This window comes from Schistocerca americana, chromosome 7, assembly GCF_021461395.2.
Source record: "Schistocerca americana isolate TAMUIC-IGC-003095 chromosome 7, iqSchAmer2.1, whole genome shotgun sequence".
Lineage (NCBI taxonomy): Eukaryota > Metazoa > Arthropoda > Insecta > Orthoptera > Acrididae > Schistocerca > Schistocerca americana.
The window spans coordinates 101,322,510-101,466,688 of NC_060125.1; the positions used below are offsets into that span (position 1 = coordinate 101,322,510).

General features: G+C 39.8%; 1 protein-coding gene across 2 annotated transcripts; it reads left to right on the forward strand.

Annotated features, from left to right (window-relative positions):
* Positions 1-36,080: 36,080 nt before the first annotated feature.
* On the forward strand, positions 36,081-115,715 carry LOC124622433 (cyclin-dependent kinase 7). 2 transcript variants are annotated; one of them, XM_047148128.1, is made up of 9 exons: positions 36,081-36,188; positions 36,329-36,388; positions 38,354-38,462; positions 53,675-53,847; positions 73,364-73,491; positions 84,009-84,186; positions 106,833-107,005; positions 113,693-113,814; positions 115,456-115,715. In XM_047148128.1, the coding sequence occupies exons 1-9, from the start codon at positions 36,135-36,137 to the stop codon at positions 115,482-115,484; spliced, it is 1,026 nt and encodes a 341-aa protein (XP_047004084.1). In that variant the 5' UTR covers positions 36,081-36,134; the 3' UTR covers positions 115,485-115,715. The 2 variants fall into 2 exon arrangements, with proteins under 2 accessions (XP_047004084.1, XP_047004085.1); XM_047148129.1 differs by having other exon boundaries at positions 113,693-113,811.
* The last annotated feature ends 28,464 nt before the right edge of the window (positions 115,716-144,179 follow it).

Consider the following 144,179-nt stretch of genomic DNA (forward strand, 5'->3'; position numbering starts at 1 on the left):
CCATTGCGCCACTTCGCTCGATAATGTACAAAAATTTCAACCCATTCGATTCAAGTACCAGAGGAATGCGTAAATTCCTCTTCGTGAGCAACTATTTGTCTGATTTAACATCTGTAAAATAACACTGATAAAATAGGTATACAATTGCGCAGCAGGAAACGAAATTACATTCAGTTTCCAGATATAAGAAGCAAAGCAAGTAAGGATAAACTGATGCCACTGGCTGTCACTATCAGTGGTTCCAGCCTCCAAAAGTTCTAGCAAACAAATAGCTTCTAATGACAGTCCTACGTCACACCCTCCTCACTTTAAAAAAATATATAAACAAGAAACCTGACCATTTTTTAAGGTACAATTATTAATTACCTTTCACTTTGATTTCTGAGCAAGGATTCTCAACAACCATAGCCATATATGGCTTTAGAGATGAAATGCTGTCAGAGCTTAACAAGAAAAATTTTCCCCATTGTTTTGGGCACCCTTGCAAATATTGTGGGTTTTGCTGAAGTAAAATTGTACTAAAAAAAGGATTTGGCATTAATGGCATACATCATACAAGAATGGAATCTGACATTTCATAACATAAAGAAAAAGAATCACACTGACAGACTGTACCACTTGAGTATAACAAAACTCAAAACAGAGAAACATAAGATATGTGGTTACATAATGTTATTTATTTTTTGTTTATACTAATTGTATACAAATTTATCGTGAAAACTGGGTGCTTTTCAACAACTAGGAAAGTTAGTTGTGGAGTAATGTTTTAGAGAACGGTTAAGTGTGGGGTAGCGTAAGGCTCTGTACTGGCTCAAATTTTTGTGCTTGTTGTTGTTGGTCTTCAGTCCAGAGACTGGTTTGATGCAGCTCTCTCCATGCTACTCTATCCTGTGTAAGCTTCTTCATCTCCCAGTACCTACTGCAACCTACATCCTTCTGAGTCTGTTTAGTGTATTCATCTCTTGGCCTCCCTCTACGATTTTTACCCTCTGTGCTGCCCTCCAATACTAAATTGGTGATCCCTTGGTGCCTCAGAATATGACCTACCAACTGATCCCTTCTTCTAGTCAGGTTGTGCCACAAATTTCTCTTCTCCCCAATTCTATTCAGTGCCTCCTCATTATTTAACTGCTCTACCCATCTAATCTTCAGCATCCTTCTGTAGCACCACATTTTGAAAGCTTCTATTCTCTTTTTGTCTAAGCTATTTATCGTCCATGTTTCACTTCCATACATGGCTACACTTCATACAAATACATTCAGAAAAGACCTCCTGACACTTAAATCCATATTCGATGTTAACAAATTTCTCTTCTTCAGAAACACTTTCCTTGCCATTGCGAGTCTACAGTTTATATCCTCTCTACTTTAACCATCCTCAGTTACTTTGCTCCCCAAATAGCAAAACTCATTTACTACTTTTGCATCTCATTTCCTAATCTAATACTCTCAGCATCACCCAACTTAATTCGACTACATTCCATTATCCTTGTTTTGCTTTTGTTTATGTTTATCTTATATCTCCCTTTCAAGACACTGTCCATTCCGTTCAGCTGCTCTTCCAGGTCCTTTGCTGTCTCTGACAGAATTACAATGTCATCAGCGAACCTCAGAGTTTTTATTTCTTCTCCACGGATTTTAATTCCTACTCTGAATTTTTCTTTTGTTTCTTTTACTGCTTGCTCAATATACAGATTGAATAACATCGGGATAGACTACAACCCTGTCTCACTCCCTTCCCAACCACTGCCTCCCTTTCCTGTCCCTTGACTCTTAGAACTGCCATCTGGTTTCTGTACAAATTGTAAATAGCCTATCGCTCCATGTATTTTACCCCTGCTACCTTCAGAATTTGAAAGATTGTATTCCAATCAACATTGTCAAAAGCCTTCTCTAAGTCTACAAATGCTAGAAACGTAGGTTTGCCTTTCCTTAATCTCTTTTCTAAGATAAGTCGTAGGGTCAGTATTGCCTCGCATGTTCCATCATTTCTACGGAATCCAAACTGATCATCACCGAGGTCACCTTCTACCGGATTTTCCATTTGACTGTAAAGAACTCATGTTAGTATTTTGCAGCCATGGCTTATTAAACTGATAGTTCTGTAATTTTCACATCTGTCAACCCCTGCTTTCTTTGGGATTGGAATTATTATATTCTTTTTTAAGTCTGAGTGTATTTCGCCTGTCTCATACATCGTGCTCACAAGATGGTAGAGTTTTGTCAGGGCTGGCTCTCCCAAGGCTTTCAGTAGTTCTAACGGAATGTTGTCTACTCCCGGGGCCTTGTTTTGACTTAGATCTTTCATTGCTCTGTCAAACTCTTCACGCTTGTTATTTATAAATAAATAAAATATAATGAAAAGAATAGATTGCAACTCATCATACAGCGGAGATGCTGAGTCGTAGATAGGCACAACAAAAAGACTTGCTAAGAAGTAAGCTTTCAGCCAAAAGGCCATCATTGGAATTAGACAACATACACACGCTCATGCAAGAACAACTCATGCGCACGTAACCACAGTCTCTGGCAGCTGTGTGTGTGTGTGTGTGTGTGTGTGTGTGTGTGCAGGTTATCTGATTCTGATTACAAAATACTGCGGCAGTCCTAGAATTTTTCTGTCGCTAATTGCTTCTTTCACCTCTGGCAATGGTTTATTAATGTGAAAAACGCCAAGTTGCGCTATGGTTCATAGTCCATGGTAAACTATGGATCCTCATATAACTGGTTGGGTAAGTCTGTTGAAAGGTCTATGGAACATGAGGGCATAGGTCTTACCAACTCCAATAACATTATATTACATTAATACTTGTTCCATAAATCATGAATATGACAACAATTTGTAATGACATTGAACATGTCAGTTTAGTGTAACTTTTCTTTTACACGATGTAATTATTTTTTCTTTTTACTGCTTCATGTCAAAAAATTAGAAGTTCTCATTCAGAAATTGTTTTAGTTTGTGTCTAAATGCTGGTGGTCTATCTGTCAGACTTTTAATGCTATTTGGCAAATGACCAGAGATTTTTGTGACAGCATAATTCACCCCTTTCTGTGCCAAAGTCATATTTAACCCAGAATAGTAAAGATCATCCTTTCATTTAGTGTTGTAGCTATGCAGTTTGCTATCATTTTTTAACTGGAATGGGTTATTAATAACAAATTTCATAAGTGAATATAGGTATTGTACTATGAATATCCCGAGTTCCTTAGCAGGATCATGTGATGGTAGTGGGTGGAGTGGGAAACAGTATTGATAGGGATCAGGGCTACAGCATTGAGTGTGACCTGGTGAAAATAGCCTCAGCAACGACCCATACCAATGTTGGGCTGGTGCCTGGTTTCGTGCGGCATGATCAGCCCCAGGTGAACCGCTCTGTCAGGAGGGTAAATATGGAGTTGGATCTGTTGCATAGGGCGGCCACTCTGTCAGACATTGGATTGGTTCCTGTCGGGGCTATTGATAGGGGGGATTTCACGAGGCATGGCCTACATCTCAATAGGAAAGGGAAGGGTAAACTGGCAGGGTTGTTAGCGAAATATATAAGGGGGGACACTAGTACTCATGGATGTATCTCTTTTTTAGGCTAATATCAGTGTCTAATGAGAAGTTCAGGCAGGCAGGTGCTGAAGAGGTCCAAAACTCACAAAATTCTCACAACAGGAAAGTAAATAATAATTTTACCATATTTAACAAAAATATTGGTGGATTAAAGAAAAAAGTAGATTCTCAGAAAAGTAAAGTAAAAACTAATGTTACCATTTTTCACCAAAATATTTTGGGATTGAAGAATAAGGTAGATGAGCTCCTGGTTTGTTTAGATGACATTGAATCTAATAATGTAATAGATATACTATGCCTGTCTGAGCATCACATTGTGTCTGATATGGAAAAGTTAAATGTCAGTGGTTATAAACTAGCTGCACATGTGAGTAGAGAGAATAAGGTGGGAGGAGGAGTTGCCACATATGTCAAAAGTTATCACTGTGTAGAAAGCTTAGATACAAAAAAGTTTTGTCTAGAGCAACATATAAAAGCATGTGCCTGTCAACTTAAACTGAAGGAGGGCTCTTTTATAATTGTAACAGTATATAGGTCTCCTTCAGGAAACTATCATTCATTCCTGGAAAACTTGGATGCCATGTTGTGCTATCTGTCAGATAGGGGAAAGCAAATTATTATTTGTGGGGACTTCAATGTTGATTCATTGAAAGAGTGTAATAGGAAGAATGACCTGGAAGTCTTGCTCGGTTCTTTCAATTTGACATCTGTCATTGATTTTGCTATTCGGGTAGTAAAGGACAGCAGCACATTGATAGATAACACTTTTATAGACGAAGATAGGTTTAAAAACATAAATTCTTGTCCTGTTGAGAATGGGCTTTCTGATCATGATGCTCAGCTAGTTACAGTATATGACATAGCTCCATTCAGTAACTCAAAACTACCCTCCAAAGTTGTGCGTTCAATTAATGACTGAACAATTAGAAATTTCAGAGAAAATCTTCAGTAGTTAGACTGGGATGAGGTGTACAAGGAACCAGATGCTAATTTAAAATATAACTTATTTCATGATACACTTGTAAGAGAATTTGAAAATTGTTTCCCCAAGAAAGTAGTGAAATCTAATTATAAGAAACTATGCAAAAAATCTTGGCTTACTAAAGGAATAAAAATATCTTGTAACCACAAAAGGGAACTGTATCTAACAACAAGAAAGAGTAATGACCCAGAAACAGCCAAATATTATAAAAACTACTATGCTACATTAATAAAGGTCATTAAAAAGTCCAGAAGCATGTGCATCATGTCTGAGATTGATGCCTCTGATAACAAAATCAAAACAATTTGGAATATTATTACAAGGGAGACAGGACAACCAAGAGTACAGGATGATGGCATCACCATCAAATCAAATGGAAACTTGATAAACAAGCCGGAAGTCGAAAACATTTTGAATAATCATTTTTTAAATGTTGTAGAGAAAATAGCATCTAAATGTTCATCAGAAGAAGCAAGGCAGTTAATGGAAGAGGCCTTACCCACACCATTTGATACAATAAAATTCCACCCACCTCTCCATCTGAAATTAGGAAGATAATAAACTCTCTCAAGAATAAAAGCTCACATGGGATTGATGGCATTTCCAGTAGGATAATAAAAGCTTGTTCCCAAGAAATAAGTGAGATTCTTAGCCACATATGTAATAGCTCTCTGAAGCAGGGTATTTTCCCAGATAGACTGAAGTATGCCATTGTTATACCACTGCATAAAAAAGGATACGTCTGATGTCAACAACTACCGCCCAATCTCTCTTCTGACTGCCTTATCCAAAATTCTTGAAAAAGTAATGTATTGTAGAGTAGCTTCACACCTCTGTAAAAATAAAGCTTTGCCAAATGTCAGTTTGGTTTCCAGAAGGGTTTTTCAACGGAAAATGCTGTATATACTTTCACTAATTTAATATTAAATGCTCTGAGTAACCGGAAGTCACCCGTTGGGATTTTTTGTGATCCATCAAAAGCTTTTAGATAAGCTTCTAGATAAGCTCAAGTACTGTGGTATGAATGGGACAGTGCTCAAATGGTTTAAATCATACCTAACTGGAAGAGTGCAGAAAGTTGAAATAAACGGTTCACATAAAATGCAAAAAACTGGTGATTTCTCAAACTGGGGAACAATCAAGAATGGGGTACCACAAGGTTTGGTCTTGGGTCCTCTGCTGTTCTTAATACATATTAATGACTTGTCATTCTATATTCACGAAGATGCAATGCTGGTACTTTTTGCCGATGATACAAGTATAGCTATCACACCCGACAGACAAGAATTAACTGGTGAAATTGTAAATGATGTTTGTCAGAAAATCATTAAGTGGTTCTCTGAAAATGGGCTCTCATTAAACTTTGACAAAACACAGTATATACAGTTCGACACAGTAAATGGAATGACCCCATTAATAAATATAGACTTCGATCAGAAATCGGTAGCTAAGGTAGAATATTCAAAATTTCTAGGTGTATGCATTGATGAGGGGTTGAACTGGAAAAAACACACTGAGGATCTGCTGAAACGTTTGAGTTCAGCTACTTATGCTATTAGGGTCATTGCAAATTTTGGCGATATACATCTGAGTAAATTAGCTTACCATGCCTATTTTCATTCTCTGTTTCATATGGCATCATAATCTGTGGTAACTCATCATTGAGTAAAAGAGTATTCATTGCACAAAAGCGTGTAATCAGAATAATTGCTGGAACTCATCCAAGATCATCCCGCAGACACTTATTTAAAGAGCTAGAAATCTTCACTGTAGCCTCACAATATATATATTCACTTATGAAATTTGTTATTAACAATCCAAACGAATTCAAAAGAAATAGCAGTGTACATGGCTACAACACTAGGAGAAAGGATGATCTTCACTACTCAAGGTTAAATCTAACTTTGGCTCAGAAGGGGGTAAATTATGCTGCCACAAAAGTCTTTGGTCACTTACCTAATAGCATCAAAAGTCTGACAGATAGACATACAACATTTAAAAGGAAATTAAAAGAATTTCTTAATGGCAACTCCTTCTACTCATTAGATGAGTTTTTGGATATAGTAAGTGGGTAATTGTCCAAAAAAAAAAAAAAAAAAGAAAAAAAAAAAAATTTTTGAGTGTCATGTAATATTTTGTCTAATGTAATATCTTGTATAGACACCTTTTATTAACCTGACACATCCCACATCATTACGAAGTGTAGTATACATGATCTATGGAACAAGTACTAATCTAATCTAATCTTAAATAAATGTCTGCAATGTGATTTCGGTTGTTCTCCAGCTATTATTTTGATTACATGCTTTTGTGCAATGAATACTTTGCCCTTAGTCATAAATCACCTCAAAATTGTTGCCATATGAACACAGTGAATAAAAATTAGCGTAGTAGGCTAATTTACTGTTATATTTATCAGCAAAATTTCAATAACCCTAGCAGCATAAGTAGCCAAAGCTAAATGTTTCAGTAATCCATCAATGTGTTTCTTCCAATACAATTTCTCATCAAAGCACACACCCAGAAATTTTGAATATTCTACCTTAGCAACAGACTTCTGTTCAAAGTCTGTATTTATCAATGGTGTTATGCCGTTTACTGTACATAACTGTATATACCGTGTTATCTTACAATTTAGTGAGAGTCTTAGTTTTAGTTTAATTTAGTTAGTTACGTATTCGATTGATCAATAGCACGGAAAAGCGTTATGGTGTGGAATGTGTCAAGTGCACAAGAAATGCGCACAGGAAACAAGTTTCTTTTTTTTTTTTACATTATAGTGTTATACCTAAATATTTCTATTATCTATCCCATTCCCTTAAATGGCACAAAATGCATATATTATATCTCCAGATTTATTTACTCATATTCAAGAATTCATCTATGGTATAGAAGGAGTTGTCACGGAGGTATGATTTCAATTTGTTTTTGAAACTGTTACTGCTGTCTGTTAGACATTTTACCTCATCAGGTAATTTATCAAAAAGTTTTATAGCAGCATATGTTACCCCTTTCTGTACCAAAGATAGGTTAAGTAAAGGATAGTGTAGGTCTTTCTTTTTTCTGGTACTGTAATCATGAATGTTGCTGTTGATTTTATACTGGTCCATGTTGTTGAGTAAAAATTTCATTACTGAGTAAATGTACTGTGAAGCAGTTGTAAGAATTCCTAACCTTTTAAACAGATGGCTACAAGATGTGCGACTATGAACCCCACACATTATTCTAACTACTTTCTTTTGAGCAGTGAATACCTTTTGCCTAAGTGTTGAGTTGCCCCAGAATATTATTCCGTATGACATCAGAGAGTGGAAGTATGCAAAGTATGTTAGCTTACTAATTTCTAAATCCTCAAAATTGTCAATTATCCTGATTGCAAAAGTTGCTGAACCTAGTCGCTTTAAGAGATCCAAAATATGAATTTTCCAATTAAGATTCTCATCTATATGTACACCCAAAAACTTAGTATGCTCTACCCTGGCTACTGACTTCTTTTGATGTGTTATGTTTATTGAAGGAATTATACTTTTTGCAGCAGAAAATTGGATGTAGGCCTACTGTGTTTTTTCAAAGTTCAGAGCAAGCCTATTCATAGAAAACCAATTAATAACTTTAACAGTTAACACTGAAATCACCACAGATTAATAACTTCTTCTTATTGTCTGTCAGACAGCATAATAGCGAGTCAAACTTTTTTATGAATAGCTCCCAATCTCCTAGTGGAGACCTGTACACTGTTGTTAATATCAACATTATCTAGCTGAAGTTCATATGCACAAACTTCAAAGTGCTGATCAACATAAAATTCGCTTACTTCAACAGTTCTGTATTTATACCCTTATTCTATGAAAATGGCAACTCCTCCTTTATCCATACTAGATCTACAAGTGTAAGATGCTAAATTATACCCATTGATACTGACATTTTCCATCCCCACGGTTACATGGTGCTCCGACAGACAAAGTATATCAATCTCATTCTTATTTTTGAGATCATCTAAACACATTTTCAGCTTATCTACTTTATTTTTTATTCCCCTGATATTTTGGTGAAGTAAGTTGATACCACCATTAGCTTTATCCCTATTTGCTGTGCATGAAGTTTCTTTTCTTCTATTTTCCTTGGTTGTTGTCTGTCTGGAATTTGGCTTTAATCTAAAAAACCTGTCTGCCTGGTCCCAGTAACCACAGGGATCACCCCTTGTGTGACTGTGGCCCGCTTTACAGTATCTGCTAATAGAGAAGCTAACTTATCTTTCCCCTTCCTATTAAGGTGCAGGCCATGTGTAGTGTAACCCCACCTACCAATAGCATCAACTGGAACAACACTCATGTGAGACTTTGCCGGTGTCTGGAGCATCCCGTTCAGCTCAGTGTTAACACGCCTTACTGAAGTGTTTACCCAAGGCTGATCATGGTGCTGAAAAACCTCCACAAACCCCACATTCGTGTGCCCAGTTTCTGCTCCTATTTTATCCAGGTCACTCCTAATACTATATTTTGGATTTATAGCCAGGCGGTTTCCCATTCCCCCAACTATAATTACCTGATCTTCCTTCTCAAAGTCCTTGCATAGCTGACCTAAGTTTTCTGTCACTAAGGCTAGCTAAGGCTAGCACTTGGTTTCACAAAACTTGTGACCTGGTACTCTGTCCCTAATTTCTCCTGAAGCTGTTGGCCCACACCCCTCCTATGACTGCTACCTATAAGCAGAATTCTTCTTTTCCTGTTCTGGTTTGATCCCAACCTGTCTTTTTTCTTTAAGCTAGTAATCTGCTTCAACCTACATTCAACTACATAGGGCCTAATAATTTTCTGAAAGACATTATTTACAATTTCCTCAGTTAATTTTTGTTTGTTGGGTGTGATTACTATGGTTGTACCATGAGAAAAAAGAATAAGCTGTGCATCTTCATGAATATAGAGTGGCAAGCCTCCCTTCCATGAACCATGGACCTTGCCATTGGTGGCGAGGCTTGTGCGCCTCAGTGATACAGATAACTGTACTGTAGGTGCAGCCACAACAGAGGGTTATCTTTTGAGAGGCCAGTCAAACGTGTGGTTCCTGAAGAGGGGCAGCAGCCCTTTTGTAGTTGCAGGGGCAACAGTCTGGATGATTGACTGATCTGCCCTTGTAACATTAACCAAAACGACCTTGCTGTGCTGGAACTGTGAACAGCTGAAAGCAAGGTGAAACTACAGCCGTAATTTTTCCCAAGGGCATCCAGCATTACTGTATGGTTAAATGATGGACATCGTCTTGGTTAAAGTATTCTGGAGGTAAAATAGTCCCCCATTCGGATCTCCGGGCGGGGACTATTCAGGAGGACATTGTTATCAGGAGACACAAAACTGGCATTCTACAGATCGGAGTGTGGAATGTCAGATCCCTTAATTGGGCAGGTAGGTTAGAAAAGTTAAAAAGGGAAATGAATAGGTTAATGTTAGATATAGTGGGAATTAGTGGAGTTCGGTGGCAGGAGAAACAAGACCTTTGGCCAGGTGAATACAGGGTTATGAAAGATGATGATCCTATTATATTATAAATGGAAGCAGAAGACCCAACACAGTACTCTAATATGTGTATAGATACGAAGGTAACAACCATGGCACCTGCTCTAACTATGGAAGCTGTGCCTAAAGGACTAGTCCAAAACAAATTATGTACTCCAACAGCATCAAGAACCGATGTAATAACAAATGCAGTACAGCTCACTCCTGCTGGAACAAGCACACAGAAGTCTGAAAGCAAGATCAATAATTCAGGGAAACACTCCACTAGTGCAAGTAGTTGCAAGAATAACGGAAAAACAAGATCAGTGCAGCCTATAGTGACAACTGACACACTGAAGAATGGGAAAATGAGCTTAAGACCAAAACGACCTTCAAGAGTGAACCAGGATTTTTTTCTACCCCAGAACAGGAAAAGTTGCAGTATAGAACTTTCAACAAATGTGCAGACAACCAACTTCTCTATGAGCAGTTCGATAAAACAGACTGTAAGAGTAACTCCTCATTAGTTATGTGATCTACCCATCTAATCTTCTTCAAACCTCCTCATTACTTATGTGATCTACCCATGAGGAGGTATTGAGTAGAATTGGGGAGAAGAGGAGCTTGTGGCACAACTTGACTAGAAGAAGGGATCGGTTGGTAGGACATGTTCTGAGGCATTGAGGGATCACCAAATTAGTATTGGAGGGCAGCGTGGAGGGCAAAAATCATAGAGGGAGACCAAGAGATGAATACACTAAGCAGATTCAGAAGGATGTAGGCTGCAGTAGGTACTGGGAGATGAAGGAGCTTGCACAGGATAGAGTAGCATGGAGAGCTGCATCAAACCAGTCTCAGGACTGAAGACCACCACCACAACAACAAGTGTAACTAAATCTAGGATCCCATCAAATTCTTTTCAAGTTATGAATGTAAATATTCAGTCTCTAAAAAATAAATACCTTGAACTAGAGGTTGCTTTAAATGAGTTTAACATTGAGTGCTTGTGTCTTTCGGACCATTGGTATAGGGAATATGAATTAAACAACATCATTATACACCCTTTTAGACTAGCTAGCTCTTACTGTATGGAAAATGCCAGAAGTGATGGTGTCTGTATTTATACAAAAACAGGGATATAATTCAAAAGGATATGTTATATTGAAAAGTTAAGTCTAGAAAAGCATTTTGATACAGCTGCTGTTGAGTTGTATGGTAAGCAAATGAAAATGATGGGAATGATTGTGTACAGGTCACCATATGGGGATGTAGATAAAGGTTTTTCAAAACTAGAAATTATGTTAAACATTGGGTACAATGAAAAAGCTACTGTGCTTCCTTGTGGGGATTTTAACATAAATTTATGTGCAATAATACGGTTAAAGATAAATTTCTGAATATTTTACAGAGTTTTAACATGTTACCCCATGTAATGGATCCTACCTGAATAACACACACATCACAGACCCTCATAGATAATATATTCTCAAACCTAGATTCCAATGATGTGGAGGTAAATAACACTGACCTTGGTTTATCTGATCAGAATCAAGTGCAAATGATGCATATAATACCTTTTCTTCTATATTCATGTCACAATTTGAAATGTGTTTCCCTAAGAAGTTAGTGAGGTCCAAGTCTTCAGAACAAAAAGCACACAAACCTTGGATAACTACAGGCATTAGGATTTCCAGTGTAACTATGAAAATACTGAACCAAGAAATTAAAACTTGCTCAGATCCACAGTTTGTAGAATATGTAAAAACATACAGAAAAATATACCGAAAGGCAATAGCAAAGGCAAAGTTGCTATATAATGACAATTTAATCAGTAACTCAGACAACAAACCACAAACTATATGGGACATTGTGAGGAATGAAAGTACTACCTTGGGAGAAGAGGAAGAAATAATACTCAAAAGCAGGGAAAATTGCAATATAGAAGAGAAGGAAATGGCAAACTATATTAATAACTATTTTTTAAGTGTACTACATTCACTAAACTTAAACTTCACAAAACAAAAAATAATACATGCTCCAACTTTTGTACATTCTATATTTTGATTACTGTGTATGACAAATCCAATTGTAGACAATTTCATTTTGTATATTCTATATTGTTAATTTCTATGTGTGACAAGTTCAATATCGTTTGTACAATGACACGGATGCTAAATAAATAAATAAATAGATACAAAATAAAATAGGGGTAATGCAGGAGTAGGTTTAATAATGAATAAAAAAAAGGAGCATGGGTAAGCTACTATCAACAGCATAGTGAACGCATTGTTGTAGCCAAGATAGACAAAAATCCCACGCCTACCACAGTAGTACAAGTTTATATACCAACTAGTTCTGCAGATGACGAAGAGAAACCACAGAACAAGACAAACCACAGAAAGACTAAAGTCGAAACAAGGCCCCAGGAGTAGACCACATTCCTTTAGAGCTACTGATAGCTTTGGGAAAGCCAGCCAAGATCAAACTCTTCCTGTATGAGACAGGTGAAATACCCTCAGACTTTAAGAACAATATATTAATCCCAATTCCAAATAAAGCAAATTCTGACAGCTGTGAAAATTGCCGAACTATCAGCTTAATGAATCACAGCTGCAAAATCCCAACATAAATCTTTTACAGAAGAATGGAAAAACTGGTAGAAGCTGACCTTAGGGAAGATCAGTTTGGATTCTGGAGAAGAGTAGGAACATATGAGATGATACTGATTCTATGACCTCTCATAGAAGATAGGTTAAGGAAAGATAAACCTATGTTTATAGCATTTGTAGACTTAGAGAAAGCTTTTGACAATGTTGAATGGAATACTCTCTTTCAAATTCTGAAGATGGCAGGTGTAGAAAATAGGAAGCAAAAGGCTATTTACAATTTGTACAGAAACCAGATGGCAGTTATAAGGGTTGAAGGATACAAAAGGAAAGCAGGGGTCGAGAAAGGAGTGAGACAGGTTTGTAGCTTATCTCTGATGTTATTCAATCTGTATATTGAGCAAGAAATGAAAACTTTGATGTTTGCTGATGAAATTGTAATCCTCTCAGAGACAGCGAAGGATGAACGGACAGGATCCTGAAAGGAGGATATAAGATAAACATCAACAAAAGCAAAACAAGTATAATGGAATGTAGTCGAATTCAATCAGGTGATGGTGGGGGTATTAGATTAGGAAGTGAGACACTTGAAGTAGTAAATGAGTTTTGCTATTTGGGAAGCAAAATAACTGATGATGGCTGAAGTTGGGAGGATGTAAAGTGTAGACAGGCAATGGCAAGAAAAGCATTTATGAAGAAGAGAAATCTGTTAACATTGAGTACAGATTTAAGTGTCAGGTAGTCCTTTCTGAAAGTATTTGTAGAGAGTGTAGCCATTTATGGGAGTGAGACATAGACAATAAACAATTTAGACAAGAAGAGAATAGAAGCTTTTGAAATATGTTGCTATAGAAGAATGCTGAAGATTAGTCGGGTAGATCACATAACTAATGGTGAGGTGCTGAATAGAACTGGGAAGAAGAGAAATTTGTGGTACAACCTGACTAAAAGAAGGGATCGGCTGGTAGGACACATTCTGAGGCATCAAAGGATCACCAATTTAATACTGGAGGGAAGCAGGGGGGAGGGGGGGGGGGGTAGAAATCGTAGAGGGGGACCAAGAGAGGAGTACAGCAAGCAGATGTAGGTTGCAGTAGTTACTCAGTGATGGAGAGGCTTGCACAGGATAGAGTAGCATGGAGAGATGCATCACATCATACCAGTTTTTGGACTGAAGACCCAACAATTGACTCACTAGAACAAGAGAGCACAACTATTAAATTTTGCGTTGACAGAACATGTACTTCCATCTGTTGATCATGTTGTGATCTTATTCAGTGAAAAGCAGACGTATCTGGTTTCCTGGCACTTCTCAGATATTTCAGGCAATTTCTACAATTTGGGTTAAAAAATTAATTTGTTTCCAAATGTTCCAGAAGCCTTGAATTTGAATTTACCTTATAGCCCCTCTACTTGTGTGTTGATACCATTGGATTGTGACAGCCAAAAAGATATATACATCTATAATATTGCTTCAATATTGATGAGTTAGTTGTCCAGACACTGATGTTTTTCCTATGTTTGTGGTTGCACTGGTATTCTCTAGCCTTGGTATTTGTGTTATTCTTCTCCGTGACTGTCTTTGGTGGTGTCTATGGGACTACTGCATTCAATTTTGGCATTGGCCTGTTCACATTGTATGCTTTAAATGCCTGCTGTCTACATCACAATCAAGTGACTAGGCAGGGTGGTCACTTCTGCAGGATGCTTAGGTCGCCTTGGTGTCTTGTGTGGGTCAACAATCTTCGGAGTGCTATTGGCCTGCACATTTGAGAAACTGTGCTGAAAACTGGCAGTAGTTTCTTGTGTGGTCTGTTTTGTTTCCTGCTGGATTCAAATACAAAGTGTTAGGTATGTGTACAATAGGCGAGAATCATTATGCAATGCTTGGAGTAAAGTTAAAACTGGTGTGGAACATGTTCAGAAAGGTGCAAGATGGGAGATGGCAATGCGCGACTTCAACCAAGAAGTCATAAGCTGATAAATTCCAGAACCAGTGCCAGGTCTGGCATAAGCAATGTACGGGTAGCCCCAGTTCTGACCAAATAAAAAGCAAGTGTACGGCGACGTTATAAACACAGTAATATAATGGCGTGTAAAGGAGTGCTACATACAGTATTCATATTGGTTTCCTGGTGGTAGAGTGCACTTATTTAAAGTGAGTGAATAACCAAAGAGTTTGTTCATGAGCTTTTGATGGCCTCTGCTTCCGAATGGCTCAGTGTCCATACCCCTACCTCTTTAATATTGACTAATCGATTACACATCCATACTGTTGCCCAATGATGGAATATTCTTGTTGCTACTTGCAGAGTTAGAAAAGTCTAGCCTTTGGTGTTTCTTGCATTGTATGAGCCATCCTTTGGTCAGTGATCTTCTTTTAGTTTTTTGTGTAGAGGAAGTGGAGCATTTCACAAATATGGTCAGTTTTATCATTCTTGTCTGGTGTGACTGCCTCTTTTCTTTTTGTACAGATACACTTCCTAGACTATGAAACCTCCATTTTGGAGTACTTCATAATGTCCTCTTCTGGGATTTTGTTCTTAATAATCATTTCAGCACACATGACAATGGATCTTGGTAGGTGTAGAAGGATATGTTTCCACTGATGCAAAATTTGATAGCTGTCCTCTGTTCTTATGGTGTGTCAAATAAGTATTTACATTACCTAGTAAAAAAGTGAAGCACCTAGAAAGGGAGGAGGAAACAAAATGAAACTTCACGCTTTGAGAGTGTATGTGATGTTGTTTCAGTGATTATAAAATTGAGTCAGATTTACAAAGAACTTGACAGTATCAATATGATGTTTGCCCACTCTGTCCTGGATGCACCCACTGATTCAGCTGAAATGGTGGCTGACAGCTGTTGTATCCTCTTCTGGGGCTGGCTAGCTGACCCACAACTGTTGTAACTGGTTCTTGATATCTTGGATACTGGCACTTGGATGGAATTGCTGTCCAGGCTGATGCCACACATTATACTGGGGACAGATCTAGGGATCTAGCTGACCCTGGGAGTACCTTAGCATCATGCAGACAGTTCATAGACACATGTGCCATGTGTGGATGAGCACTGTCATGTTGAGAAATGGAACCATAATACTATCACATGAGAAGTAACATATGAGGATGTAGGATGTCCATCCATATTGTTGTGCCACTGCAGATCCCTCAATCATTATGAGCAGTGACCTGAAGTTGTATCCTATGGCTCAACACATCTTTACCTCAGGAGCAAAACGTTGGAGGAATAGGATCTCTCCCCAGGAGGCCGATGTACTTGCTGACAGTAATCGTCAGGAGTAGTCAGACTACAATTCATTGCGATGCCATTCATCAGCAATCCATGCTTCACAATGATGGCACCATTTCAAAAGCCGCCATTTTTGTTGTGGTGGTAATGGCAGCCTATGTACGGGATGGTGATTCCCAAGCCTGGCTGCTGCTAGTCTCTGACCAGTGGTGCAGGATGATACAGAATGTTACTAGGAGTTCATTATTTGTACTTGGATGGCAGGTAATTGTGAAGGGGTCGTGATGTTCCTGATGCACAAGGTGGTTATCCCCCCTTGTGGTGGTCAGATGTACTCAACCATAAACTTGACAACGAGTAAACCTGTCCTCATGTTCCTGTGCAGTCCAACATTGGACCACTGTCACATCTGAATGCCTCACAAATATGGATATTGCATGATCTGACCAGCCACCCAAACGGAGACCCACAATGAGGTCCCTTCCAAGTTCTGTCAGGTGCTGATAATGTTGTCTGAGACAAGTACATTTCATATCCATGTCCTTCACAGTGATCACTCAATATCTGATGCTGTTCGTATCTCTTATACACCCTACCAGGCCTTTAAAGACACTAAACACAAGTAACCTGATGCACTTTGTTCTACTTGTCACAGAGAATTGCAGCTGTCATCATTTACATATCTGCTGATGGTGTGTATGTGAATGAAGCTACATCTGAATAATACTGCATCTCAGTACATTGCTCTTAAACATATTTTGATGATTGGTTTGAGTTCCTGGTTGACTTTCATATGGTTCCCAACATTTTGAATGGCTATTGATGGGACTTGAGAATGTTTCTTATTAGTGTTCACTTATGATTTAGTTGGTTGATTAGAGGTATTGACTGGTTGTCACCTTCCTCTGGTAGAGCTATATACATGATGCTTGTTTCTTCCTTTTTCTTCTATTTGTTGTGTGCTTTATTATTTGAAATTCTTGTTGTTCCATGCCTTACTCTTGAAGATCTGTTGCATTTTCTTCTGAGGAAATGTTCCCTGATGGGGAGTTCTCTTTCATGGAAGCATCAGATGGTTCTTCTTCTTCACTTTCAGGGTGTTGTATGTCTTCTTCTTTGGTAATTTGCCCATTTGGACTGAATGTTCCTTGTGTCCAAAGTTCTTGCAGTTGTCATTCCTGTGTACTCCCCTTTTTCAAGACTTTTTTCCAGTGGATTTTGTCTTAGGTTTCGCATTTTCCGTCTGTGTAGACACTATTTGGAAAGGGAGCGCAGAGATGGGAATTCACCCACAAGTTCCGTCATGTTATATTTTGCACTTTGCCTACCAGACTGTGAACTTATCATGCAGTGGCAAGGGACTTTGGATCTCTATCTTCCACACTCTAATGCCCTACAAATCTGTTTGATCTGGATCACTGTGCTTATTATGCACTTTACACAGTCCTGTGTCAAAAGATAAGCTGCTGGCATCAAGCCTGCAACAGCAACATGCATGTGCATCAATCTTGTGACCCTTCATATAGATTGACCATGCCTGTACCTACTTCCAATAAAGGTCAATTTATTCTTGACAGAATGAAATGTCAAAATATTCCACAATGCAATTCAGATAGTGGCATTTCCACGGACCGTTAAACAGAATGGAGTGAGACTGATTTTCAGAACGAAAGTTTTGTCATTGACATTGGTTGTGGACTATGGGAGGGGGAAGGGACTGTGCTGTGATCTGCTAACATAGGAAGTTAACCTATTTTGCCCACACTTACAAATGTCAATAGTATTGGATTTCACCCATCTATTTCTTATCAGTCTTTATTTTATTATTTTGCTTTGTTTTTGGGACATACTGGAAATGTTCCCTGTCTATAATTATTTATCCAAGGAATGTCCTTCCTCAAGAGAGGCCAGATATATGAAACCAAAAACTGATTCCAATTCTAAAAAAACCCTACACTGTGTGTAAAAAAGAATATCAATTGATGAAGCAATTTTCATTTTATAATCCCTTTTAACAGTCAGATCCATGCAGGAGAAAAATTAACTTTATTTTTTAAAATTTTTTGGTACTTGGAAAGAAAAAAACACGCTGTATGAGATTAACAGTTCCTATGTGTTGCCATATGAACAAATCACCACATACTAGAAGGGCCTCAGTCAGAAAATATCCAAAATGGAATTAAGCACATTTTTGTACTGCATCTTTTAATGCTAGAAGGCACTTAGTCGGATGCTACAGAAATCATGTCATGTGCAGTAAGAGCTTCAGTCAGTGACTGAAGCTCTTCTAACATTTTTATGTTGCCAGACCTGCTTTTGTTATGGTACTTTTTCAAACATATTATCATGGTTTGTCTGATTGGACCAAGTTATACTTACAGGTTTCTTGCTATATACAGTATGAGGGCTGCTCAATAAAGAATTATAATGATTTTTTTTTATGGTCGTAATTTCTCATGCTAAAATTTCATCTTATGATATGTTGTTAGCTTAATGTGCAACAAACACGCCATAGTAGTTTCATTGTTGGGACTCCTGGTTTCTGCCTGTGAGGAGCAGGCAAGGTCAAATATGTTCAGTATTGCCTACTGCTGCAATAGACGTAACACGCGGGAATATGCAGCTTTGAAATTCTTCTTTCGTCTCAACAAATCTTCATCTGAGGCCTCTACAATTTTACAGGAGGCCTATGGAGGGTCTGTTCTTCTCTACAGCACAGCTTGAAGGTGTTTTAAATGTTTAAAGAGAGGAGACAATCAATTTCAAAGGAAGGTGGAGCCTGTGCTCCAGTTACTGCTCTTACAGAAGAAAAGATCAACACTGCTGCTGTCATTGTAAGAGAGAATCGACGAAGTACCTTAAGATCACTTAATGAAATACTGAACATTTCATTGGGTGCCACGCACAGGTTGGTGACAGAAAAATTACACATGACATGTGTTTGTGTGCTATGGGTTCCAAGACTGTTGATTCTCGAACAAAAGGACATTCGCTTGCAGGTCTGCATGCAGTTTAAGTTGATGTTAGAGGAAGATCCGGAGTTTCTTTCAATGTAATCACTGCTGATGAAATGTGGCTACATCATTTTGATCCTGAGAGCAAACAGCAAAGCTCAGTGTGGAAATCTCCTTCACCACCAACCCCCAAAAAAGCAAAAGTGGTTGCTTTCTATTGGGAAAGTTATAGTCATCTCATTCTTTGATATTCATGGAATGATTTATCAGCAGTTGTACCTGCACACACATCAGTATGACAGGTAACTGCTCAGAAAGATTTGTTGAACAAAAAAGTGCCAGCAGAAACACATTACCATCAAATACTATTAAACGAAAAAATCGTGTGAGAGCAACTTGTAATAAAACTGAAAACGAGACAAAAAAGGAAACAGAGAAGAAGAAGGAATGGAACCAACATGTAAATATCCATATGTATTCCTTGCACTGTCATACTTTTGTCATCTGAACTGAATCCTGGTGATGAGTAATGGCTGAATAGGTCCATTTGATGTGAATGTTGTTCTTATCTTTGTTCGGCATTTGTATTCTTGATAAAACGATGCTTTAGCACAACACATTCATGTTTCAGTTCTGTTCTTTGTTGTTCAGGTGGCCCAAAAATGTTTATCTTTTCACTGTGGAAGAGATTACCCAGAAGTATCTGCACAAAGAATGGGTGTCCTAGTGTATACTCCATAGCTGGTGTAGACACTGGAGCTGTAGAGCATATTTGAAAGGTGGAGTCTAAATTTGTTGCACTTTCAGGTCTTATCTTATTGATCACTTTAGTATACTTTTATTGCACTGTAATTAGATGTATGTAACAAACAACGAAGTTCCTAGACAATAGAGTAGAACAAAAGACAAAGATAAATGATAACACACTTCACCAAAGAAAAAGTGTATTATTAATTTAAGAACTGTAATCTAAGATTAAAAGTGTTTTGTTGTTGGCTGTCAGTTAAAAGTTTGGGAAAATTGCTTGCAATAAATAAGGAATTGTTGTCCTCAGCTTGTTGATGTCTCGAAAGCTCTGATTTACAACACTTCTTTTGTTTACTGTTTAGGCTTTGATAGTGTAAGTTTATGTCATGGTCTTGCCTATGAATTTCTGCTTTTCGTTTCACGAAATCATTTTCCACACACTCCACATTGTTTTCAGAGGTTTTTTCACTTCATTTTACAAACCACTTAGATGACTGCAATTAATATTTTTCTGATCTTGCATTTGAAATGAGGACTGTGTCTAGCTTTGTATTTATTGCTGAGATATTTGATTGCTAGTTCACTTTTTAACTCAACAAGATTTTCTGCTAACTAGTAATTGTTAGCACAATTCTCTAACCTCTGTACCTTTTTCTCCAAAACGTTTGTCTCACCTGCCCTTGCAGGGTTCATAATGAAACTTAATTCTCATGTCACAGCATGAATTTCACACACATGTGTGTGAGTTGCATTTGCATGAGTGTGTGTACATGTGTCTGTCATTTATTTTTGACGAAAGCCTTGCTGGCTGAAAGCTTATTTGTGACAGCCTTTTTGTTGTGCCTATCTGTGACTCATCATTTCTGCTATATGATGACTACCAACTTTCCTTTTCATAACATTAAAACTTACTATTAAATTCATATGCAATAAATTCTAGTTTAATAACTTTAGATTTCATCTCTAAATAACAGGTAGGTGAGTACGTATTTTTACTTAAAAACTTTTAAAAACTATATATGACAGGAAAAAGATAACTTTATTTATTTATTTTTTTTCCGACATCTGTCTTATGGCTGTTTTCATGGGGCGCACGAAGAGTTCCTCTTCTGTGCCAATCTTTTTACCTCAGGGTAACATTTGCAGTTTACATCCTCAATTATTTGCTGGATGTATTCCAATCTCTGTCTTGCTCTACAGTCTTTACCCTCTACTGCTCACTCCAGTAGACTGGTTCCAAACCTTTCTTAGAGCATTACCCCTGAGTGCAACCAGATGTTAAATAGTACTCCTCCCTTCCCACCTTCCCCCTACAACCACTCTCCCCACTGTCACCAACTTTAGCACCTAAATAAACTTAAGAATGAAAAAGAACTTCCTTTGAACACTTTTATTTTAAAAACAGCAAAAGATGAATGATAGTTTTGTGGGTGTTTTACAGTCACAAACTAATGAGTCAATGAGACAACTGATAATGCTTATGTTTAATAACCATTTTATATTTGAGTTGCTTTCAGTAAGTGAACTTCATAAATCATGCTGCAGATCCATTCAGTTGCTTGTTTTAACAAGAATATTGTTATTCAGTCCTGGGCATTGCAATTACTTGTTTTTATTTTCATTGCTGACATAGTCAAATAACTACTTTCACATCTATAAATCTTGGAATCCCACATTTCTTTTCCACATGTCATGTGTCGTGTTTGGGAAGGGAAGAGAGAGAGAGAGAGAGAGAGAGAGAGAGAGAGAGAGAGAGAGAGAGTGGTGAAGCAACTCCCAGTGTAATGCAAGTACTATCTGCTCCTCTTTCTCAGATAAGAAAGCTAACTAGTAAAGTGAGGGTAGGCACTTGTTACAAAACATGCTTTCCCTGTGCTACTACTTTCTCTAATGGCACTTGCTTCACTTGCACCTCCATTTAAAATGTGCCAGGTTAAACTGTATGCACTACACTTACTGTTTGTAACTCATTTGATTGCTGGATTCCGTAATTCTGAACTGGGAAATTGGAAGACTTCAAGCTGTTACTACTTTGTGTGTGACCACTCTAATAATAATTAATAATAATAATAATAATAATAATACTGTGAACAACACTATAGTAGCCCTTATACAGGGTGTCCCAGGAGGAATGGCCAATATTCAGGTATGTGACAGGAATGATGATTTGAAGCAGAAAATTCTAGTAAACATAGGCTCTAGCATGCATACCTTAAGAGCTACGAGCACTTCTTCATCTTAGATACTGTGAAGCAAATCTCTTCTACTGCAGGCTCCTTCTTTCCATATTTTGGGAGGAGACAGCATCAAGAAAAACTTGTTTAGTACACAGGGCTCTAGAATGCATAACTTGAAGCTCTATGGGCACTTGATCAGTGATAGAAGAGTGTGTTTGACACCAGTAAAGATGAACCAGTGCTCATAGCCATTAGGTATGCAGTTTACAGCCCATATTTACTTGACTTTTTTTCTCATTTTGGTCCATACTACCTCTTCGCAAAATATGTGAAGAGCTTGCAGTAGAAGAGATGTGTATCACAGTGTCGAAGATGAAGAAGTGCTGATAGTTCTTAAGGATGCATTTATACCCTATGTTTACTAGATTTTTTTTGCTTCAAATGATTGTTGCATTCATATCCCAGAAATTGACCATTCCTCCTGGGACACACTGCATATTGTTGTCCAACTGTCAATTAGTTTGTTTATCTGTTTTGAAGTGAGTAATGGAGTAATTTCTGGTCTATTGCAGACGCTATCTACAACTTGGAGAAGACGTTTTTATGAGATATTTAGCATTGGTTACATGTCTGTCTCACTTTTACCACGATCAGTGTGTGGCACAAAGTATGTGTGTAGTAAGTGGACTATGTGTGAAACCTGTGATCTCCATAAACCCTAGTGATTGAGAAAAAAAAAAAATTATTGATATCTTACATATTCAATATTAATCTTACAAAATTGTGATAGTAGTATAAATCCTATAAAAATAATTTAGTTTAATCACTGAATCACAATCAAACCCTTTTGTTTTAATCCCTCAGAAAATTTCATTTTACCCCTGGGGATATATTACCTCTAGGTTGGGAACCACTTCTCAAGTAGCATGGATGTATTATTTCCTATCATCCCAATCCTACTTCTTGTCAGTGTTTTCTATATATTCCTTTCTTCACTGATTCTGCAGAGGGACTCCTCATTCTGTACCTTATCAGCTCAGGAAATGTCAACATTCTTCTTGTAGCACCATAACCCAAATGCTTCAATCATTTTCTATTCTGATTTTGCCACAGTCCATATTTCATGACCATAAAATGCTGAGTTTCAAATGTACATTTTCAGAGATTTCTTCGTCAAATTCGGGCCTATGTTTGATATTAGAAGACTTTTCTTGGCCAGGAAAGCACTTTTTACCTTTGCTAGTCTGCTTTTTATGCCCTCCTTGCTCCATCCATCATGGGTTATTTTGCTGCCTAGATAGCAGAATTCTGTAACTTCGTGATCATCACTTGTGATATTAAGTTTTTCACTACTCTCATTTCTGTTACTTTCCATTACATTCGTTTACTCTCAATCCATATATGATCATAAGACTGTTCACTCCATTCAGCAGATCTTGTAATTCTTCTTTACTTTTACTGACGATAGGTATGCCATCAATGAAATGTACGACTAATATCTTTTCACCTTGAATTGCAATGCCACTCCTGAATTTTTCTTTTATTTCCATAGCCGGCCGGAGTGGCCGAGCGGTTAAAGGCGCTACAGTCTGGAACCGCATGACCGCTACGGTCGCAGGTTCGAATCCTGCCTCGGGCATGGATATGTTTGATGGCCTTAGGTTAGTTAGGTTTAAGTAGTTCTAAGTTCTAGGGGACTTATAACCACAGCAGTTGAGTCCCATAGTGCTCAGAGCCATTTGAACCATTTTTTTTTATTTCCATAAATAATTATTCAATGTATAGATTGAACAGTAAGGGCGAAAGACTGCCTCCCTGTCTTACACTGTTTTCAATCGGAGAACTTTCTCTGGTATTTCAGCAGATATTTGCAATTTCATTTTTGCAATGTGTAGATAGAGGCAACCCAAGGAAATGCTGCTCAACACATCTTTCATGCGACGCCAGCATCAACGGAAAGCATGTTTGTTACCCATTACAAACAAAATAATTTGCACTAGACTAACGTGGAACCGCTCTTTCGAATGAGCACATAAGATTCCGCTTTAAAAATAATTTTGTTTGTAATGGGAAACAAACCTAAACTTTCTGCTGACACTGGGCGTTGCATGAAAGACGAAATGAGCACTATTTATATGGAATAACCCGAGCTGCACAACGCATGAACTAAATTTCAAATATCTGCTGTAACACTAGAGATTTTTCTCCTGAGATCTCTTATGAGTGACGGCCTGTGTAAGACTGTGCTCTCTCAATGAGTTCTTTCCTTTTTGTTGACTTCACACAGAATACGGCTCAAATTTCTGTGAGTAATACGAAGGGAACTCATGTTTATTGTCTTACTTGTCACAAGTAATTTGCTGTTTATTTGAAACATTTAGCGATTTTCAACGGCGTGGTTAATAGTAACCTAACAGCACAACTCACAGTCTAACATAGACTGTGGCACAACTAGAGTGATTCCGCAGCACACTGCAGTTGCATTTGTCAACTCTAAGTTTTCAGTGGCGCAACTTACGAGACGCAACTTTTCTTCATGCCACAAAAAATTCAACTAGGTTGTACCACAGTCTAACATAACAGTCGCGACACTTCGCCTCGATTTTGTTGCGTACCGCGCCGGCAGCGCCCAAAGTGGCCAGTAACTTAAACTGTGAGTTCGACGCGATCGTGAAAGCGAACTGTGGTTGTTTATTTTGATTTCTACAATGGCATTCACAAGCGGAAGCGTCTGTAACGCAATAAATTGCAGCAACAACAGGAAGAAGACACCACAGCTGTCTTTTTTTAGGTTTCCTAAGGATCCTGAGAGGTATATACCATCATGTTACTGTGGCAGACCACAGCTGTCTTTTTTTAGGTTTCCTAAGGATCCTGAGAGGTATATACCATCATGTTACTAAACTGTATCGTCAGGGTTCACTTGCAAACTACATGTGTGTTAATAACTGATGTTAATTTAATCCGGTATTTTTTGAAATTAAACGTGTTTTCCAGCCTCCAGCACGAGTGCAATCAAGGCTGGGCTCTGTTAAAGACAATCTGGGCCTGAGGAGACCAGGAATATATAAAATCCCGTGCCACTGTGGGAAGTCTTATATTGGCCAGACGTGTCGTACGGTTAAAGACAGATGCGACGAACATAAACGTCACACGAGGTTGGATCAGCCAGAGAAATCTGCGGTTGCTGAACACTGCCTTGACACGAGACATGGCATGAACTATGAAGAAACCAAGATCCTCTCGTATGCTTCCACATACTGGGACTCCGTCACCAAAGAGGCGGTCGAAATACGTACAAGCAGTTACCTAATAAACAGAGACACGGGGTTTCACCTGAACAAAGCCTTGGAGCCAGCCTTGGCGGCACTAAGGAATCGTCAGCCACAGATTAGCAACTGCACCGAGTCAACACAGATGGGAAACCTTAGCGCAAATGCTTAAATCGCGCGCCAACACCTCGCGCGCGCGAACGGGTTCTGTCGCTCCCGGCCGCACTTTCCCGCGCCACCGCAGACCGAGACTAATTTCTCCAGCAGAGGGCTCTGGTATTCAACGCCGTCTACGATTGGCCTTCGATGATGTTATGCCGCCGCTGGCGCTGTTCTAGAAAGCCAACATATAAATTGGCGAGCCTCTCAGCGACGCGACAGTAGAACCTGAAGATGGTGGGCAGTTGTCTCGCTGAAATATTGTGCGGTTTTTACAATACTATCCGGCGTAATTCCCGGGAACCTATTAAGCATGGTAATTGGATGCCTCTATAGGCCCCCTGGCTCAGCAGGTGTTGTGGCAGAGCACCTGAAGGAAAATTTGGAAAATATTTCGAGTAGACTTCCCGATCATGTTATAGTTCTGGGTGGAGATTTTAATTTACGAGATATAGACTGGGAGACTCATACGTTTATAACGGGTAGGATGGACAAAGAATCCAGTGAATTTTTTTAAAAGTGCATTATCTGAAAACTACGTTGAGCAGTTAAACAGAGAACTGACTCGTGGCGATAACATATTAGACCTTGTGGTGACAAACAGACCCGAATTATTTCAAACAGTTAACTCAGAACAGGGAATCAGCGATCATAAAGCGGTTACTGCATCGATGATTTCAGCCATAAATAGAAATATCAAAAAAGGCAGGAATATTTTTCTGGTTAGCAAAAGTGACAAAAAGCAGATTTCAGAGTACTTGACAACTCAACACAAAAGTTTTATCTCAAGTACAGATAGTGTTGAGGATCAGTGGACAAAGTTCAAAACCATCGTACAGTATGCATTAAATGAGTATGTGCGAAGCAAGATCGTACGATATGAAAAAGAGCCACCGTGGTAGAACGACGGAGTTAGAAAACTGCTATGGAAGCAAAGGGAACTTCACAGCAAACATAAAAATAGCCAAAGCCTTGCACACAAACAAAAATTACACGAAGCGAAATGTAGTGTGAGGAGGGCTATGCGAGAGGCGTTCAACGAATTCGAAAGTAAAGTTCTATGTACTGACTTGGCAGAAAATACTAAGAAATTTTGGTCTTATGTCAAAGCGGTGGGTGAATAAAAACAAAATGTCCAGACACTCTGTGACCAAAATGGTACTGAAACATGATGATAGACTAAGGGCCGAAATAATAAATAGCCGGCCGCGGTGGCCGTGCGGTTCTGGCGCTGCAGTCCGGATCCGCGGGACTGCTACGGTCGCAGGTTCGAATCCTGCCTCGGGCATGGACGTGTGTGATGTCCTTAGGTTAGTTAGGTTTAAGTAGTTCTAAGTTCTAGGGCACTGATGACCTAAGATGTTAAGTCCCATAGTGCTCAGAGCCATTTTTTGAAATACTAAATGTCTTTTTCCAAAGCTGTTTCACACAGGAAGACTGCATTGTAGTTCCTTCTCTAGATTGTTGCACAGATGACAAAATGGTAGATATCGAAGTAGATGACAGAGGGATGGAAAAACAATTAAAATCCCTCTCTTAGGCTAACCTGATTATCAAACTGAGTAATAATGATGTCAGCTGCATCAATTATTCCATTATCGTTTTCCTTCAATGTCGAAAGTGTGAAACATCCTGGATCAAATCGTAGCCTCTGTAGAGCTTCTAGTCTGCCAAGATTAGCACAGTGAAAAAATAAACATCAAATGCTGCAGCTTCGCCAGCAAACCATTACAGAGTTTACAAATGTGAGACTTGAAGGTTTTGACAAGAATGACTGTGTTACAGGCATGCATTTAGTCTTGTGCAGGACTTTAGACACTGTTAGCTATAAAAAAGCTACTAAACAAATTGAGAAATTGTGAATGTTTGGTCAGTCTTGCCTGAAAAATAGGAAGTAAAATTTAGAGATAATTCACATGTCTCTTGATGATAAATTTTTAGTAAAACCATTGTCAGAGAAGAGAAATAAAACACTGGCATGCCTCAGGGTAGTGTATTGAGCTCATTTCGGTCCTTAATGTATATCAGTGACGTCCCAGACAGTGTGAGATATGGAAGAAAATTCTCTTCGCTGATGACAGTAACATCAAGTTCCCTGATGACCACCAGAATTCCTCATAGAGGCGACGAATGAAACTCTGAAGGATGTTTACAAGGGAGAGTATTTAACAAATTACCGTTGGTCAGAAAGAAAACAAAAAGTATGCACTTCAACACACAGAGGGAAAACAACTTTTTCACATGAAACTCTGAAGGATGTTTACAAGGGAGAGTATTTAACAAATTACCGTTGGTCAGAAAGAAAACAAAAAGTATGCACTTCAACACACAGAGGGAAAACAACTTTTTCACATCCAATGTAGATGATAAACCTATAGATCATGTAACAAACACTAAGTTTATAGGGATGAACACCGATTGTCAATGGACGTAGAATGAACACACAAAAGCAAAGCAAATCCACGCAATCTTGCCCGGATGGGCCAGTCGTTACAGACTGATCATTGTATCATCTTCTGCCAAAAGCATCCTTGGATGGGGTACAGAGGGACATGGGGTCAGAACACTGCTTTCCAGGACATAGTTGGCTTTCTTCGCCTTGGAGCCGCTACTTCTAACTCAAGTAGCTACTCACTTGCCACGTAGAGGCTGAATGCAAACCATTCCATTGTTCCAACCAAGGATAAATCCCTGCCTGTACTGGGAATCTGATCTGGGTGCTCTGCGTAGTAGCCAAGTATGCTGACTACTAAGCTACAGAGGCAGACAATGAACACACAAAAAATGTTATCAGCATGCTTGAACAAAACATTTGTTTATCAGCAGTTTGTAGCAGCCAAATACCTTGCGATGACAGACTCACTTCTTAGCGATGAGATTCTTTTTCTGGGGATCAAAGGCGTGAAATGTCGGCATACTTTTCAAACTGCAGAAAAGCATCATTAAATAATAAATAAGAGCAGCTGTTGGGCTCTTTTTGAAGAACTGTTTTAAAAATTGGGTATCATTATTGCACCACATATATCTATCAGTCTCTTGCACATATAAGAGAAAACATTAATAAATCTTTCACTACATATTAGTTCTATACTTAATCGTGGAATATGAGCCAGTTTGGACTTGCATTTACTTGCAAAACCTCGAAAAAGCGCTTTCTACTGGCGAATAAAATTGTATAATAAATTGTGCAAGGAACTGAGAAAGATTACTTAAATATGTCTGTTTAAAAAGGCAGCTATAGCATACCTTATAAATATGCCATACTACACGATTAAAGATTAATTAGATGAGTCAGAATAGGATTTAATAACCAAAGAGACATCTGTAACACCTTGTCATGTTACAATAATTAGTCACTGATGATGATGATGGTTTATGGTGGAGGACGCTAGTTAGTAGACTGTGGTGCAATTTCTTGTAATAGCAATAGTCGCAATGTAATGCTATTACAAGCAATTGTGCCACAGTCTATAGTATCCTGTCACTCTCTTGAACTCTATGCCTCACTCATCAGATACCACTGGGGGTCCTTAGTATATGCAGTGATACAGTGCAAAACTATGTTTGATATCTTATTTGGTGCGTAATGCGTGTAAATTAAAGAGCATTGTAGAACAGAGACACACTAAATAAGGCCATGTAATTGTTGAGAAACTGACCTGATGGAGTTTGCTCTGTCTAGTCATAATGGTTTCTTCAACAAAGTAATGGCTGACCTTCTGTCCTGTTCTCATAAATATATTTATATATTTTGTGTGCATGTGAGTTGGAGCTATATTTGGTTTCATTGTTTTTTATTTTATTTTTTTATTTACTCGTCAAGTTCTGTAGGACCAAATTGAGGAGAAAGTCTCCAAGGTCATGGAACATGTCAGTACATGAAATTACAACATAAACGTAATAACAGATAAAATTTTTTTTTCGTGAACCTTAAAAAAGTCAGTCCATAAGTTTAAGTTCAAATGGTTCAAATGGCTCTGAGCACTATGCGACTTAACTTCTGAGGTCATCAGTCCCCTAGAACTTAGAACTAATTAAACCTAACTAACCTAAGGACATCACACACATCCATGCCTGAGGCAGGATTCGAACCTGCGACCGTAGCGGTCACTCGGTTCCAGACTGTAGCGCCTATAACCGCAAGGCCACTCCGGGCGGCCATAAGTTTAAGTAAACGCTATCAGCAATACAATAAAAATCAGCTTAATTTTTCAAGGAACTCCTCGACACAATAGAAGGAGTGACCCATGAGGAAACTCTTCAGTTTCGATTTTAAAGTGCATGGATTACTGCTAAGATTTTTGAATTCGAGTGGCAGCTTTATTGAAAATGAATGCAGCAGAGTACTGCACACCTTTTTGCACAAGAGTTAAATCCAAATACAGGTTTGATTTCTGCCGAGTATTAACCGAGTGAAAGCTGCTTATTCTTGGGAATAAACTAATATTGGTAACTAGAAACGACAATAAGGAATATACGCATTGAGAGGCCAATGTCAAAATACCCAGACTCGTGAACAGAGGTCAACAAGAGTTTCATGAACTAACACCATTTATTGCCTGAACCGCCCATTTCTGAGTCAAAACTATCCTTTTAGAATGAGAAGAGTTACCCCAAAATATCTATATGAACACCTAGAAGTTTGAACTGTTCAGTTCCACTAATCATATGCCCATTCTGTGAAATTAAAACGTCAGATTTTGTTGAATTGCGTGTTAGAAACTGTAAAAACTGAGTCTTACTGTGATTTAGTGTTAGTTTATTTTCTACAAGCCATGAACTGAGGTCATGCACTGCCCTATTTGAAGCCGAGCCAATGTTGCACACAACATCCTTTACTACCAAGCTAGTGTAATCAGCAAACAGAAATATTTTACAGTTACCCGTAATACTAGAGGGCATATCATTTATATAAATAAGGAACAGGAGTGGCCCCAACACTGATCCCTGGGGCACCCTCCACTTGACAGTACCCCACTCAGACACTACATCCTAGCCGTTATCAACATTGTGAATAATGACCTTTTGCTGCCTGTTGCTAAAGTAAGAGGTGAACCAATTGTGAGCTACTCCCTGTATTCCGCAATGGTCCAACTTCTGGAGCAATATTTTGTGATCAACACAATCAAATGCCTTAGTTAAATAAAAAAATATGCCAAGCTTTCGAAACCTTTTGTTTAACCCATCCAGTACCCCACAGAGGAAAGAGAATATAGCATTTTCAGTTTTTAAACGACTTCTAAAGCCGAACTGTACATTTGATAGCAAAATAGCAAATCGTGTGACATAAAATGATTAATTATCGTTACATACATAACCTTTTCAATAACTTATGCAAGCACTGATGGCATAGAAATAGATCTAAAATTATCTACACTATCCCTTTCTCCCTTGTTATAAAGTGGCTTTACTGCTGAGTACTTTAATCGCTCAGGAAACTGACCATTCGAGCGGTCTAAGATGCTGCAGTCATGGACTGTGCGGCTGGTCCCGGCGGAGGTTCGAGTCCTCCCTCGGGCATGGGTGTGTGTGTGTGTGTGTTTGTCTTTAGGATAATTTAGGTTAAGTAGTGTGCAAGTTTAGGGACTGATGGCCTTAGCAGTTAAGTCCCATAAGATTTCACACACATTTGAACATTTGAAACTGACCATTCCTAAAGGAAAAATTACAAATATGGCTAAATACAGGGCTAACATGTGCAGCACAGTACTTTAATATTCTGCTAGACACTCCTTCATAACCATGAGAGTCCTTAGGCTTCAGTGATTTAATTATTGACTCAATCTCCCTCTTGTCCGCATCACATAGGAGTATTTCAGTCATCAATCTCAGAAAGGCATTTGCCAAGAAAGTTACATGATTTCCTATAGAAACTAAATTTTTATTTAATTCACCGGGAATGCTCAGGAAAGGATTGTTAAGTATTGTACATATATCTGATTTATCAATAACAACAATATTTTCACTGTGATCTGACTTTATATCGTCGACCTTGTGCTGCTGACCAGACACTTCCTTCATAACTGACCATATGGTTTTAATTTTGTCCTGTGAATTAGCTATTCTATTCGCATACAAAATATTCTTTGCCTTCCTGATAACATTTTTAAGCACGTTACAATACTGTTTGTAATGGGGTACTGACTACTTCTGACATTTTGATATAATTCCATATAATTTCCACTTTGTTCTACATGATATCCTTATCCCACTAGTCAGCCAACCGGGCTGCCCATTACTGCTAGTACCCCATTTAGAATGTTCTAATGGAAAGCAACTGTCAAAGAGCATAAGAAATGTGTTAAGGAAAGCACTGTATTTATCATTTATGTTATCAACACCATAAACATCCTGCCACTCTTGTACCTTGACAAGGTTTAAAAAACACTCTATTGCTGTTGAATTAACTTTCCTACATAGTTTGTAATTAAATATGACATTGATTTGAGTACAAAAGTCTTTAAGTGTTAAAATTTGTGCATCATGGTCTGAAAGGCCATTCACGCTTTTACTAAAAATATGCCCATCTAGTAATGAAGAATGAATAAAAATATTATCTATGGCTGTGCTACTGTTCCCCTGCACCCTAGTTGGAAAAAACACAGTTTGCATCAGATCATATGAATTTAGGATATCCACCAACATCCTTTTTCTTGCACCATCATATACAAAATTTATATTGAAGTCACCACATATAACTAGTTTCTGGTATGATTGTGATAATACAGATGCTAAATAAATAAATCAAATAAATCTGAAGTTTATAGCTACAAATTCAGCGACCACACAGTCTTATGAGGTGCCTTTATACAATATTTCCCAGATATACACGCTGTCGTTGTTCAGAATATGTTCTACCATCCTACAACAAAATGAATGCCACCATTCTTGTAGATGGTTGTGACTTTCCAACCACTTGGAACGGTTTTCATTTCGATTACAAATTTAGAATACCTGCCATGTCATCTGCACTCCGTGAAATCTAAAATATAATCTTGTCCTAGCCAGGCCACTGATGGCACAAGCTATACTGTTGGCTGCTTGATGACTGCAGCCCAGAGGTAGCCATGTCTAACCTCGAAGATTACGAGATATCTCGAACACAATGACCTCTTTCATTTCACTCTGCATGGATTCCGGAAGCATCAATCGTGTGAAATCCAAGTTGCACCTTGTTCATGTGATATACTGAAACTTTTGGTCCAAGGCAGTCATGTGGATGGTGTAGTTTTCGATTTCTGGAAAGTTTTTGATTTATTACCACATATACACTTATTACCAAAAGGATGATAACATGGGTTTCAAATGAATTTTGTGACATGACTAAGGATCTTCTGATAGGAGAACGCAACAAATTGATGGAAAGTTACCTGGAGAGGTGGCAGTAACTTCAGATATGCCCCAGGATAGTGTGCTGGGACCCATGCTGTTCATGTTGTATGTTAATGACCTTGCGAACAATATTAATAGTTACCGGAGACTTTTTGTAGATGATGCAGTTATCAATAACAAAGAACTGTCCGAAAGAAACTGCATGCATATTCAATCACATCTTGATAACATTTCAAATTGATGCAAAGATTGGCAATTTGTTTTTAATCTTCAGAAATGAAAAACTGTGCCCTTCATAGGAAGAAAAAACGTAGTATCCTGTGAGTATAATATCAGTGAGTCACTGTGGGATTCGGTAAACTCATAGAAAAATTTGGGTGTGACAATTTGTATGGAAATAAAATGAAACGATCCCCTACTTTTAGTTTTTGATAAAGTAGGTGACAGACTGCTATCCTGTGGTAGAATATTAGGGAAATGCTATCAGTCTATAAACCAGACTGCATGCTTAACACTCATGTGCCCCATCTTAGAATAATGCTCAGATGTGTGGGACCAATACCAAATGTGTTGAAGAGGGGATATTGAACAAATACAAAGAAGGGCAGCGTGAGTGGTTACAGTTTTGTTCAAGTGATGAGAGAGTGTCACGAAGATACTGAAAGCATTGAACTGACACACGCTTGAATATACATGCAAAATATCCACAAGAACTAATTAGAAGGTCTCTAGAACCAACTTTCAATCATAAATCTAAAAAGATATTACAACCCCTGCATATTGCCCCATAGAGATTGCGAAGACAAGGTAATTCTAATAACAGCGTGCACAGAAGCATTTATGTAACAAAGCTTCCAATACTCCATGTATATCTACATGTATAATCTGCAAACCACCGTGGGGGTGCATACTGCATGGCAGAAGGTACATCCCTTTGTAGCAGTAATTACGGCTTCTTTCTGTTTCATTCACTTGTAGAGCGCGGGAAGAATGAGAGTTTGAATGTCTCTGTGTATGCAGTAATGATTTTAATCTTATCCTCACGATTCCTGTGTGACCGATACATAGGAAATTGTAGTATATTCCTAGAGTAACCATTGAAAGCCGACTCTTGAATCTTTGTTTTCTCGAGATAGTTTATGTGTATCATCAAGAGTGTTCCAGTTTAGTTCCTTCAGTATCTCTGTGGACTCTCCCACAGATAAAATAGACCTGTGATCATTTGTTCTGTCCTTCTGCGTGTACGTTCAATATATCCTGTTAGTCCTATCTGGTATGGGTCCCATACACTTTCGTAATATCCTAGAACCGTGATTTGAAAGTAGTCTTCTTAATAGACAGCACTTCCCCAGTGTTCTAGCAATAAACCGAAGTCTACCACCTGTTTTACCCACATATGAGCCTATGCAATCATCTTATTTCATATCCCTAGAAAGTATTAGGCCTATACATAGGCATTTGTATGAGTTGGCCGATTTCAACAGTGACTCATCGATATTATAGTCATAGGCTGCTACATTTTTACGTTTTGTGAAGTGCACAATTTTACATTTTTGAACATTTAAAGCAAGGTGCCGATCTTTGCACCACATTGAAATCTCATCAAGATATGACTGAAAATTTATGCAGCTTCTCATTATATAGATAACTGCATCATCTACAAATCGTCTGAGGTTAGTATTAATATTGTCTGCAAGGTCATTAACACACCATGAACAGTAAGGGTCCCAACACACTTCTCTGGGGTGCACGTGAAGTTACTGCTACATCAGACGATTACTCTGCATTGAAGATAACATAATGCGGCCTCTCTACCCAAAACTCATCAATACACTCACAAGTTTTCCTTGGTGCCACACGTGATTTTACTTTGACAATAAGCATTGGTGTGGTATTGAGTCAACTTCTTTTCGGACAATAAATACTGCATCTATCCGACTCCATGAATGACTGGAACGAGAAAAGAAGTGTTATTAACTGGTATAATGGGGCGTAACCTCAGCCACGCACTTCACTGTAGTTTGCTGAGAATGGATGTAGGAGTGGATGTCCTTGATGTTTGCATCAATTTTAAAACAAAATGAAGTTGATATGTTCTTCGAGGAAAGTGTTGTATTAATGAGGATAGATCCAATGTAGTTGATGTCCTGCGTGGTGTGCCTCAGGGCTTGGTGCTTGGCCCACTGCTTTTTCTGATTATGATTAATGATTTACCATCTAATGTAAGTTCTCATTCTATGATACAACATTTATCAACAATGACCCCGACATTGAATTGTTAAAAAATATAACAGCAAATGCCAGCAGTGAAGCATCAAAATGGTTCAGAGCAAACGGTTTCTTATTAAATGAAAATAAAACACAGTTCATGTTTTTCAGCTTAAGAGATACCTTATTTCCGAATATTTCTAATAATGTTAAATTTATTGGTATATATTTAAATAGTAATCTTAATTGGAATTACCATATTAACTATATATCTGCTAGGCTTTCTAGAGTAATCTATTTGTTGAGAAGGTTGAAAGGTTGTGTATCAGATCGGTATATTAGATCAGCATATTTTGCCTTCCTTCAGAGCATTATTTCTTATGGTTTACTATATGGGGAAACTGTAGCCATGTACATGATATTCTTCTACTGCAAAAAAAAAGTTGTAAGAATTATCACCGATTCTGGTAGACCAGATTCCTGCAAGCCATTGTTTGTGAAATTTAAGTTATGACTGTTGTTAAACTTTCTATATATACTATTGTTCTACATACCATGAACACTTTACCAAACCAGCAATTAAGAGAATATATACATTCGTATAATATGAGAAACAGGAAACACATTGATGTACCTTTTCAACGTTTAACTAAGTCTTTAAAAAGCTATCATGTAATAGGTTCGAAATGTTGCAATAAATTTTCTCTTTGTAAATTCGATTGTCCTATTGAAAAGATCAAGCCAAAACTGTATGAGTGGCTGGTCGAGCATTCTTTTTGTTCCCTTGATGAATTTCTTGATAGCAGTCAAAAACTAATAATATTATAAACTTTGGCTGCTCCTGATATACTATATTAATTATTTCATGAGCAGTTCTAGTTACCTATTTGCTAGTAACTAGTAATAAGCATTAATCTGTTTTTCTCTGCACAGTTGCAAAGAGAAGTTATTATAATCTGATGTAATTTTTCTTTGTATATAATATGTTTTCCTGTCTTGGTATTATGACTTTTTCATGTATTTTGTACTGGTATATTCTGATTGATTTTGTTGTACTACCTCCTGTCAATTTACTATTTATAAAACTATTGTAATATTGTACCTATAACTCCTGCATATAATTTTATCTATATTTTGCAGTTTGACGTTGTCTATTGCTTCTGTAAGCTTAACGAGAGTAAAATCTTCTTCTTCTTCTTATTATTATTAATAAATTTGTTCGGATGGGAGTACAAACACTTTTGCGACCCCCTTCGATTGGAGGTCTTGCAAAGTCGATTTTCCTTTCGATTACACCCTAATCGAGAGACATTGACCAAGTATCGAAGAACTCGACTGTCGATTGTCGAGGGTGACACATGTTTTGAAATTTCGAAACGTGTTGCTGTGAGATGGAGAATAAATCTAAGCGATATGAAAAAATTGAATTTTTAGGGGAAGGCCAGGTACATTAATAAACACACAAATAACAGTGTAAAAAATTTCCTTCTTCATTGACAATTACTGTGTGCGATGGAAGCACGTGTATTATATCTGTCATTGCATTTCCAATTGTATCTGATACTTCCACTGTTTACTATTTCAGTTTGCAACAGTTTATAAGGCGAGAGATATAGTCACTGATACAATTGTTGCCGTTAAAAAGGTAAGACATAGTTTGAAGGCATGACAATGTTTCTCGTAATCATGATCCGTCAATTTTTCGTTTCTACTCATTTTGGACCTGTGTTTTTTCGTCTATGTATTTTATTGAGCTTTATTTTTCGCCAACCGTTGTTTCATCCGTTTTGTGATCCTCTTGACTTTCTTGAGTTCATTTCTCGTCGGAATTCAGCATCTAGTTTATTCTTGAAAGTATAACGCACTAGATCGTAATCATGGAAAACCCATCCAAATCTTAAAAAAAAAGGCAAGGCAAATCGACTGCTATATGTAGTCAATTGCACATTTCTTTGAGTTGCAGAAAATAACTGTTTAAGTATTCCATTGAGCAAGCAGCTGTTTAAGTAATTCATTAAAATGATGTTGCTGGTTAATCGATTGATATTAATGTAGTAGTTCAGTTGGTAAATAATAACCAGCACACACTATGTACTGGCATGCAGTATGTTAGGTTGCATCTGTGGCTTGCGTGCTATACTGTGCAAAGTATATCAACCAAGTTGCGTATTTATTTATGTGTGAAAATGCGTTGTTTTACTATGTTGACATGTGATAGTCCACGTATCTTGTAGAAAATGGCGTATAAAGGCCAATCCGTTTTTTGTTTAAGAGATCCACAATGTATTAGGGTTAAGAGACGGGCTAACTAGCTACAAAGTTTTTGAGTGCCACTGACATTTATGTGTGTGTAATTTATCTTTGTAGTCGTTTGAGATTGAAATTGTTGCAGTAGTTCTTGAACTTCCTTTTAAATATTTATTCTTACAAATATTTAATAACTGAGTTCAGTAGTTTTACCTTTTTTGCAACACCTCCCAGAGAGCTGCATCAAACCAGTCTCTGGACACAACAACAACAATAGGCCTTTTGACAGCCAAATATCTCTCTTTTACTGTCTCTTCCTGTTGAAAATTTAGATTGACTATAGCTAACTAGAAGAACTGATTTGTTTATAGATTATAGTTTGCCTTGTTTTGGCAACATACACTCAACTGTGTCTGCTGTACTCAACATCTCCTCACCCTTTTTTTTAAAGTTAACATACTATGAGTGTTTCTGGAATCTCATTTTCTGATGCATTATTAATAGGCTAATTTAATAATTTATATATAGTACTAAGTGTCAATATAATGTCATTTACCATATTGTTGGATGAACAGCTACTGAACCACATAAGTTGAAGTAGTCAGCTCTCATTGCTTAGTTTGAATACACTGTGCTGTTTAAGAACAGCCATGAGTTTCGTAAGTCACTCTAGTCTTTTATGCATCAAAAGCTGATGATCAGATTTGGAGATGCATCCTTGTCTCGCCTTGTTCTAACTACTAGTGAGTTCCTCTCACTCAGGGGTCTGAGTGACCTCTCCTTCCTTTTAACCTTCCTCTAACCATCCCTCTTTCCTTGCCAAGGAAGGAATGGATAGTTCTGAAAGATAAAACAGTTTTCTGTACATTCAGATGTGCCGATATTTTTTCTTTCCTTTCTCTTTTTCAGCAACAGTGACAAACTTTACAATAGCAGTTTCATTTGAAATTTGTTTTTTAAAACTGCCTAGCACCATTCCATAAAGGTAACTTTTACCCCATTCTGATGCCTACTTGATTGTCAGTTCTTAAATCATTAACTGAGCATGAACGTATGGCAATCGTTCATTGCTGTGAAAGGGCATATGAGGCAATGGTGATTGTTGGACCATGTTCTTCATTCTTTAGAACTCCTGTACCATTCATAGATTCATAGTGATGATGCATATGACTCAAGCGTTCCTTCTGTACGTCTGTTTAAGCAACTAAAATGAAAATATAACTCACCTCTCTCTCTCTCTCTCTCTCTCTCTCTCTCTCTCTCTGTGTGTGTGTGTGTGTGTGTGTGTGTGTGTGTGTGTGTGTGTGTGTGTCACATAGACAGTACTGTCACAAATTACATAAATTATTATGTTCTGCTTCAGATTAAACTTGGAAGTCGAGATGAAGCCAAGGATGGTATCAATAGGACAGCCTTGCGAGAAATCAAATTGCTTCAGGAAATTAAGCATCCTAATATAATAGACTTAATGGGTGAGTTGCGTTGCTCAGTAGCTGTTACTGAGATGTTTATAAGTAATAAAATTATTTGGTTTGTTCCATTTGATTGTTGTGCATCGTGTATGTTTGTGATATTGGGAATTCACCAACTTATTCTAATTTTTTTAATGTACGGTGTATGTGGCATAGTACAAAACTATTAACAAAAATTTCAGCAATAGTGAAATGTGTGGGCACTGTATGGGCAATCTGCTGCAAATGTTAACAAACGAGAACATGGCCATCAGAGGGTGAGGAGTGGAAAGGAGAAACAAGGCCCGCCTCCCTCTCACAGGACTGGCAGCCAGTGTTCTGTGCTTCTGTAAAGGCAGAACTGACATGTAGCCATACTGATCACCAATCTCTTCTGATATTTTGAGAGCCTTGCTAGAACCTTGTGATGTATGACAATTGATCTCTACACTTACAACAAAATAAGAATAGAAAACAATGAACAATGCGTAACATGCAGCAAAATGAAGTACACAAAACTTTCTGCAATGGCTGCTGCACAGTTGTTTGTTGAGATTTGCTGTGTCATGAACTTGGAAGTTCAAGATATATCGATGTCTTACATTACCATAGTTCAAAACATAGCCCACATAAACTGCCTCCTTAAAGTATCCGCATATCATATACTAGTATGGAAAACTGAAGGACACAATTAACTTTCGGATAATTTGTTACTGCCACGTTACATAGCTTGCTGAAACTTGGACCACAGATAGAAATAAATGCTACAGTACAGTGACGAGGGTAACTGAAAGAAATACACAATGAGATGAACAGAAATGACAATTCAAAGACAATAATTACACTGGACTCACTGCGATTTATGATGGTTTCCTGGACATGAAAAAAGTTGGGACACGGTTATTATCAGGGCGTTCGATCACCACAGATGGCAGCACATTATCCACAATGTGCTCCCCTGATGGCCACAAAGTTGGTAAAGAACTCTTGTGGTAGGGTGTTCCATTCCTCCAACAGTGAGTTTGACTACTGCTGGATGCATCTTGCAAATAAGAAAACCTCTTCAGCTGTATGAAAATCCTTTTTATTGGGTTCATGGCCAGTCCTGTGGCATTATACCATATCTTCAGATGAACATCTAGATATAAACACACATACATTATATTTACCCTATAGTATAAGCGCATAATTTAAAACATAATTGTGATAGAAGGTACTCGCATATCTCAGGTCATACGATGATCAACACTTGGAACATATGGCAGACACAATATTAATCATCAATTTAGAATGGAAACAAAACTGCCAACAAGGCAACGTAACAATCCAATCCTTGGTTAATTGACAAGGCCTACAATAAAATACTGTGTGATAACCATTGAAACACATGAACTGTGTGTATAAATAGCAAGTTAAATTTGATCAAACAGAAATAACTTGCCAAAAGCTATTACCTGGAAGTATAAGTCAACTAGTTGAAAAGATAAATAGCGAAAACCAGTGATAGATCAAATGCTAGATTTGTACTGTAGAAAGACAAGTATCTGAGAACAAAATAAGTGCTGACAGTAAGAAGGAACAGTAACTTGCTATTTACCTAGACATAATATTTGTATGGGTTTATTAACTGTCACAAAATATCTTACCGTACGTCTTACCAATTAATTGGGAATTGGATTGTTATGTTGCAACTTTTATTTTTAACATACCACCTTCTGAGTGATTTATTTTTCATTCTAAATTGATAATGAATGTTGTGTTCCATACATCTGTAGTGTTGGTCATCTTATTACCTAAGATACACGAGTACTTTCTGTTACAACTATGTGTTAAATATGTGTGGATGGATATGTGTGTGTGTGCGAGTGTATACCCGTCCTTTTTTCCCCCTAAGGTAAGTCTTTCCGCTCCCGGGATTGGAACGACTCCTTACCCTCTCCCTTAAAACCCACTTCCTTTCGTCTTTCCCTCTCCTTCCCTCTATCCTGATGAGGCAACAGTTTGTTGCGAAAGCTTGAATTTTGTGTGTATGTATGTGTCTGTTTGTGTTTCTATCGACCTGCCAGCGCTTTTGTATGGTAAGTCACATCATCTTTGTTTTTAAATATATTTTTCCCGCGTGGAATGTTTCCCTCTATTATATTGTTAAATTAAACTCTTATACTAGAGAGTAAACATAATGGTTGTGTGTTTATATGTAGATGTTCACCTGAAGATGGGGTTCTAATGCCACAAAACCAGTTTTTAATTTCCAATATGTGAATTTGCAACTCTGGTTGCCCTGACTATGTAGTCTTTTGCAACTGCTGGATGGTTGTTTGTACGTGTGGACATGCTGCAATACATCTTCCCAGTTCATCCCACACATGCTGGAAGGGATTTAAGTTGGGGGAGATGGGGTGTGTTCATTTCCCAAATGCTGTCTTGTTCCAAGAGCTGCTCTGCCTGCACAATTTGACGCATTTATGTATTGTCGTCTGTAAAAATGAAGTTAGGCCAAATGCACCTCTGCCAAACGCACACGGTAAATACCACAGTGTCACGATAATGTTGGCTGGGGAGTGTATGGAGCTCAAAGACTTGGAGGTCAGTATGCCCACACAATATTATGTCTCCTTACACTGTAGCACCTGAACCACCAAAACAATCCCATTTGACTATGTTCCTAGGTATGATAGGTGTTCCGACCTTTCGCAATATGGGGGTAGTCCAGAATCAATATTGAGAGTGAATCTGCTCTCATCCGTGAAGAGCCTGTGACCTCATTCCTCATTTTCCAGTCCTTATATTCTTGGCAGCATTGCAAACATTGCTGGCAGTGCGCTGGTGTCAATGGAACACAACATATATATTAGTCATCAGGCAAAGCGACCATGTCCATGCAGTTGTTGTTCACTGTGCTGCATGAAATTGCTTACCTTACAGTTCTGTTAAATGTGGTTTCAGTTGCACCTGCTGTTTGACGTGGGTTCCTTCTTGCCTGTTGCACAGTGTAGCTGTCATCTGCTGCTGTAGTTGACCGGAGTTGACTACCTCATCTCCTTCGGGCAGCAGTGCCTGTGGTTCAGAATGCTTGAGTTGCTCACGAAAACAATACTGTGAGCAATACCTAACTCCTAGGCTATACTCACACACTTAGTCCTTTTTCCAGTTTCCTGATCAGTTATTCCAGTGTACATTTAAATGACAAAACCAGCTGAGACAAGTGTCACATAGTGAGAATTCTTGAGCGTGCAACTAGTAACATGCCAGAAAGAGTCTGCTGCAGTGGAATGAGAAGTCTTTTCCAGTGGTGCTGGAAGACTACTGAGCTTTGTCTCCAGGCGGTGGTGCAGTGAACAGCATCGGAGTGCACAATAACTGATCACCGATTGACACACCGTCTTTTCCCCTTCCTTCAACTACCCCATGTTGTGTGTGTGTGTGTGTGTGTGTGTGTGTGTGTGTGTGTGTGTGTGTGTGTGTGTCTGTCTGTCTGTGAGGGGGGGGGGAGGCAGGGTGCAAGCCGCATTTTTCACTATAGTCATGCCGACCTCACTCCATGTGATGTCTGGCTTTTTGTGAACAACTGGGCGACCTCTGACAACGTGCTCCTACATTATTTTCATTCATTTCCCCTGAGTTTTTAATATGTTTGTTATTTTATCTGTCTCATCCTTAAGTTTTTCAAAGCAGTGTAGATTTGTCTGTAATTGTTTATTTAAATGTTAATGTCATAAAGTGACATGGCCATTTTCTTGTCTATTGGCACACTTTAACACGAGTAATTATACAACATATCACTTCATTTAGTTACACATCTCCATTGTAAACTTTTCGTTCCATTAAGTAGTCCTTCAGCACCACTGGAAATCTTCTCACTTACAATGCGCTGTAGACTCTTTGTTAGACATTTTGGATAAATTCTAGTGTCAGATTCCACTCGTCAGCTTTGAGCAGTGACGTTATACCTAAGGCAAAGACACTGCATAAAGGCAATCTATGAAAGGAACGGACCACACGTGTAAAGAAGTAAATGTAGCATGTGATAAAATTACTCTCACATTTAATGCAATTATTATTTACACACACATTACATCCAAACAAGTTGAAGATAACAAAAATAAATAAGAACAACAATGGAAAAATATTATGTGAGACTAGAATTATTGAAGTGTTGGCAGAAGAGCCAACACCGTGTTGCTAAAGGAGGCCGAAATGCATGCTTTTAAGCTCACCCAGATTGGCGTGAGGTCTGGAACAGGTCAGAGAAATAAGAATAGCAAAACAGGAGGTAACTGGTAGAATACTTAACTTTAATCCATAATTGGTGTACATCGCTCTTGACGGTACATTAATATGCTCAATATAAACTGGTAATGGCGCCTTGCTAGGTCGTAGCAAATGATGTAGCTGAAGGCTATGCTAACTATCGTCTCGGCAAATGAGAGTGTATTTGTCAGTGAACCTTTCCTAGCAAAGTCGGCTGTGCAACTGGGGCGAGTGCTAGGACGTCTCTTTAGACCTGCCGTGTGGCGGCGCTCGGTCTGCAATCACTGACGGTGGCGACACGCGGGTCCGGCGTATACTAACGGACCACGGCCGATTTAAAGGCTATCACCTATCAAGTGTGGTGTCTGGCGGTGACACCACAATTATCATAATTTATACAAGTGGAGGGACACAGAGAACCATTAAACTGCATTACAGTACAGAGCATGGTGAAATCATAAAACTGCATTAGTTTTAATATTAAGTATTCATTCAAATGGGAGAAGTGCAGGAAAATTGGGGTTTTGGGTGGGGAGAAACTAAACTACAACAGAAAAATTAAGCAGATTGTAACTAGTATGAATTACTAACATGAAATATGGAGACACGAATATCCTAAATCCTAAAAAAAAAAAAGGAGGTACATAAGTAAGGAATATTACATTTAACACACGTCCTGGAAAAATGATTTAATTGATGGGCCATCGAATAATTGGAATCGGTAACTAGAATTGACGTATGTAGGAAGTCAATTCTAGTTACCGATTCCAATGTTTGTAGGTGTTTTGCAGTAATTTACAGATCAATCACAAGGTGAAAAAGAATATCACATTTGACACACCTGCTGAAAAGACCGATCCGGTTAATAAGCCATTGAATAGATGGAATCGGTAACTACAACTGACCTATATATAGGGTCAATGATAGTTACTGGCTCCAATGTTACAAATTTTCTTGCAGAAGTTCAGAGAGCAATTATGAGTGCAGGAATTGTATTGTATTTAACACACATTGTGAAGAAATGATGTAATTAATCAACCATCAAATAGGAGGTCAGTTCTAGTTACCTACCCCTATAATAATAGTACTATGGAAATCCCATCACTTTTCACTGCACACATCTGCTACAAAAAGTTCTAAATTATGAACGATAGAATAGTTGGAACTGTGACTTGAATTGACCTACGTAAGAGGTCTGTTGTAGTTACCAATTCCAACTATTCAACCGCAGAATGGTGTTAAGCAGAATTGACCCATATATGGAAAAACATGGAATGTTTGGAATCGGTAACTACAGTTGACCTATATACCTAAATTCCAGTTATCAGTTCTATGCTTTCCATGGTAAATAATACATCAATATAGGTCAGTTGTACTTATCAATTCCACAAATCATTTCTTCTCAATGTCTTATTATGTTGCAGTATTTCTATTTTGCTGTTACTTTCTGTAACACTGCAGTAAATAAATTATCATGGTAGAACAGAGAGAAAAGAAGCAATGAAAATACTGAAAGAAACCCCTGAAAACACATGTTGTAAAAATGCAGAACTTGCATACCTTGGAATCGACAAAAGAATTCTCCTATAGAAGACAAATTTACTAATCCATTTCAAAGAACATTATCCTCCAAAGTAGTAAAGAAAACATTTCCAAAAATGAAAGTCTTTAAAAACATCATTACACACTCAAAAAGTAATACACAAAAACAACAGAACATTGGAACCAATAACTACACTACACGTATCTCACATCAGTGACAATAGCTCGAAAATGACAAACAATAGAATGAAAGTCAAATTGGCAGAAGTATAGCAAAAACATCGAAATGGAAAACATAAAACTGGCCACATAAAAAGGAACTTATCACATATAGACTCCCAAAGGAGTGAAAGATCGAGGCTGGCGTGAACAACAAAATAAGGACGTAACAAGAAATAACAATATTAGAAGGTCAAACTGTAACTAAATATGCAAAAACCAGAATAACTAATCAAAAAAATTAATAAGAAACACTAACTGCCAGGCGTGAAAGAGGCAGCACTCAAATCAATTCTTCCCCACTGCTTGCCCACTGGACCCAAAATTTTAATGTACTAAAGACAAATAATATCACAGGTCAGACACATAAACCCATAGGTACAAGACACAGCAACCAAACACTTGCCCCACTGTTGTACCCAAAAGTTATTAAAATGACAGAGAAACCTTCCCCTAGAGAAACCAAAAAAGTACCAATCCCACCGATTATGGACAAAAAAAAAAAAATTTAGAAAACAAGAAAAAAAATATGAAACCCACCCACACCTAACATACAAAACAAGGCTAGTACATTTTGCTGACTATTTTCATAAATGCTAGAAATACACAATGACCTTTAGGAATATTCTTCCTCCATCAGTATTCATCCAAATGACCTTGCAACACTGAGATCCTTCTCTTTTCCTGTCCGACAACAGATTTTAAAGCCCCCCCCCCCCTCCCCCCCAAATACCCCTTGATAGTATTTGTACATGACCCTGTCTTGTAATTTTTAAACTCAATATTTAAACACAATAATAGCCCCTGTCACCCAATGCCTTGTAGGAAGCAAACCCATATGACATTACTATTGAACCTTCTTCCATATAATCTTCAACTGAAAATGTTAACACATCTTTTGCACAGTTTGGAACGACCCTAAATACATCATCAGCATAATCTCCTCCAGAAATTATTACTCCAAAAACCCAAAGCCCAACAAACTCGTGCTCACTTTCATACTTTCTGCTTCCAAAATGTGACTCACTACTTCAACTGTAACCCCCCCCCCCCCCCCCCCCAAAAAAAATAAATAAATAAAAAAAAAAAAAAAAAAAAAAAAAAAAAAATTGATCGCTCTGTACTTTGTAAATTCTCCGCAGAATTCTCTACAAAATGAAAACCAGTCAACTACAGTGCTACATGGCAACCCTTGTTTTGTGCATTGTGCATGACAGATTTAGAATATCCATTGTAAAAATAGTGAGTTAACTTCACTATTACTTCTAAATTTAGCCCCAGTCTTTTCAACTGAGGTCCACTATGTCTAGACCTCTGTATATTATTTTTCTGCACCTCCACATATATTAATTGGAAGTTCTTGTAGATGGAACATTTGTCAACACCATATTATTACCACAGACACTGCACTTGGAAAATTCTGCAATAACCCCCAATGATTGCAAAAATCTCGTAGTAGATTTACAGTCAGTCATTCTGTCAAGGAGCATTTTCGCTGTAAACACAACTGACCTTAGTGAAAACCAATTGTGTAAGAAATCAGAATCTTATAAATCACGAATATTTCCATCATCAAAACATACTGAAAACAAATTACGATATGAAAACAAAACAATATACATCAGATTTTTAATATATGTGCATAACAAAGAAATCCAGTGAAAGTATTTAACATTCATAATTACAATCTGCGGCATAAACAAAATAACATCACACATGACATTGGTCAAAGCCGACGGGTGAAATCGGACACTAGAATTGACCAAACATTTAATTAGATGTAGACTTAAGAATTCTCAGTCTGTGTGGCACCTGACTCATTTGATTTTGTCAAGTAAATGTTCAGATATTCTCTTTGTAGTATTTTCGTTTAATGAGAGTACTGTTTTATGTGGTAGATTTACATAAACAGGAATGTCACTGTTTTGTATTAGTAGGAGAATTCACTTTGGAAAATGGTAAAATTGGAGAGGCAGAATCTCCAGACTGAAGCTGGCAAAGGTTTTACCACTAATGTACTATCATCAGGGTATAAAATTTCAATTGTTGCTGATATGTGCATTTAAAAGTAGAAAAAAAACCTGTACCCAGCATTTAAAACTGTTAACTGTTCTTCACCTAGGAAAGAAGGGTACTTTAGCGAAGGTTGTGAAAGAGGTACAGGTCACTCAGATCCTAGGTTGGGAGGCAGCTACCTATTGTGGCGTTGTGAGGAGGAGGGGGGGGGGGGGGAGGCAGACACAGATGAAGCAAAGGTGTCAGAGAGTTAGTGAAAGATAGTATAATGGATGTGATCTCCGGACTGAAACTGGCAAAGGTTTTACCACTAATGTACTATCTTTGATGTCTTGGCTGAAGTCTAGATCAGGGCCAGCGGCAGTCGTCCACTGGTGCACATCTCGTGGGTTAGTTGCAGACATGTGAAAATGAATCAGATGTGGTGGTGAAATGACTACGTAGCATACCAAGTTAGTGGATCAACGTTATTTAATTAAATCATTGTAAAAGGTAGGTAGATCAATGTTTATTAGTAACAGAGTCACAAATTTGAAATATTAATAAACATTTTTCCACCTACCTTCGCCCTTGATTTAATTAAGAAATTTTGATCCACTTACTCAGTGTGCTCGTGCAAATCGATTGCGTAACGACACGGAGTGGAAAAACATTTCACTGGTTTTTTGAATACATTGCGGGTTGTGGTACTGTCCTTCATTTGCAGACACTAACACAGCTTAAGTATCTGTGACTCAAACAAGGAGCAGTTAAATTTATAATCCTTGTTTACAGCAATTTTTCACCTTTTGTTTTGGATATATTACTTTGAAACATGTTGTCTACCTGCTGCTCTCTCATTGGTTGTGTAACACAAATGGCTGACACACCTTCTGTTGTTCCCATCATCCTTCATGGCAAGCACTGACATCATTTCTACACGAAACATGTAAGTACGCCACTGACTCTATTGTAGACATTATCAGTGCTGATGCATAACTCTTTACTTTTCTCTCCCATCCTCACAACAGGTTGGACTCTCTGAATCTGTGTTCTGAGTGACATTGCTCTCTTTCCAACCTTCATCAGCCTATCTCTCTTTCCTCCCTAGAGAAGAAAGTGACAGCTCCAAATTCTAGTACAGCTCATTCGACTTCAATGTGTATCAGAAGGACTTGAATTTTCACCATTCTGTCTTTCTATGATTTTAATATCAATACTTTTACATTTTGAAGGCATTTCCCTATGAATAATTAAAAAACTGGACTGTCTCAAAAAGTCTCTTTTTGCTATATAAAAATAAATTTTGTGTTTGTTGATGATGCATGCTTTGATTATTTGTTGTTATATCTTTGCAATTTTCAAGCTGCTAGGTTAGTTTCGTTATCGCTGCCGTGCTGTTAATCATGGCTGCTCTGCTATCTATTTGCAACAAAGAAGAGCAAAGTTCAGTAACCCGTTTTTTGTGGTCAGAAGGCATATCAGGGGCTGAAATTCATCGAAGACTTTTGGAACAGTACGGGAACAGTGTTTTGCTACAGTGGAGTGTCTACGAATGGATTGAAAAATTCCGAAATGGTTGCACAAGTGTTATGTATGATGAAGGAGCCGGACGACCGTTTACCGCCACAAATGAAGACACCATTGAGCATTCACATGAAATGATTCTCGTAGTCAAACTGTTGACGAAGTGGCACATCATCTGCAAATTAGTCACGGTTCTGCCTTCGAAATCATCCACAACAAACTTGGTTTTCAAAAAGTTTGTGTAAGATAGGTCCCAAAACAACTCTCACAGTTGCATAAACAAACATGCTTGGACATTTGCAAAAAAAATTTGGATCACTATGGTAATGAAGGGGACAACTTCTTAGGCAGGATCATTACTGGTGATGAAACATGGATCCATCATTACGAGCCAGAGAGTAAATGGCAGATTATGGAATGGAAACATCCAAATTCGCTGTGCAAGAAAAAGTTCAAGACCCAACCGTCCGCAGGAAAACTGATGCTTACAGCTTTTTGGGACGCACAAGGTCCACTAGAACATTGTGGGGAAAGGGGCACAACAATAAACAGTGTACCTTACAGTGAGACGCTAGCTGCCAGGCTAAAGCCTGCAATTCGAAGCAAATGTCAAAGATTGCTGTCAAAAGGTGTTCTGTTGTTACACGACAATGCCCGTCTGCATACTGCTGCCCCCACTGCTGAAATGCTCCAGAAACTCAAATTTGAAGTACTGGATCATTCTCCATATAGTACCGATCTTGCCTCTTCTGACTATCACTTGTTTGGTCCACTCAAACAGGCATTAAGGGGCCATCAATTTGCATTGGACAAAGCAGTGAAAGAAGTGGTGCATTCCTGGCTCGCAGCTCAACTGAGAACCTTCTTTTATGAGGGCATCAGGAAGTTTGTACAACGATGGATCAAGTGCGTTGAAACCCAAGGAGACTAAAAATGATGTTCTTATAAGTTACCTATTTGATTAAAATAAAATTTTAAAACTACTTTGTGGATAATAATTGACTTACCCTCGTAGTTTTATGATATAATTCCTAAAATTTTTGGAAGCATCTTCCTCCAAACTCATTTTATCAGTAATTGTCTTTCGTTCCTTTGTTACCCAAAACTTTGAATACGGTCTTATTCACATGTAATTAATTTTCCCTGTGACTCTGCACTGTATGTGTTGGACAATATTTGACTGAAATTGATCCCTATGACACTCTATACTTGACTGCTCTGACTTCAGATATGCATCTGTTCTCTGTAGTCAAGCAGCTCATTCTGCTCCATAGCCATACTTGCTGCAGTATCTTGGTTAATACAAGAGTTACAAAGAGTCAGCAAAAAATGGTGCTATGCACCGGCCAGAGTGGCCGAGCGGTTCTAGGCGCTTCAGTCTGGAACTGTGCGACCGCTACGGTCGCAGGTTCGAATCTTGCTCCGGGCATGGATGTGTGTGATGTCCTTAGGTTAGTTAGGTTTAAGTAGTTCTAAGTTCTAGGGGGCTGATGACCTAAGATGTTAGCTCCCATAGTGTTCAGAGCCATTTGAACCATATTTGAATGGTACTATGCACCCTTCTGCATCCTACAGTTTTCTGAAAAACTAGCTTTGACACCTTGTACAGTTCATATAACAACATCGGTGTTATCACCTTGTATTCTTGTTACTAGTCTGGTACATTGTCACTTTTTTCTTGCATAAGATGATGTGTTCACTATGCTGTTATGTAGTAGTTTACCCACATTTGTATTTTCTTGTTGATGATTAGGCCTCCTCGTGGATTACCTCAATTTGATTTTGTGTTGATAGCTCTGTACTCACCTGAGAATCCCTGTTTCTTCCTGCCACTGAGTTTTACTAATTCCCATTATACAGTGTGTTTGAGAAGTCCTCGTACCATAGGTCAAAACAGTGAACATGTGATGGAGTACTAACATATAAAAGTTTTGTATCCATCAGATCTCCATGTATGCCATTGTGACTTAGACCTATGTACACCTTGACATATTATGGACCATATCTGGAGGTCTAATTTGAGCAGCTTCCTCAACACCTATGTACAATCCTCTATTATTCTTGTGCTGACATTGAGCCACATCTGACTTAATTATTCCCAAGAATTAGATGTCTGGTGCAGTAGATGACCATTTCTGTGGGGTTCATGTTTTCCTGTGTTCATTAAATGGCCTGTATATGACACTTCCTGAAAGAAAAGCACATTCCTCCTCATCAGGCAGAGTTGGGCCTTGTTAAAGCAACTCTGTCATTATTTGCCCTGTCTGTAATGTTCGTGCACCTTTAAATATGCCACTAATAGCTCATCAAAATCGTAACTGTGTCCACTTACATCAGCCATGGGTTAGAAAATAAAACAATGCAGTACTGGACCAACTGCACAACACAATACTGACAACTACATTTTTTGGCAGCAACTAAGTGGGGGATACCAACAAAACAACTATTTATCCCCCAGGCTGTGCTGAAGTCTACAGAGGAGGTTCTTCTTGGACACCCTTTAACTTCAATGTATCCATTTCTCTCTTTGGATACTTTCCTTACCTACTTGATTATGGAGTCTAACAATCTGCACATTGATCTATAGTGCAGTACTAGGTCCCCTCCTCCCCACTTGATGATATCCCCCAGAGCAGTCACTGCTCAGAGATACAAATAGTGGGGTATATTACCTCCATAACATTTTGCTTAAGGGGATGTCATCAGTAAACCATGCAGTATGACTGTATGCCATCAGGAAATGTACAACTGTAGTTTACACTTGCTTTCAGCTGTCTACAGAACTAACAAATGTTGGCTAATGCTACAAAGGCCAGATCAGTCTGGTGTCTAGATTGCTGTCCCTCTTCAGAAACTATACTCTCTACAGGTACTCCTTGAGTGTGGTATAGTTACCTATGTTGTTCCTGTAGGCAAGTCTTCACACCATGATGAGGCCTGTGACTCATAAGGGAGTACAGCATTGTCACAAACAAATGTCTAACTGCTCCTGTGCAATGCAGTTATTTCAAAAATTCAAACTGAGTAGTCATTCATCTTATTTTTATTTAAAAGTGCTGATTATTATAATTAACTAACTGAACTGCAAGTTTAATCCCTTGTGTTAAACAGTTGCTTCCACGTAGAATAACAATATCAGTATTTGGAACAGTAAATTTTGGTACACATGGAAAAATTACTTCGTACATTATGTAGCTTGAATTTGGTTCTACATGAATGGGTCAAGATTACAACTAGGCAAGATCCTCTCCATCACAAGTGGTATAATGCTGTGGTTTTAACAGTCAGTGACAAAGCTGCTTCACTGCACTAATTTCCAGAACAATTAGCAACCCCCAGTTTTAATTGACAGAGAAAAAATGTACACTTAAAAAAATGCACCACGAAGGAATTAATTTGAATGGGACTGTAATTGGTAGATGTGATGTGTATGTACGGACAAACAAATGATTATATATCTAAAAACAAAGATGATGTGACTTACCAAATGAAAGTGCTGGCAGGTCGACAGACACACAAACAAACACAAACATACACACAAAATTCAAGCTTTCGCAACAAACTGTTGCCTCATCAGGAAAGAGGGAAGGAGAGGGAAAGACGAAAGGATGTAGGTTTTAAGGGAGAGGGTAAGGAGTCATTCCAATCCCGGGAGCGGAAAGACTTACCTTAGGGGGGAAAAAAGGACGGGTATACACTCGCGCACACACACACATATACAGACACAAGTAATTTGCAACAATTACAGTAGGGTGTAACAACAGTAATTAAAGGTCTGAATGTATATCATTTGTAGTTAATATGTCTGCTTCTGTCTGTATATGTGTGGATGGATATGTGTGTGTGTGCGCGAGTGTATACCCGTCCTTTTTTCCCCCTAAGGTAAGTCTTTCCGCTCCCGGGATTGGAATGACTCCTTACCCTCTCCCTTAAAACCCACATCCTTTCGTCTTTCCCTCTCCTTCCCTCTTTCCTGATGAGGCAAGAGTTTGTTGTGAAAGCTTGAATTTTGTGTGTATGTTTGTGTTTGTTTGTGTGTCTGTCGACCTGCCAGCACTTTCATTTGGTAAGTCACATCATCTTTGTTTTTAGATATATATTTCCTACGGGGAATGTTTCCCTCTATTATAACCAAACAAATGATTACAATTTTAGAAAAATTGGACGATTTATTTAAGAGAAAAAGCAGATTCACAAATTTAACAAGTCAGTAATGCTTTGGTCCATCTCTGGCCTTTATGCAGGGGCTTGGCATTTACAGTGTATTACAGGATTTTATGGGATTTTACAGTATCTTGTAGATTTGAAAATATAGTATGGAGTGTAGAGATTTATTAGCATGTCTGATTGGCATACTTGCATCTACCCATCATCCATGAGGGTGGGAAAGTGGAAGGGGCATGCAATATGATCAGTGTTCATGAATAATGCATACAGACACATTTGCAAGAAAATATTAAATCACAAACTTGTGAAACTGATTCCTTTGTTGAAATGCATATGTGCATATATAAAAGATGTGGCAAAGTGTGAAAAGATATTGGTGTAAAAAAAATCTCATTTGGAATGTGGTAAGGAGAGAAAATATCATTTATAGTGAGCTGCTAAATAAGAAATACAGTAATATTCAGCTTTTATGATTACTCATTGCGCATAGGATAAACTATGTTTTAGTTGTAGCAACTGCAACAGCTTCTCCAGGAGTATGGTTACTCAGACTTATTAACTTTTCTAAGTGTTTGTGTTGTTTGTCTGCTTGTGCTTATTATTTAAAAAATCCCTCATTACTGCTTTCTTTCCATCAATCCAAACTTGTTCCTTTGTTTCTTTACGTTAAGGTAGTTATGCAACTTTCCCCCCTCCTCAAGATACATTTTCTTTACTCTACCCAGTGCTCTTCATCTTCTGAAGAAACAATTTGAGTTCTGATAGTAGATGAAATGTTAGAATTGGTTTCGTTATGATAAACCATGGTTTGCAAAGATTTTGATCGTCAGTTCTGTTATTGTATTAACTTATAAAAATTAATCATGTATTAGATAAATTTCCACTCAAATGAATATTTTAACTAAAAGGCTGCCTTTCAATTGAAACATACAGCTGACAGGAAATTTATCTTTTGTGTAATTAATAAAATGCAGCTTAAAGCCCGCCAAATATATCTGCAAAGATACTTTTTTCAGAGTCATTCATACTTCATTTTCAAATGGGTGCTAAAGGAGAAGGAAATGTAAAATAGTTTTGTCTTTGTTGTAAAATAGAACTAAAATCTTATTTCTACTTTTTTTATCCAACCTAGTTATAGTTTTATATTCCATATAATTTACCACCTGTCTGTTAATTTCATTACTGTTTTCAGTTTGACACCTTTAGACTTCTTTGATATGTTCTTCTTTTTTATTTGAAGTGTACATAAACAAGTTATCGTTATTCAACTGAGCAGCATCTGAATCAACTTGTGTCTTTGGTATCTTCCTTGCATGTCTTCATTGGGCATATATCTGGATTTTCACGTCAACTATTAATCTCAGGATTATTTCTCTTTGCATCCTTAGAAATTCTCTCTCTTTTTTTTTTTTTTTAGTAACATGTTATCTAGAATTTTCAAACAATGTATTGATGTATGATTAGTTGGAGTAATAGTATAAAGGCATTTGCGTATCTGTGATCAATTTAGCAAGATGTTTCTTTTCTTACAGATGTATTTGGCCATAGGTCTAATGTTTCACTAGTCTTTGACTTCATGGATACTGATCTAGAAATTGTAATAAGAGATAACACTATTGTAATGACACCAGCAAATATCAAGGCATACATGCTTATGACTCTTCAGGGGTTAGAACATCTTCATTTGCACTGGATCCTACACAGGGTAAGAAAGAAATTCATAATACATGTGATCAGCATATAAAAAATTTCCAATTAAAAAGCTTCTCATTGCTGCATCATTATTTCATTAGTTGCCAGGACATTGGATTTATTGCCACAGCGTCAGACAAGTGAACTGCACTGAGTGGTTCAATTTGAGTTTTGTTTGATAATTGGTTTTTCTGTAACTGGTTTCATACTGTGTCATAAGTGTAGCTGTTGTTATATCTGTCATTACTTGGTTGAGATAATTAAGGACTGATTTGTGAAAGTTAATTTTTTTGATGCTTTTTATCTCCTTGGAAAATTATTAGATTGCTAAAAAACATAATTTGTAACATTTTTTTGCAGTTTACAAATTATCCAAAATCTTCCTTCTTCTATTTGAGACTTTTTACAATAATCCTTTCCAGATTATATAGCTGTCATGATAGGACCTACTTAATATATTTCCTTGGCTGCTCCATTTTCAGAATGCAGTAAAACTCGGAAAAGTTGCAAAAACTTTCAAAATTCTCATTCTTATTGTAGTATTGTCAATTTATTTTTTCAAATGAAGAATTAATTTGCAACAATTACAGTAGGGTGTAACAACAGTAATTAAAGGTCTGAATGTATATCATTTGTAGTTTTAAGATCACATTTTCACCTGCATGGTCCACAGATTCTATTTTTCTCTCAATATGGTTCATGGAGGGGTCCATAAATCTTTGATGAGCAATTGCTGCTGAAATTTTTGGGATGGGTGTGTGTTTTGATGATTTATGCCAGGATTTGGATTAAGAGTTGACAAGATATTGTATAAATCAGGTTTTTATGTACTGCACTTTGAATCTAGTACAGGGTCATTATATAGATCACTGAACAAAATCACTGTTGCGTCGTGTTCTGGTTTTGTTTCTGGTTGAAGAGTTGTAAGTTCCGTAGTAAAATAGTGGTATCATCAGTTGATGATGCTCCCTGTACATTTGTAACTGCTTTCTTTGGCTATTGTTTCTGTTCCTGATGCTAAGATGTGAATAAGCAAACTTGCATTTAATTTAGGTGCAGTTGTACCATAAAATCCAGAAATGGTAAAGCTATTTGGAAATACAGCTGCTTACAATAGGAAGAAAATAGACCAGTTCCATTTAATGTGTAAGGGAGACTTTCTATTAGCACATATTTTAAATAATTGTATGTAATTTATTCACACTGGTAGACCAAGTCAAGACTAGAAAAATAACTTGGACACCTCACTTCACTGCATTCAGTACTCATACTACATTCACTGGAAGTACTGAGATTATTTCATGTGCAACACAGGGAAACGAAAAGAGAAGAAAATCTTTGGCATTAATACTGAAGAAATGTCTGAAATTTCCTCAAAAATAATAAATACTTCAGTCTCTTTAATTTCTGCTTCAAGTACCAAGTGTGTAAGTAAAGAATTTACCTTATTTCAGCAGTGCTAAGAATTAGCCCAGTTGGTGCATATTATAATAATGCATTTCTTTAAAATAATTGGTTCTCCCTAGCATTGAGACTTGATCAACAGAGAAATATTAAAATGAATTAACCATTTTTCACAAATAACTTTGATGTTATATAATTTTTTCCTCAGAAATTTGCCTTTGGTTGTACATTAAAGAAATATTTCTGTCAAAGACTCCATTGATACATGTCTCTAAAGATATTCCTTTTCCCCCTGAATGTTCAAAATGCATTTATTTTGTTGTTGGAAATAATGACATTTCAGTTGTACTGAAGGCATCAGTGTTATTTCAGATGCTTGTTTTGAAAATAGTTTGCTTTTCTGGCACAATTACATACAATTATATCTTATTGAAATTATGGGGAAGAAGCATATTTTATTTGTGGCTCTTTCTATTACATATTTTTCCTATTTGAGTTTTGCACCCTATGCTTTCTTTTCAAATGGAAATATATTTAATCTTCTGTCTTCCAGTTTTCATCATCTGGAAATTCTTTGATCAGCAACTAATCACTTTTTAGTCTCTAAGATCCGTGAGTATACAAGCTTTCATATCTCCTGAAAATATACTTTAATTCACTTTCTGGTAGTACCCTTTTTGTGTTCTTTTGTCTTGACTGCCTTGACTGTCAGCACCTGGCTCATTATTGATGCTTGTTATAAAATTCACTTATTTGATGAATATAATAATGGCAATAATAATAATAATAATAAACCCCGTGGAGGCCCGGGAAAAGAATAGGCCTCTGGTATGTTCTGCCAGTCGTAAAAGGCGACGAAAAGAACAAACCACTAATAGGGCTAACCCTCCTTTTAGTGTGATTAGTTGGTTCAGGACAGAACTAAAGAAGCCTCGGACGAGCGCCGTCATGGTTGGGGACGACGTTTGAACCCTATGCCCGCCCACAATGGTAACGACACTGCTAGCCAACTGGAAAATGATTTAAATCCAAATAGAGGTGTTTTGCAAGATAAGCTTCCTGCAACCACCCTAGAAGGAAAACAAAGACAGAGGATGAGATGGTCAGATGAAGTTAATCGACACCTCATGTTCTGTTATTACCAAGCAACAAACTTAGGAACCAACACAACTGGATACAGATCACAAGTATGCACAACATATATTATCAGATACCCAGAATTAAAATTTTTAACAGAACGACTAGCTGATCAGATCTGAGTAATAATCAAAAATAACAGGATACCCCAGTCAGAATTAGAAAACATCAAACAACAAGTACAACAAATACTGGAACAAAATAATGTGCAATAAGAAGAATAAGAAAATACAGTAATGGAAAAAACAGATACCTATAAATATCTAGGATACAGACAAAAAATAGGAATAGATAATACAAATATTAAAGAAGAACTAAAAGAAAAATATAGACAAAGACTAACAAAAATACTGAAAACAGAATTGACAGCAAGAAACAAGACAAAAGCTATAAATACTTATGCTACACCAATATTGACCTACTCATTTGGAGTAGTGAAATGGAGTAACATAGACCTAGAAGCACTCAATACACTTACACGATCACAATGCCACAAATATAGAATACATCACATACATTCAGCAACTGAAAGATTCACATTAAGCAGAAAGGAAGGAGGAAGAGGATTTATCGACATAAAAAACCTACATTATGGACAGGTAGACAATTTAAGAAAATTCTTTCTAGAACGAGCAGAAACTAGCAAAATACACAAAGCAATCACTCATATAAATACATCGGCTACACCACTGCAATTTCATAACCACTTCTACAACCCTTTAGATCACATAACATCAACAGATATGAAAAAAGTAATTTGGAAAAAGAAAACACTACATGGCAAGCACCGGTATCATCTAACAGCCACACATCGATCAAGACGCATCCAACACATGGCTAAGAAAAGGCAATATATACAGTGAAACAGAAGGATTCATAATTGCAATACAGGATCAAACAATAAACACCAGATACTACAGCAAGCATATTATTAAAGATCCCAATACCACAACAGATAAACGCAGACTTTGCAAACAACAAATAGAAACAGTAGATCACATCACAAGCGGGTGTACAATACTAGCAAATACAGAATACCCCAGAAGACATGACAATGTAGCAAAAATAATACATCAACAGCTTGCCTTACAACATAAACTTATAAAACAACATGTTCCCACATACAAGTATGCACCACAAAATGTCCTGGAGAATGATGAATACAAATTATACTGGAACAGAACCATTATAACAGATAAAACAACACCACATAACAAACCTGACATCATACTCACCTATAAAAAGAAGAAATTAACACAACTAATCAAAATATCCATACCCAATACCACAAATATACAAAAGAAAACAGGAGAAAAAATTGAAAAATACATCCAACTGGCTGAGGAAATCAAGGACATGTGGCATCAGGATAAAGTTGACATTATACCAATTATACTATCAACTACAGGAGTCATACCACACAATATCCACCAGTACATCAATGCAATACAGCTACATTCAAACTTATATATACAACTACAGAAATCCGTAATTATTGATACATGTTCAATTACCCGAAAGTTCCTAAATGCAATATAACATATACCATACAGTTAAAAGGAAGTCACGCTTGATCAAGGTCCGCGTCACTTTCCATTTTTAACCAGACATAATGTCTGAGAAAAGATAGAAATAATAATAACAATAATAATAATAATAATAATTATTATTATCATTCTGTCTTGCTCAGAGGCCTGGTGCAAGTCTTTCATTTGGACACCACAAACCCAGTACTCTCACCAGGGGAAGGGGATCTACAGTTTAACATTAAATCCAAACCATGTGTTCTTTCTGGGAAATCTTCACATAACGGAGAAGTGGGTAAGAGTAACATGAGATATTCCATGTTCTGACTGGGATTCGATTCTGTGAGCTTTCAGTTTCCAGGCACGCTCTTTACCACACTTTACCAATAGACTACTGGACCCAACACTCTCTTTACAAGTAGTACAGTTAAAACACACACACACACACACACACACACACACACACAGTACTGACACTGAGTGGAATTATGCAGCTGTTGTGGCATTGAATTTGTATCTCAGAGAAGTGTGGTTCAGATCCACTTCCAGCCATTCAGATTTAGGCTTTTTATTGTGAAATCATGTCAGGAATGCTGATCTGCTCCCTTTGAGATATCATGAGTTATTTCCTTCCCTATCCTTGTCTAGCGTGAATTTCTCTCCTATGATCTCGACGTGAATAAATTGGTAAACTTACTAACTGCCCTTCCATTCTTCTCTTGTTATCAGCGTATACAGACATTGTACTTTGGTGTTAAATTTAGCAACTATTGTTTTATCTCTGCTTACAAATGCCAAGAAGTGAGAATGTTAATATGAAACATTGTAGAAGATTAACACTGACAGCACAGTAAGGAAATGTCTAGAGGTTTGTAGTTTTTGCTGTTTGGCATTCATTTATGAGGAACTGTATAAATGTAAGGGGATGGTATTGATGCATTCAGCGAAACACAGTGAAGAACTCTAACGTTCCATTGTAATAGAACTAGGGCACAATGCTCCTTGCATTTGTACCTTACTATTTTGTGTGTCCCATGGGTCATTTTAAAAAGCAAGCACTTCACAAGGCTCAACCAATGGTTTCATTCAATGTGGCAGCGGATTGCTGACGTTTTTGGGATGTAGTGGTGTTAGCTTAACTCTTTGGATTGGTAGCATGGTACAGATCTCTATAAAAACAAGGAGCATTGTAAGTAGCACACCAGTTTGTTTAGCACATAGCAAAAGCTATGTGGTAGAGATATTTTGTACTCAAAGTATGATAAGCTTGCTCAGTTATGCAGACCTGTGTCTGAAGTGACTTCTGTTTTCCCAATATTTTGGCAACTGAGTTGGAATCTGTTTGGCGTAACAAAAAGATTCCTCATGTTTTGAGTAAGCCATTGATTAGTACACACACCTAACCAAAAGACTTAATGCTGATTTTCCTATTCTGGAGATTTTTAAGACAAGGTATTTTCGTACATTCATAATTCAAAAAATACCTGGTCTTCTTTATTTACAGATTGAGCCTTTAACATAGAGTTCCAAGTTTTTATTATTTTAACAGAAAATTGAAATCCTGAGTACACTCAAGCAACTTAAGAACAGACCTTTGAAAAAATAAACCCTCACATACATCCATTTCAGCACTGATAGTTAAGTGTTTAACCGCTACAGAATGTCCACTCCTACGGCAGAATTCCATTTTGGCCACAGTAGCTGGAGATGTTGGTCGTGTGTGTGTGTGTGTGTGTGTGTGTGTGTGACATGTGGGAGTTGTGCGTGCGTGTGCAAATGTGTTCATTTTCTTTTCTGTATAAGGCTTTAGCCAAAAGCTCAATGTGTAACTGTCTTTCCATTTGAGCCTGTCTGCAACTCAACATGTCATCTTTCCAGTGAATAGCAGTCTATTCTTTTCGTAATATTATTGATACTCCGTGTACTTTCCATTGTTCAAATGTGATTAAAGTATGTTTTGAAATACAATAGCATTAGCCAATACCATAGCTCTCTCTAGGTAAAGTATTCTGTTCAAGCTAGGTTTGTGCATTCTGATTCATTCCTGACCACAGACAGCGGAAAGGATTGCTTTTTATACTGGGCTTAAAACAGAAAGACCAAACTGATGCAACAAAGTAGTCTCTTCTCTATTTGATTTTCTCAGAAACCTTGAAGTGTGCCAGCCAGAAATTGGTCCTAATGAAATGCATTTATTTTATGACTTCTGTACCACTTAAAAATGAACACTAATGCCCTTCGTGAGAGAAAGAACGTTTAATGAACTGGTATATTATTTCCTTATTCTTGGTCACAGGTATATGGCTCCTGATAGTGTATGTGGTAGAGTGGAAAAATACTACTGAAAAAAAAGGAAGATATTCTTCCACATGAAATTTCCTGGCAGATTAAATCTGTGTGCCGGACTGAGACTTGAACTCGGGACCTTTGCCTTTCGCAGGCAAGTGCTCTACCAACTGAGCTACCCAAGCACGACTCACGACCCATCCTTACAGCTTCAATTCTGCCAGTACCTCGTCTCCTACATTTCGAACGTCACAGAAGCTCTCCTGCGAACCTTGCAGAACTAGCACTCCTGGAAGAAAGGATATTGCAGAGACATGCCTTAGCCACAGCCTGGGGAATGTTTACAGAATGAGATTTTCACTCTGCAGCGGAGTGTGTGCTAATATGAAACTTCCTGGCAGATTAAAACTGTGTTCATATCAGCGCACACTCCATTGCAGAGTGAAAATCTCATTCTGGAAACATCCTCCAGCTGTGGCTAAGCCATGTATCTGCAATATCCTTTCTTCCAGGAGTGCTAGTTCTGCAAGGTTTGCAGAAGACCTTCTGTGAAGTTTGGAATGTAGGAGACGAGGTACTGGCAGAATCGAATCTGTGAGGATGGATTGTGAGTCGTGCTTGGGTAGTTCAGTTGGTAGAGCACTTGGCCGCGAAAGGCAAAGGTCCCGAGTTCGAGCCTCGGTCCGGCACACAGCAATTTTGAGGCGAATGTTTCCTGGAAGGCTTATCTCTCAGATGGGGGATCTCAATTGGCCCACACGATCACTGGACTTAGCCCCATGTGATTTTTTTTCTTTGTGGTTACCGTAAGGCAAAGGTGCATTATAACCATCCCAACAACCTGGAAGACTTACAGAACAATATTGAGGCTGAAATTGCAGGCACACCAGAAGACATGCTTGAAAGAGTGCATGAGAATTTCAGAAAATGACTGTGGCAGTGTGTGGTTTGTGAAGGTAGACTGTTATAACCTTTAATCACCAATAATTGCATGGATATTCAAACACACTCACTTAGAAACAATATCTCGTTACATGATAACAACTCAGTATCTCTTATTCGACTGGCATGCCGTGACATGCGGCCGGCGCCATTCGTAGCTAGGTGGTGCTCCCGCACTCAGCCGAGTTGCAGAGCGCCTCTATCGCCGTTTGCGCGTACTGTCGTGGCGGCACTGTTAAATGTCGTGGCACTGTCACAACACTTTCCCCCCTTAAAAACCCTCACTTCCTTGGAGACATGGACAGTGCGGAGACATCCATGGCCTCTTGTGAGGCCCCGAGAAGATCCCGTGGAGAGACACCAGAGTATGGTCGAAAATGTCCAGGACGGAAGCTTGTGCGTGGAATGTGCCTCCTGGACGAGATGAAGGGTGAAAACTCCGGAGCAGCATCCATAGGTGTCGTGGACCTGGGGGTGTGCTCCAGCGAGATGGGTCCCGGAGAAGGCGGCGTCGCAACGGGGGCCTGTTCCGGCGTACTCGGAAGCGGTAGCGACGTCGGCTGCATCAACACGTACGGTAGATCGGCAGCAGCGACAGGACTGGCTTCTCGGGGTGGTGGAGGCGAAGGAAGGGGCGGTGGCACCGGCGTGGCCACCACCCGCGGGCGCATCTGGTCGTAATGGCGAACAACCATGCCGTCGTCCGTACGTATTTCACATAGCCGGCGGCCGCGAAGAGCCTTGACCACCCCTGGAATCCATTTAGGGCGAGATCCATACCCTCGTGCCCACACGTCGGCGCTCACCGAGTATTTTCCCGCACCAGGCGACACAGCACAAGGCCTGACAGGGTGAAGCAGGTGCAGTAGAGTGCGCGGTTGGCGGCCATGCAAGAGTTCAGCAGGGCTGCGATCACCCAGAGGCGTGAAGCAATAAGAACTCAGAAATTGCAGCAGAGCGTCATCTGTGGAAAAATCACTAAGGAATTTTTTCATCTGGCTTTTGAAAGTGCGGACAAGGCGCTCGACCTCCCCATTCGATTGCGGATGGAAGGGCGGTGCTGTAACATGATGAATCCCGTGTCCAGTACAAAAATCACGGAAGGCCTGCGAAGAGAACTGAGGGCCATTGTCTGTGACGATCATGGATGGAAGACCTTCTAGCGCAAAGATTTTGGACAAAGCCAGCGTCGGCGCCGCAGTGGTGGGCGACGGACATCGAACAACAAACGGAAACTTCGAGAAGACGTCAATCAATAGTAGCCAATAAGTACTGAGGAAGGGGCCGGCAAAGTCAGCATGCACCCGTTCCCATGGCTGCGCCGGATCAGGCCACGGAGAGGGCATTGTACGAGGTGCAGCCAGTTGTTGAGCACACTGACCACATGCAGCAACCATGTGGGCGATGTCCGAATCAATACCGGGCCAATAAACGTGCCTGCTGGCCAGGGACTTAGTCCGAGAAATACCCCAATGGCCTTCATGCAACAGTTTGAGAACATCTTTGCGAAGAGAGGCTGGCACCATGACCCGTGGAGATGCGCCATCCGTGGCCAGAAGAACAACACCATCACGAACAGACAGACGAAGGCGCAAGGCATGGTAGTTGCGAAGGGGATCCGATGCCCGGCCCTTGGTCCTGTCCGGCCAACCCCATTGAACAAAACCGATCACCTGACGCAGGACCGGGTCCCGCGCAGTCGCCGACGCGACCTGCGAACCTGTAAGTGGAAAACCCTCGACCACACGAATTTCTTCCTCATCAATGTGGAAACAGAGTAGTTCATCACGATCGAAAACCAGGTCGGGGCCCATTGGCAATCGCGACAATGCGTCAGCATTGGCGTGCTGGGCCGTGGGGCGATAGTGAATCTCATAGTGTAAACGAGACAAGTATAAGGCCCAACGTTGCAGGCGGTGAGCTGCCTTATCTGGAAGCGACGCCAATGGGCTGAACAGAGAGACCAGTGGCTTGTGGTCGGTGATGAGGTGAAACTTAGAACCATACAAAAAACGCTGAACTTTTTGAGAGCATAAATGATAGCGAGTGCCTCCTTTTCGATTTGAGAGTAATGCCGTTGCGCATCGTTGAGGGTCTTGGAAGTATAGGCGATGGGTCGTTCCGACCCATCTTCATACCGATGGGCGAGAACAGCCCTTAGGCCATACAGTGACGCGTCAGTCGCCAGAACCAAGTGCTGACCCGGACGGAATGTGGGAAGACAAGGCGCCGACTGCAAATGAGCCTTCAGGTGGACAAAAGCCTGCTCACACTCGCCGGACCAACAGAAAGGGACGTTTTTGTGTAACAGCTGATGCAGAGGATGAACTACCGCCGCCGCGGATGGAATGAATTTGTGATAATAAGCAATCTTGCCTAGAAACGCCTGAAGTTCTTTGACTGTAGACGGCCGGGGTAGAGCGTTAATGGCCACAACGTGGTGACGTAGAGGACGTATACCCTCACGGGACAGGTGGAAACCCAGATACACAATGGAGGGTTGGAAGAACTGTGACTTGGCCAGATTGCACCTCAACCCAGCCGAATGCAAAACCCGAAACAGTGAACGCAAATTGCAAAGGTGCTCCTCAGTGGAGGCCCCTGTGACAACGATGTCATCCATATAGTTTATGCAGCCGGGAGCGGAAGCCGTGAGCTGTTCCAAAAAACGCTGAAAAATGGCCGGCACGCTAGCGACGCCAAATGGTAACCGCTGGTACTGATACAACCCACAAGGAGTGTTGATGACGAGAAATTCCTTGGAAGAAGCATCCAACGGCAACTGATGGTATGCCTCCGATAAGTCAAGTTTGGAAAAGAACTGGCCCCCAGTGAGCTTGGTAAATAACTCCTCAGGACGGGGAATAGGATAAGTGTCAATGAGGCTCTGAGCGTTGACATTGGCTTTAAAATCACCACACAATCACAGACTCCCGTTTGGTTTAGAAACCACCACGATTGGCGATGCCCATTCGCTGGAGGTAACAGGAAGGAGAATCCCTGAAGCTGCTATCCTGTCTATCTCAGCCTTGACAGGTGCACGCAATGCCACCGGAATAGGGTGCGCCCGGAAAAACTTAGGGCGAGCTGTAGGTTTAAGAGTAATGTGGGCTTCAAAATCCTTGGCACGACCCAGACCAGCAGAGAACACGGACGAAAATTCAGAACACAATCCATCCAACTGTTGATACGGAATATCCTCAGAGATGAGGTGCACATCATCATCAATGGAGAACCCGAACAACTGGAAAGCATCATAACCGAACAGGTTTTCAGTGCCCACATGATCCACCACATAAAACGTGAGGGGCCTAACAACAGACTTGTAGGCAGTGGAAGCACCAAACTGGCCAATTATAGGAATTTTCTGTTTATTATAAGTTCTCAGATTTCGTGTAACTGGAGACAAGGGAGGGGAGCCCAACTCCAAATACGTGCGAGAATTAATGAGAGTTACTGCAGAGCCAGTGTCCACTTGCATGCGAATGTCTTTATCCAGAACACGAACAATAACCAACAACTTATTTGTTTGAGAAAGCACACAGTTAATATCCATGTCCGATGCCTTGTCCTCGTCGACAGGAACTTTAGGGGACTGACACACAGAAGCAATGTGGCCTTTTTTCCTACATGAATTAGGAACGAACCTGCTTCTGTGGTTGCTGTTGTCGCTGCGAGCATTGCAGCCCAACGCGACGTTGTTTACGCGAGTGAACCGTTGCCACATCTTCGTTCTCCTGTGAAACAGGCAAATTGTCCGTGTCGAAAGTTGACTGTACAGAGCCTACATCACACCACGCGTCTATTTGCGCGCCAGCAGTGTGAGACACTTCAAAGGATTGAGCGATGCTTAGAACTTCCGACAACGACGGGTTTGGCAGTTGTAGGGCACGTTGCCGAACTTCTTTATCAGGAGCAAGCCGTAGAATAGCATCCCTAACCATTGAATCAGCATAAGACTCATGATGAGTGTCCATGACAAACTGACATTTCCTACTCAGACCGTGTAGTTCCACCGCCCAAGCCCGGTAAGATTGATGGGGCTGTTTACGACACCAGTAGAACGCCACGTGGGCGGCAATGACGTGGGTGTTTTTTCGGTAATAGTTAGACAATAAGTCACACATTTCTTGGAAGGACAGAGAGGCAGGTTCCCACAGAGGGGCTAACTGAGATAGCAGCTGATAGATCCGTGGCGAAATCCAAGATAGAAATAACGACTTACACATAGGAGCGTCGACAACGCTGAAAGCCAAGAAGTGTTGCCGCAAACGCTTCTCATAATCCTCCCAATCTTCAGCGGCCTCGTCGTAAGGTGGGAATGGAGGCGGAGAAGAGGAAGACAGACGATGAGTAAGCGACATCGACAACGCCTGAATAGCAGCCGTCAGCTGTGTTTGTTGTGCCTGTATAGCAGCCGTCAGCTGTGTTTGTTGTTCAATGAGCGCTTGCATAAGCTGTTCCATGTCTGCCCCGTCACGAACACACAAATCCACAACGCAGTGAAAATATCTGACCTCGTCGCCAAAAAGTGTTATAACCTTTAATCACCAATAATTGCGTGGATATTCAAACACACTTACTTAGAAACAATAGCTCGTTACGTGATAACAACTCAGTATCTCTTATTCGACTGCCGTGCCGTGACATGCGGCTGGCGTCTTTTGTAGCTAGGTGGCGCTCCCGCGCTCAGCCGAGTTGTGGAGCGCCTCTATCGCCGTTTGCACGTACTGTCGTGGCGGCACTGTTAAATGTCGTGGCACTGTCACAACATAGACATTTGCCAGATACACTGTTTAAACCATGTAATTAGAAACTTCCATTATTGTCCAGTATGAGGAAAATAAAAGTGTAAGTTTCTAAGGGTTCATTTTTTATTTCATTTCCAAATCAGCAATTTACCATGCTCCACTGTATAGAAATGTATGATACTAAAGTGATACATTGTAGTATATTATTGTATTTCTATAAAAAATTCATTGTACCTTTCTTTGTAAATAATGTTAAAGGTAAAAAAATCACTTTCAACGAGTATATTAACAAAACTTTTAACTTTCAATTATCAACTTAAGAAGCCCTTTGAAACTTTGTCCCCTTACTCTGATGTAAACAATGAAATGTTTAGAAAAGTGTAAGATATAATTTTAATAGTATCTACAAAAGTAGTGAAAATGTTAACTATCTCATGAGTGTAATTTGTATTTTGGTGTGATATTTAAAAACTTCCTTTCTTCAAAAAGTTATTTTTTGTGTATTTACAGACTGTTGAATAAACATTCCTGAAGTATATTATTTTCCCTTTTTTCTTGATAGGGAGCTATGGTTCACCCTCCCTGCACACAAAATCAGATCTTGATATGCGAGTATTCCCAGTTTTTATTTATGAATTGTGTTATTCATGCCAGCTAAACAATGAGACACACATGATGGGTGGCGTTGGGAAACATTGCAACTATGACAGTAAGCAGGAACAATGGAGTATATCTGTTGGCCGACAGATGGCAGTATGTGATTTGCAATGTTGTTGTTTTTGTTGTTGTAGTTTTCAGTTCAGAGACTGGTTCGATGCAGCTCTCCATGCTACTCTATCCTGCTAACTGAGTTGGGAAACATTGCAACTATGACAGTAAGCAGGAACAACGGAGTGTATCTGTTGGCTGACAGATGGCAGTATGTGATTTGCAATGTTGTTGTTTTTGTTGTTGTAGTTTTCAGTTCAGAGACTGGTTTGATGCAACTCTCCATGCTACTCTATCCTGTGCAAGCTTCTTCATCCCTGAGTAACTACTGCAACCTACATCCTTCTGAATCTGTTTAGTGTATTCGTGCCTTGTTTTCCATCTACAATCTTTACCCTCTACATTTCCCTCCAATACTAAAATGATGATCTCCTGATGCCTCAGAATGTGTCTGACCAACTGATCCCTTCTTCTAGTCAAGTTGTGCCACAAATTCCTCTTCTCCCCAACTCTGTTCAGTAACACCTCATTAGTTACATGATCTACCCATCTACTCTTCAGCATTCTTCTGTAACACCTCATTTCGAATGCTTCTGTACTCTTCTTGTCCAAACTATTTATGATCCATGTTTCACTTCCATATATGGCTACACTCCATGAAAATACTTTCAGAAAAGACTTCCTGACACTTAAATCTATGCTCCATGTTAACAAATTTCTCTTCAGAAATGCTTTCCTTGCCATTGTCAGTCCACATTTTATATCCTCTCTATTTCAACCATCACCAGTTATTTTGCTCCCCAAATAGAAAAACTCATCTACTACATTAAGTGTCTCATTTCCTAATTTAATTCCCTCAGCATCACCTGCTTTAATTCGCCTACATTCCATTATCCTCATTTTTCTTTTGTTGATGTTCATCATATGGGCAACGGCCTTGCAGCAGTGGATACAACGGTTCCCGCGAGATCGCCAAAGTTAAGTGCTGTGGGGCGTGGTCAGCACTTGGATGGGTGACCATCCAGGCTGCCATGCGCGGTTGCCATTTTTCGGGGTGCACTCAGCCTCTTGATGCCAACTGAGGAGCTACTCAACTGAATAGTAGCGGCTTCGGTCAAGATTACCATCATAACGACCGGGAGAGCGGTGTGCTGACCACACGCCCCTCCTATCCGCATTCTCCTCTGAGGATGAGACGGCGGTCGGATGGTCCCGGTAGGCCACTCGTGACCTGAAGATGGAGTGCTAAGGGATGTTCATCATATGTCCTTTCAAGACACTGTCCATTCCGTTCAACTGCTCTTCCAGGTCCTTTGCTGTCTCTGACAGAATTGCAATGTCATTGGCAAACCTCGAAAGTTTTTATTTCTTCTCCATGTATTTTAATTCCTACTCCAAAATTTTCTTTCGTTTCTCTGCTTGCTCAGGATACAGATTGAATAACATATCAGTTAGGCTAAAACCCTGTCTCACTCCCTTCTCAACCACTGCTTCCCTTTTGTGCCCCTTGACTCTTATAACTGCCATCTGGTTTCTGTACAAATGCTAGAAACATAGGTTTGTCTTTCCTTAATATATCTTCTAAGATAAGTCTTAGGGTCAGTATTGCCTCATGTGTACCAACATTTCTACAAAATCCAAAATGATCTTCCCCGAGGTCGGCTTCTACCAGTTTTCCCATTTGTCTGTAAAGAATTCATATTAATATTTTGCAGCCGTGACTGATTTATTAAACTCATAGTTCAGTAAGTTTCACAACTGTCAGCACTTGCTTTCTTTGGGTTTGGAATTATTATACTCTTCTTGAAGTCTGATGGTATTTCGCCTGTCTCATACATCTTGCTCACCAAAAGGTAGAGTTTTGTCAGGGCTGGCTCTGCCAAGTTTATCAGTAGTTCTAATGGAATGTTGTCTACTCCTGGGGCCTTGTTTCGACTTAGGTCTTTCAGTGCTCTGTCAAACTCTTCATGTAATATCATATCTCCCATTTCATCTTCATCTACATCCTCTTCCATTTTCATGATATTGCCCTCAAATATATCACCCTTGTATACACCCTCTGTATACTCATTCCACCTTTCTGCCTTCCCTTCTTTGCTTAGCACTGGTTTTCCATCTGAGCTTTTGAGATTCATACAATTGGTTCTCTTCTCTCCAAGGATCTCTTTAATTTTCCTGTAGGCAGTATCTATCTTAACCCTGGTGATATATGCTTCTACATCCTTACATTTTATCCTCTAGCCATCCCTGCTTATCTATTTTGCACTTCCTGTCGATCTCATTTTTGAGACATTTGTATTGCTTTTTGCCCGGTTTATTACAATTACATTTTTATATTGCAATGTTAAGCAGTCATAAAATTTGATACAAAGGGCAGTGTCTGTCTGAAATTTGGTCTTTGAAAGAAATAAGACTATACACAGTAATGGGTATTGGACTTCTTCTGTGAGCATTTGGGTTGAGAATTGTTGTTAATAAAGGATGGAGGAGAAATCTTAATTGTAAAATATATCTTGTTTATTAATATTCACTTTGACTGTTGCGAAGAAAAAATATAAGATCTATTGGAACAGAAATCAAACAGCCTTCTGATATATAATGTTTGCTACACTGAGTGTAAAATGAAGTAAGATGTGTCATGACGCTATCGCCAGAAATATCATATGTATCCCAATATGAAGACATCCATCTTACTCACAATGGATTAAAAATCTTTCTTTAATATTACACGATAATCCACTAAACACAATGCTTAATTATTTGTTCTGTGGGGCTTGATACTCCAGGATAGCTGCCCATGTGTAGTGGCAGCGTACACATTTATAGATATTACTGTTGTTGTTGTTGTTGTTGTTGTGGTCGTCAGTCCTGAGACTGGTTTGATGCAGCTCTCCATGCTACTCTATCCTGTGCAAGCTTCTTCATCTCCCAGTACCTACTGCAACCTACATCCTTCTGAATCTGCTTAGTGTATTCATCTCTTGGTCTCTCTCTACGATTTTTACCCTCCACGCTGCCCTCCAATGCTAAATTGGTGATCCCTTCATGCCTCAAAACATGTCCTACCAACCGATCCCTTCTTCTAGTCAACTTGTGCCACAAACTTCCCTTCTCCCCAATCCTATTCAATACCTCCTCATTAGTTACGTGATCTACCCATCTAATCTTCAGCATTCTTCTGTAGCACCACATTTCGAAAGCTTCTATTCTCTTCTTGTCCAAACTAGTTATCGTCCACGTTTCACTTCCATACATGGCTACACTCCATACAAATACTTTCAGAAACGACTTCCTGACACTTAAATCTATACTCGACGTTAACAAATTTCTCTTCTTCAGAAACGATTTCCTTGTCATTGCCAGTCTACATTTTATACCCTCTCTACTTCGACCATCATCAGTTATTTTACTCCCTAAATAGCAAAACTCCTTTACTACTTTAAGTGTCTCATTTCCTAATCTAATTCCCTCAGCATCGCCCGATTTAATTTTACTACATTCCATTATCCTCGTTTTGCTTTTGTTGATGTTCATCTTATATCCTCCTTTCAAGACACTGTCCATTCCATTCAACTGCTCTTCCAAGTCCTTTGCTGTCTCTGACAGAATTACAATGTCATCGGCGAACCTCAACGTTTTTATTTCTTCTCAATGGACTTTAATACCTACTCCGAACTTTTCTTTTGCTTCCTTTACTGCTTGCTCAATATACAGATTGAATAACATCGGGGAGTGGCTACAACCCTTTCTCACTCCCTTCCCAAACGCTGCTTCCCTTTCATGCCACTCGACTCTTATAACTGCCATCTGGTTTCTGTACAAATTGTAAATGGCCTTTCACTCCCTGTATTTTACCCCTGCCACCTTCAGAATTTGAAAGATAGTATTCCAGTTAACATTGTCAAAAGCTTTCTCTAAGTCTACAAATGCTAGATTACTATTAATAAAAAACTGTACCTCTGGTCTGATATGAATTGGAAAATATTACAAGACGCCATTTTCAGTTTATTGAGATTATTCTTTTAATACTTTTAGCATTAAGTGACTGTTACAAGAACTTATATGATTTTTGTTATCAGTGGTGTTGCTACAATAATGAGCCTACACAAAATGGCCAGGGCAACATTTAATTATTACGTAACTGAATCATATGCGGGAAAGGTACCCACTACTGACAAAAATAATTAATTTCATATATATTGAACAAAATGCTCTTATTACTGCAGATAAGTGTATCAGTTACAGACCATGAACAATAAGCGTTCATCAACTAGAACATCAGGATCAATAAGACAGAGAAACAAAAAAATACGCTCATTCTTCTTCTACAAAAAGGACAAAGATCACAATACAAATTGCTATTCTGAGATCGCAGATCACACTTCCATTGTTGAGTATCGATAACTTATTTATACTCTTTTTTTTTTTTACCTGAGGCTATGCTATATCATTCACATCAGCTTTATTAACCACATTGGTGGTAAAAGATATATACCATCGCAAAAAAGGTATTTCATTTTAAATGCTTAAATAGAGCTGAAATTCACTGTATGTTTTTACTATATTATTGCACGTGACGCTCTGGCATGGAGCCAAGGATCTAATCTAAAACTGCAAACTTTTGTCTTGCAGACTTAATAAATATTTCGACTGCCAGTGACATACAATAGATGACAGTTTTATAATACTAAATTGGCACTGCTGTTTGTGATTGTTCAGCATCCGTTGAGATGTTCTTAAATCAACATATTTTCAATAAAATGACACTTCTGTTTCATGCATATTATTTCGTGTTAATTCCATGTTTTTCCTTCTCGGTCTAGATCACTTAACACTCGTGAAGCTTAAACTGGTCCTTGTAAACATCATTCTAAGTACTTGGCAACATAAATAATTTTTTGTGTGGGTGACTACTGCAGCTAATAACACAGTTCAACATTGGTTATGATATTGCCTGCTTCACACGTAGTGGTTGAAGTAAATCTTTCTAGCTTTTGATGCATGGAATTTCACAGATATTGGAACCAAACAGATGAACACAAGCATGGAGATCCCTGTCGACAGTATATAACTAAACTCTCGGTCGTTGGTGTTAATCATCATCCCTCAAGGGAGGGATGAAACACTTACGTCTTCATTACTCTGCCACCTACTGCAGACTGTTAACATTCTCATAAGCCAGAATAATAGTATTCTGTTACAATATGAAGAATGGTGATCAAGGGAGGAAGAACTTGTAGGACAAGATCATGGTGAACTGTCTTCCAGGAGCGCTATTTCTGCAAGGTTTGCAGAAGAGTTTCTGTGAAGTTTGGAAGGTAGGAGACGTGGTACTGGCAGAACCGAAGCTGTGAGGACACGTCGTGAGTCGTGCTTGGGTAGCTCAGTTGGTAGAGCGCTTGCCCGCGAAAGGCAAAGGTCCTGAGTTCGAGTCTTGGTCCTGCACAGTGTTTTAATCTGTCAGGAAATTTCATATCAGTGCACACTCCACTGCAGAGAGAAAATCTCATTCTGGATAATCAGAAATACTAGAATGGCAATGGATGATCTAAAGGAAGCCATGTCAAAAAAATCAAGATAAGATTGAATGGAATATCCAGGATGGAATAAAAACAATGTTATGAAAAGGAAGGATTGCTACTCACAATATAGCGGAGATGTTGAGTCATAGACAGGCACAACAAAAAGACTTCTAAACAAGTAAGCTTTCGATCAAAAGGACTGCTTCGAAGTAGACAAAACACACACACACACACACACACACACACACACACACACACACACACACACGCGCGCGCGCAACCACAACCACAGTATCTGGCTCTCAAGGCCAGACTGTGTGCATACGTACGCATTGTCTACTTCAGAGATAGGTCTTTGGACAAAAGCTTACTTGTTTAGGAGTCTTTTTGTTGTGCCTGTCTGCAAATCAGCATCTCCACTAAGTGGTGAGTAGCAATCTGTCCTTTTTTAAAAAAAATTGTCAAGATAAGATGCAAGATTCCCTGAGTGACTAAGTCAACACAGCTAAAAAGATAAACAGGACATAGTTTATAACTGAAATGTTATTTAAATGCCATGTATTGTCAGCTGCTTTATTCACATTGTCATAGACAAAACCCTTTTAAACAGCAGCTGTTAAATAATATTTTTGGAAAGAATGCTATTTCTGTCATAATGGAGGTTACTCTCTGATCGATATTCTCTTTAAAATTGTTTATTTGGTGGTATAATCATACAGAATTTCAAGAGAAATTGCCAGTTTCTGTCTTCTTCAGCTAGCTGGAGGTGTCCAGTATGAAAACAGCGAAACACTGAGAGACCCACATTTTCAATCCACATTGTAAATGTAGGTGCACCTTATTTCACAAATATTTTTAATATTCGCTACTGCTCTCCCATTTTGCATCAGATTTGAATAAGAAAATACAAAAAAAAGACAACGTGGGGAAAAAACCACAACATGCTGTCATGCTGACAGCAATTTTTGACATGATGACACCAATTTTTTAGGAGAAGGTAGAAAAAGATGAAAGTAAACTTTGAGTGAAGGCTCTTCTAGTTGCATTTATACAGATGTAACAGTTATACAACTGAATTGTTAACTAACAGCAACGGAGTGAGATCTGTTTGGATTATATTGGTATTTTACATTTAATGTGTACAGTATCCTTATTGTTGCAGTTGTAATGGCTAATACAGATACTTACCTTTTTATCAATATATTCTTTGTAGAACATTAATATTTAATGTTATTGTTTGATATTTTGTTTAGGATTTGAAACCAAACAATCTCCTTGTGAACAGTAAGGGAGTTCTCAAGATAGGAGATTTTGGTCTCGCAAAGTTTTTTGGGTCGCCGAATCGAATGTACACGCATCAAGTGGTGACCAGATGGTACAGGTAAGTACCACAGGAATAGTGATATAATGTATATTCATATATAATGTTTAATAATATCATATACATAGTGAATTAGGAGGAAAGGTACGTGTTTTGACAGGTGATAGCATTAGTGATTCTGAACAGAAAACTTGATGTGGACATGTGCTCTATTCCAAATGGTTTCCAAGATAGAACACTTGTAATGTAAATTTCTATTTATTTTATTTTTTACAACGTACCACAGTAGTATAGAGGAAGTTGAGATGAACATTTTGGTACAGGCGCTTGTGGTCTATCAAGTCGGAGAACTACCTCAAACTGGCCTACAAAAAGGTACTTAAGCTACAGCGCACACACGTCACACGAGGTTTCCAATATTCTTGTGATCTCTTCATGCAAACTCTTAGTCCTAGACAAAAAATAAACAGGACCTTTTTTGGTTGCAAATTTAATTTACTTTGACTGTGTACTGAGACGCGCTTTCGTTGGAGTGTGTGGTTTTCGAGTTATTAATGAATTTAAATTGAATACTGCTTCATACAACAATAACTGTGCCGTTATTCCTATTGTATGAAATGTTTGTTTAAAGCCATGGCTTTGGATGTTAAACGTGTTCTATCTCGGAAACCATTTGCAATAGGGCGTATGTCCATATGAAGTTTTTTGTTCAGAATCACTAATACTATCGCATCTCAAAGCATGTACCTTTCCTCCTGACACACCCTGTATAGCATGGTTGTAGACCATGGCTGTTATATAAAATAAATTGTTGATGGTGTGCAGCAACAAGCCACAAATTGGTTTTAGGTTACTTTATTCAAAAATACCAATATTGGTTTTGAATTTTTAACAGCTGATTTTCAGACGGTTTTTCATGCTTTTATCAATACAGGTTAGAGATTGGTTTCATGTGAGTTGCCCAAGGAGAAACTATAATTTACAAACTCGAAACATGCGACCCAGATGGATGCGCTACATCCATGTAGCGATATGTCAGCACCAGGTAATCTGCATATCAGATTACAAGTAAAAATTACAGGATGGAATAATGATGATAATATGAAAAGGATAGAAGCTACTCACCCTATAGTGGAGATGCTGAGTCGCAGATAGCCACTGCAAAAAGACTGCCAAACAAAGCTTTCAGCCAAAAAGGCCTTCATCAGAATTAGACAACACACACACACACACACACACTCACAGGTGTGCGCGCCCCAGAGACTATGGTCACAGGTGTGTGTGTGTGTGTGTGTGTGTGTGTGTGTGTGTGTGTGTGTGTGTTTTGTCTAATTCCAATGAAGGCCTTTCTGGCTTAAAGTCCTAGCCTTGGCAGCCAGGGACAGTGGTTTTGTGTATGCATGCGGATGTTGTCTGTTGTCTATTCTGATGGCCCGTTTGGCCAAAAGATTTCTTTGACATTGTTTTTGTTGTGCCTATCTGTGATTCAGTATCTCTGCTACATGGTGAGTAGCAACTGTCCTTCCCATAAGACTGCAAGTAGATCATTATTTATTATTAGTTTTTGCAAATAATGTTAATCCTGGCCATAATCTTCGTAACACCACACTCTGTCGTCCATATATTCTGTACATCAACTCTACTGCTTGCCTCTTGCTGATGTATTCTACAATGCTTATGGAGGAAAAAGCTTCGCCATCTATATTGCAGGGTCATTACCTGTTAGACATAGAATACTATGGGACAGCCATGTGCAAATCTTGCCCGTGATTTAGTAAGTGTAAATGCACTTTGTGTTGACTTGTGGGGATGACTGCATAACATGCATGTCGAGATGGATGCGTAACTTGCACTAAAAATGACTAAATATTGATACCTGGTAGTCCATGATGCTAGCTCTCTGTACCAATATTCAGTTATTGTTTTCATGTCCAAAGGATATGCAACATATCATAGTTTTCTCTGTTGTATTGCCACCACTTTTTCGAACAGCTTGTTATTCCATTAATCAAAATATTCTGTACTATCTGTGGTTGTATTTTGTGTAATTTTCCTTATTTCCGCTCACCACCTGTTCACATCCTCCCAATTTTTAATCAGTCTTGCAATCTAACATACCTAACACCTAGGTCATATTGCCGTCCTCACATGCCTCTATGTGACATTTTTACCTGTGTAAACACATTCTTATTTCCACTTTGCCTTTTTCCATTTTCTTTAATTGGCTCTTAATCATATAATATTTTTGTGTGTGTCATCCCTACGTAAGTGACTTACCTAATTTTTTTTGATTTTTTTTTTGCCCATTCTCTTGTCCACATTATTAATGCACCTACCATAAAGAATTTTTCATTTCGTGTTGTATGTGAATCATACTAAAGTTCTGTTTGACACATTTGTTGACCAATGCAGTTAATGTTTTATTGAAACATTTTTATTTTGCTTATTGTCACTCTTTCCAGATCTACACAGTTACATTAATTTCAGACTTAATTTTGTATCGAGAAACTTGAAACTGGACTTGCATATGAATGCAACTATTTCATGTAATTACTGTGGTGAGTGTGTGAATAGTTTTGCGATTACGACGGCGATGAGGAGAAAATACCTGCAACTTACTCCTCATGAATATCACTAAGGGAATGTCATGCCTACTGATTTTGCCTGTGAGAGCTATCACAGTCAACAACACTGTCACTTTCTTTTATTTAATAAGGTTTGTAATTTTGGAATTTATCTCAGGATATTGGCTCATACGCTAGTGATCAGGAATTTGTCCCACCACTTCATCTCTCCGAATTTTTAATCACTGAGATTTGAAGTTGTTACCTCAGACCCAAGTGCTGCTGTTCAGGTATGTGTTGGTGATGATTGTGAAGGCAAAATCTAGTATGACTGACTGAAAGTACAGAGTAATAAAAAATCTGTGTGATGCCAGTATACTTAAAAAAGAACGAAGAGTGACCAAAAAAGGTAATGCTCTGTGTCACAGGTTGCTTAATTTGGCGAAAAGAGGATGTGGTTGGAGAGTACAATACTCATCAGGAAGTTATTAGGAACATTACAGTAGTTTCACAGTTACTCTCAACTTGACCGTTTTATAGATACTCTCGACTTGATCAGTCATGCTCTAGGCAATGAGCTATTGGGGTACTATGAGTGTGGGAAACAAGCTTGGCTTAAAGGTCTTGTATCTTAACTTACGGTTCATGTATCATATTTCCTTTTATTTGCAACAAGAGTAGATCAGGACAGTGTAAAATGTTAAGATGTGTTACTCTGTACAGTTGACGTCTCCTAAAAGACTGAACATTTTATATGGTGGCAGAAACTCGAAGTTACATATTATTTACCTCTGTGGTGAGGGAATGTATCATTACTTGCCGAAGATAGATAAATCACAGCTGCGCGGGGTAGCCACACCATCTGAGGCACCTTGTCACAGTTCGCGCGACTCCTCCCGTCGGAGGTTCGAGTCCTTCCTTGGGCATGGGTTTGTGTGTTGTCCTTAGTGTAAGATAGTTTAAGTTAGAGTAAGTAGTGTGTAAGCCTAGGGACCGATGACCTCGGCAGTTTAATCCCATAGGAACTTACCACCAAATAAATCACAGCAGTAGATTGAGATAGCACTCTGGACTTTGGTTTTTTGTTACTGTGTCAAGACCATACTGTTGTTCCAATGTGGTTTTTGTTACTGTGTCAAGACCATACTGTTGTTCCAATGTTTGACATACTGTGCATGATATTGATTTTCCTGCTGCTGACTGCAGCACTCAATGTACTGGGCTAGCTGTTGTTCATGAATTTATCATTATACTTGTCGTCAGTTGGAGTTTGTTTCCTAAGAATTAGTTCGGCTTCTTTTAACGATTGCTTCAAAAATTCAGCGTTTTCTTGAGATTGGCTGGATGATGCTTCTTGGTTGCAGTCTGACTGGTAATTTCATTCTTAACTGCCTGGCACTTGAATGTTTCCATGACTGAGAGAGTAATATAGTGAACCCCGCCTTTACTCTTTTCATTGTGGGAAAATGTAAAATGTGGGAAACAACATTTTATCAGTAAAAGTTACAGATTGGATCCCCCTTTGCATTTTTGCACTTTATGTTTGATGTATACACAAATAGGCATCAAAATACTTGTTAGAGACTTGTTTATTATCTGATAAAGGTTTATTATCTAATAAAAACCAATGGTATAACTGGAACTGGTAATTAACTGGGACGTAGAAATGTTTGACTTAATTTGATAAAACATAATTGATGTTTTTGGAAAGCCTGCAACTGTCATTCATTATTTAAACAATGAAGCACTGCACCAGTTACATATTTTTTCATGCTTAACATGCCGCATTTCTAGAATTTTTTCTCATTGTCAAGTGCAAATATTTACGTAAGTATATTGTGTTTTGTTTGCATGTACTCCATCTTTTGCATTGTAGCCACCTTTTTGAGGTTATCAGGTACTATGCGTCCTCACTTATGTAGAAAACCACACATATGCAAACTAACACTCAGATTGCTTGTTTGTGAAACATCACAAAAAATATGTATGTAAATATTGCACTTGGCAATGAGAATAAATTATTGAAACGTGTCTTGCTAAGCATGAAAAAATAAGTAATTGATGCTGTGTTTAAATAAAAACATCTGAGTAATGCAAAGTCAGTGAAGGTATCAACTAGTGCTACAAGTGGTCGAATGACGAGACGTGCTAAATATGGTTCAACAAACGTGTCGTACAATCACGAAGCTACGCGTGCGCATAACCATTTGGAAATGTTTGTGATTGGTTATGATATCTTCATTCGAGTAACCAAGTTACTCTGATCAGCCACCCCACCAAATAGAACTTGGCATGGCTGGAGATACAGCACCAATTGTTCCAACTTTTACCGTGCTCCGGTGTCAAAAAATTTAAACCACGTATCATTTGTAAATATACTTGACAATCAGTGCCATGCCAATGTCATTTTACATCAGTTACATTAATTTTTTCTCCATGGGAAAATTAAAAATATATTAATCCAAAATCGTGTGCAAATTGACGTTGTGGACATGGGAAATTTAACGGGAGCAATAAAAAATGTCATAAACAGCAGGAAAAAGTTTATTCCAGAAACATAAAAGCAGGGTTATACATCTCAACATTCTGTGACCAGTCTTGTGGAAAAAGCTCTGAATGATGCTGCTGTATCCAAGTTAGGGATGGGTTTAAACTTTGCGCTGACACCCATGTATTTTATAAGTTCTGTTGAACAGGCTGTTCTTAAACTACCTCCAGATGCTGCCAAGGTGGTTAGGAGAAAAGCCTGTCATTGTTGACTTGGGCACTGTGATATTGTCCTGTTGTAATTTTTTTTTATTACATATTCTCTCCCCCAAATTTGTTGAACACCACGTAACACTTCAGGCAGCGAAGAACCTCAATCAAAATTTTGTGTTCTTGGCTCTGTATCAAAATTCTTCATTGATCAATAATATTAATTTCCATTTTTATATAGCAGTTTTGGCTTTGTACAGCATGAGAAGGAAAAGATAATAAGATAATGGAGACCAAAGATGATGTCTGTGATAAAGTTCTAATATGCAGGATGATTCAAAAAGAAAGAACAGATTTCAGTTGTTTATTACAGACAAACTATGAAAGATAGAAACACACTGCACATGTTACTGAATTGTGGATGGTTCACAGTTTTACGTTTGCACAGACACTATACTGTACACTCAACATGAGCATCCTACATTACTCGAGAAAACGCGATATGATAGACAATTTCATCCTACGCACATATCAACAGGTCCCTAATTATTGAATCGACAGCTTCAACAGCTCAATTTTTCAGCTCTTATAGAGTAGTTGCCAAAAGCAATGAACAAGATGTTGTTGACCACCTCTTTTGCTCCAACCTTACGGGATGTTAAGATAACACCACAATTTAGTGTGAAAGTGAAGTGGGATGCCGTCATGCACAAAAATGAAATCATTGGAACCTTCATAAAGTTGAAGAAACAATGACTTCTGTAGCTTGTCCAGGTATGGCATTCCTGTCACAGCATCCTCCACAAAAAAGAAAGGTCCATAAACTTTGTGAACAGGAATGGCCCTCGACATGTTCAGTTTTGGTGAGTCTCTTTCACATTCAATGACGACGTCAGGATTTTTGACCCTCAAATTCTTACATTATGTACATTACTTTACCTGATACATGAAACATCAGTTTGTAAAAACATATGAAGTGTTCAAAAAAGGTGTCCTCTGCCATATCCTGGAGAACTGAAATGCAAAATTCATACCTTCTGTTATGGTCACCAGGATGCAGTTGCTGCAATAAGTGCAGGCGTTGTTTCAGAACTTGTCACACTGTTTGAGGAAGTTGAAGTTTCTGGCCTGCCCGTCTTGGGGACTTTCAAGGCCTCCACGTGACTGCATCTTGGATACGCTCAGCATTTTTGTCAGGGGTGCCTGACCGATCAGTTATCCTCCCTTTGAGTATGCCACCAGCTTCCAAGAATTGTATGTGCCAGTCATAAATCTGCTTGTGCAGAGGTGGCCTTTTGCTGAATTGAAGCGCAAAGCATATAGCACTGAAGCCATAGACTGACTTCACGCAAATTCCAACACACATTATGATTTCTCTTGTTGTGGTGTAGTAGCCATGGTGCTACAGACAGACAGCAGCCCAACTGTGTTAAGCCTTCGATCCTTCTTCTATGTAGTCACATGCACATTGTATTTTTATCTTTTGCCTGTAATAAACAACTGAAATCTGTTCTTTCTTTTGAATCACTTGCTATTTGTCATCAGTGGCATTCTTTAAATCACCCCAGAACTTCTGTATATGGTTCAAAAATATTAAATCAAATTCTTCTCTCTTAAAGCTGTCTTCATATGACTAAATAACTCACCAACCTTTTGTCATACATCCCATAAATTACTTTCTTGATTCCTGCTTATAATAAAAATTTGTGTGCAGTTTGGATCCATTCTATGGATTTTTCATGAAAACTTCGTGATAAAATCTTGTAGTAATATGTATTTTTATTATCAATGTCTTTAATACAGTGGCTGCATAGTGTAGTATAATGGTTACAGAATAGATAAATTCCAAGTTTGGGCTGGACTGTCACTGGCCAACAATGTAATCACTTTGTGCCGGGTGTTCTTTTTTATTTCCCACTGCCACAGCTCTCACACTTGCTTGGCACTGGACTTTTTGGATTTCTTTTGACACGAGCTTTCCTCCGACTTGCATTTCCCATGATTCTGAGTATGTTTACAAGTTGTATGAGTGACATATTTCATTATTTTTTAAGTTTCAGTTTAATACCAATTTTCACCTATATTCTGGCAAATATTTTTATTGGCTCACTTTGATTCCAGTAGTCCTCCACAAGCTCTTTACAATGACACCCAAATCACTGTCCTAGCTAAACACTTTCCCACACTACACCAATTTATAAGTTTAGCCAGTGCTAATTTATAACAATCACATGCATGCACTTACATTGGACTGTTGTCATCACGGGCAAAACAAATACTGCATGACAACCACATACAGATGTGCTCTAACCATTGTGGCTCAACCGTTGTTTACACATTATTAGTCTCATAGTTATTAGTGATCATATTTTGTAACACAAGAAAATTCGACTGATGAGCAAATGGAGATATTCACTTCAAAATTAAATATATTTTTTTGAATGATTTTCATTTCCATCTCCCCCATAAAATTTAGTGTATTTTGTGTGTTTATTCAGCTCAATCCATTTCTGTTAACGTAGCTATGAATTACAGTGAAAGTTGCATGGAAAAGACAGGGACACTATGTGAATGTTGCTCTGCTTCAGTACTTTACAGCTTGAGGCCAGCTATTTGACACTGTGGCCTGTCTTCAGAGGCATCACACATTCTTTCCGTGGTCAGCTATTACATGAAAAGAGAAAAATAGAGTTTGCATTGTCACATAACTAACATATAATACAACTTGTAAAAGGGCTTTAACGTACATTGGGTTGGCAATTAAAGGTAGCAAATGCCACCCACAGCTTTGTCATGTGACATCACATTCACCCAAGAGTGATATTATACCAGCTGAAGGGGCTGCTTTGCATTCACGCAGGGTGGAGCCTGATATTCTTATTTTTCTAGCCGACAGAGGCAATGCTATAGTTATGTTGGAAAAGCAGAATTATGTTCAAAAGATGAAGCACGTAGTATTTAATCCTGTGTATTGCAGACTCAGTGGTGACGCAGCACAAAAAGTGTTTAGTGGAAAGCTAACAACCTTCTGAAGAAAAATTCATTGTTGCAAGAGACTAACAACAGTTATAATTCTTTTTGTGCTCTCCCCCCTTTCTTACACCCTCTCTTAGATTGTTCATCCTTCTGCAGATCCACTAAGAAAGGGCTCCTCTTCGGTCGGTGTGTGGATCACGTAAATAACTCACCAGATATCTTAAGTCAATTAGAGGGATTGCATCTGAATGACTCTAATATTTTAGTAAGTTTTGATGTGATCTCTCTCTTCATTCATCCTCCTCTGCCTGATTTGTTACAGTTAATTTAGGTTAGGTTTGGTGTTGAATTAACAAACCTATTTCAGTACTTTTTATTTGATGACCAGTTCTTTGAAAAGACACATGGAGTTGCCAATCTTTTTATGGAAGATTTTGAGGAACATGCCTGGGTTGGCAGCATTGATACCTGCTTTCATTGTTTGGCTTCGTCAGAGTGAAGTTGTAAGCAGCTTTTTAGAATGTATAAATTCCATCCACTTGAATATTCAATTCATGATAGAGGTATAAAAGGATGGCTGCCTTCCCTTCATTGATGTGTTTTGTCAGGAGAAAGGTTGATGGTACAATGGGACATGCTGTATATAAGAAGCCAACTCTCACTGATTTGTATCTTCAAGCTGATGGTTATCGCCATCTGGCTCAGTGTGAAAGGGTCTCTCTCTACCTAGGTTCATAGAGACCAAGCCGTCGCAGATTCTGAAAGTTTGTTAGCAAAGTTATCCTCCCTTGAAGCCATGTTTCGCCAGAATGGTTAGAATGAAAGACAGATCAAGCACACACAGCGCTGTAGACCAACTGCAAATTGGGTGAGTGATGAAAGTAATGAGGTGGCACCTAAGTCTGTGACCCTTTTGCCTTACACAGGTAGCATTTCCAACAAGATTTGTTGTGGAAACACGGTGTGAAGCATGTTTTTCAAGCCCAAACTAAGATTAGGGCTGTTTAGGAGTCTATAAAGGATGATGTTGGTTTGCGTAAGGCAAATGGATCAGGAGATTTAAGAAAATCATGAGTCCACAATTTCTATTTCATGGTCTGTATACTATTGTGTGTGACAGACTTCAGTACCGCAAACCCTGTGTGGGATGGGTTCCTCAGATGCTGTCTGACCATCACAAAACACAGCTAATGGACGCCACTGCAATGTTTCTGGGGTGCTACCATGAAGAAGATTTTTTGAATAAAATTATCACTGGGGACGAGACATCAGTAAATTTCTAAAATGAAGAAACAAGAGAGCATTCCAAAAAAGTGGATGTGTTCTCATTCCTTAAGTAAATCAAAGAAATTTGAGTGAATCTTCTCTGTCAGAAAGTGTATGGCTACTGTGTTCTGGAACCAAGTTTTGTTGATGGAATTCATACAGTGTGACGTGACCATCACCAGCACTTTATACAGCATGGCTCTTCAACATCTACAAAAGGCAATTCAGAACAAGCGAAGAGGAATGTGGTCATCAGGCATTTTCCATCTTCATGACAATGCTCGGCCACACACTGCAGCTGAAACAAAGATACTCCTATAGCATTTTCGATGGGAAGCATTTGACCATACAGCCCATAGTTGATTCTCTCTGGTGTTCATATCTTTGCTCACATGAAATGCCAGCTGCGGGAACAGCATTTTGGCACAGACAGTGAGCTGGATACCAGCTGGGAGAATTGGCTGAAAGTACATGTGGCTGCCTTTTATGACGAGGGTATTAGAAAGTTGGTACCACACTATCACAGCCATATTAAGTCAAAGCAGTTACAAAGTGGAGAAGTGTCTAGAAGGTGTAGCTAAATGTTACAAATTAAATATTTTAGATTTTTGCTTTGGTTTCCATTTCGCAATCGATTGGACCTTTGGGGATGGGTGGGGGGGGGGGGGGGGTGAAGTGAAGGTGACACAGTCCTTGTACTGTTATGCGCAGCACTTCCTGAAACATCACTTGTATTGTTTTCACTGCCTCGATCAAAATTTGACTAGCTGCTACTTCCTTTTGTAAAGGCATTATGAAGCCTGCAAAGCACGGACTAAAAAATGTATGGTTTTTGACTCTGTTTCGTGAACTTACTTCCATTGCTATTAATTAATGCTAATAAAACACTGATGTGAAGACTGTTAGTAAAGCAGTGAGTTATATCTTTAGAATGGTATGATGCTCGACTGTTGTAGGGAAACACCGCTGAAAATACTGTGCAGAACTGATTATGGCTGTTGTAAGTAAATAAAAGTGGTAGACATTTTTTCTTCATCATAGTAACTATAGTATTTCAGTTGCAATTTATTTCAGGTGTCCAGAGCTGCTGTTTGGTGCACGCATGTACGGCACTGGTGTGGACATGTGGGCCGTGGGCTGCATCTTTGCAGAGCTGTTACTGAGGGTGCCCTTCCTGCCTGGCGACTCTGACCTTGATCAGCTGACACGTATTTTCCAGGTTCTTGGTTCACCAAATGAAGAGAACTGGACGGTTTGTAATGATTTTATTCTTGCAAGCTAACTTGAGCATATGTATGTACAGTACAAGCTTTGTCATATAAAATAGTTTTTAATTGCTTGATTATACTGAAATATTGTGGGACAGATTTCAGTACATGCACATGCAACAGGAGGAAGAGGGACAGGCTTTTAACAAGTTTAAATATGGTTTCAAATCATCTGACCCATTTTTCATGTAACAGTTGACTGGGAATAACAGCAGCAGAGAAAACAATGCTAGTGACAATGACACAATATCAATTTTTCTAGATTGGCATGCAGATATGTGAAGGAAGTTGACAGTAAATGATTGTAGGGCATTACTGTCATAGACTTCTATAGTTTGAAGCTCTGTTTCAGTAAGACATTTTCTTTTTCAGTCTGTCTTTATTGGCAGTATCCCTGTTTGTAGAGTACATTAAACTTCTGTTGAGAGAGTTGGACCATATCTACCTTTCTATAATAGTAGATAAATACCTTCTCATTCAGGAAATTAACATGCACAACAGTGTAATTTGGGTCCACATGCGAGTGTTACTAAAGATGGACCAAGCTTTTGACATATTGAGCTTGCCACTGATGATAGGTGCTTCTGGTAGTAAGCTTTGATTACAGGCTGCTGTTTACTGCATGCTCAAAGAGTAAACAGAAATTTTGCATTGTGTTGAAAGAGCATGATCCATACACAACACTATGAAAGGTTTTAAGGAGAGAAGTCAAACAATGGAAAATCCAGGATGGAATGTAACAATATCAGAGAAGGAAAGTTGCTACTCACCATATAGCGGAGATGCTGAGTCGCGATAGGCACAGCAAAAAGATTCACACAATTAAAGCTTTTGGCCATATGGCCTTTGTCAGCAGTAGACACACACACACACACACACACACACACACACACACACACACACACACACACACGTAAATGCAATTTGCACACACATCTGCAGTCTCAGAGAGCTGAAACCACACTGCGAACAGCAACACCAGCGCATGATGGGAGTGGCAACTGGGTGGGGGTAGGAGGAGGCTGTGGCGGGGAGGGGGAGGGATAGTATGGTGGGAGTGGTGGACAGTGAAGTGTTGCAGTTTAGATGGAGGGCAGGAGAGAAAGTGTGGAGGGGGGAGGGGGTAAGTAGCGGAAAGGAGAGAAATAAAAAGAAATTAAAAGACTGGGTGTGGCAGTGAAATGACAACTGTGTAGTGCTGGAATGGGAACAGGGAGGAGGCTGCATGGGTGAGGACAGTGACTAACAAAGGTTGAGGCCAGGAGGGTTACGGGAACATAGGATGGAAAATGTATAAAAGGCTTTAGGAAGACTATGCAGTGCTTCATAACAACAAATTGCCTCCAATGAGCGTGAAGTCGCAACTGTTTACATTCGATTTGTTTTAGCAGTTACGCGCGGGCTCATGCGCACGCACAGTTGAGTCACGTTTGAGTAGTAGATTCTCCCACTTCTGGCTACAGGAATGTGGCTGTTGGCTGTGCAAGCAGTCGCAGCAAGCAGCTAGATGCTACCGGGAAAAGGGGGCACCAAATTCATATTCTTGAGGAAAAAAACTTGTTTCCCAAAGCACCTAGCATCTAGCACACGTTTGCCTATCCATTATTCATATGATTTTGAAACGCTTCGCTGTTGATTTTTGAACATTTTCGAACACATTTTAAGTTGATTTCTGAATGAACCATAAGTTGATTTTTGAATGCGTGCACAGTGTACGTGATGTCACTGTCAGGGGAATCCTTGTTACATCTAGAAATAAACTTTCTGCAGACAAAAGGGGACGGGGCTATATGAGCTGAGGGAGTAAAGCCGAACGGATGAATGCCAGTCGCTGTCTGATTATGTGGTTGATTGGGTTTTCGAATGTAATAATTACTAGCGAAATCCATGTATTCAGACTACCAGGATGGAAATAAACGACTGACAGGAATAACAAGTGAGAAAGATTACGTATTATCTTCTAGGTGTATCCAAGAAAACGAAATTTTGACAGAAAATTTTTGGTCAGATCGCTACACCAATAAGGACCAGTAGTACAGTCCCCGGGTAGCAACCGCTTAAGTTCTGTTCTGGAAGTAACGCGGAAAACGTGTTGTTCGAACACGTAATAACACCTAACCGGAAAATAATTGCAGGATAACTAAACCTGTGATTCTGGCAGGGTTAGTGAAGTTAATTGGCGAACAAATTTTGGCAGTGGCGGCAATAGCTACAGAATTGGTGATGACAAGATTGTTTGTTAGAACGAGGAAGGAGAAGAAATGGGGACATCACCCAAATTATGGAAGAATAAGACGATTCCAAATTTATATAAAAATTTCGTAATACTACTTTTTGATCTCATGCTTGAGAAGCTGGTGCATATGAATGAAATGTGAAACTATTTCCTAACATAAAGCTTTTTGCTTGTAGTAGGCCTAATAGGCATTTGATATTGGTACTTGTTGGATTATATTCTGTCGTGTTATAAAAAGGCTATTTGTGCCAAAACAGTCTCGTTTATTTGGTGTGTTACAAAATTGCAGCCATATTAGAAAGGCCTATTTTGTTTTATTTAGCAGGTAGTGACAAAATAGACATAATCAGATCGAGAAACCACACCAGTCTTGGGTATTATTTGTATTAACAGCTTTTTCAGTATTAGATAATGACATTTCGATTTTTCATTTAGCAAACGTTTGATGAACTTTGATGAGATAATAGATTCTTTCGCAGAAAGGAAAGCACGCCATGTAAAGCTGTAGCAAGATTAGAGAGAAAAAAATGCTAGGAGATAAGGTTTGAAGAAATGTGTAATTTCTTGCTTATCTCTTGTCAGTATTGGTTTTATATATCCTATATTTAATTTTGTCGCACAAAACAGCAAGTTATTAACTAATAGGCAATGAAGAGTTCAGATTTTGTGCAGAGTTCTTGTTCTCTCGATTACAAATAATCCCATCTGATATTAATTGAGAGATTTTTTTTTAAAGAGGGGCAGGCTGTCAAACCGGCCGACTGGGAGCAGGAGAGGCACCACAGGACATTTCAGTTTCCACTCTCCTGAATATGGTCTGGACGTGCGGTAGAAAAATGCTGTATGAAGAGGCGTGGCACTGCACTTTGACATACTTAAGACCAAATAATATATCTTACATTTCCTCGAATACATTTGTTTTATGTTTCAGACTTTTCAGAAAAATGTGCGCTACAAGATGAACATATTTTAAAATTTGATTTTCTTTAGTATTGACCCGGTTCGCAAATGTCGTAAATCCAGGACTGATGCACAGAGCAATCTGAACTTTAGTGGGTAGTCTCCACGTGACCTGTGTTTAAGTTTAGTGATTTTGCTGTTTCCCCTTTGTTTACTCTTACGTCAAATGAAAACAAAAGGAATATCTGTGGGTGGGCGGGAGCTATCAAGTGAATTAAAACACATTCACATAATTACGGAAGCCTGAAATATGTCATTAGTTTCAGATGTTATTTTATTTCCACCTTTCTGACAGTCAAGCATTAATCGCCTTGCAGAACAATGAAGTTATTTTTGTCGGTTTGCTAAAGAAATTTGACTTACGTTAACCTTTCCCGCAGAGGCAGTCAATGTATGTGAAACGAAATGTTTACTTCCACAGTACTGGCTAGTTTCAACTGTTCGCTGCATTTCAAGTGCACGTTTTCATTTTCTAGCATGTATGGCATTATGCCATAATAAAGAACCAAACATGATATAACACAGTACTCGTGCTCCAAGAAAAGTTACATCCCGAAAACCACACTGAAAAACTTAATATCAGGTCAAGGTCTACTTCATTGGGAATCTGGACATACGAATGTGCCCTTTAAGTATGCACTTTAAATGTGCACAATTTAATATGGTTCACGAAATTCCGATGCTCTTGCAGTATCCTCTGATGTCTTCTTTCTTTTGTGACATAATTTATGATCTTTCAATGTTTTACACGTACGTACATACGGGCTTCCTACGTCATGATAGCTACCCAAGCGCGGTGTCGCCTGTTATCTGCACCCTCTGACAACTGCTGAAACGAACCTATTTCTAACAGGTCGCGGGAAAATATTGCGAATGGTGGTTTGGAAAGCGTTACTTTCAAAGTAAATATCCTTTTACGTAAGTTGAGCTATGTGCAAGAATGTACCATGAATTTATTAACTCACAGAGCGTTTGACTCTCATTTAAAAATCAAGTCTTTGATGACGAGCCGTTTAGAAGAATTTCGAACCCTAAAGATCAGACATTTATGTCATTATTAAAAATTTTACTGGCACATTTGTGAGATATATCTTAAAGTGTAACGCGCAAAAAAGATCAACAGTATATGCGAAAGCTTAGCTTCTCTTGCAGTTTGAGACCAATATTATATGTGAAAGCTTTGCTTTTCTTGTGACAACACGACGTATATTAATTTAAACTATTAACTTTCCCTGTTTGTGTGTTCGTGTTATGTAACAGTGATGTTGCTGTTGGCTGACTACATCACGTGCCCTATGCTCTGAATATCCGCTGTCATTGGCTGGCTAGATCACGTGACATGAGCTATGACCGGCTTACAAAAGTGCGAAATCTCGATTTCAATGATTCGGAAAGTAACATGCGGTGTTTGGTGGAATTCCAATGAATACTTTCACTATACGAAAATACGCAGCATACATGTTACTGCACATCAAAGATATTTCCAAAACGTGTCTTTTTTCCCTGAGTTTTGTTTTATAAAGTGCTGGGAAATTGTACGCCCGTGTATAAAGCCATAACCATTCAAATAATTGATAAGGGAAAATATACTGTCACCCGGGAGAAAGTGTAGTTTTAACCGGGAAATCCGGGAATTTTTTTCCTTGTCCACGTATACACCCTGCATTGAGATGGGGATATCATGTTTGGCAGTGTGTTCAGCAACAGGGTGGTCCACTTGTTTTTTGGCTACAGTTTGTCGGTGGCCGTTCATGCGGACAGACAGCTTGTTGGTTGTCATGCCTACATAGAATGCAGCACAGTGGTTGCAGCTGAGCTTGTAAATCACATGACTGGTTTCACAGGTAACCCTGCCTTTGATGGGATAGGTGATATTAGTGACTGGACTGGAGTAGGTGGTGGTAGGAGGATGTATGGGACAGGTCTTGCATCTAAGTCAATTGCAGAGCTATGAGCCATGAGGTAAGGGATTGGGAGCAGGGGTTGTGTAAGGATGGAGGAGTATATTGTGTAGGTTCGGTGGATGGTGGAATACCACGGTAGGAGGGGTGGGAAGGATAGTGGGCAGGACATTTCTCATTTCAGGGCATGACGAGAGGTAATGAAAACCCTGGCGGAGAATGTAATTCAGTTGCTCCAGTCCCGGATGTTACTGAGTTACGAGGGGAATGCTCCTTTGTGGCCGGACTGTGGGACTTTGGGAGGTGGTGGGAGACTGGGAAGATAAGGCACGGGAGATTTGTTTTTGTACAGGGATGGGAGGATAATTACGGTCAGTGAAGGCTTCAGTGAGACCCCCCGGTATATTTTGAGAGGGACTGTTGTCACTGCAGATGCGACGACCACGGGGGGCTAGGCTGTATGGAAGGGACTTCTTGGTATGGAATGGGTGGGAGCTGTCGAATTTGAGGTATTGCTGGTGGTTAGTAGGTTTGATAGGGACGGAGGTACTGATGTAGCCATCTCTGAGGTGAAGATCAACATCTAGGAAGGTGGCTTGTTAGGTTGAGTGGGACCAGGGGAAGCAAATGGGGGAGAAGTTGTTGAGTTTCTGGAGGAATGTGAATAAGGTGTCCTCGCCTTCAATCCAGATATCAAAGATGTCATCAATGAATCTGAACCAGGTGAGGGGTTTAGGATTCTGGGTTTTTAAGAAGGATTCCTCTAGATAGCCCATGAATAGGTTAGCATAGGATTGTGCCATGCAGGTGCCCATAGCTATACTGTGGATCCTGTTTGTAGTTAATGCCATCAAAGGAGAAGTAATCATGGGTGAGGATACAGTTGGTCATGGAGACTAGTAAGGAGGTTGTTGGTTTGGAATCCACAGGGGGTCTGGAAAGGTAGTGTTTGATAGCAGTAACGCCATGAGCATTAGGAATGTTTGTGTACAGGGAGGTGGCATCAATAGTGACGAGCAGGGCACCGTGTGGTAAAGGGGCAGGAACTGTGGAGACTCGGCCGAGGAAATGGTCGGTATCTTTTATATAGGAGGATAGGTTCCGGGTAATAGGTTGAAGGTGTTGGTCTATGAGTGCAGAGATAGAGATTCTCTCAGTGGGGGGCACAGTAACTGGCCACAATGGGGCGTCCTGGGTGGTTGGGTTTATGGACTTTAGGAAGCACGTAGAAGGTGGGAGTGCGAGGAGTGGTAGGGGTAAGCAGAGAGATGGACTCTGGGGAGAGGTTCTGGGATGGGCCTAAGGATTTGAGTAGTGACTGGAGATCCTGCTGGATTGCTGGAGTAGGATCACTGTGGCATGGTTTGTAGGTGGAAGTATCTGACAGCTGATGGAGTTCTTCTGCCACGTAATCCTTGTGGCTCAAAACAATGGTGGTGGAGCCTTTGTCAGCAGGTAGAATTATAAGGTCGGGATCTGTTTTTAGATGGTGGACTGCAGTTCTTTCTGCAGATTTAAGGTTATTTTGCATGTTGAGGGATTTGGGGAATGATGTTGAGGCAAGGTTCGAGATTAAGAAATTCTGGAAAGTTAACAGGGGGTGGTTTGGAGGCAGTGGTTATGGATCACGGTTGGATGGAGGAGTGAACTGAGTTAGGTAAGGTTCGATATTGGTCTTTTGTTGAGTCTGATTGGTCGGGTTGATGGCAAAAAGTGTTTCCACTGTAGGGACTGGGAGAAGGAGAGAAGTCTTTAACTAGTCCTGCATGGTTGGATTTGTGAGTGGGACAAAAGGTGAGGCCTTTGGAAACGACTGATATTTCTGTGGGACTAAGGCTTCTGTAGGAAACGTTCATAACTGTGTTGCGGGTCTGTTTAGGTTCTGGGTTCTGTGTGGTGGTGGGAGGGAGTTTTGGAGTGTGGGGTAAGTGTAGTAGGTCATCGAGACGGTTTGTCAGCTATGAGGGGGCATGTAGGAGGTTTGGAGGTTGTTGTAGAAATGGTGGACACTGGTACTTCGAGGCGGGAGTAGGAAGTGAGTAGGATGGAGAGCTTTTTGAGGTGGCGTTGTGCATGTTGCTCAAGTTCCTGCAGGGCAAGAGTTTCAGTGTGAGTTATAGGTTCCAGAAATTTGAGATTACGTAGCAGGAGAATTTTGCAGATGGAGAGAAGGTACTGCAAGGAGGATTGGACTTGGTTGATATGGTTTTGCAGGACCATGTTGGTGAGAGCTAAGGATTGGCGGAATCTGAACATGTGGAGGTCTTTGTTGAAGGAGGGGTGGCAACCAGAGATGGGTAATTTGATGGTAAGGCCATTAGGGGGGATTTCATGAGCCAAGCAACAATTCAGGAACAGTATGTGGGACTGGGATCTGGCTAGGGATAAGGAAACTTTTCTGTATTGACAAAGGTGGAAGGAGCAGGGATCCATGGTGGTGCAAAAAATGCGAAAAATTACTTAAGAAAGTAGAATTACGCTCGAAAAATTACGCACAAATACACCCAAATAAGTGTGAAAAGTACGAAAAAGAGTAAATGGATACACAGGGCAGGGGGGATGAAATCTGAGGAAGACGACGATAGTGGAAGGCGAAAACTCACTAAAATCGGCAAGAAGTCACAAGGGTCAAAGTAGAGAATAACTAACCAATAATAAATATATGTATATTACTGTGGGTAGCAGATTTGCGGGTAGATAAGTGTTTCAGGGCGGATAAGCGTAGGGGGACGGCAGATGTGACTGGATGAGGTGGATTTAGTGGGTGCGAACGGGCATAGAACGGGGAAAGTATGGGGGTGGGGAGAGGTTCGTAGTTGGAGATGTAAGATCATGTGGCACCGGAAAAGTGCAGGAGGTAACACGCAAAAATACGGGAGTGTGATCAGTTTGAAGGTATAGGCTTCATTATATCGGTGAGAGTAATGTGGGACCTTAGCATGGTCTTGAGGCCGTCTGTTGCTCGCGGCCAAGACGGTTGATACAGTGTGGCTCATAAGTAGAGCGTGCAGTGCTGTTCGTAGGCGACAAGAGAAATACAGGAAAGAAAAGGAAGAAAGATGGACATTGAGTATAGCGGATACAAAAGAATGTAGTTACAAAGGAAAACAGCACAGGGTTAGGATCGAAGAAAAGCTGTCAGGCAAAAATCAAACAATGGAAAATCCAGGATGGAATGTAACAATACGAGAGAAGGAAAGTTGCTACTCACCATATAGCGGAGATGCTGAGTCGCGATAGGCACAGCAAAAAGATTCACACAATTAAAGCTTTTGGCCATATGGCCTTTGTCAGCAGTAGACACACACACACACACACACACACACACACACACACACACACACACACACACAATCATGTAAATGCAACTTGCACACACATCTGCAGTCTCAGAGAGCTGAAACCACACTGCGAACAGCAGCACCAGTGCATGATGGGAGTGGCGACTGGGTGGGAGTAAGGAGGAGGCTGTGGTGGGGAGGGGGAGGGATAGTATGGTGGGAGTGGCAGACAGTGAAGTGTTGCAGTTTAGATGGAGGGCAGGAGAGAAGGTGTGGAGGGGGGGGGGGGGGGTAATTAGCGGAAAGGAGAGAAATAAAAAGAAATTAAAAAAAATTGGGTGCAGCAGTGAAATAAGGGCTGTGTAGTGCTGGAATAGGAACGGAGGAGGCTGGATGGGTGAGGACAGTGACTAACGAAGGTTGAGGCCAGGAGGGTTATGGGAACGTAAGATGTATTGCAGGGAAAGTTCCCACCTGCGCAATTCAGAAAAGCTGGTGGGAAGGATCCATATGGCACAGGTTGAGAAGCAGTCATTGAGATGAGGGATATCATGTTTGGCAGCGTGTTCAGCAACAGGGTGGTCCACTTGTTTTTTGGCCACAGTTTGTTGGTGGCCATTCATGTGGACAGATGGCTGTAGCGGAACATGTTTACCAGGAAGGTGATAATGAAATAAAATAGAGCGAGATGAGCGTCATATCAAAAACCTCGCATTATTATGCATGCATGTATAGAGAGGCTATCGAGGTTGATAAACACCATAATAATTTTAGCATGAAAGACGAAGGTGTTAAACTGGATAAAATTTGGATGTCGGCATTGCACCATATGCGTGACAATCGATTACATTCAATCGAGAATGTTGGCATTACCAGAGACACTCTCATAGCCGACGTCACATGATCAAAAGTGGCGCTCTCTGTACTGCCTATATAATCGGTACTTCCTCGAGTTCTCTTCGCAGTTCGCCGCTGTACCTCTGAGGATGTCTCCCGCAGTTGGACACGAAATGTCGGGGTCGAGTTTTATACTTCGACCATGACCTATCAGCCCGGAAGTTTTAAGTGAAAACCAATAAGTCATCTGTCCGCATGAACGGTCACTGACAAACTGCAGCAAAAAAACAAAGTGGACCACCCTGTTGCTGAACATGCTGCCAAACATGATATCCCTCATCTCAATGACTGCCTTACATCCTGTGCCATATGCATCCTTCCCACCAACACAAGCTTTTCTGAATTGCACAGGTAGGAACTTTCCCTGCAATACATCCTACGTTCCCATAACCCTCCTGGCCTCAACCTTTGTTAGTCACTGTCCTCACCCATGCAGCCTCCTCCCTGTTCCCATTCCAGCACTACACAGCCGTCATTTCACCGCCACACCCAGTCTTTTAATTTCTTTTTATTTCTCTCCTTTCCGCTACTTACTCCCTCCACCCTCTGCACCTTCTCTCGTGCCCTCCGTCTAAACTGCAACACTCCACTGCCGCCACTCCCACCATACTATCCCTCCCCCTCCCCGCCACAGCCTCCTCCTTACCCCCACCCAGTCGCCAGTCCCATCATGCACTGGTGCTGCTGCTCGTAGTGTAGTTTCAGCTCCCTGAGACTGCAGATGTTTGTGCAAGTTGCGCTTGTGTGTGTGTGTGTGTGTGTGTGTGTGTGTGTGTGTGTGTGTGTGTGTGTACTGCTGACAAAGGCCTTAATGGCTGAAAGCTTTAATTGTGTGAATCTTTTTGTTGTGCCTATCGCAACTCAGCATCTCCGCTATATGGTGAGTAGCAACTTTCCTTCTATGTTATTGTTTAAAGAGCGAAGAAGATTTGCAAGTGATCTATGCCTCTTATGACCTTTCATGGTGACAACTGATGAACATATGGAGAGTGGTCGTGCGATGATTTGCACAGTTCATGAACTGACAGGTTGTCAACTAAGAAGGCATCAACACGGTATGGGGCCAGGCAGTTGTAACAAACTAACTAAACAAACAGCGCCATTGTAAACTTTGTCTCTGTCTTGCTGATATGGAAAAAGAAAGGGAATTAGGTCAGTGTGAATAAGATGATGTCTTAAAGTGCAATTAGTGATGAAAACTTCCAAGAAAGAATATTGTCACTTATATTCGGTCCACTGAAACATGTCACTTCAAGCCACTTGACAAATGCCTTAAAGTTGGCGGTATGACTAATACACAAATGAGGAACTTGAGGTGCTTCATCTGCTGAACCAAGTACAGCACAGCAATATAAGGCAGGTCCTACATCAATAGTAGTATGTTACTGGTTTCCGTGTACATAAATGTCGTGTGTTGATGTTCTACCGTTTGCTGTTAATTGTGTTGTGTCTCTGCCTTGACACAGTATTTACACTGGTGTTCAAAATTAAAGCAAACTGCTATTTCCCCGTCCTGTGTCTAATTCACAATATAATCATACGAACTGTCAACAGATGTCGTCATGATCGTGTTCTACACGGAATATGGCATTTCTATCAATGAACAACCATGCCAGCAATGACATCAGGGCACCTATCAAGCGGGGTAATGTTTGCATGTTAGTCCCACATGGGCAATCGCTGTGTACACAGTCCAGACGTGCAGTATGGCACAGGGAAGGCACCCCAAACACTCTGCTGTGGGGGGTCATAGGAAGAATGGAAGCAAGAGTGTCATAGACTGATGTGGACCGATAGCCTAATGTGAATCGTCTGTTGCTTCTCGGATGAGGTGATAGTTTATAGAGACCGAAACTGTATCCTGAGATCAGGAAAGGGCTGACATTGTGCGAAATCACAGAGTGAACCATTATTTGGCTGTAAGAGCATGACATACCGCCTTAGTACTGCACTGCAACACTGACCTCGAAGGATCCCCTCGACATGTTGTATCGAGGCAAACAGTGTACAGAAGGCTTCAGCAGAATGGCCTTTAGTGTTGGAGATTTGCTGTCTGTTTACCTCTGGCATGTCTTCACAGAAGGGAATGTCTGGAGTGGAGCCGTCAACAAGCCATCTGGATGGTCGAACGTTGGGCCAATGTTCTTTTCACAGATGAATCCCGATTTGGTCTTGAGAGTTATTCTCATCGAATTAGCATCTGTAGGGCACGTGTCACACTATTTCAGGACCCAAACATTGTAGAAAGAGACCGATATCGAGAAGGATCCCTTATGGTGTGGGCAGGGATTATGTTGGCTGCTGGATCAACTCTTCATGAAATTGTATGGGTGAATCAGCATGATTTAACTACTGTCATGTACCGTGAGGAGATCTTGGAATCTCGTGCATGGTTATTGTGAGGTGCTGTTGGCCCAGACTTTGTATTGATGGACGATAATGCTTGACCTAATAGAGCATGGGTACTTGATGTTTTTTTTTAAAACGTAAGATACTGCATGCGTGGCATGGCCTGCTCACTCTGCCAATTTGAATCCCATAGATCACGTCTGTGATGCACTAGGGAGACTGGTTCAACACATCGGCATCCACCAAGCACTCTCCAAGACTTGGGAACAGCTCTGCAGGAAGAATTGGCATTATTGCCTCAACCTGGGATTGATGCCATCATTCACAGCATGTCTCGTCGTTGTCAGATCTTTATTGGTGCCAGAGCTGGTCACACCCCATCCTGAGCACATTAACCAGTTGTCAGAATGTGTGTGCAAATCTGTAAGCTGAAAAAAAAATGAACATTTTTGCTTACCATTATGCATGTTGCAGTTGATAACATTATGTATTCTTTACATTGTTTCTACTTTACTGTCACGTGCTTATACTGGTTTGTGGAAAAATAAATGCAACTGTGCAAAATTTTCTTTCAATGCATTAATTTTGGACACGAGTGTAGTTATTAAAAAATGTCGCCAAAAGACATACATTTACAAAGTGACAGTCCTATGTATTGTGGAGTGCCATTAAATAGCCAGGTTTTAGAATTGCTATAAAGATCGTGCCAGTTTTAGTGCAAGAAAAAGAATTTCTTTCTGTTCATGGGCAACCATCAATTCCTGCTGATAAAGTTTTAAAGCATACCTTGAAAACCCTAGGACTCAGCAAAAGAATTGTATTAAGGAAGAGAGTGATACTTCAGGACTTACGAGATACTGAAGTAAACCGTGTGAAACAAAGCCCTCCTAGAGAGAAAAACAAGCAACCTCACCCATTTACGGATCTTGACTCATTCCAAACCAATGAAGTTTGTAGGCATATTTATGGATATTGTTGTTGTTGTTGTGGTCTTCAGTCCTGAGACTGGTTTGATGCAGCTCTCCATGCTACTCTATCCTGTGCAAGCTTCTTCATCTCCCAGTACCTACTGCAACCTACATCCTTCTGAATCTGCTTAGTGTATTCATCTCTTGGTCTCCCTCTACGATTTTTACCCTCCACGCTGCCCTCCAATGCTAAATTTGTGATCCCTTGATGCCTCAAAACATGTCCTACCAACCGATCCCTTCTTCTAGTCAAGTTGTGCCACATAACTCCTCTTCTCCCCAATCCTATTCAATACCTCCTCATTAGTTACGTGATCTACCCACCTTATCTTCAGCATTCTTCTGTAGCACCACATTTCGAAAGCTTCTATTCACTTCTTGTCCAAACTATTTATCGTCCATGTTTCACTTCCATACATGGCTACACTCCATATAAATACTTTCAGAAACGACTTCCTGACACTTAAATCTATACTTGATGTTAACAAATTTCTCTTCTTGAGAAATGCTTTCCTTGCCATTGCCAGTCTACATTTTATATCCTCTCTACTTCGACCATCATCAGTTATTTTGCTCCCCAAATAGCGAAACTCCTTTACTACTTTAAGTGTCTCATTTCCTAATCTAATTCCCTCAGCATCACCCGACTTAATTTGACTACATTCCATTATCCTTGTTTTGCTTTTGTTGATGTTCATCTTATATCCTCCTTTCAAGACACTGTCCATTCTGTTCAGCTGCTCTTCCAAGTCCTTTGCTGTCTCTGACAGAATTACAATGTCATCGGCGAACCTTAATGTTTTTATTTCTTCTCCATGGATTTTAAGACCTACTCCAAATTTTTCTTTTGTTTCCTTTATTGCTTGCTCAATATACAGATTGAATAACGTCGGGGAGAGGCTACAACCCTGTCTCACTCCCTTCCCAACCACTGCTTCCCTTTCACGTCCCTTGACTCTTATCACTGCCATCTGGTTTCTGTACAAATTGTAAGTAGCCTTTCGCTCCCTGTATTTTACCCCTGCCACCTTCAGAATTTGAAAGAGAGTATTCCAATCAACATTGTCAAAAGCTTTCTCGAAGTCTACAAATGCTAGAAACGAAGGTTTGCCTTTTCTTAATATAGCTTCTAAGATAAGTCGTAGGCTCAGTATTGCCTCACGTGTTCCAATATTTCTACGGAATCCAAACTGATCTTCCCCGAGGTCGGCTTCTACCAGTTTTTCCATTCATCTGTAAAGAATTCGCGTTAGTATTTTGCAGCCGTGACTCATTATACTGATAGTTCAGTAATTTTCACATCTATCAACACCTGCTTTCTTTGGGATTGGAATTATTATATTCTTCTTAAAGTCTTAGGGTATTTTGCCTGTCTCATACATTTTGCTCACCAGATGGTAGAGTTTTGTCAGGACTGGCTCTCCCAAGGCTGTCAGTAGTTCTAATGGAATGTTGTCTACTCCCAGGGCCTTGTTTCGACTTAGGTCTTTCAGTGCTCTGTCAAACTCTTCATGCAGTATCGTATCTCCCATTTCATCTTCATCTACATCCTCTTCCCTTTCTATAACATTGCCCTCAAGTACACAGCCCTTGTATAGACCCTCTATATACTCCTTCCACCTTTCTGCTTTCACTTCTTTGCTTAGAACTGGGTTTCCATCTGAGCTCTTGATATTCATACAAGTGGTTCTCTTTTCTCCAAAGGTCTCTTTAATTATCCTGTAGGCAGTATCTATCTTACCCCTAGTGAGATAAGCCTCTACATCCTTACATTTGTCCTCTAGCCATGCCTGCTTAGCCGTTTTACACTTCCTGTCGATCTCATTTTTGAGACATTTGTATTCCTTTTTGCCTGCTTCATTTACTGCACTTTTATATTTTCTCCTTTCATCAGTTAAATTCAATATTTCTTCTGTCACCCAAGGATTTCTACTAGCCCTTGTCTTTTTACCTACTTGATCCTCTACTGCCTTCACTACTTCCTCCCTCAAAGCTACCCATTCTTCTTCTACTGTATTTCTTTCTCCCATTCTTGTCAATTGTTCCCTTATGCTCTGCCTGAAACTCTGTACAACCTCTGGTTTAGTCAGTTTATCCAGGTCCCAACTCCTTAAATTACCACCTTTTTGCAGTATCTTCAGTTTTAATCTACAGTTCATAACCAATAGATTGTGGTCAGAGTCCACATCTGCCCCTGGAAATGTCTTACAATTTAAAACCTGGTTCCTAAATCTCTGTCTTACCATTATATAATCTATCTGAAACCTGTCAGTATCTCCAGGCTTCTTCCATGTATACAATCTTCTTTTATGATTCTTGAACCAAGTGTTAACTGTGATAAAGTTATGCTCTGTGCAACATTCTACCAGGCGGCTTCCTCTTTCATTTCTTACCCCCAATCCATATTCACTTACTACGTTTCCTTCTCTCCTTTCCCTACTATCACCCATGACTATTACATTTTCGTCTCCCTTCACTATCTGAATAATTTCTTTTATCTTATCATACATTTCTTCAATTTCTTCATCATCTGCAGAGCTAGTTGGCATATAAACTTGTACTACTGTAGTAGGTATGGGCTTCGTGTCTATCTTGGTCACAATAAAGTGTTCACTATGCTGTTTGTAGTAGCTTTCCCGCACTCCTATTTTTTTTATTCATTATTAAACCTACTCCTGCGTTACCCCTATTTGATTTTGTATTTATAACCCTGTATTCACCTGACCAAAAGTCTTGTTCCTCCTGCCACCGAACTTCGCTAATTCCCACCATATCTAACTTTAACCTATCCATTTCCCTTTTTAAATTTTCTAACCTACCTGCCCGATTAAGGGATTTGACATTCCATGCTCCGATCCGTAGAACGCCAGTTTTCTTTCTCCTGATAGCAGCGTCCTCTTGAGTAGTCCCCGCCCGGAGATCCGAATGGGGGACTATTTTACCTCCGGAATATTTTACCCAATAGGACGCCATCATCATTTAACCATACAGTAAAGCTGCATGCCCTCAGGAAAAATTACGGCTGTAGTTTCCCCTTGCTTTCAACCGTTCGCAGTACCAGCACAGTTAGGCCGTTTTGGTTAGTGTTACAAGGCCAGATCAGTCAATCATCCAGACTGTTGCCCCTGCAACTACTGAAAAGGCTGCTGCTCCTCTTCAGGAACCACATGTTTGTTTGGCCTCTCAACAGACACCCCTCCGGTGTGGTTGCACCTATGGTATGGCCATCTGTATCGCTGAAGCACACAAGCCTCCCCACCAACGGAAAGATCTGTGGTTCATGGGGGGTTCAGTTGCATGGTTAGATGAAACCTGGGTCAACACTAGGTAAGAAGTTAATAAACGCTGGGCAGACAGATGATACACCAAATAGCGGTCATCAGCCAAAGGGAGAGGAGCCAGATTAATTGTGGCCTGTGGAGGTTCTTCAACTGGGTTTGTGCAAGAAGCACTTTTAGTTTTCCGATCGATAAAAACCAGCGACTACTATTAGTATACAGACTATCCAAAATTTCTGCGGTGTTTTAAAAATTTGTTGCTCTGGTGTGACTGTAATGGATAATGCACCTTATCATTCAGTGATATGAAACAAAACTTGTACAACTAGTGACTGCAAGGAAATTGAGGTGCAGTGGCAAGAGACATTGCTGCGCACATGAGTATATCACAGCGGCTGTTAAATTCACTTTTGAAATAAAGTAAGAGTATTACACCTACATGTGTTGTAGATGAAATTGCAAAACAACAGTGTCATATGGTAATCAGTCTACTGCCATTTCAGCACAACTGAATTGGTTTGGAGCTATGTTAAGACTTACATTAGAAATAATAGTAAGTCTTTTACCATAACAGAAGTGGAAAGGCTGTTGTGTAAAGATCTTGCTGCTGTAGATACCACCTCATGGAGCAAGCAAGGTAGATCACATTGTTAAGCTTATTAGAGAATGAAGGAATAATGATTTCTCTTGATGATGATGATGATGATGATGAAGATGAAGACAGTGACAGTGACAATGGTAGTTTTGGTGGCAAATCAGATGATAGTGATGATAGGGAATTGGTTGGAATTGCGCCATTGTCATCATAAATTGGTGAGTGTAAAGTTACAGATTTTGCTTATTTATTTTGTAAACTATTTCTTGGATTTCACGTTTTTTGTGTATTGTCTGAAGCATGTTTACAGAATTAATTCTTTCACTCTGCAATATAGTAAGCTCCTATTTCTTTATTTTGTTCCGTGTTTGTTGATATAGTGTGGTCTTTGTTATACTTAGGTTTACATTATTATATATTTTATATGCAGCTATTACAGTAACAATTTGGAATGATTTCTCATAGACACTGTCATTAACTTTGGTTGTTATTTATTTCATGTTTTCATATATAATCAAATGCTTTTTGTCTGTAGTTGTTTTCTCCGTTGTCAAAAACATGTTCTTTGTTATACTTTCATATATATTATTTTGTGCCGACATATTTACTCAGTGAGTATAGCCTACATTTTCCAAACAAACTTGGAAGCAATCAGCTGTGGGCATGTGCGGTGGCAGCCATTGGAACCTCACAATTTCAGTATATTAAACACGTGAACATGACTCGTATATTTCAGCAGCCTGGGTATAGATGCGATATGTCTTTGATTTGCAAGGCATAGTGCGTTGTTAGTTCATACCTAATGGCCATACGATTGGGGGAGTGGGGGAGGCAGCAAATAGTATATATAGTACATATATGAGGAGCTATCAATAGAGAGAGACCTGAAGAGTGCAAAAAATGATTTTCTTTGTTGCACCAGGACACCACATTAGTTCACAAATCACTTCTGACAACCTTTACCTGGCAAAACATTGCACAGCTGTTGTATCTCATCAATGAAACATTTTTTCCTCCCCAGCTTAAAACAATTATTAAAAGGCCTTACCTTTCAAAGTAGAGATAACATATAAGAAGTCTTAGTGCAAGAATTTTATGCGAGACTGAATAATGGAGGTTGGGAAGCTATCCATTAATGGAAAAAAAGTTGGACAAAGGTGCGCTGTAGGAGGAAAGTCTTTTGAAAGAGAAAGTGTGAAAATGTAAGAAACTTGTAAACCATTTACAGCGCATGTAGATATTCCTCCCTCCCTTAGAATATCCTCGTGCAATAATGAAAGATAAATATTTGAGCACACCAATATTATGCAGTTTGTACAGATATGAAGTAGTTCTGAGCCTTCTAGCAGCAGTTTATGGTAGATCATTGGAGCAACAAAGGGTGCCAACAGTTGGGGGAAAAAATGTAGGTCATTCCTTTTTTTCAAGAAAGGTCTCTGGACAAATGCACATAATTACAGGCATATTATTAACAACCTGTTGTAGAATTATGAAAGATGTTTTATGCACCTTTTTGGTGTACAAAAATGTGTCCTGTAAAACCATATATGGATTCTGTGAACAGATATCTTGTAAAATTCAGCTTGCTCTGTTCATCTTAGAGATCCACAGCACTATAGAAAGTGCAGCCAAGGTTGATGCTGTGTTCCTTGACTTGGGGAAGGTGCTCATTACAGTTTTTCAGAGCTGTTTAATAAATAAAATTGGAGCTCACATAGTGGCAGACCAGATTTATGACTTGATTAATGACTTCTGTGCAGATAGAACCCTGAACTTTGTTCTTAATGGACAAAATAGATTGATTTAATTTCCGGGGTGCTCCAAGGAAATATTATAGGGCTGCTGGTTTTACTAAGCTAATAGATAACATCTAATGCTCTGAGAGTGTTTCTGTGGATGGTGCTGTTGCCTCTAGAAAAGTTGCAGTGCCAAAACAATTATTGAAAAATGCAGGAAAACCGGTGAAATGGTACAGGGACTGGCAGTTGGCCCCAAATGTGAATAAATTAATATATTGTGCAAAACAAATGAAAGAGCTCCATTACTGTTAGATTACACTACTGACAACCACTGGAAATGTTAACAACCACAGAATACGTAGTGGTAACTGTCCAGAATGATCTGTAGTGGGATGACCACATAAAAGTAGTTACAGGAAAAGCGCTGAAACATGGAAAGGATATTAAGGAGTCTTCTCATGATTCTAAGCTTTTAATTCGTCTGTAAAAGGAGTGGCTTACAAATACTTCTCTACCCAATTCTTGAGTATTGTTCATCATTTGAGACCTATCATCAGACAGGATTAGTAGAAGAGACAGAGAGGAGCTGGTGACAAGTGACACATGTAGTCGTTCGATTATTTAGTAACGATGTGTGAGCATTATGGAGATGGCTCAATAAACTCCAGTGGCAGACACTATGAGAGAGGCTCCATGCATCACAAAGAGGTTTATTGGTGAAATTCCTAGTGTAAACTCTGTGAAGTTCCTGTCAGCATATTACTTCCTCTCACATATGAGTTAGAAAATGACCATGATGAAAAAATGAGATAACTTGGAGTATATATGGAGGATTACGCATGGTCATTCTTCCCATGCAAGAGTCAAGAATGGAACAGGGAAGGAAGGAAATAATAACATTACAGGAAGTATCTTCTGTCATACTATAACATGACCATACCGTATTGTGGCTTGGGGAGTATGGATTTAAGTGCAGGAGGACAAGAACTAAGCCGCAATGGAAATTAAGAAGAAATTTGGTGAATGAATTAAAGTCCAGGGAATATAAATAAAAAAAAACAAAGTTTGTCAACAGCATTGTAATTCTTTCAGAGAGGGAAAAGGATTTGGCACATCACTTTAAGGGGATAGCCAGTGTCTTGAAAAGAAGTTAAAAGGTAAACATAAAAAAAAGTAAAATAAGGGTAATGCAGTGTAGTAAAATTGGGGCAGCTGATGCTGACGGAATTATATTAGGAAATGAGATGGTAAAAGCAATAGGCAAATTTTACAGAGGGTGGGAGCTTAGCTTTATGTGAAGGTATAGACAGGATGAGAATAGAAGCTTTTGAAATATAGTGCTACAGAAGAATGTTGAAGATTGGGTGAGAAGATGAAAGTACTAATGAAGAGTACTGAATTGAAATGCAAAGAATAGTGTTAGAAGGGATAGATTTAGAGAACACATATGGAGACATCAAAGAATAGTTAATTCGATGTGGGTTTTCCAGTTCAGGTTGTGATCTGGCTGTTTTGCCCAGGATTGGACACTATTTACATATCTTTATTTGAATGGATTGTAGTAGTAGATAATAGAATTCTGTGAGATGAATTGCATATGCTAAATTTTGTGATAATTAATGACGATGTTGAAGTTTTGAAACATATAATTAGCTGTTGTTTTAATAAGAGGACAGGTAGTGTTTTTTATTTCTATACTTGGTTCATCCACAAAATGCCAAGTTGTTATCTTTTGGCAATGCAAGAAGATTGTTAATGAATGTTAAAGACAACAAAGCACTTGATAAAGCCTGTGATTGCTTCACATTGCTACGTGATTGACGTAAAACTGATGCACCTTTCTACTGTACAGAGGAGATTCATCTACACTTACAAAGGAATGGCTTGTAGAACAAATTGTGTCATGGTAGTTTCCTTGGGATTTGATGGAACTTGTGAAACATTTGTTGTTCAGACATGGACTTGACATGGTATGTATCAGATGATACAAATAGTGACAGTTCCCTTGAAGAAGAGTCCAGAATCCAAGTCATGCCATGTAGCAATAATCATAGGCATTTAAGTACTAAAAGCAACCAAATCCTCATATTGTGCAGAGGCATGAATTACCAAGAATGAGAGCAATGGAAATCCAAGTAACATTCAAAGATTGGTACCAAGAGTTACCTATACATATATCAATACTCTGCAATCCACCTGACGGAGTGTGGTGGAGGGTACTTCTGATATCACTAACTGATCCTCCCCCTTCCCTGTTCCAGTGCAAGTTGCACTTGGGAAGAATGATTGTTGGTAAGCCTCTGTATTCACTCTAATTTCCCGAATTTTCTCTTCATGGTCATTTTATGAGATGTATGTGGGAGGAAGTAATCCATTGTCTGACTCTTCCTGGAAAGTGCTGTCTTGAAATTTCAATAGTAAACCTCTCTGTGAGGCACTATGCATCTGTTGTAGTGTCTGCTTATGGAGTTTGTTGAGCATCTCTGTAACACTCTTGCGCCGACCAAACGACCCCGCGCTGAAATGCGCCACTCTTTAATGGATCTTCTCTATCTCTTCTATCAGTTTACCTGGTAAGGGTCCGAAATTGGTGACCAATACTCAAGAATTGGTCAGACAAGTGCTTTATAGGCCACTTCCTTCATGCTGAATTCCTATGAATCTGTCTACCATCTGCTTTCCCTACTATTTTTTTATGTGGTCATTCGACTTAAGTTTTCTCTGGATAGTTACTCCTGCATATTTGATTTACAGTAGATATTGTTCCCAGCAGTTTGTCATCAATAGTGTGGTTGTAAAGTAGTGGTTTTCTTTACATATGAAGGCACTATATGTTACGTTTATGTATGTTCAGGATCAACTGCCAGAGCCTGCAACATTCATCAGTCCTCTGTAGGCTATTCTACAAATCAGTACTGTCTTCTGGCATTCCTGCATTCTTATAGATAACATCATCATGTGTGAACAGTCATAAAGAGCTTCCAGTAATTTCTACTATATCATTTATACATTGTAAATAGCAATGGTCCTATCATACTTCCATGTTATACTCAGGAAATTACCTTTACATTGGCGAATCTTGTTGGTTTGAGAGCAATATGGTGAGTACTATTTGCAAGGAAGTATTGAGTCCAATCACAAATCTTGTCCAATACTTGATAAGCTCGTATTTTTTTCACTAAACTGCAGTGTGAGAAGGTACCAAATGCTTTCTTGAAGTCAAGGAACACAACATCAACCTGAACACCATTGTCTACAGCGCTATGGATCTCATGGAGGAACAGAGCAAGCTGAGTTTCGTAAGGTCTCTGTTTGAGGAACCCATGTTGATTTTAATAGAGGAGATTTTAATTCTCCCAAGATATCTTAATTCTTGAGCACAAAACATGTTCCTTAATCCTGCAACAGATTGAGGTCAGTGGTATAGGCCTTCAATTATGTGGATCTGTCCTATGACCTTGCTTGAAAACAAGAATGACCTGCACATTTTCCCTGTCACTAGGTACTCTTCAGTGCTCCAATGAACTATGATAACTGCTGCTAGAAGGGGAGCAAGTTCTTTCGCATAATCATTTTATGATGTTACAGGTATCTCATCTGGTACTGATGCCTTTCCACTACTAAGTGATTGTAGATGCTTTTCTGTTCTGTGATAGGCTGTCTCAGTATCTGCCATTTTGATGTTCATACGATGATTGAAAGGAGGGACTGTATTACGATCTTCCATGGTGGAATGACTTCTCTCTGTTGTCTTCCATGTCAGTGCCTGTACGGTCACTGAGTGATTGAATAGGTGATTTCAAACCACTTATTGATGTAACATAAGACCAAAATCTCTTAGGATTTTAGGGGGTTCTGCTGACAAAATTTTACTTTCAAAGTCATTGAAAACTTGGCTGATTGCTCTCCTTACGCTAATTTTTTCTTCGTGCAGCAGTTGTGTCAGATAGGTTTTGACACAACAACATGTTGGAACAGGCTGCAGTGAAAGTTATAAAATTTCATTGTAGTGGTATTATAATGCCTATAGTATACTATGAGTGAACTGTCAATTTTCATTGTTAATATGTTTTTGGAATATTAGCTGTATGTCAGTTTGAGGTAGGTATATTGGTATTTCTGCAGAAGTTGCAAAAGATTTGGAGGGCAGTATCAGTGCACACTAGATATCTTTGACTGAAAATACTCTTCTATTTGCTGTACTAGGCATAGGGCTTTTGTGGCATTAGCGTGATTTCTGCAGTGCTGCAATGTAAAGTTGATGTTTTTAAGTATTATCGTGCTTTAATATGATCGGACAATAGCAATACCACTCAGCTGTGATATCTGTATATCAGCTCTTCTGTCAATAGTGTGTGATGAATCCGTAGAAAAGTGTTTTAAACTGTAAAAGTAAACTGTGCTGTCAATAAATTTATGTTTACAGGGTGTAACTGCCTTGCCAGACTACATACAGTTCAAAACATTTCCTGGAACACCTTTGAGAGACATCTTTACAGCAGCAGGTGACGACTTGTTAGACCTGCTGCAGAGCTTACTCAGCCTTGATCCATGTAAACGCTGTACATCATCAGAAGCCTTGCAGATGCCATATTTCCGGTAAGTGGATGCATCTTTAACTACCCAAATTGATGAGAATTGCTTGGTTAGCTGTATCTGTTACAAGGGCCACACAGTAACATTTGAAAATGGTGAATTGTCAGGGATAATAAAGTATAATTTCAACAAGTAGTCTCTGGTTTCAGCTGTCAGCAGCCATCTTCATATCTACAAGATGGATAATATTGAAAATAATTTTAAAATTCAAAAGTGAAACTAAGTGGATCAAAATGTCAAAATTAAAACATGTAAAATACAGTAATGTCATACCGTAAGAGGAAGCAGAAGTTCCTATCCATAGGACTTGTGCTGTGAGAGTTCCGTACATAATAATTTTTTGTTGCTTAATGGCTTGGCACAAGCTTTTCTATTGGAAGGTACTCCGACCACTTGCGTTTCCCTAACCTACCCCAGTTATCGAATTGGGGAAAGGGAACCCACAGTTTAATGTGGAATTATAAACCATGTGTTGTTCCTGATGATTCCTCACATCATGAAGGCTAGATTAAAACTAAAAGTGAAAAATCCATGGTCTGACCGAGATTCGATCTCATGACCTCTTGGTTTCCAGGCGTGTGCTTTACCACCAAATCACCGTGCGTGTCATGTACACTATGTGATCAAAAGTATCTGGACTCCTGGCTGAAAATGACTTAAAAGTTCGTGGCGCCCTAGATCAGTAATGCTGGAATTCAGTATGGTGTTGGCCACCCTTAGCCTTGATGATAGCTTCCACTCTCGCAGGCATATGTTCAATCAGGTGCTGGAAGGTTTCTTGTGGAATTGCAGTCCATTCTTCACGGAGTGCTGCACTGAGGACAGGTATCGATGTTGGTCTGTGAGGCCTGGCACGAAGTCGGCATTCCAAAACATCCCAAAGGTGTTCTATAAGAGTCAGTTCAGGACTCAGTGCAGGCCAATCCATGTTATTGTCATTACCACTCTGCCACAGGCCGAGCATTATGAAAAGGTGCTTGGTTGTGTTGAAAGACGCGACCACCATCTCCGAATTGCTCTTTAACAGTGGGGAGTAAGAAGGTGCTTAAAACATCAATGAGGGCCTGTGCTGTGATAGTGCCACGCAAAGCAACGAGGGGTGCAAACCCCCTCCATGAAAAACATGACCGCACCATAACAACACTGCCTCCGAATTTTACTGTTGGCACTACGAACGCTGGCAGATGACGTTCACCAAGCATTCACTATACCTACATCCTGCCATCAGATCGCCTCATTGTGTACCGTGATTCGTCAGTCCACACAACGTTTTTCCACTGTTCGATCGTCCATTGTTTACACTCCTTACACCAAGCGAGGCATCATTTGGCATTTACTGGTGTGATGTGCAGCTTATGAGCAGCCGCTCGACCATGAAATCCAAGTTTTCTCACCTCCTGCCTAACTGTCATAGTACTTGCAGTGGACCCTGATGCAGTTTGCAATTCCTGTGTGATGGTCTGGATAAATGTCTGCCTATTACACCCTCTTCAACTGTCGGGGGTCTCTGTCAGTCAACAGACGAGGTCGGCCTGTACGCTTTTGTGCTGTACGTGTCCCTTCACGTTTCCACTTCACTGTCACGTCGGAAACAGTGGACCTAGGGATGTTCAGGAGTGTGGAAATCTCGTGTACAGACGTATGACTCAAGTGGCACCCAATCACCTGACAACGTTCAAAGTCCGTGAGTTCCATAGAGTGCCCCATTCTGTTCTCTCACGATGTCTAATGACTACTGAGGTCACTGATTTGGAGTACCTGGCAGTAGGTGGCAGCACAATGCATCTAATATGAAAAGCGTATGTTTCGGGGGTGTCCGGATACTTTTGATCACATAGTGTACATACATACTTCATATACAGGATTTGATGAGTGAGGGTGCAAGTGTAAAAATATGTGACATATATCCTTTGATTACATTGACTTTTGAAGCTTAAATTGTTTACACTGCCATGGGACTGTAGACTGTTGTATTTGACAAAAATTTCAACGGGACACCTCTATCCATTCCGTAGAAAAAGGGGCGTTAACAGTCAGACAGACAACAAAGTGATTATATAGTACTTCTGTTTTTACAGATTCAAGTATGGAACCCTAAATACTGCAGTTGGTTTGGGTAAGTGTAAGGAGCATCATGCATATAAAGGCTAGTCTCCTGGTTTAGCATGTAAGTAACTATTCATTTCTGCTATTCCACATACATTCAAATGTTTAAACCAATTTAAAAGTGCATATGTAAGTATTTTTAGTCAGGATAACCAATAAAGTTGCATTACAAAGTCTGTAATTTGTTAACATTATGCTCACCACATTGAGGAGGCATTGAGCAACAGAAGACAGGCACATTTTAAAGCACATAGAAGTAGACCAAGATATGGGACAAAGCACTTCTTCACATTTAGAAAAACACAGAGTTGTCTGTGGGTACTGAGACCTGACTGAGGTCATGAGTGGTGAGGGGTATGAAAACTGGATGAGATGGGGACGATGCAGTATTGCCGCCTTTGGGAGTTTGCAGGAGATGGCAGGGACAGGATGGTGAGCTGCTTGGTGCAGCACTAGGGGGCTGGTGTGTGAAACAGGAGGAGGGGAGAGGCAGAAAAGGGGAAAGGAGGACTATTTGGTTGGAGAGAGGGAGGGAGACAGAAGGCGTGTGTGTGTTAGGCTGGAGTGGGAGCAGGAAAGGGCTTAAGCAGGTGGAGGAGAGGGACTAGCAATGGTTGAGGCTAGGGGGTTACATGAATGAAGGATATGTTGCAGGGAGAGTTCCCAACAGTCCATTTCAGGAAAGCTAGTGTTGGTGGAAAGAACCCAGACGTCATGGCCTGTGAAACAGTTGATTAAGTTGAGCACCGCCTTGTTTTGTGGCATGCTTGGCTACTGGATAGTGGCTGTCTTCCAGTAATTCATTTACCTTTGTCAAACAACACAAATTTAAAACAGCACCCTTAGATGCCACAGAATCTTAATCTTTATTTCATTTCTTTGAAACTGGAGTGCACTTTCCTCCTCATTGCTATTATACATTCAGTTTTTTTGACACACCTTTGCCCACCCTCAATAAAGCCACTCTGTGTTGCAGCCACTATACTTTTCAGTTTCGGGAAACATTGCTTGATTGTTGAATACTTGTGCTGCAACGGCATGCAAATGGTTGCTGCTGCTGCTGCTGCTGCTGCTGCTACTACTACTACTACTACTACTACTACTACTGTTGTTGTCATCGTCGTCATCTTCAGTCTAACTACTGGGTTGCTGCAGCTCTCATGTTTGTCTGTCCTGTGCAAGCCTCTGTATTTCTGAATTACTAATCTACATTCATTTCAACATACTTACTGTATTCATCTCTTGGCCTCCTGGTGCAATTTATACCACCCACAGTTTCTTCCATTACCAAACTAACAATTCATTGATGCTGTAAGATGTCTTGTACCGTCCCCCATCTCTTCTTTTAGCCAAGTTGTGCCATAAATTTCTTCTGTCACCTGATTTGATTCAGTACTTTCTCATGAGTTATTCAACCTACTCGTATAATTTTCAGTATTCTTCTGTAGCACCACATTTCAAAAGCTTCTGCTTTGCTACACTGCAAACAAATTCCTTTAAAAAGCCTTTCTAACATGTAAATTTATGTTAGATGTTAAAAAATTCCCCTTTTTCAAAACTGCTTCTCTTGCTGTAACAGTCTGTGTTTTGTATCCCCTCTATTTCGGTCATCATCAGTTATTTTTTTTTTTTTTGCCCAAATAGCCAAACTGATTTATTCCTTGTATTGTCTCATTTCCTAGGTCAATCCCCTCAGTATCATTTCATTTACCTCTTTTCAAAATGGTGTCAATTCCATACAACTGCTTTCCAAGTCCTTTCCACAGAATTGTGTCCTTGGCAAATGTCAAAGATTAAATTTTTTCTCCTTCAGCTTTTACTGTTTGGTCATTGTTCAGATCAAATAACATTAGGGAGAGGCTACAACCCTCTAGCCACTCCCTTCTCAACCACAATTTACCTTTCATGTCCTTTGTCTCTTACAATGGCCGTCTGGTTTATGTAAAAGTCATCTATAGCCTTTTGTTCTCTATATTGAGTCCCTGCTACCTTCATAATTTCACTAAATGTACAGATGCTATATTTCTCCATTCTTCTGTAGATAATTTATGTCAGTATTTTCTGAGCATGGCTAATTAAACTGATGGTTCAATAATATCACACCTGCCAGCAACTCCGTGCTTTGAAATTGGAATTATTTCGTAGAAGTTGAGGATGTTCCTCTGTCTCATGTATCTTGCATACAAGCTGGAATAGTTTTCTCGTGGCTGGCGCTCTTAAGAATCTCAGTAATGCTAGGGAATGCTGTCTACTTCAGGGACCTTGTTTCAACTTAGATATTTCGTTGTTCTGTCAAATTCTTCTCTTCTCACTGTATCGTATCTCCATCTGCTACATCTTCTCTTTTCATGACACTGCCTTCAAATTCCCTTGCATATGTTTCCCTTGTATATGTTGTGTCCAGGTGGATAAACATTCAAGAACATGTCAAAACTGTAGAAGGATTAAAATATAAATGTATTTATTTACAATATATTCAATATAAAGCACACTCAATCTTATATCCTGTAGTCCCTAGTCCCCTGCTCTCTCTCTCTCTCTCTCTCTCTCTCTCTCTCTCTCTCTCTCCCTCTCCCTCTCTCCCCTCTTCCCCCCCCCCCCCCTCCCTAAGGGTACGGGATTTACAATATTCACCAGCAGTGGTAGTAGCACTAGCATTGTGCTAGGCTCATAAAGTTTCAACCGGACGTCAGCAAAGGCACCATTGTTACTGCAGTATGTCCCGTATACATATTCTTTCAACCTTACCTTCTTTGCTTAGTACTAGGATCCCATGTGAATTATTGATATTCATACAACTGCTTCTTTTTTCTCCAAAGGTCTCTAATTTTTCTGTTGGCCATGTCAGTCTTTCTCCCAGTTACGCATGCTTGTACAGTCTTGCATTTGTCTCCCAGCCGTTCCTGCTTAGCCATTTTGCATTTTCTATCAATCTCATTTGTGAGACTATATTCCCTTTAACTTGCTTCATTTACTGGGTTTTTATATGTTCTCCTTTTGTTAATTAACCAATAAGTTATAGTTAGAGTCTACACGTGCCCCTGGAAATGGCTTATAGTTTTTAAATCTGGTTTTGAAGTCTCTGGCTTACAATTATATAATCAACCTGAAACTTTACGTGTCTACTTGTCTTTTCCAGTTATACAACCTTTTATCATGATTCTTAAACATAAGAGTTGGTGGTGGTGATTAAATTATGCTCTGTGCGAAGGTCTGCTGGGTGGCTTCCTCTTTTATTCATTTCCCCAGCCCATGTTCTCCAAGTATTTTTCCTTCTCTTCCTTTTTCAACTACCAAATTCCAGTCCCTCATCACAATTAAATTTTCATCTACCTTAACTGTCAGAATAATTTCTTTTATCTCGTCATACGTTCTTTCAATATCTCATTATCATCTGCAGATCTAGTTGGCACATATACACTCACTCCTGGGGTGAGTGTTAGCTTCATGCCTATCTTGGATACGGTATTGATTCACTATGCTGTTAATGGTAGTTTATCCACATTTTCATTTTCTTATTCATTATTAGACCTACTCGTACATCACCTTTATTTGATTTGATATTTATAGCCCTGTATTCACCTGACCAAATGTTCTGTTCTTCCTAACATTCCTATGTAATCAAGGGGTCTCACATTCCACATTCCAACCGTAGAATGCCAGTTTTGTTTTTCCTGAAGTTATCTCCCTATCAGGAAGAGTCCCTGCCCATGGATTCGAATGATGGACTCTTTTTACCTCTGGAATATTTTACCCAAGAGGATGCTATCTTCATTTAGCCACGCAGTAGAACCAAATGACCTTGGGAAAAATAACGGCTTACAGGTACCTGTAATTGTGGCTGTATTACGGTATGGCTGTCTGTATTGCTGAGGCACGCAAACCACTCCACATTGACAAGATCCTTGGTTCATCTAAAATATTAATATTGGATATCTTCCTGCTAACAATGCAGTCATGTGCAGTCTGTGGACCTCCATGTAATTCATACTGTGAGGCAATGTAATAAAATGAATGAAAAGCGAAATTAATTTGTGTTTCGGATATTTACTCCTTTAAATAAACTTCATTGTTAGGTATTAACTGTGTCTGTGTTAAGTCATTTCTTTCTACCTCTTACATCTTTGAGAGAAAATCCTCAAATTTGTTAGTTTTGAATCTTTCACTTACTTCAATTTTTTTCATTTCCTCGGTTAATGTGATATTACTGTTTGAGCAAGCATAAGGCGTCTACAGTGCCATATCTCATCAGAGTTGGGACAGTAACAAACTCCACTGCAGAGAAGGTGTATCAGAAAATATGAGATCACATTACTCCATTACTGTCCTTAATCTGAAAGTTGATCATTGATCTAATTTTGGTTAATAAATCCTTGGTGTACTTCATTATTGATAACACGTCTTGCAGCAGGAGCAATTGCGTATAGTTGGTTACATATTGTATTGGTTCACAGTTTAATGACAGTGCATTGTTGTTCTTATTTATAACTATTTTTTCACAATGTCTCCACCTGATTCATTTAATATTTGATGGGGTTTCTCATTCTTGTTTGATGTTCATTGTTTCTCCATTTTCTTTAACAGGAACAAACCATACCCTTCACCAGGTGACCAGCTGCCTCTGCCAGCATCCGTCAGAGGCAATGACACCAATGATTCAAGCAAACAAAATCTGAAAAGAAAATTGACTGATGGAATGCAAGGTGGTGTGTACCCTGGATATTTATTTTCTTTATTTTTGTGATATTAGATGCATTGTGGAGGACTGATTGTTGTTCCAGTACTTTTGCAAATATGTTGCGTATCATCGTAATGTATCCTGTTGTCCCTCTATGCAATATTTATTTTATTTAGAATAGCATTACCAGTATCTAAATGTTGTGGAAGCATTCATTCTCTTGCCAAAGAGTAAAACTATCATAAATGTGATTCGAAGCCAAGGGCGTATAATGTAAAACAATGGAAAATCCACACAGAATGTAACAATATTATGAAAAGGATAGTTGTTACCATATAGCGGAGATGCTGAGTTACAGGGATGAGATGGAGAGAGGGCAGGGTAGCTGTTGATACTGGGAGGTGCAACGGGGCGGCGGGGTGGAGGTGAGCAATGGAAAAGGAGAAAAGTAAAAAGACTGTGGGTGCAGTTGGTGGAAGAGGGCTGTATAGTGCTGGAATGGGAACAGGGGAGGGCCTAGATTGTAAGGACAGTGACTAATAAAGGTTGAGGCCAGGAGTGTTAAGAGAATGTAGGATACATTGCAGGGAGAGTTCCTACCTGGGCAGTTCAGAAAATCTGGTGTCGGTTAGAAGGATTCAGATGGCACAAGCTGTGAAGCAGTCATTGAAATGAAATGAAAAACATTGTGTTGGGTGGCATGTTCAGTAACAGGGTGGTCCAGCTGTTTCTTGGCACCAGTTTCTCTGTGACCATTCATGCAGACGGGCAGCTAGATGGTTGTCATGCCCACAGAGAATGCAGCATATCTTGTAGATAACATGTGAAACCAGTAATGTGATCTACAAGCTAAGCTGCAACCACTGTGCTGCGTTCTACGTGGGCAAGACAACCAGCAGGCTGTCTGTTTACATGAATGGCCACCAACAAACTGGTGACGAGAAAAAGGAGGACTGCCCGATTGCTGAGAACGCCGCCCAACATGAAGTTCTTCATTTTAGTGACTTTCACAGCCTGTGCCATCTGGATCCTTCCCAGCAACACCAGCTTTTTTGAACTGCCCAAATGGGAACTCTCCCTGCAATATATCCTACGTTCCCGTAACCCTCGTGGTCTCAACCTTCGTTAGTCATTGTCCTTACCTATCTAGTCCTTTCCTGTTCCCATTCCAGCACTGCACAGCCCTGTAGTCTACTATTTCACCTCAAGTCTTTTTACTTCCCTCACTCCTCTCCCCTCACCCACCAAGACCATCACCACGAAGCCTATCAAGCTATACTTTTATTTTAGTGAAGTCTGAAATAACTGATATTGGACATTTTTGCTGTAGCTTTTTTAAGAATGCCATAAAAATCCAAAGCTGCTCAAGTAAAGCTGTTCAGAAAATAAATTTTTTTGCTTGAATTTATGATCACTTCAGTAGCTAGTATGAGTTCTCTTCAACATGTTCGCCATAGAGCACAGTTAAGCATGACTCTCAAAACAAACCATTTGTATTGATTTTCTGAAGATAAATAACACAGAATTAGTTACATTGCTGTTTTAATTATTGTGAAAAGTTGGATATTGAAAGCAACATGCATTCATTTCTGATATTGATAAATATTCTACTGTATCCTTTGTATACATTCCAAATATGTACTAATATATTTCTCACTTCTTTTTTTAGGCCCCCAAGCAAAGAAGCTGGTGTTTTGAAAATGAGAGGTACCTTCAAGTAGATTTGACACTCAAATTCAATTTCAAAATGGAGCATTCAGCTGCCATTCTGGAAAATGTATTTTATATGGGATACTACTTTGCATCAGAGTCTCTTATGTAAATACCAAATTGTGAATATTTTGTATAATTAGCAGGAAACCTGCATGAACAATCATGAATTTCTGTCCTGTTTTTATGGTCATGTAAATAAAAACAGAGTTTGTTGTATGTTGCAATATTTATTGTATATATATAAATGAGGTGTTATTTTGAGCACTTACAATTTTTAATGTACTGTAAGTTATTGACCAAAATATCAGAAGAAATAACTAACTCTTTTAAAGGTGGCTGCTTCATTTCATGTTAACCCATTACCTCCCAGTGATCTATTTTTAGACTCCATCGTTTTAGTTACCGGTACTAATAATGTGATAACTTACATTGAATTCCAATTATTATATTATAAACCTACACTATTAAAAGTAATTGTTGTAATTTTTCTATTTATATAATCTATATTTATCAGTTGCTTACAGTATCTATTGACTCTGATTGTGCAGGAAAAGGTTCATAGAGTAATACTGCAAGTAAATAATTTGCCATTGGTGTTTAGCAAGTGTAAAGACAAATGATTTAATTTTAGATCACTGGGAAGAAACTGCTTGCTGACACATCAGTAATAAAAGCAATGTGATAATAGCATTATGTTCTAGTAATGGAGTTGGTGAGTGAAGTTTACTTTATTCAGTGTAGCATAATAAAGTAAAGAAAATGGAAGCAAACTATGACGTAGTGTACAGAGGCATTACAATGGATGAAGTGTTAGACATTATAAATAATGATAATGTTGAAGGACTGATTGTGAAGACAATGAAAATGTTGATGTGGTGGTTGCTCCTCTGGAGATTGGTGCTTTGCCAGATGAAGGTGAGGCAGATAATGGTGCAACAGGTTCTGTGAATGTTCTAGATTTTTCGTGGATCGGCGGAAGTTCATTTTCAAAGAACTGAAAATACATGTTTGGAAACTGTGGACAATGAAGTAATGGGTGCTGAAGATAGACAGGGCTGCCACAGGTTCTGTAAATCAGGATATATCAAGGAATTTCTAACACGTCAGGGGAATCAGGAAAATATCAGAGAAATTTGAGAAAACACTGGAGATATCTTGTTTTTGTCTCAGTAGATGAAATGGTTTGTTTACTGAGGTGTCATACGTCGTCATTGTCTTGGTGCAGCTGAGGACATTCACCGCTTCCCTACTCCCTCATTCTTACTGCTTTTCCCCTTCCTACCAGTCCCCTCAGCTTACAGTCAGTGCTGCCACCACTTCTTGTCACTAGTGTAGCAGCATTATTGATTTTTAGAGTATTTGAACAAATTATCTGTAGCATGGATTGACCACTGTGGTCTCATTTCATCAATCACACAATATCTGTAAAGTAATAGATCTACATCTATATTTATACTCTGCAAGCCACCCAACGGTGGGTGGCGGAGGGCACCTTACGTGCCACTGTCATTACCTCCCTTTCCTGTTCGTCGTGTATGGTTTGCGGGAAGAACGACTGCCAGAAAGCCTCCGTGCGTGCTCGAATCTCTCTAATTTTACATTCGTGATCTCCTCGGGAGGTATAAGTAGGGGGAAGCAATATATTCGATACCTCATCCAGAAACGCACCCTTTCGAAACCTGGACAGCAAGCTACACCGCGATGCAGAGCGCCTCTCTTGCAGAGTCTGCCACTTGAATTTGCTAAACATCTCCGTAACGCTATCACGCTTACCAAATAATGCTGTGGGTGATAACTGACAATAACAAACATAGTAGAACCATTATTTGGCGGTTGCCTACGCTGTTGGTTTAAAAACACATACCATTTGACTTGCTTTCTTCATCCAAAGCAGTTCATTACAAAAGATGTTGATGTTAGTATTTGAGACTTTTGCTCACATCAGGAAATGCCATCTGCTTGCAAGTTGGTGTTTATTTTTTTTATTTTTTTTCCTCATTTGCACTATTGTTTCTTGTACCGTAACTGCAAAGACAGATTGTCAACTTAAATCTTAACTCACGCTTGAGATCACAAAATTTGTCAGAGAAAAAGGCTAAAACTTGTTTGGAAATCAGGGAATATGCTTGGGGAAACTTGTGACAACCCTGTTAGAGTAAACTAAACAAAACGGAAGAAACTTCGCAGCCAACTGCTGACTTCAGTAAAATATATACTGCAACTCCTAAAATTAATGTTTCAAATGATGCAGCTCAAGAAGAAATGAAAAACAAAATAAAGTATCTCATGCCATTTGAAGTTGGAGAAAATATCGTGAATTTCAATAACACATTTGATTATATCATGAGAGAATCAATGTAAAGTGATATGCAAGTATTCCTACGCTTACTACTTTTGTCATGGTACCACAGACTTCCATCAGAAACGCATTACCGGTCTGAAGATTATGACCTAGGACTGTCTCGAAATAGGTATCAGGAGATAGTCTTTAAATTCAGTTTATTGATGATGATCAAGCTCGAGACAAGAAACATGGTAGACGGTTCGAAGTTAGGCCACTAATTACAAAGATGAACAAGTCCTTCCAGCAGTTTGGTATATTTTTGAGAAATGAGTGCTGCTGAAATGATTGTGAAGTATTGTGGCCACAATATTCTGGAGGATTGCTACTTACCATAAAGATGAGATGTTAAGTTGCAGACAGGCAGAATCAAAAGACACTTACACATTAGCTTTTGGCCAAAGCCTTTGGCTTTGTCAGGAAAGGAAATAAATACATGTTCGTTCACACAAGCAAGCACACCTCACACACATGACCATCATCTCCGGCAACTCGGACAGGAATACATTGGCATTCTGGTCTGAGCTACTAGAGATGGCAGTTTTGTGTGTGTGTGTGTGTGTGTGTGCTTGTCTGACGAAGGCTTTGGCTGAAAGCTAATGTGTAAGTGTCTTTTTATTGTGCTTGTCTACTGCTTAACATGTCATCTTCACAGTTTGCTTATGCAGTCAGCTCCTTAAACAGATGTCTACAAGATGATTATGGGTGAGCACCACGTATTACTCTTACAACATGTTTTTGAGTAATGAAGACTTACTTTCTTAAAGATGAATTACCACAGAGCATTATTCCATATGACATTATTGAATGGAAATATGCAAAATATAGAAATGTCTACAAATTCAGGCTTTTCAGCATTTGTATGTTGCAAGTCAAACAAACATACTTTTCTTTATATACATTCAATATCTTGGTTAGTCCTGTTTGGTATGGGTTCCATACTCTTGAGCAATATTCTATGATAGGTTGCACAAGTGTTTTGTAATCGATTTCATTTGTAGACTGATCGCATTTTCCTGTTATCATGCCAACAAATTGAAGTATGCCAACTGGTCTACGTATGATTGAGCCCTAAAAGTGACATTCAAGTGATCTTACGAGTTGATTGGTTCCAGTTTTGACTCATTGATATTGTACTTGTAGGGTATTATGTTTTACATTTTGTGACATGCATAAATTTACGGTATGAACACGTGATGCGAATTTTCAATCTTTGCAGCATTTTGATATCTACTCAAGGACTAACTGGTTTTTTGTGTAGCTTTTTTCAGATAGTTCATGATAGGTAATTAGTTAATTACATTGTTTGCTAACCTTGACCATTTTGCTAATATTGACTGCTGGCTCAGTAGTATTTTAACAGTAACAATCCAAATACACTTCCTGGGGAATGTCTGGAGTTACTTCTACATTTGTTGACAACACTCCATCTGAGATGATCTGCTACATCCTACCTACCAAGAAATCCTAAATTCTGTTACAAATGTTGGTTTCCTGATATGATTATATTTTTATTTCTGAGCATTTGTGTGATACTGAGTTAAAAGCTTTCCAGAAGTCAAAAAGCACTGCAGGTACTGGGTACAGGTTTTTGTTAGAGGAATCTGCAATATATTACGATTAAGAGAGTATCAATCAGCTGCAAAGTCTGTATAGAATCTGGAAGGGTTTCTGTCAGGCAATGAGACCTTGTTTAGTTTTAGCAATTCCAACCGTTTTGCAATGACAGTTGCATTAATGTGTAATGAGTGAACTTGTACTCCAACAAGTAATTAACATATAACCAATACTGCCAGAGAACAAAACCAAAACAAAAGAACTATACTGAATACATACGTGAGGGTGAAGAGCAAAGCTGACATTACTGATGTTAACAAGTACCATGAGTGAATGGAATAAGTTTGTTTCCCAACAAGACACACAGCACACATTGCACCTACATTTGTGGTGGTGTGCAAACATTCTCAAATCGATACAGGCAAAGATAATGAAGATGAAATGAATGGAACTGAACAAAAGTGAAAGAGCAGTTGCAGACATTTTGGCAATGTTACCACCATTCGCTTGTATACGTGAACAAGCATTTCCATTTGTGTGAATGGATGAGAACATAAAAAATGAACATATCCTATAAATACTGGATTGTTGTTTTTGGCACTAATAATTGGAACACACGATATGATACTATACAGTTAGAGCTATAATGCTAAACTTTGTTATTCAGAGGAGCTTATTTTGCATGGTGAGTGCAGTTCCTGCTAAAGCAAGCAAAAGCAGCATTTAGATCCTGAATTTGTATGGAAGTGTGAAAACTGGGTGGAGGGAGTGCACTCAACAATTGCAGCTCTAGCTTTCTTTTCTGCTAACTTCTAATTACAACTGAAGAGGAAATTTAAAAGCAGAACACCAATTCCCAAAGACATAACCTGAAGAAAGGCGAGCGTTTACACTCTCGTTGTTAGGAACTAGCAACATGTGTGTTGTTTGTTGTTTTGTATTTCAATAGCTGCTGTATCTCAAATAGGTTTCTGATGTCTGCAGTGACATATATGAAGCATTTCAAGTATGTTTTAGGAAGATAGTGTCAATAGAATATTATTAATGAAATGTGAAATATCTATATGACCTGTTGGCAGTCTACTTGATAAAATCTGCTATATGGTTTAGATATTGCTACTCACCATAAAAATGACACATTGAGTTGCAGATAGGCACAATGAAGAGACTGTTACACATTTAGATTTTTTTTTATCTATCCAATTAAATAATTTTAACAAACCTCCAGTATGACTTGACATTATCATCATCATCATTGTCCATACATCATAATCAGCTGTAGTTACCACCATCTGACATAGGCTTCCACCAGACTTCTCCATTTCTCACCCCCCCCCCCTCCCCCTCCCCGGCACATCATAAGCTTCATTATTTAAAACTCTGTTTAGTTTACCAAAAGTGCCTAGTGTTGTGTCTAGGCAAGACAGCCTAGACACAATGAGAGGAAGCCGAAAGGCACGCGCTTAAACTCACGCAGGCTGGCGTGAGGTCTGAAACAGGATACGTAATGAATGCTATAAAGAAAAGTACGTTGCTGCTGGAATACTTAACTTTAATCCACAATTGGTGAACACTGGTCTTGTTGATACAGTATTATCATCTCCATTTCACTATACAATGGTAATGGCGCCTTGCTAGGTCGTAGCAATTGACTTAGCTGAAGGCTATGCTAACTATCGTCTCGGCAAATGAGAGCGTATTTGTCAGTGTGGCGTCGCTAGCAAAGTCGGCTGTACAACTGGGGCGAGGGCTAGTACGTCTCTCTAGACCTGCCGTGTGGAGGCGCTCGGTCTGCGATCACTGACAGTGGCGACATGCGGGTCCGACGTATACTACCGGACCGCGGCCGATTTAAAAGGCTACCACCTAGCAAGTGTGGTGTCTGGCAGTGACACCACACTTAGTGCCATTTTTACTCTTATGCTTATGTCTTACGCCATGAATCCTGTCATTATCTGAACCTGCCCTAAACACAAAAAGTCAACAATTAGTTCTGGGGCTTCATTGTTAATCTGGACAATCTTCTTGTCAATTTCTCAATTACAAATTTCTCTTATTGCATTTCCATATTACTTTGAAACTGACAGTTAAGTTTTTGTATTTGTTGCATAAATTCAGCTGCACCAAGTTCAACACTATACCATCATCATCATCATCTGCAATGTTTAGTTTGTTCAGACATGTGCCAAAATGCAAAGCTGCTTGGGAAATTATTAAAACAGAAATAAACTGTTGTGATAAAGTATACCACATACCAACTCCACCTGATATTCTAAATGCACATTTTGTCAGCCCTCAGTCAGATGACAGCATCATGGAGGATGTGAGCAAAGCAGAGGCACTGCTGTCAGAAATGAACAGTTAGCAAGCATACAGCTTTCACTGGATGCGTGTAAGTCAGCTGATCATAGCTCATTAATGCTAGAGCAAGGATTACTATGGCCTCTCAAACTGTGTTATTAAATATATCAGAACTCAATGTGTAATGTCACTGACTAAAATAATGAAATTTTAAATGAAGGTATTTTTTCAGAGTGTTTAAAAATATCTATTGTTACACCAGTAGATAACTATTGACCTATATCACTTACACCCATAACATCAAAAATAATAGAATACTGCATGTATAAACAAATGAGTCAATATTTTGAACATATGATATACTTGCCTCCTCACAGTATAGCTTCATATCCAGCCTTTCTACAGTCAAAGCAGTTGTGAGCATACTAGCAAAAATATACAGTTGTGTTGAAAATAAAGATTTTATCTGTGCATTACTGTCAGACTTCAGGAAAGACAAAGCTCTTGCCTAATGCACTCTAATTTGGACATAGAGAACAGTTAGTTAAGGTAAATAATCAAATGTCTGAATGTCTTGCAGTTGAAAGGGTGTAACTCAGAGATCTGTCCCTGGGTTTTTTTTTTCGTTCTTTACATAAATGATTTCCGAACAGTTATTCCATATAATGCAGTGTTATATGCAGATGACGCAACACTCATCACAAATGGTACCAACGTTTAAAATTTGAGACACAGCATGGTAGTGATAACGGAGAGGTAAACTACTTGTGTTGAGGCAAATTAACTGCAAAAGAATGATAGTAAAACTGAAGACATTGTTTTACAAAATGCATAACGCTATGCTGCTTGTGATTGTGTTATTTATTATGCTACCAGTTTCAGCTCTAAACCATCATCAACAGCAGAAAAATTACCACAGATGTGTTACATGTCATACACACTTTGCCATGAGTTACCACTGAAAACCATAATTGCCAATAAAAATAAAAAAATGGTGACAAGATTAAAATATAATGGCACATTGACAAAAGGACATGTCATAAAATTTGTACACGCTATTGACCATCGCCTAAGCAAGATGAAGACATTGTATTCAGCCTGAATGCAAACTAGCATTTGTCATCTGCCTGCTGTACAAGCTGAGGAGCAGTGTCAGTAAAGAACTTCAATCATATGCATATTTTGCATTCTTCCACTCCCATCTGAGTTATGGGGTGCTGTTACAGGACAATTCCATAGGCTCAAAATTAGTGTTTCAATGGCAAAAGAAGGTGCACTGCAGGACTTATCTCATATGAATTTGAGATTTTTTTAAGAAACTAAATTTAATGACAATGCCCAGCCTTTATATTTACATCTTCCTTGTCTTTTTTAAAGAGAATCTAAGTAAATTTGACCTGAGGAGGACAGTTTATGACCATAACATAAGATGTGGACATACAATCCATGTGCCATATGCTAGGCTTGCAAAGAGTTGTAATAGTTACAAATATCTTAGTCCTGTCTACTTCAACAGATTACCTTAAAATGTATACACAGTGCCAGTAAATGGATTTAAAACCAGTCTTTTGAAATGGATGAAAAGTAAAGTAGTTTACTCTGCTCAAGAGTTCCTCGAGTGTTTGTCAAATGATACTCTGCTCAAGAGTTCCTCGAGTATTTGTCAAATGACCAATACTTCTTATGAGAACAAACAATAAATTAACTACGAACTTCACATATGCCACATTGTGTAACTATTTTATTACTGTTTCATATACTTATTATTAATTATCTGTTTGATTACTTAGTATGTTTATCATTCATTTAACTACATAGTTCAAATATCTCGTAACTGCTCTGTTAGGAAAGTTTTTGTTGTTATTGGCATTTATTTAAGTATATAGCATATCTCTCTTGGATTATTTTCTTATAGTTAATGACATTTGCCCATGTTTATATTATTATTGTTGTTATTATTATTGTGTTAAATTTGGTGACACCAATTGCATGTGAATATGCTCAAAGATGCAAAATAAATAAATAAAACATTTGTAAAAAATAAAACATTTGAAAATGTGTTCCTTCCACTTTATCCTTGTTCAGGGTTCTCAAAACATCCTCTTAAGCTACTATGGATAGTTTTAGTTTATGTATTCTCCTGGTCTGACTTCTCTTTTGATTCAATATTTCCCTCTGTTGCAACGATGTCTAAAGGAAGGAAGAATTGACATACATTTCTTTGGCACAATAACATAAACTGAACTGATGTGTTGTATCTCAAGTGCTGTTTGGTTGAAACTGAATCAAAAGCTTTCTGAGAATCTATGAACCCATAGTAATTCATATTCATTGTTCTAGAAGACATTTCTGAATAGTTTTATTTAGTTTTGCATATCAATCAAATTATTGAATGAAGTTGTCAAAATATTGCAAATGACCTATTCAAAATGTATGCAATTGTGGGAAAATGTCTACAGTGTATGCTTGTTGCAAGCTTTTGTAAACTTTCTTGATGGAAATCTGAAATGGCTGCAAAGCCAAATACTACTAACTGCAAAATGATTATTTACTAGTAATAGATATTAAACAACGTGCTTAATTCTGAAGTTGTCACAGGTTTATGCAATTTCATGTTTTTATTTTTAAGAAGGGTGGTGTATGAGTGTGCACGTCTTCTCAAAAATGTTTCTCGTGAGACTCATGACAATGTAAGCCAGGCAAATGAGAGTCTAAGAACAACAAGTTCATAAGCCTTGCAGAATGGGCCAATCGACTGAGTCATGAATGGAGGTGTGGCCTTCTGTTCACAGTGAATAGCACACATGGTATCTAGTGCACCTCCAATGGCAAACAAAGAAAATCCTGTCATTTCATTTGAGCTATACTGAGTGTGATACTTATAGTACATATTGATGGGACAAAGAGGAAATATTTCACAGATATCACAGAAAAGTGCAATATCATATTTGCTCCCATATAATAGTTCAAAAGCCAACATACAATGGACATGATTCACCATTTAAAGAACCATGAAATATTTTGAGGCAGTCAGGCATCAACAAATAATTACTCTTCTTTGCAAATTACTAGTGTGGGTAGGACTATAACAACATTATGTTACTCATTTTCCATGTGTGAAAGTATTCATTTAATAATATTTCTTGCTCATGGATCCAAAGTCTTAACATACTTTTTTCTTTTTTTATTAAAACCTTGTCCATTATCGGCTCGAAAAATTTAGGATCTATTTGATGTTGGCCAATTTTGAGTTCTCAGTCATTATCAAGCCCATGATAGACTATGTGCCCCTAAGTGTGATATGTATTAAATCAGTGTTTTATGTAGTAGTGTTACCTACTTCCTTACCTACCAACCTCTGCCCTATTTCATATTACTAGGTATAAAATATATTTGGGCACCTAGATATTTCAGTCTTGGAGCTTGTTTAAGAGATGAATCACTGTTCTAACAAGATCATGCGCCACTGATTGCAGACACTATTGTATTTATTTTACATGTAAAGTATGCAAAAAGAGGTTAAAATGAAAACATAACATCAAATAAAATAAACCTCTAGTCAGACATGCAATTTAGATGTGCCCCAAGTATTCTAACATGTTTTTGTCTACTAGATGCTGTGATCAAATTATTGTGCTAACATGTACTGATTATATCTGGAAACTTAGCATTATGGAACAAATGAAACCTGACATTGAAGGTTGTGTGAATATGAATTACTGTGACAGTATCAATGGAGAGAGAAGGCTGAAAATTAAAACTTTCGTCAGGCTAGGTGTCACTGTAAACAGATATGTATTCTTTGGAAGATTTTATTAGTTGACTCTACCAGTTCCAATAGACTTCTATTTGCAAGTCTTTTAATGTAGGATTCTTAGGTGTTCAATAAATTTTCAACATCTACAAATTAGGAAACTGGAGTATCTTCAGCTACTTTGGAGTGTTGTATAGAAACAACATTGCAGAATTTTTTGGCAGTATCCTTAAAACTATTGTCCTGTTGGAAGATAAAATGGTTTTAATCTACATTTATATTCTGTAAATTAAGTTATGGCATCTGGTGGACCACTGATCCTACTCCAAACCTAGTTTTTCCACACTTGCATGTGTTTGACTTCAATATATCAATATGTCATTCCAACACAACATACTATGCACTCACAAGAAAACACTGATTCACCTCTGTACTTTATGGATGGTATTACTTTACTTGTTTGGGCTGCAGTTCTGTATGAACTAACTTAAAAATATAAGGGAAATCAGCTAATTAAATATGTTTGATACAGGAAAAACACACCCTTAAAATAAAATAAAATAAAAAAAGCATCAGGAGAAGATCAAATCATTACAGAATTATGGGAAAATGCAGGAGAAAATCTTATTGCAAAACTCAAAGAAATTATAGATGAAATCTGGAAAACTGAAAATATCCCCACAGATTGGAAGACAGCAATCATACATCCTCTATACCAAAAAGGAAGTAAAAAGACCCCAACAACTATCGTGAAATCTCTTTATTGTCAGTAACATACTACATTCTATCTAAAGCCCTACAAACCGAGCAGGACCTCAGCTGGATTCAAAACTAGGCGAATATCGAGGTGAATTCAGAAAAGGTCGATCATGCATAGAACAGATCCTTGACTTGAAAAACTTGATAAAATATTTGCGTAGTACTTCAAACAAAAGTTATGTCATCATGTTTGTTGACTTTAAAAAAGCATATGACAGTATAGACCGGGAATTCCTTTTTGAAGTGTTAGCAGAATTTGGACTAGATCAAAAGACAACAAACATCATAAAAGAAACACTCATGGAGGCCAAATCCAAACTAAAATTTATGGGAGAATTGAGCACAGAATTTGAAATAGACACATAAGTATGACAAAGGGATGGACTGTCCCCAGTGGCTCTTCAATTGTGTTCTTGAAAAAGTTGTTCGAGAATGGACAGAAACAGGTGCACCAGCACACAGACTGGGATCAAAACATAAGGGCATATAATTAGACTGTGCTGACGACACGGCACTGATCGCCCAAGACATTACCGATGCACAGGAACAGTTAGAATTATTACAAGAGCAGGCAACAAAAATAGGATTAGAAATTTCATTTGAAAAAACAAAATTTATGACTGACATCAAAGGTGCACCTTCTGATCTCAAAACTGGTAATAACTACATCTCTGGAGTAAAATATTTAGGTGAATGGATTGCAGAAAATTGTGATGAAAAGAAATCTGTCAGATCAAGAGTCCAGAAAATGGAGACGGCATTTAAGATAACAAGAAACGTTTACAACAAAAAGAGTCTCTCATGGAACTGCAAAATACGACACTACACAACAGTAATTAAACTCCAAGCTCTCTACACATCTGAGACATTAAATCATCAACACAGAACACTAAAAGGGGAATCATAAGTGAGAGAACATAAAATAATGAGGAACATCCTAGGACCAACAACTAAAGATGGTGTGCATTATCCAAAACCCAATGCAGAAATATATAAAAATATCTCCGAAATAACTGACACAATGCGCATGAGAAGAATCCAATTTATGGGGCATTTAGAAAGAACGGACTCAAACAGATTAATGCACAAAATCCATACATTTTTAAAGAACAAAACTACAAGACCAAACTGGTACAAACAGATGGAAAAAGACCTGAGAGAATTAGGGTCTCCAAATCTGCATGACAGAAATGAAATCAGGAAAATCACAAACACCCAGGGTTTTGAGGAAGAAGAGAGAAAAACTAATCAACATATGTGGTCCGCACAACAAAAACTACCCCATTCATTGCATATGAAGGAATACTGGATGAAAGGGAAGGCCAACAAATGTTGATTACACATAGTCCTAAGTGATCCATCTGCGAAGAAGAAGAAGAAGAAAATACAGTTTCAGAAAAATTGGATGTTTTATTGAAGAGAGAGAGTTTCACAAATTGAACAGGTCAATAATGCATTGGTCCACTTATGCCCCTTATGCAAGCAGTTATTTGGTTTGGCACTGATGTCCTCCTGAGGGATATCCTGCCAAATTATGTCCAATTGGCGCGTCAGATCATCAAAGTCTCAAGCTGGTTGGAGGGCCCTGCCCATAAGGGTCCAAATGTTCTCAGTTGGAGATAGAGATTCAGCAATGTTACTGGCTAAGATAGCACTTTGCAAGCACAAAGACATGCAGAAGAACTCTCACCATGTGGAAGTGAGCATTATGTTGCTAAAATGTAAGACCAGGATGGCTGGCCAGGAAGGGCAACGAAATGGGGCACAGGATATCGTTGACATAACGCTGTGCTATAAGGGTCCTGCTGATGACAACCAAAGGGATCCTGCTATGAAAATAAATGGCAGACTCCTGATTGTGAGATGATGGTCAGGTTGGTGTCCTACTAGTGTCTGGGGCATCTCCACACATGTCTATGCTGGTCACTGGGGCTCAATTTAAACAGGACTCGTCACTGAAGACAATTCTATTCAAGTCAATGAGATTCCAGTCTGAAGAAGTGTCTGGAGATGCCCCACACAGCTGTGAGTTACCAAACTGACTGTTATCCACCATATGGCCCAACAACAAGAAGTAATGGTTTGGGGGTGTCATTTCATTTCATAACAGGACCCCTCTGGTTGTCATCTGTGACCCCCTTACAGCACTGCGGCATGTCAACGATATTTTAAGCACTGTTTTGCTGCCCTTTATGGCAAGCCATCCTGGGCTTACATTTATCAAGATAATGCCTGCCCACAAATGGCGAGTTTCTGCTGTTTTCCTTTGTGCTTGCTCTTCCTTGGCTAGAAGGTCACCAGATCTCTACCAAATTGAGAATGTCTAGAGCATTATGGGGGGAAGGCCCTCCAACAAGCTCGGGATTTTGATGATCTAATGTGCCAGTTGGGCTGAATTTGGCACGATATCCCTCTGGAGGACACCCAACAATGCTGTCAATTAATCCCAAAGTGCATGAGGGCCAGAAGTGGACCAACGCATTACTGACTTTTTCAATTTGTGAAGCTCTTTCTCTTGAATAAATAATCCAATTTCTCTAAAACTGTAATCATTTGTCTGTACATGCACAGGTTGTCCATATTTAAAGTTCCAGTTTCTAAATACTGTAGAAATGGAACCACCGCTCAGAATGATATCAAATTTGAACAGTATATTAGTGACACAGGGGGAAATGACACATACAAAAAAAAATTAGCAATAGATGGGCTGTAAGCATCTGAATAATCAATGAATATCAAACCAATCCACACATGGCACAGAACTTTTCCTCACTTTGCATCCAAGATGCCCAACATAACTGTCTCCATGTAGGATTGCACACTGCTGATAAAGTTTTTTTACATGAACAATGACTGTGCGCCAATAGTCTTGCAGAAGCTCACGTCACACAAGCATATAAAAAAAGGCATTGGTCCAATGTCTGCTAAGGGTCAAAAAAATTTAAAAAGTCATGTTCTTTTAAGTGCAATGTGGCATAGGTAACAAACTATGGATCCAGTTTCTGTCCCAGATGATGTGCAAACCTGCAGTGCACAGGAAATGGCCTGAATATTGGACATGCCTGCAATCACAGCACATAAAATTGTACTAAACATCCCGCATTGCTATCCATTGTTCAATGGCCATGGAACATTCTGTAGACATTCAAACCCCATTTCCATCTCCAAGGACATGTCAATATGCAGAATATGGGCGGGAAATCTGCTTGCACTTCAACAGATAGCACTTCACTTTGTGATGATGGCTATGTGGTGTGGGTTGATGGCATGGTTTATTGTAAGGCTGTATTTTTTCAAGGAGATGGGTCCTGTTACCTGCACTGTCACTGGTAAATACCATGAGAGTCTTTTGTGCACCAGTGTCATTCCAACCCTTCAATGGTGTGGATGTGTGGGTAGGCTCATTCATACGCAAGATGGTGCCCTCCACATATTGTACAGCCAGTGAAGAGACAGATGCAGAGGTATTTTGGAAATGCTGGAATTATCAGCCATCATTTCCCTTCAGCGTGGCTGTCCAGATCATCTGATCTTAATTTGTGTGAGTTTTGTATGTGGGGTTATCTGAAAGACGTTGTGTTCAGTGCTCCAATTACAAAGAAAGTTGAATTGAATGCACGCATTGCACTAAGCATTCTGAACATGGCCTCTGAGACATTCTGACCAAGCGAGGTGGCGCAGTGGTTAGCACACTGGACTCGCATTCGGGAGGACGATGGTTCAATCCCGTCTCTGGCCATCCTGATTTAGGTTTTCCGTGATTTCCCTAGATCGCTTCAGGCAAATGCCGGGATGGTTCCTTTGAAAGGGCACGGCCAATTAACATGTCTTGTGCCTGACTCACAACAATTAAAAACAGATGTAATTTTGTTTCTTATGTGATTTTTGGCCCCGGACAATTAAAAACTAATTTTCCCATCCCATGTGGATGGCCTTGCCATGGTGGATGGGCTTACCTAACTAACTGTTGACTGCTGAACTTGTCCAGTCATGCATGTTGAACAGTGCAGATGGTGCTTGTAAGAACTTTTATGTAGAAATGTTACATCAGTTGGATGAAGATTTAATTGGAAAGATTACCTTCAGCGATGACCAACTTGGCAATTAAGTGGTTAAATTAATAACAGAAATCTAGGATTTGCAGTAGTGGAAACCCATGAAGAACCCTGGAACATGAATGTGATAGAGCAAAATTGAATGTATTTCCTGCATTGAGCAAGAGCAAAGTTTCAGACTTTTCTTTTTCCAAGAGAAAATTATCTGTGGTATAGTATACTTAGATATTCTGGAAAACTTTTTAATCCCTCAGATTGATGTTGATGACCAAGAACACAGCATACAGTTTATGCAAGATGGTGTACCACCGTATTATGTCTCTGATATCTCAGATTGCCTAACTCTCTGCTTTCAAGTAAGGGGTTGAGCCAAGGTGTATCAATTGCATGGCCCCCTCTTATTCGCCGGACCTGACACTTCTTGACTTTTTCTTTTGGTGATTCATGAAGGACACTCTTTTTGTTTCACTCTTACCAGCTTCTCTACCAGAGAATCCACATTGCACTGAATGAGTCATACCTGACATGCCGCAGTGAGTTTGGCAAGAAATCGACTTCAGATGGGATGTGTGCCACACAACCAATGGAAGTCACATTGAATTTTTTTAGGTATAAGGTAAAAAACTTTATGTATTCTGCTATAAAATGACACCAAAGCCATTTCAGTTGTAAAGTCCTTTCTGATACACCCATTTTGGACAAACATTTTACTCAATGGAAGACCAATGTACGGTAAATGAGCACCATGCCCACTTACTGCACTCCAACAAATCTGCAATAGCAAAACAGTGCACTGGAAATGGACATAAAATGAATTACCAGCAAATGAAAGTCCTGGCTACCACTGATAAATTTTGGGACTGCATTTTCAAAGAAGAAATTGAAATTTGTGTGACTAATAATTTAATCAACAGAGGTAATGGCTACCCACAGAGCAAGGCATGGGAGCCAATACTAAGCTCCATCAGAGTAAAATGTGACACCTGGATGCAGGCGGAAAGCAACTGAGACTCTTTCCACTGTTGCAGCTGCACCAACCCTGCCACCGAAACAGTGGAGGGCCAGCAGCATGGGGCTAGTGAGGTCTGAATTCTGCACTGGCGACTATCAGTACCTTGAGCCCACAGCACACACATTATTCCATCAGCCCCAACTGATGATGGGGCAATGGTTGTCCACCAAAATATTATTGACTTTTGATGTGGCAGTACACCTAAGAATCATGGAAGCTCACTTCTTACTGTGCCACACTTGTTACTGGCTGGTGACAAAAAGATATTTGTGAAAATCTTTCCTTATACAGCTTGCTGAAATACAAAGACGTTCGTGAAAACTGACAATGGATGGGAGAGCAGTGTGCTAACCATGTACCCCTCCATGCCCATACCCGGTTACACTGTGGGCTGAAGATGACATTGTGATCGATCAGTACCATTGGGCCTTCCAGGCCTGTTCAGGCAGATTTTTTTTTTAATGTCTGCTTGTGTCTGTGTATGTGCGGATGGATATGTGTGTGTATGCGAGTGTATACCTGTCCTTTTTTCCCCCGTAAGGTAAGTCTTTCCGCTCCCGGGATTGGAATAACTCCTTACCCTCTCCCTTAAAACCCACATCCTTTCATCTTTCCCTCTCTTTCCTGATGAAGCAACTGTTGCTTGCGAAAGCTTGAATTTTGTGTGTATGTTTGTGTGTCTATCAACCTCCCAGCGCTTTCGTTTGGTAAGTCACACACACACACACACATATATATATATATATATATATATATATATATATATATATATATATATATATATATATATATATATATATATATATATATAAAAAACAAAGATGGTGTGACTTACCAAATGAAAGTGCTGGCAGGTCGACAGACACACAAACATACACACAAAATTCAAGCTTTCGCAACAAACTGTTGCCTCATCAGGAAAGAGGGAAGGAGAGGGAAAGACGAAAGGATGTGGATTTTAAGGGAGAGGGTAAGGAGTCATTCCAATCCCGGGAGCGGAAAGACTTACCTTAGGGGGTAAAAAGGACGGGTATACACTCGCACACACACACATATCCATCCATACATATACAGACACAAGCAGACATATTTAAAGACAAAGAGTTTGGGCAGAGATGTCAGTCGAGGCGGAAGTGCAGAGGCAAAGATGTTGTTGAATGACAGGTGAGGTATGAGTGGCGGCAACTTGAAATTAGCGGAGATTGAGGCCTGGTGGGTAACGGGAAGAGAGGATATATTGAAGAGCAAGTTCCCATCTCTGGAGTTCGGATAGGTTGGTGTTGGTGGGAAGTATCCAGATAACCCGGACGGTGAAACACTGTGCCAAGATGTGCTGGCCGTGCACCAAAGCATGTTTAGCCACAGGGTGATTCTCATTACCAACAAACACTGTCTGCCTGTGTCCATTCATATGAATGGACAGTTTGTTGCTGGTCATTCCCACATAGAATGCATCACAGTGTAGACAGGTCAGTTGGTAAATCACGTGGGTGCTTTCACAAGTGGCTCTGCCTTTGATCGTGTACACCTTCCAGGTTACAGGACTGGAGTAGGTGGTGGTGGGAGGGTGCATGAGACAGGTTTTACACCGGGGGCAGTTACAAGGATAGGAGCCAGAGGGGTAGGGAAGGTGGTTTGGGGATTTCATAGGGATGAACTAAGAGGTTACGAAGGTTAGGTGGACGGCGGAAAGACACTCTTGGTGGAGTGGGGAGGATTTCATAAAGGATGGATCTCATTTCAGGGCAGGATTTGAGGAAGTTGTATCCCTGCTGGAGAGCCACATTCAGAGTCTGGTCCAGTCCCGGAAAATATCCTGTCACAAGTGGGGCACTTTTGTGGTTCTTCTGTGGGAGGTTCTGGGTTTGAGGAGATGAGGAAGTGGCTCTGGTTATTTGCTTCTGTACCAGGTCGGGAGGGTAGTTACGGGATGCGAAAGCTGTTGTCAGGTTGTTGGTGTAATGGTTCAGGGATTCCGGACTGGAGCAGATTCGTTTGCCACGAAGACCTAGGCTGTAGGGAAGGGACCGTTTGATGTGGAATGGGTGGCAGCTGTCATAATGCAGGTACTGTTGCTTGTTGGTGGGTTTGATGTGGACGGACGTGTGAAGCTGGCCATTGGACAGATGGAGGTCAACGTCAAGGAAAGTGGCGTGGGATTTGGAGTAGGACCAGGTGAATCTGATGGAACCAAAGGAGTTGAGGTTGGAGAGGAAATTCTGGAGTTCTTCTTCACTGTGAGTCCAGATCATAAGATGTCATCAATAAATCTGTACCAAACTTTGGGTTGGCAGGCCTGGGTAACCAAGAAGGCTTCCTCTAGGCGACCCACGAATAGGTTGGCATACGAGGGGGCCATCCTGGTACCCATGGCTGTTCCCTTTAATTGTTGGTATGTCTGGCCTTCAAAAGTGAAGAAGTTGTGGGTCAGGATGAAGCTGGCTAAGGTAATGAGGAAAGAGGTTTTAGGTAGGATGGCAGGTGATCGGCGTGAAAGGAAATGCTCCATCGCAGCGAGGCCCTGGACGTGTGCAATATTTGTGTATAAGGAAGTGGCATCAATGGTTACAAGGATGGTTTCCGGGGGTAACAGATTGGGTAAGGATTCCAGGCATTCGAGAAAGTGGTTGGTGTCTTTGATGAAGGATGGGAGACTGCATGTAATGGGTTGAAGGTGTTGATCTACATAGGCAGAGATACGTTCTGTGGGGGCTTGGTAACCAGCTACAATGGGGCGGTCGGGATGATTGGGTTTGTGAATTTTAGGAAGAAGGTAGAAGGTAGGGGTGCGGGGTGTCGGTGGGGTCAGGAGGTTGATGGAGTCAGGTGAAAGGTTTTGCAGGGGGCCTAAGGTTCTGAGGATTCCTTGAAGCTCCGTCTGGGCATCGGGAATGGGATTACCTTGGCAAACTTTGTATGTGGTGTTGTCTGAAAGCTGATGCAGTCCCTCAGCCACATACTCCCGATGATCAAGTACCACAGTCGTGGAACCCTTGTCCACTGGAAGAATGACGATGGATCGGTCAGCCTTCAGATCACGGATAGCCTGGGCTTCAGCAGTGGTGATGTTGGGAGTAGGATTAAGGTTTTTTAAGAAGGATTGAGAGGCAAGGCTGGAAGTCAGAAATTCCTGGAAGGTTTGGAGAGGGTGATTTTGAGGAAGAGGAGGTGGGTCCCGCTGCGACGGAGGACGGAACTGTTCCAGGCAGGGTTCAATTTGGATGGTGTCTTGGGGAGTTGGATCATTAGGATAAGGATTAGGATCATTTTTCTTCGTGGCAAAGTGATATTTCCAGCAGAGAGTACGAGTGTAGGACAGTAAATCTTTGATGAGGTCTGTTTGGTTGAATCTGGGAGTGGGGCTGAAGGTGAGGCCTTTGGATAGGACAGAGGTTTCGGATTGGGAGAGAGGTTTGGAGAAAAGGTTAACTACTGAATTAGGGTGTTGTGGTTCCATTTTGTGTTGATTGGAATTTTGAGGTTTTGGAGGGAGTGGAGCTGGAAGTGGGAGATTGAGTAGATGGGAGAGACTGGGTGTGTGTGCAATGAGAGGAGGTTGAGGTTTGCTGGAAAGGTTGTGAAGGGTGAGTGAGTTGCCTTTCTGGAGGTGGGAAACGAGGAGATTGGATAGTTTTTTGAGGTGGAGGGTGGCATGCTGTTCTAATTTGCGGTTGGCCTGTAGGAGGATGCTCTGAACAGCCGGTGTGGATGTGGGAGAGGAAAGATTAAGGACTTTTATTAAGGATAGGAGTTGACGGGTGTGTTCATTGGCTGAGTTGATGTGTAGGTGAAGGATTAGGTGGGTGAGGGCAATGGATTGTTCAGTTTGGAACTGGTATAGGGACTGATGGAGAGAAGGGTTGCAGCTTGTGTCTGTATATGTGTGGATGGATATGTGTGTGTGTGTGAGTGTATACCCGTCCATTTTTCCCCCTAAGGTAAGTCTTTTCGCTCCCAGGATTGGAATGACTCCTTACCCTCTCCCTTAAAACCCACTTCCTTTCGTCTTTCCCTTTCCTTCCCTCTTTCCTGACGAAGCAACCGTTTGTTGCGAAAGCTAGAATTTTGTGTGTATGTTTGTGTGTCTATCGACCTGCCAGCACTTTCGTTCGGTAAGTCACATCATCTTTGTTTTTAGGGGATTGGAATGACTCCTTACCCTCTCCCTTAAAACCCACTTCCTTTCGTCTTTCCCTCTTTCCTGATGAGGCAACAGTTTGTTGCGAAAGCTTGAATTTTGTGTGTATGTTTGTGTTGTTTGTGTGTCTTTTGACCTGCCAGCGCTTTCGTTTGGTAAGTCACATCATCTTTGTTTTTTGATAAATTTTTCCCACGTGGATTGTTTCCCTCTATTTTATATATATATATATATATATATATATATATATATATATATATATATATATATATAAGTGACTTACCGAACGAAAGCACTGGCAGGTCGATAGACACACAAACAAACACAAACATACACACAAAATTCAAGCTTTCGCAACAAACTGTTGCCTCATCAGGAAAGAGGGAAAGACGAAAGGAAGTGGGTTTTAAGGGAGAGGGTAAGGAGTCATTCCAATCCCGGGAGCGGAAAGACTTACCTTAGGGGGAAAAAAGGACAGGTATACACTCGCACACACACACATATCCATCCACACATACAGACACAAGCATATATATATATATATATATATATATATAGGGAAACAATCCACGTGGGAAATATATATATATATAAAATAGAGGGAAACAATCCACGTGGGAAAAATTTATCAAAAAAGAAAGATGATGTGACTTACCAAACGAAAGCGCTGGCAGGTCAAAAGACACACAAACAACACAAACATACACACAAAATTCAAGCTTTCGCAACAAACTGTTGCCTCATCAGGAAAGAGGGAAGGAGAGGGAAAGAAGAAAGGATGTGGGTTTTAAGGGAGAGGGTAAGGGTGAGGAGTCATTCCAATCCCGGGAGTGGAAAGACTTACCTTAGGGGGGAAAAGGGCAGGTATACACTCACGCTCGCGCGCACACGCACACACACACACACACACACACACACACACACACACACACACACACACACACATCCATCCACACATATACAGACACAAGCAGGCATATTTAAATGGTCTTTAAATATGTCTGCTTGTGTCTGTATATGTGTGGATGGATATGTGTGTGTGTGCGCGAGTGTATACCCATCCTTTTTCCCCCTAGGTAAGTCTTTCCACTCCCAGGATGGGAATGACTCCTTACCCTCTCCCTTAAAACCCACATCCTTTCGTCTTTCCCTCTCCTTCCCTCTTTCCTGATGAGGCAACAGTTTGTTGTGAAAGCTTGAATTTTGTGTTGTTTGTGTGTCTTTCGACCTGCATACACACAAAATTCTAGCTATCGTAACCAATGGTTGCTTCGTCAGGAAAGAGTGAGGAGAGGGAAAGACGAAAGGATGCGGGTTTTAAGGGAGTGGGTAAGGAGTCAATCTAATCCCGGGAGCAGAAAGACTTGCCTTAGGGGGAAAAAAGGACAGGTATACACTTGCACACACACACATATCCATCCGCACATACACAGACACAAGCAGACATTTGTAAAGGCAAAGAGTTTTCCCCACGTGGAATGTTTCCCTCTATTATATATATATATATATAAAAAAACAAAGATGAGGTGACTTACCGAACGATATGTGTGGATGGATATGTGTGTGTGTGTGCGAGTGTATACCCGTCCTTTTTTCCCCCTAAGGTAAGTCTTTCCGCTCCCGGGATTGGAATGACTCCTTACCCTCTCCCTTAAAACCCACATCTTTTCGTCTTTCCCTCTCCTTCCCTCTTTCCTGATGAGGCAACAGTTTGTTGCGAAAGCTTGAATTTTGTGTGTATGTTTGTGTGTCTGTCGACCTGCCAGCACTTTCATTTGGTAAGTCACACCATCTTTGTTTATATATATAAAAAAATCAAAGATGAGGTGACTTACCGAACGAAAGTGCTGGCAGGTCGATAGACACACAAACAAACACAAACATACACACAAAATTCAAGCTTTCGCAACAAACTGTTGCCTCATCAGGAAAGAGGGAAGGAGAGGGGAAGACGAAAGGAAGTGGGTTTTAAGGGAGAGGGTAAGGAGTCATTCCAATCCCGGGAGCGGAAAGACTTACCTTAGGGGGAAAAAAAGGCAGGTATACACTCGCACACACGCACATATCCATCCACACATACAGACACAAGCAGACATATTTAAAGGTCTGCTTGTGTCTGTATGTGTGGATGGATATGTGCGTGTGTGCGAGTGTATACCTGTCCTTTTTTCCCCCTAAGGTAAGTCTTTCCGTTGTTGCGAAAGCTTGAATTTTGTGTGTATGTTTGTGTGTCTATCGACCTGCCAGCACTTTCGTTCGGTAAGTCACCTCATCTTTGATTTTATATATAATTTTTCCCACGTGGAATGTTTCCTTCTATTTTTTTATATATATATATATATATATATAATAGAGGGAAACATTCCACGTGGGAAAAATATATCTAAAAAGAAAGATGATGAAACTTACCAAACAAAAGCGCTGGCAGGTCGATAGACACACAAACAAACACAAACATACACACAAAATTCTAGCTTTCGCAACCAATGGTTGCCTCGTCAGGAAAGAGGGAAGGAGAAGGAAAGACAAAAGGATATGGGTTTTAAGGGAGAGGGTAAGGAGTCATTCCAATCCCGGGAGCGGAAAGACTTACCTTAGGGAGAAAAAAGGACAGGTATACACTCGCACACACACACATATCCATCCACACATACACAGACACAAGCAGACATTTGTAAAGGCAAAGAGTTTGGGCATTTTTTGGGCAGAGATGTCAGTCGGGGCGGATGTACAGAGGCAAAGATGAAGTTGAAAGACAGGTGAGGTATGAGCGGCGGCAAATTGAAATTAGAAATTAGCGGAGATTGAGGCCTGGCGGATAGCGAGAAGAAAGGATATGCTGAAGGGCAAGTTCCCATCTCCGGAGTTCTGACAGGTTGGTGTTAGTGGGAAGTATCCAGATAACCCGGACGGTGTAACACTGTGCCAAGATGTGCTGGCCGTGCACCAAGGCATGTTTAGCCACAGGGTGATCCTCATTACCAACAAACACTGTCTGCCTGTGTCCATTCATGCGAATGGACAGTTTGTTGCTGGTCATTCCCACATAGAACGCTTCACAGTGTAGGCAGGTCAGTTGGTAAATCACGTGGGTGCTTTCACACGTGGCTCTGCCTTTGATCGTGTACACCTTCCGGGTTACAGGACTGGAATAGGTGGTGGTGGGAGGGTGCATGGGACAGGTTTTACACCGGGGGCGGTTACAGGGGTAGGAGCCAGAGGGTAGGGAAGGTGGTTTGGGGATTTCATAGGGATGAACTAAGAGGTTGCGAAGGTTAGGTGGACGGCGGAAAGACACTCTTGGTGGAGTGGGGAGGATTTCATGAAGGATGGATCTCATTTCAGGGCAGGATTTGAGGAAGTCGTATCCCTGCTGGAGAGCCACATTCAGAATCTGATCCAGTCCCGGAAAGTATCCTGTCACAAGTGGGGCACTTTTGGGGTTCTTCTGTGGAAGGTTCCGGGTTTGAGGAGATGAGGATGTGGCTCTGGTTATTTGCTTCTGTACCAGGTCGGGAGGGTAGTTACGGGATGCAAAAGCTGTTTTCAGGTTGTTGGTGTAATGGTTCAAGGATTCCGGACTGGAGCAGATTCGTTTGCCACGAAGACCTAGGCTGTAGGGAAGGGACCGTTTGATGTGGAATGGGTGGCAGCTGTCATAATGGAGGTACTGTTGCTTGTTGGTGGGTTTAATGTGGACGGACGTGTGAAGCTGGCCATTGGACAGGTGGAGGTCAACGTCAAGGAAAGTGGCATGGGATTTGGAGTAGGACCAGGTGAATCTGATGGAACCAAAGGAGTTGAGGTTGGAGAGGAAATTCTGGAGTTCTTCTTCACTGTGAGTCCAGATCACGAAAATGTCATCAATAAATCTGTACCAAACTTCGGGTTGGCAGGCCTGGGTAACCAGGAAGGCTTCCTCTAAGCGACCCATGAATAGGTTGGCATACGAGGGGGCCATCCTGGTACCCATGGCTGTTCCCTTTAATTGTTGGTATGTCTGGCCTTCAAAAGTGAAGAAGTTGTGGGTCAGGATGAAGCTGGCTAAGGTAATGAGGAAAGAGGTTTTAGGTAGGGCGGCAGGTGATCGGCGTGAAAGGAAGTGCTCCATCGCAGCGAGGCCCTGGACATGCGGAATATTTGTGTATAAGGAAGTGGCATCAATGGTTACAAGGATGGTTTCCGGGGGTAACAGACTGGGTAGGGATTCCAGGCGTTTGAGAAAGTGGTTGGTGTCTTTGATGAAGGATGGGAGACTGCATGTAATGGGTTGAAGGTGTTGATCTACGTAGGCAGAGATGCGTTCGGTGGGGGCTTGGTAACCAGCTACAATGGGACGGCCGGGATGATTGGGTTTGTGAATTTTGGGAAGAAGGTAGAAGGTAGGGGTGCGGGGTGTTGGTGGGGTCAGGAGGTTGATGGAGTCGGGTGAAAGGTTTTGTAGGGGGCCTAAGGTTCTGAGGATTCCTTGAAGCTCTGCCTGGACATCAGGAATGGGATTGCCTTGGCAAACTTTGTAAGTAGTGTTGTCTGAAAGCTGACGCAGTCCCTCAGCCACATACTCCCGACGATCAAGTACCACAGTTGTGGAACCCTTGTCCGCCGGAAGAATGACGATGGATCGGTCAGCCTTCAGATCACGGATAGCCTGGGCTTCAGCAGTGGTGATGTTTGGAGTAGGATTAAGGTTTTTTAAAAAGGATTGAGAGGCAAGGCTGGAAGTCAGAAATTCCTGGAAGGTTAGGAGAGGGTGATTTTGAGGAAGAGGGGGTGGGTCCCGCTGTGACGGAGGACGGAACTGTTCCAGGCATGGTTCAATTTGGATAGTGTCTTGGGGAGTTGGATCCTTAGGAGTAGGATTAGGATCATTTTTCTTCGTGGCAAAGTGATATTTCCAGCAGAGAGTACGGGTGTAGGACAGTAAATCTTTGACGAGGGCTGTTTGGTTAAATCTGGGAGTGGGGCTGAAGGTGAGGCCTTTGGATAGGACAGAGGTTTCGGATTGGGAGAGAGGTTTGGAGGAAAGGTTAACTACTGAATTGGGGTGTTGTGGTTCCAGATTGCGTTGATTGGAATTTTGAGGTTTTGGAGGGAGTGGAGCTGGAAGTGGGAGATTGAGTAGATGGGAGAGACTGGGTTTGTGTGCAATGAGAGGAGGTTGAGGTTTGCTGGAAAGGTTGTGAAGGGTGAGTGAGTCGCCTTTCCGGAGGTGGGAAACCAGGAGATTGGATAGTTTTTTAAGGTGGAGGGTGGCATGCTGCTCTAATTTGCGGTTGGCCTGTAGGAGGATGCTCTGAACAACAGGTGTGGATGTGGGAGAGGAAAGATTGAGGATTTTTATAAAGGATAGGAGTTGATGGGCGTGTTGATTGGCTGAGTGGATGTGTAGGTGAAGGATTAGGTGGGTGAGGGCAATGGATTGTTTGGTTTGGAACTGGTATAGGGACTGGTGGAAAGAAGGGTTGCAGCCAGAGATGGGAACTTTAAGTGTGAGGCCTTTGGGGGTGATGCCAAATGTCAGACAAGCCTGAGAAAATAAAATATGGGAGTGTAATCTGGCTAGGGCGAAGGCATGTTTGCGGAGGGAATGTAAATAAAACTTAATGGGGTCGTTGTGAAGGTGTTGTGAGGGTGACATGGTACTAGAAGGTGGAAAGTGGAACACGAGGCTGAAATGAAAATGAGAATAAATATGAAAAAATATATGGGGAGAGATAAAGGTAAAATTAGGAAGCAAATGGAGATCTGGTGTGAAAAAAGGCGAAAAAGGGTTGGTTAGGGCTGGGCTATGTTGATCCTGTGGTGAACTTGTGTAGGTAGATAATGATGTGCATAAAGGTTAGGTGGTTGTGTTGCCGCCAAAACACGTTAAAGGGTGGAGAAATTCGGGAAAATTTCGAAAAAACTACGTGAGGATGTATTAAAAGGAGTGGTTTGGTGGTGGCAGATTATGGAAATGAAGCTAACAATTGTTTGATGAAGAAATAATGACGTTAAAACCTGTGGGAAGCGGCTAAAAATGATCGGTGATGTGAGAAAAACGGAAATGGAAATAAAGCAAAAGTTATTAAAACTGCCGAAAGGGTTGTTTAATAGCTGAAAGGAACTGTTTGTGGACTGGAAACGGTGGATTTTATAGCAGCAAAGCGGAAAAAAAATTTTTTTGGTTATGGTTTGGAAGTGATTTACGTATTATTACGTATTATTGAGTGTATATCGACGGGATAAACTTGTATACTGGATTACGGTAAAAAAGGAGAAGGTGAATAGAAAGTGATGGCAAAAACAGAAGGAGGAAATAAGACGACAGAAAAGACTTCGAAATGTAACAGTGACAATAACAATAACGATAACAATAACAAACGTGATTGTTGGCTTCAAATTAATGATATGAATATAATAGAGGGAAACATTCCTAATGATCCTAATGATCCTAATCCTACTCCTAAGGATCCAACTCCCCAAGACACTATCCAAATTGAACCATGCCTGGAACAGTTCCGTCCTCCGTCACAGCGGGACCCACCCCCTCTTCCTCAAAATCACCCTCTCCTAACCTTCCAGGAATTTCTGACTTCCAGCCTTGCCTCTCAATCCTTTTTAAAAAACCTTAATCCTACTTCCAACATCACCACTGCTGAAGCCCAGGCTATCCGTGATCTGAAGGCTGACCGATCCATCGTCATTCTTCCGGCGGACAAGGGTTCCACAACTGTGGTACTTGATCGTCGGGAGTATGTGGCTGAGGGACTGCGTCAGCTTTCAGACAACACTACTTACAAAGTTTGCCAAGGCAATCCCATTCCTGATGTCCAGGCAGAGCTTCAAGGAATCCTCAGAACCTTAGGCCCCCTACAAAACCTTTCACCCGACTCCATCAACCTCCTGACCCCACCAACACCCCGCACCCCTACCTTCTACCTTCTTCCCAAAATTCACAAACCCAATCATCCCGGCCGTCCCATTGTAGCTGGTTACCAAGCCCCCACCGAACGCATCTCTGCCTACGTAGATCAACACCTTCAACCCATTACACGCAGTCTCCCATCCTTCATCAAAGACACCAACCACTTTCTCAAACGCCTGGAATCCCTACCCAGTCTGTTACCCCCGGAAACCATCCTTGTAACCATTGATGCCACTTCCTTATACACAAATATTCCGCATGTCCAGGGCCTCGCTGCGATGGAGCACTTCCTTTCACGCCGATCACCTGCCGCCCTACCTAAAACCTCTTTCCTCATTACCTTAGCCAGCTTCATCCTGACCCACAACTTCTTCACTTTTGAAGGCCAGACATACCAACAATTAAAGGGAACAGCCATGGGTACCAGGATGGCCCCCTCGTATGCCAACCTATTCATGGGTCGCTTAGAGGAAGCCTTCCTGGTTACCCAGGCCTGCCAACCCGAAGTTTGGTACAGATTTATTGATGACATTTTCGTGATCTGGACTCACAGTGAAGAAGAACTCCAGAATTTCCTCTCCAACCTCAACTCCTTTGGTTCCATCAGATTCACCTGGTCCTACTCCAAATCCCATGCCACTTTCCTTGACGTTGACCTCCACCTGTCCAATGGCCAGCTTCACACGTCCGTCCACATTAAACCCACCAACAAGCAACAGTACCTCCATTATGACAGCTGCCACCCATTCCACATCAAACGGTCCCTTCCCTACAGCCTAGGTCTTCGTGGCAAACGAATCTGCTCCAGTCCGGAATCCTTGAACCATTACACCAACAACCTGAAAACAGCTTTTGCATCCCGTAACTACCCTCCCGACCTGGTACAGAAGCAAATAACCAGAGCCACATCCTCATCTCCTCAAACCCGGAACCTTCCACAGAAGAACCCCAAAAGTGCCCCACTTGTGACAGGATACTTTCCGGGACTGGATCAGATTCTGAATGTGGCTCTCCAGCAGGGATACGACTTCCTCAAATCCTGCCCTGAAATGAGATCCATCCTTCATGAAATCCTCCCCACTCCACCAAGAGTGTCTTTCCGCCGTCCACCTAACCTTCGCAACCTCTTAGTTCATCCCTATGAAATCCCCAAACCACCTTCCCTACCCTCTGGCTCCTACCCCTGTAACCGCCCCCGGTGTAAAACCTGTCCCATGCACCCTCCCACCACCACCTATTCCAGTCCTGTAACCCGGAAGGTGTACACGATCAAAGGCAGAGCCACGTGTGAAAGCACCCACGTGATTTACCAACTGACCTGCCTACACTGTGAAGCGTTCTATGTGGGAATGACCAGCAACAAACTGTCCATTCGCATGAATGGACACAGGCAGACAGTGTTTGTTGGTAATGAGGATCACCCTGTGGCTAAACATGCCTTGGTGCACGGCCAGCACATCTTGGCACAGTGTTACACCGTCCGGGTTATCTGGATACTTCCCACTAACACCAACCTGTCAGAACTCCGGAGATGGGAACTTGCCCTTCAGCATATCCTTTCTTCTCGCTATCCGCCAGGCCTCAATCTCCGCTAATTTCTAATTTCAATTTGCCGCCGCTCATACCTCACCTGTCTTTCAACTTCATCTTTGCCTCTGTACATCCGCCCCGACTGACATCTCTGCCCAAAAAATGCCCAAACTCTTTGCCTTTACAAATGTCTGCTTGTGTCTGTGTATGTGTGGATGGATATGTGTGTGTGTGCGAGTGTATACCTGTCCTTTTTTCCCCCTAAGGTAAGTCTTTCCGCTCCCGGGATTGGAATGACTCCTTACCCTCTCCCTTAAAACCCATAT

Excerpts from the sequence above, each read along its gene's own strand:
- LOC124622433 (XM_047148128.1), top strand. The coding sequence starts at position 36,135 with ATGGAGAATAAATCTAAGCGATATGAAAAAATTGAATTTTTAGGGGAA. Across the intron at positions 53,848-73,363 it reads TGCACTGGATCCTACACAGG|GATTTGAAACCAAACAATCT; the intron begins GTAAGAAAGAAA and ends TATTTTGTTTAG. Across the intron at positions 107,006-113,692 it reads TTGCAGATGCCATATTTCCG|GAACAAACCATACCCTTCAC; the intron begins GTAAGTGGATGC and ends TTTCTTTAACAG.